Source organism: Dreissena polymorpha, chromosome 2 (genome assembly GCF_020536995.1).
Source record: "Dreissena polymorpha isolate Duluth1 chromosome 2, UMN_Dpol_1.0, whole genome shotgun sequence".
NCBI classification, from domain to species: domain Eukaryota; kingdom Metazoa; phylum Mollusca; class Bivalvia; order Myida; family Dreissenidae; genus Dreissena; species Dreissena polymorpha.
Window position 1 is genome coordinate 131872670 of NC_068356.1, and position 144179 is coordinate 132016848.

Consider the following 144179-nt stretch of genomic DNA (forward strand, 5'->3'; position numbering starts at 1 on the left):
TTTCTAACGCATTATTTTGCGTCGTTAGGAATGGCTACTCAGATCTTGTTAAAGAGATTATCTGACCTATTCATTCTAGTGGAAACATCGTTTTCACATAATTTTTATAAATAAGAAAAATGTGAAGAGAAAGATAGGTTTCAACTGTTTCCCTAAAAATAAATACAAAACCGCTAGGCGTGCACTCAATCATCTAAAACGATCCTATATCATGTTTAAACTAAATTTATTATCTATCGAATCTAAAAAAAAGCACAACTAGTCGTCTGTCTTTTCTTCTCTTTGACCTAGTGTTAGTTTATATTTCAAGCTTCTCGTCAATCGAAGAGTAAAATGATATTCAAAACAAACAAAAAAAGTAAATATTATGTTATACGCATGCAATATTAAGGAAGCACATTCCTACAACTTGATCTAACACGGGCTTGTGCATTTTTAAGCCGTAATTTAACTACATTTACATCTAGAAATCAACACACTCAAGAATAATACTAAATGTTTAAATCATAATATTAAAATATTTGATATATCCAGTTAAATGTACAAAAAATCCTTATCATGGTTATAATTCGATGTGATAATCGATTTTTAATATTGACCAAATTATTCACATTTTTCACCGAGTTTCAACAAAACTTAAGTAAAAGCAAATGCAAAGAAAAACTGCTTTTCTGAAATGTGTAGTAAACGACACCTTTAATTGTTAAAATGACGAATACATATTTGCACTAAACCTTAACGTATTTTCGGGCATTAACACTTTTAATAAAAGCGATAAGATCTTCACTATATAATGCTTATTATACGGAAAAAAAACGTTATAAAAGCGTTAATGACTTGCTGCTGCTCGGAATTGTGATATAATCACACACATTCGATTCAACAAATCTAATTTCTGTCAGGCCTACGGCTCTCACAATCTATGAACATCTTCTAGTGATTTTCGAATTTAGGTAACATCCACTTATCATCAACCTCTTGATGTACATGTGTTATGTTACAGAACCATTTTGATTTTTCGGACTGGATGAAATGCTATTCATATTATTTGCTAGCTTATTTTGTGTCAAAAAATGTAAATTCATTTTAAGAAATAAGTGAAATTACAAAAATGGTAATCCAATTCTTTTATTTAATGCAAATATAGTACATTAATTATACATTGCGGCTTATTTCATACAAACATACAATTTTGATAAAAAAATACTTATATACATGTATAAATAAAAACACTTATTATATTTTTTGGAACATATTAAAAACATATAAAAACTATATTTAAAAAACTTTACCAAAATATGGTAATTGCCTGCCTGCTTTTCACTATTTTTTCTATTGTAAGATAACGCACGAAATTTGAAACCGCAGTGCTTAATGTGTATTGAAAGAATCGGCATCGCTATCACCAATTCACGACTTAACAAGCTAGCAATTTTGTTCCGTGTTGGGGTATGTAAAATCAATACTTATTTAAGTTAAATCGGGTCTATCGATAGCCTTAACATGTTCAGAAACTTGCAAGTTTACCTTACACGTACCGGTAATAGCGTTTTCGTTCAGTATTAAACTCGACTACATCTAGTGTTGACCCAAACGTTTAAGAAATATAACAATGGATTTTCACTGAACTGTTATTTATTTTTGAGATAGCGTCTCTATTCGAACATCAAAATATTACTGTAAGTACACGACTTTGTTAAATTAAATTAGATATTGTTTAAATTGATCATTCTTATTTAATGTAGAAATAACACGTTGTGTTTTAAGTTTAATGATACTATACACATTGCAGAACTGTGCACCAGCTGTTATTCATGCGTCGACTGTTAATAAGATGTTGTTACTATGTAACAGCGTGTACCGACCGTCACGTTTTGTACATCGTTTACATTTCGATTGTAATAATTGCAAAAACACATATATAATCAAACGCTATGCAATTTTAAATATACGTATATTTAAATCAATGTCTATTGAAATTAAAATATTTTAAATATCTACTATGCATGCTGACGTTTTTTAAGAAACATAATCACAGACATCGCTGAGCATGATTTCACTACAAAGGATGCAATATAATTCCGAAGAAGAATCCTTAATGGTGAGTGCGGAATTAAAGTAATTAAGTGTTGGAATAAATGAAGAGTAATGGACAAATAACTTACCATTTCGCAACTTTGTTCGAAGTGAGTAAATATAAAATAATTATCTACTGTGGGCATATGCACCGCGTGTGCTGACGTTTACAACCGACCTTCAAAACTCTTTTGAATTGGTTATGTTGATTTACAAAATGACTTGAAATATTCACTTGACATTCTCCAATAAATTATAGGTCTGTACACATAAGTGAATGTATACATTTTATTCCACATTTTGTTCGGCAGGTCCACGAGTCACAGGGTTGCGATGGAGATGATGACGACGATGGTGCATCTGAAAAACACATACAGCGAAACAAAGTGAAATCCTTCAGTATTAAGACTCTAGCAGGGTCAATTTTATTTACTGGCGTAACAAGTTTCGTTCTTGGCATTGCATTCGATCGTTTTGTTTTGAGCCATCAAAAAAGTTTGAACATACTCCATGCGTAGTTGAAAATACGATACAGTGTATAACAGAAAAATATAATAACACACTTACGGGATCTGAAATATTATTAAATCACACAGAAAGCGAGAGTTATTTATGTAAGGTCTGTAATAGAAATTCATCAAAAGAAAATGCTCATTTTGAACCAAACGTACATCTTTCGCCATTTTCGCAGTTAACAGAGATGGAAGTAAACTCAGTTGTTAAATTCCTACAATCAAGAAAATATATATCGACGACACAACAGTTCAATGAATCAAGGATAACTCACTTATATCTCCATCCACCGAATAAAACAACACGTTTTGGAGTACTTGGACAGAAGTGGGTCATTGCCTGCCCGGTTTGCGCATGTGCATGTCATTCGACCCGTAATGCAACCGCCGGATGTAATAGAGTACAAAGTTGGGCCACTGAATGCTCTCACAAATATGGTTGCTGAACAGCTTATAAAGGATGGCGTTATAAACATTAATCGTAGGCCAAACGATGAAATGGAAAACTATGAGCTATTTAAATTTATAAATATCACGCTTCATGTGCCTGGATTGGACAGTTTGCTTCGCGAAAGCTTCGACAGTGCCTCGTTTGGTAACAATATATCTGTTATGTTTTACCAGCTACCTACTGTTAACGCGAATGAAAGGATTTCACATATGAATTTGTATCTGCAAATTGATGATGAAGGAGAAGGGGATGCTTCTTTAAGACTTTTGCCTATATCGTGCTTTGTTCACCACGCGGGAACAAACGTTGCAAATTGGAAAGCTTCTGATTGGTATTATGCTTCACAAGGCCCATTTTATTCCAGCGAGGATCTTAACGATGCTTATGGACTGGGGACGTTAAGAATGGTACGTTACCCAAAAGGCTATATCAAGCAGCACACGAATGAATTTAATGTAAGAAAAGACGACACTATGCCGGAAAGGGATTTTTCAAATATTCCACCACCAAGGACGTATACAGAGCACGGTAAACGGTATAAAATAAACGGGTACAAAATTACTTATTTAGGATGGCAATTTGAATTTTCTTTGCATCCCGTAAGAGGTCCTGTAATCTATGACATCCGTTTCAAGGAACACAGAATAGCATATGAAATTTCACTTCAGGATATAACTCTCTTGTACCATCCTGGTTCTAATGGATACGGACCGTTGACCCTTACTGACACGGCATTTTTACTCGGGACAGGTTCCAGAGAACCGAGGCCAGGGCTGGATTGTCCCAAGTGGGGCAACATTCTGGATGTGAACGGTACCTTTCAGTGGTATCATGTCGGACCATGGGCAGGAGTGTGTGTTTTTGAAGCCGACGGGCAGAGAGCGCTATGGAGACATAGGGCAAGGGGAATGGTTGATTACTTTCTCGTTGTTAGGACTATCCTTACCTTGGGGAATTATGACTATGTAGTCGAATGGGAATTCCACGTTGACGGTCGTATAGAAACTATGTTAACAGCTTCGGGGTATTTGTTTGGAAGTTGGGATGATGGCCTTTACAATTCGTCAATGTTTGGATTTAGAATAGGTGATTTTCTGTTGGGTCCCATACACGATCATACATATTCTTTTAAGGTAGATATTGATGTCCTAGGCATACAAAATAGTTTCCAAACTCTAACGTGGGAAGCGGGAGATATTAATGCTGCTTTTCAAAGCGATGACAGGCGAACATTTTCGGGAAATAATAACATGTTTTATTTTAACCAAACTCGATTTATACGCGATACCATTTACCAAAATGAAACATCTGTAGTGTGGAACCCACACCAGCCAAAATACTATATGGTTGTTAATGAACGAGAAAGAAACAAATGGGGTTCGTTAAGAGGGTATAGGATTGTGCCATACTCGACAGAGCAAGAAATATTGAAGGATCACCCTTTGTTAACTCGTGGAATCATTTGAAGTACCAAATTGCGATAAGTAAACGCAAAGAATCAGAACCCTATTTGACGAATACATTTTATTCAACGCTTGGTCCATTCAACATTGCAGATGAAGCAGGGAAGATGACACTTGATGATGAAAGCATTGTCAATGAAGACGTGGTGCTTTGGATAAGCGAAAAGTTCCTACACATTCCATGCGCCGAAGATGTCCCTATGACGATTTCGGTGAAAAGAGGATTTACCTTGAAACCTTTTAACTATTTCGACAGCACCCCGGTGTTTGACCTTCCTGCATTTTACTCTGACAGTGTTGATCCATATGATTATCAACAATGCCCTGAAGAGAAATGACGCGTTTCACAAAATATCATTTCATGGAAACATATTCATTTTTTGTTATGTATTCAATCTTATCACACATAATTGCATAATTAATCAAACATGATTGCATACAATTATAACACATTATTGCATTGTCTACATATACCTTGTAACCACTATTCAGACCCAATTTTCCTGAAACTTTATCAGAACATTTGTCCGTATTATATCTCCGCTGAGTTCGAAGCTTGGTCTTTTGTGCTAAAACTATCACTATGTCACTATGTCAAAGTAAGGAAAAGCGTATGAACAGAAGACATAACACTTTTACTTATAGTGAAATATTGTGGATACTCTCGTACAGTATCTGCCAAACCAACATGAAACCTGCTGCTAACATTTGTTTTTATGCTATTGGTTGAGTTCAAAGCAGTTGTTGTACATTGACTGTTATGGCTGTCAAGGGTAAAGGCAATTTTCATTGTACATATATACTGAATATAAAGAAATAAAACTCCCGCTGCTGGAGAAGTATTGCATTTTCATTAAACAAAATTTGTTGGTCCTTTATTTAAGGCAAGTGACCAATTGCCAAAACAGTACGAAACAGCACAATACGAAACAACATATACACACATAGAAGAATAAAGCTGGGGTCACAGCCTTGGAACGGTCAATGCAAAACATTGGTGTTTTACACCGTTTTTAGAGCGCTCAACCTCACTCTTGGCCCAGCAATATTCATGATATATATGTGTAAAAACAATTTAACCACATAGCATTGTAACTCAAATTAAACAATAATAATAAAATAAAAATAATAAAAATAAAACGCATTCATTTTAATTACCATTTAATTACTCAATGGTAGGAAGGAGACCAGAGCAACAGTGTTACACGTGTATGAGGAACGATGAAATGAAATTACGAACAAGTGCCAACTATATCCATTCTTTTTAGAAAAAGATTTAAGAATATAGCATCTTATAGTTAATATTTCAGATCATCATCGTGCAAATACAGGAAGAAGCAGCAATAATGGGTGTAACAGATCCATATTGCATAGCTTGGTTGTTTATGTGACTGCAAACAAATAAATCAAACAAGAAACGCCCGTAAGAGAGAAAATATTTATAGTTTAACGACATGAACCCGATGACCTATGCATGTAAACACGTGAACTTTCTAAAAATATAGCTATTAACCAATCATTAAGAAACTTGTCCGGAACATTTATTTTGACAGAAAACAAAAATGGTTTCCGTCCGTTGAGAAGCATGGCAGTGTTGCCAAGGGGAAGTGCAGTGTTATAGAAATGGCTTAAATTAACATTTGTGAACTCTAGTATAATTTATTTTTCGTTTCCAGTCATCATGAAACTTGCTTAAACACACTTGCACTAATGATTTCTCGGTTGTTTGAAAAGGATGACTGTTAGTAGGGGGGGGGGGGGGGGGGGGGGCAGCTAATCCATTGCTATAGTGAAAACTTCCTCGTCATAACAGTTAATTCTCTTTGCGTCTCCGATGAGCAACTGATGGCATATGACACACTTGTTATTATTTTCAGTATACTAAATGATAAATTACAATTTCATCATAAATTAAAATCCAACAATTGTACCTTACAGATGAAGGTTAAAAATTCCCAGTACATTTTTAGGTGTTGATGCGCAAGATTGAGCACATGTACAAAACCTCGAGCGTTCTGCGCCCAAGCCAACTTTTTACCGTTCTGCGCCCAAGCCAACTTTTTACCGTTAATGCAGAGTAGCAACGACTAAAATATCTTGTTTCAAAGCAAGATTACTATACACCAGACTGAGTGCAATCGTGCACAACAAAATATCTAGTCCTAAATAGTTGTGAAAAGTCTAAAGACTTAAGTTAGACTAAGTTACCCGATTTTACATAACACTTAGTACATTTTAATGGTGCAGAACTAAACACACTTTTAAATTAACCATGATACTATTAATTCCTGTCTAATTGTGACGGCAAATAGATATTGTAAACAACAATTTTCCTAACCTCATGTACTAGAAAAATTAATGGTCACCAGCTAAAATGATGATCGCCAAAAATGTAAAAGATCAAATTATATCTGTATTGTGTATGATTCGGTTAAGTTATTCGGTTGATTGTGATATCTTATATTCACTGAGAAGTGCAAGCTCTATTACTAACCACAATGTTGTTGTGGTTGTGCGCGTAATGCATAGGCGGAGGTTGGCTAAACTTTGCGGTGACGTACCTTTATTAAACTTTGCATATATGAAGCCTTAACGGAGACAGCGCGTTTTGGAACAGTTGGTTTGATGTATCGATTGCTAAAAATATATTAATAGCTTCTTTTAAATAACTTCAGTGAGTATGGATATATTTTAATGACATTCGAGTGTATTTAGCTCACATGCTGATCGAGTATTGGTTTGCATATTGAAGCTAGTCGGGTCAAGGTCACTATTAATAGAAAATGAAAAATGATTTTAATTTTAAAAATGAATGTGGTAAACATGCGGCCATAGCGGGAAGTCGCATTTTGGAAAAATCACGTCAAGGTCGCATTTACTAAAATATTTATAAAAAATCTGTACACTAAACGACTTGACTTTTGAGCTATTGTGCTAAAATTGTCTTCACAGTCATTACATAAGGTGACTGGTATTACGCTATCAAAGCGGAACAACAGTCGAGCGCACTGTCTTAAGACCGCTCTTGTTATTTATTAATTATTGATGTTAAAGTTAGTGAACATTTTAGAGACAATTCATAAATCAAGGTTAATACGTCTTTGTCAGAACATTTGACCCAATGATATCTTGCAAATATACTGCAAATCCCACATTAGTTAACTGAAATGTATTGAACGTTGGTGTAGTCTTATGCTGTTTGAAGAAACACACTCTGTCCGGAATGGTGATTTGAAACTGCAACACCAAATAGAAGCAATAATAACGTATTATATCCAATGTGTAGACTGTTTTTAAACTGTACACAGAACACAACATTTTCTTCTGACGCTAGTATGGATTTACCATTACCCAACAACCCTGATTAATCCATTCGAAAAAAATGCAATATCAAGAAGAACTAGATCATCGATAATGCGCTACTTCCTGGGTGTTTAGAGATTGACACCCATCCTGGCAATCATTAGAGAAACCGTTTGCCTACATAGCAGACCTAAGCATTTGATGACACAATCGTCCGTATGGGCGATTACATGATTACAAAGCAAGTCTGTAATCTTGACTTCATCAACCACAACTTTTTAAATACCTGGCCTGATGAAATAAAATAAATAAAGAAAAACGTTAAATATTAATGGTTACGTTGGATTTAAAATTGGCGGGACTGCGTTAATGGTCAAATTGCCTCCATCAACACAGTCTTCGAAAAAAGGAAAGAGCATGTGCAAGATGTTGCAACATGATTCAAAACTGCGTTCAAATATAATAAATATACATTGAATAACGCTTTTGTCCTCCACATTTCATTTTGGAAATAAATAAATAAAAGAAACTACATCAGATTGCTATTATTTTACCCTGTTTTACAGAAATAAAAACTCAGATTTGTTTGTGCAGTTGTGCTCAGATTTCGGATGCATTCTACATTTGGTCAGCCATCATTTGAATTGTTATTACGGTACCGTCTAACAATGTATTAATGATAACCTATCTTAATGGTTTCTTGAATATTTTACAAACTATTTTACGAAATATTCGTTGATTTTAAGTGTTTATGGGACTTAAAGAAAACTTCAGTGTTGACATTAGCGTAAAAGCCAACAGTAAAGGTTATTTGAACAAAATAAATAATAAGTGACATTTTATTGCATGCATTTATACATAAAACAGCTATTTTGTTTATGATAAAATTACATGTACTTAAAATTAGAAATAACATAATTTAACCTCTTTTACTATGACATAAAACCGTGATCAGCAATGAAAAAAAGTGTTTCCAATTACTTTGTATCCCTTATTCTCATAGTATCGGCCCTCCTCATAGTATCGTGACTTTAACAACGAAAAACCCTCAAAAAGTGCTAGAAAGTTAATGTTTTTCTGAGAAGTTTTAATTTATTTGGTGGTAATCCATGACTATTACGACGACGCCCATTCTTATGATTCCCGGTGTTCATTGAAAAGTTGGTCATGTTTATTTATGGCTGAAACTTTGATTTTTAAATTACATAACACACAATTATGTTACTTTGTTTATGGACTAATAGATACTTTATCCAATGTTTAATATGCCGCTTATTTTTGAATAAAATGTGAAAATTCTTTAAGAACACATAAGCAGACGTTTCGTTTTTCCATTTAGATACTATTTTTAAAACAAGCTAAAGCACATAGTGGCAAACCTTAGCAACCAATCAGAAGGGTCGATATTATGAGGACCATTGTCCATGATACATATTACTTCAGGGAGCAAAGTCTAGCCAGTACATTGTCAAAACAATGCCGATTTAAATGCAGTTCTCGTTGTTATGTCCAAGAAAAGACATTTAATTGTAGTGTGACATATTACACATGCGTGTTTTTGTATTTGTTAACACAATTCGTATGTATTATTTAAGAGGGCCGATACTACGGATAGACAAACTATCATCTTATATTTGTGTAGCTTTATTTTAGTGATGAAAGAGAGCTTACACTAAATAACTTCATGACAATAAATTGAAAAAAATCGTCTATAGTCCATTTGTAGGTATAAAGTTTAAGTCAGTAACTTGTAGATGTTTGAAATTATATCACTTCAACCTTTATCTGTCATGCACACTGACGTATAATGTAACTATGGAATGCTTAAAATTTGTACCAAGATTCGACATTGCATACTTAATATTTTTTAAACATACACAATTGTGTATATACTCTGACCATAACATCACATTTTGCAATAAAAAAGTTAACTTACTAACAATGGGTAGGTCATTGTGTTTTTTGTTAACTAAATTCATCGTAAAGAAATATAGGGAAACAATAAAACCAACAATAAGTATTATACAACATAAATAATGACATGTTTAGTATTACAACGGTAGATGGTATACACTGGTAGATTGATCTCAATAGATTGTTCATAGACTATTTACACTTTAATTGCCTATACAAATAGTTGTTTTACATTCTCTACTTCCTAACTACTATAATACAATTACTAATCATAATACACGCAATATACAATTCTACTTTATACTCGGACTTAAGTATCACGCGGTAAGCTTAAACATCCAAACAAATATATCATGCTGAATCAAACCAGCAGAAGACATTGTGAAATATAAGTACAATTATAACCAAATACAGTCATAATTGTGACAATATGATAGCTTATAATCATTTGCTACACTAAACAATTTTTTTAATAATGATATAATTTTTTTTAATTCTTATCAATCTTCAAGTGCATGTTAACATTGTATTATATGATCACAATATTTACTTAGAATGACAACGGTGTATTTACTAAATGTATGAGCTTGTTTCAGTGACGTTGTCAAAACATAAAACAACATAATGTTGGTTTAACTATTGATAAATGTATATGCATGAACTAAGTAAGAATGATTGATGAAATAACTAGAATATTTTATTTTGTTTACATTTCGATTCTAGTATATTGTTAGATTCATAAGTGTAAAACAAAAAATATTTTTTTAAATAAAGTTGTCATTTTATGTAAATGTAATTTTATAATACAACATTATATGTGGATTCTATAATTTTGTTTCGACAATGTCGTGTTTATAAAATTGCTGTTTTTCTCAAGAGCGTGTTTAAGCCCTTGCATCATCCTGAACACTTGTCCATGAATTTTCAAGAACTACTTTCACAACATAAAGTTCTCTCGTTTTAAGTTTAGAGTGAAGAATAACACAACACTCGTTCCATCTTGTACACGCATAATAAGGATGTTGCGGGTCGTGTTAGAATATTATAGTAATTTCAGTTGCAAGGTGCATGTATTTGGCCAATCATTTTGAACGTTAAAACGATTTTCGCATTACGACGTGTCTTTGTTAATGGGCCAATCCGCTTTGATTATGCTCTTGTGTTTAATTTTCAACCAGCAGGGCGTATTGGCCGATGCCGCCAGTAGATATTCTTTACGTTATTTCAAGTAATAATTTCAAGTGAATCGGTAGATTAGTGTTTTTTTCACGATTTGTATTAATAATCCTTAAACTTTTAAAATGTTTGCATTTACTACTTCTTTTTTTTACATTTTTTACACACCATTATGTGGTCATTTCCATCCATTCCCACAATATATGAGGATGTATTGTAACTGTAGTAGACAGACATTGGTTTGATTACTTCATCCTTTTCTGAGATCACCTCTGCCAGTCTCTGTCTCCCATCTCTGTCCACCTCGATAATTGTGTTGGACAAGTCTCCACAAACCAGAACTTCCCCCGAGTCCATCAAATGGAAACCAGGTAAGACGGGAGGGTAGCTCCATTTTAGAGACGGGTCACTCAGCGTGGAGATCACTCTGCCATTACTGGACAGTGTGAAAAGTTGTTTTGTTTCCTCGTTGGCCACATATATTCTTTGCCCATCCGGACTGACTGCACATGAGGTGACTGTGTAATTGATATATATGAAGATTATGTGTTGCATATAACAACTAAACAATGATAAAAAAGATGGCCGAATATAAAATTGAGATTTAATTTTGCATCGAATACATAAGTACATAAAACAGTTCGTGAGTTGAACGTTATAAAAATGCATATAGTTAAAACTTTAAATAACAAACACAAAATAAACTTCAATGCATCACATATTAGGCATGCAGTTTGTTTACAAAAATTGTGTTTCCATATTGTTTTAAAATTTGATTAGTTTTAAAGACAATATTAATATATACAACAGGGACAAGGTTGTTTTGAACCCAGGTGCATGATTCAACAATTATTGTTAAGGACTACAACATGATGTCACATATCAAGTGTCAAAGCTGTGTACTTTTCTTTGTGATTTATAATTCAATAGAAACATTTTCACCCCAAACAAGGCAGGACCATTTTTTACCTTAAAGAGGCCGTCCAACAGATTTTGGCATGTATTAAAGCTTGTCATTAACTGCTTTAAATGCTTTATATTGATAAATTTAAACATTTGGACTACAAATCTGCAGTAAAAAATCAAGAATACTATTTACAAAAAGAAGAAAAAAACGTTAACCTCCACAGGGCTCAAACCACTGACCCCTAGAGTCATGGTAGTTTGGAGTAAAATGTCTCCCCACTTTACCACTCAACCATCCACGCTCACGTCAAATGAGGAGGTATTTTTTAGCTATATAAGCAATCCTCGTAGTTTCCCAAAATATCGATTCGCGTCGAACGACGCTTTAATCTGTTGGACAGTCCCTTTAAGGGCCTGATGAAAACTTGCGATAGAGGACCACTATATGATAATTACAATATACCTATTTCACTAATTGGCCTTGTTGTTTCAGAGAAGATTTTTGTTATAACTATTCTTTCACTTTATAAGCCTAGCTAAGGTTGGTCAGTTTTCACCCCATGGATATGATTTGAACAAACCTATATAGGACCACTAAACAATGTGTCACATCAAGTATAAAACCTGTAATCTTTGCTATTTCACATATTTAAAACAAGAATTTACTGTAACATAATTATAAACCATGTAACATTTGGGACGTGGCCAGTTTAAGCCGCACACAGACAGTGCAAATTTCGACCTAATGGGCACGATTTGAATGATTGTTTAAGAGATGATGTTACAATCCATTTGAATATTAAACCCCTTAATTCAGATATGTTTAATATTTTATTGTTTAAAGGGGCAGATTGACGAAAAAAAGAAAAGTTCCAAAATACCGTGTGTTTTTTTACAATTATTAGTTTAAATTGATTTAAATATCACGACTGGTATATTACAGTACTTGAAAAAAGTTGTTAAGTTTTCATATTTTCAGTACATTCGGTAATAAATATTCGCGATGTGAAATCGAAAGTGCATCGCGAAAATAGGTGACATAACGATATACACACTATAAACAACGCAAGTAGATTAATCATTTTATATATAACATATATATATAATTCACAACGCATGCGCAATTTGCATTCCTGGGTTTACCACTTGACGATGATGATCAATCTACAGGCGTAATTTATAGTTAACTGGCAGTTTCCTCGTAGACATACTCAGTACAATTTTATTACCGAATATACTTAAATATATAAACTTAGTAACTTTTTGTTATTCTTGTTTTTTACTGGAGCTTTTTAGATCCAATGTTAACATTGATCAATATAATGCATTTAAAGACAAACTTCCTTACATACCAAAATCTGAAAAAAGGCCCCATTAATGGGATCATATATTTGGTGCACACGTTTTTGTAAAAGGTCAGCGTATATTTTACATGAAGAAAACATGTTATTGTGATCACGAGCGATTTATTGAATGCCAACAATGTCGGCATGAGCCAGACCCTATACAATTTCTTGATTTATCTTGAATTGGCTTTAAAGGGGCCTTTTCACAGATTTTGGCATTTTTTAACTTATTCATTAAATGCTTTATATCGATAAATGTAAACATTGGATCGTAAAGGCTCCAGTAAAAAATCAAGAATAAAATTAAAAAAAGGAAAAGAACATTGCCCGGACCAGGTTTCGAACCAGTGACCCCTGGAGTCCTGCCAGAGTCCTAAAGTAAAAACGCTTTATTCTACTGAGCTATTCCGCCGTGTACACATACTGAACGTATTTTATACCTTATATAAGCAATCTTCGTAGTTTCACAAAATTTAACGACAAAAACAGAACTCTCCAAATTATTCAATCGTTTCGCGTTGCAACGCTTTATAATTATTAGGTTTTAAATCGTCAAAAGATGCATATAATGGCTATATTAGACCATGGTAAATGTTCAGTATTACTGTTTCCTTACAAATATCATAACTAAAACGAAAATTTGCGAATCTGAAACAACTTTTTTCAATTTTGTCAATTTACCAAAGCGTGAAAAGATCCCTTTAAAAAGGTCGTATGTAAGTACGCTTTGCATGTAACAATGTAGCTCTTTCGACCCCTGTCCTAAAAATAATTTCTGGTAACTTGGTTTTAACAGGTTTACCAAGGTTATTCGATTCGTTTTGTTGACGTCGATCGGGCTTTGAACATCAATTTTTATTTGCATAGAACCAACAAGATGAAACTTAAGATATTTCCATTTCGCATTGATGGCACTTTCATTAAATTCATATAATTATTTAAACTTTGCCATGCTACTTCCTGTCAATACTCAGTTTTATATATTTGGAACAGTTCTGAAACACATATTTATAACACATATTAACAGTAATGTAAGCTAGATTAAGGTAAGTTCAAATATTAATAACTTAATAATAAGCAACATGGCCCTTTGGGTTGGTTATCGAAAATGAAACTGCTTCTTTAAACTATATGTTATTAGAAAAAGTTTGATTGGAAGTTAGACGCAAAAGCAATGCATTTGTGTACATCACAACTGCCTTGTCATAAATTCACTGACAGTTGTCTCTGGAATTATGTTATTGATTTCAATGATGAATAAACCTTGTCATAAAATGTATGCCAAATTATATTGATAATAAATACCTGTCCATCTTCTTAATGTGTTTTCGTACATCTTGCTCACAAGTCTTCCATCAACAGTGTATAGGTACAGTGCATCACGTGATGTTATGTAGAGGTTTCCATGGTGATGAGCAATACCAGTACATGAATGTTCGATGTTTAACGTCCTTTTATGTCTCAAACAACCATTGGTCACTCGCATTAAGAGGACACCTGAGTTTCCCACAGCGACTGCTACCTGATTAGAGTCGATGCTGCACATCGACAAAGGTGTATCAGGTAAGTCATATCGGGCCACAACTTTGTAGTCCTGATCCAGAAGCTTCACATTCTTGTTCCACCAGTCTGTGATGAGGAGATCTCCAGCACCTGTCTCACAAATGCCTGAAATCCTGCACGTGTTTGTTTCACTTTTTACACGCACTCTATACTTAGTTTTGAGAAGTCGCACTTGACCAGGTTGTCCTGCGGACGTGTTCATGTTGCTAAGTGCGTTTATATGCCGGCTTGTTACTGTGTTACATGACTGAGGTTTCCTCTTTTTGGTGACTTCGTCTGGTGTTACTTTACTAGCAGTTTGTGACTCTCTTACTTCCCCGATTATATCTCCCAAGTCTGAGAGAGTGGACAAAGTTTTTTGGATGCTTCTATCAGGATAAAAGGTCAGAATCATTTCTCTTTGTGCTTCCATTTCTTTTAAAGTTGATTCGATCCTGAGAGACTGATCAAGACAGCTTATGTACTTTCTAAAATGAATCGTACCACTCTTGTTTTGTATGCTCACCCAATCGTCTTGTACACGTGACATTTGTTTTATTGACTCATAGCATTTGAAAATATCTGTTTGAATAGATGCCCTCAAGGTAGTGAGTAAGGCGTCCAACTCTTTGACGGTATTTCTCTCCAGTTGGTCCAACTCATCGTTAATTTTCTTGCGTAATTCATTGATTTCTTCTCTGATTTTGTCGCAGGACTTTTCATGAAACTGAATACTTTTCTCCAATGAATTTTTCTTCAGAATCAATAGCCGATAGTATGAATCGAAAAGTGCTGACATCTTTTTGTACTCTCCTGTCTGCTGCAGATCTTTCAATTTATCAGCTATGATAACGACGTGGCTGCATTTCCTGAAACAAAGAATTTACTTAAACTCATGTGTGTGATATTTATTGAGAATCTTAGATGCATAATAATAATAATAATAATAATAATAATAATAATAATAATAATAATAAAAATAATAATAACAAGACTATTGCCAAGCAATAAATGTCCCCTACCGGCCCCACCATTGTCAGAAATTCCACCATTGTCAGAATTAAAAAAAAAAAATTTGACGTGGTATGAAAGTGAAATGACGTGCATAATGCCCATATTGCCATCTATCAATGTTTCAAGTTTCATGAAAAAATATAAAGAACTTTTAAAGTCATCGCAGGGTCCAGAAAACCACCATTTTCAGCAGTATTTCTAGTCTATTTGTTGCCATAGCAACCATAATTTTTTGACGTAGTAACAAAATGAAATGACGTGCATAATGTCCATATTGCCATCTATCCATGTTTCAAGTTTCATCAAAAAATATTAAGAACTTTTGAAGTTATATTAGGATCCAGAAAAGTGTGATTGACTGACAGACATACTGACAGACATACTGACAGACATACTGACAGAAAGACCCATAAGTCCCCTCCGGTAAAACCGGTAGGAGACAAATAAGAAGAAGAATGATACTACTAATAATAATGATGTTGCTGTTCGCTTTCTTCTAAATGGTGTGTACTTTAAAATATGAGCTTATACAGAAGTATGTTATTAAATAGATACACGTATTTACTAGTATATGGGTAAAGTCTAATTATTTTTTTTAAGTATCGAAAGTAGCGTTTTAAACTGACGCCGGTTGATAACATCTATAGGCAAAAGTTTAAAATATTACAAATTCACCCCCCCCCCCCCCCCCCCCCTCGGTCGATTTTGATCAAATAAAAAATCTTGATAACTCTTTTCTGGTTGCTTAAGAATGATGTAGCAATATATATCGAAATACTTCAAACGACAGAAAATGTTTAATGGTTTCAAACAATTGTATATGCTTAGCTATTGTTTTGTACATTTATGGTGACTGTGGTATTTGAATGATAAGGAATATAATGACTTTTCCATGTTTTTGAACTATTCATCTTTATAATGGAATTGTACACGCAGGAGAAAAGTATTTGGCCTCTTTAGATTACCTTATAAAACTATTTAATTTATTGAGTATTTTTTTTTGATAATTAAGATAAGTCTTATATTATTTAAAGTGTTCCAAATATCAATTGATGATTACGTACATCGTAAAGATGTTCCTTCAACAGTTTAGTTTTTGTTCTGAAATTGTTCTACTGTGTATATGATATGATAAAAAACAAAACTTGAAATAAGGCCGTAGCTGGCATTAACTTCCCTTTAACGATAAACAGTGATAACATTATTTCCATCCCATTTCCCTTCCCAGACATCACTTAACTGATAAAGTCTGTATACGGGTCATACTACGGTGGCATAATGGGGACATAGGACATGTTTTATTTAACGGTCTCTATCACGCGATAGCTATGACGTGCGCACGCGATAGCTATCACGTGCGCACACGGTAGCTATGAGGTGCGCACGCGATAGCTATGACGTGCACACGCGATAGCAATGACGTGCGCATGCGATAGCTATGACTTTCGCACGCGATAGCTATGACGTGCGCACGCGATAGATAACACGTGCGCACGTCATAGCTGACCAATCAGAAAAGGTATCAGATAAGTGATTATTAAGATATAATTCGCTATAAAAACACGCCATGTGTATCGCTTTGACGTGCATACGCGATAGCTATGACGTGCGAACGAGGTAGCTATGAGGTGCGCACGCGATAGCTAACACGTGCGCACGTCATAGCTGAACAATCAGAAAAAGGTATCAGATAAGTGATTATTAAGATATAATTCGCTATAAAAACACGACATGTGCTCAGTCCGCTAGTTACAAAATGGACATTTCAACAAGTTTCATTGGTCAATTTTTGCTTTCGCACGCGCTACCTGTTCTGATCTGATACCTTTTCTTATTGGTCAGCTATGACGTGCGCACGTCATAGCTATCGCGTGCGCACGTAATAGCTATCGCGTGCGCACGTGATAGCTATCGGGTGCGCACGTCATAGATACCGCGTGCGCACGTCATAGCTATCGCGTGCGCACGTCATGGCTATCGCATGTACACGTCATAGCTATCGCGCGCGCACGTCATAGCTATCGCGATCGCACGTGATTGAGACCGTTAAATAAACATTTCTTATGTCCCATTTGTACCACCGTACCATACGCTATCTAAAAAGAGTACAATTTACATTTTTGTAATGGAAGTAGCAATGCAGTTATTTAAAAGACATACAGACGATATATTGATTTGCACCTGATATGGAAATACTTTTTTTAAAGTATCCGCGTACTCAACTGGTTTCGGATATCCATATACGTGTTGCTATATCCCTTATATAAACCATGTATGTGGTGCGATATTATAGTATTACAGACTAAATGTGCCCGATACAAATAAACATGAAACTTAAAAATTGTATTAATATACATCATCAGAAAAATACATGCGTTTAGTGACAGCATTACATGTTATATAATCGGAATAGTGTTGCTTAACAATTTTCATCTTATTTAAACTGGTGCTTTAAGGAAAAACATTTTCCATCAATATACAAAACGTCGTACAATCATGATATCTGTGCGGTCATTCTACACGTGGTCTTTTCGTCATGACATTTGACAATTTGATAAGTATGTTTCTACAATTTAAGGATTCTTTGCTCTCTGAAGTACATTATGGATTGATACTCTGATTTGCACAGTCATGTGCCAGAAACTAAGATAATTATGTGAAAGGTATACTGATACATGTAAGCTGTAAAGATTTGGTTAACCGGGAAAAAGGAGCACAATATTTTAATTTACTGCCGTGATTGACCATGAATAATGGCAAAAATGGCTAAAATTACTAAAAACAATAGTTAAAAAAACAACTTCACCAAAACAAAACTTGATAAAAGGTTCACGTTTACTTACTGATGATTGTAAACATGGCAGACATGACACAGCAGCTCTTTGTGGTCCTCACAGAACCCTGTTAATTCTTGTTTGTGCTCCTGACATCGTTCGCTTGCATCCACATTAGTAACAGACCACTTGCTAATAGCTTCTTTCCCCATAATTGCATGCTTCATGTATAGTACATTGTGATGCTCCACACATTTCCCACAATAAGCCTTAGAACATTCCGTACAGTAAAATAGCGCCTCTGTGTTTCTGTCATTTCCTTGACAAGTAATGCAAGGAAACTCAAAGAACACATCTGATCCTTTACGTATTGAACTCGAAAAATAAGTGGCCATTTTTCGCACTTAATATTAGTTTATCCGCTCGTTTAACTATGTATCATGTATTGATCAAATCAATATCGTTTTACCGATGGTAAAACGGCTTCAAATTGTGTGTATGACACTTATCTAAGATCTTGAATGTTTAAACTAGTAATTCTGTTATCTTTTTTATAGAACAAATGCCAACATGCAAAAGCACCAATCGTGATACATCGACTATCTTCGGAATCCTTCGTAAGATAGGCCTCGTGTATTTTGATCGCCATCTTGGCTTGTATTACTAATTTATTCACCACAAAGTGATCCGTCTATTGTTAAAAGGCTGTACACGACGCGCGTTGAACAAGCGCTAAACCTTTTACCGAAACTTTGATATAAAGAGCACTGTCAACGTTCATATGCGTTGCATTTTGACAAATTATCCAAATAATTTATTTAATCATGTTTTGTCTTCTTTTGAAGATGAATTTACGGTGTTTACAAAACCAACCAAACCGAAAGTGAAACTGGATGCATTACGTGTTTGCAATGTCAGCACTAAATATTTGTTCCGTTTGAGGAAGCGAATCAATCATGCGACAATGGAATATTTATGCAATACATTGCCGATTGTAGTACTGGCTTAACATTACGGTGACGTAGAGGTGACATTCACTCCTCTTTTTTTAAATTGCACTCCTCTTTTTTTCTATCACGTGGCCTCGACTTAGTTACTCGAGGCCAAGACTTATTAACTCGTGGCCACGAGTTAGCTATGTAGTGGACTAGAGATAGAAAAAAGAGGAGTGTAAAACTAAATAAAAAGAGGCGTGCAATTAAAAAAAGCGGTGCAGTAAATAAAGGTAGGGTACATTAATCAAAAGAGGAGAGAATTTAAGCTATCTCGAGATCTTGACTTAGCTAACTCGTGGCTACGAGTTAGTCAGCCAATCACATTGTTCCATATGGTCTTCCATGGTGATCTTGCTCATGGTGATACTGCGCATGCGTCGTGCAGACTAATAAACTTTTCAATTCTCGTCAAAATTTCTTAAAAAACACTAATCTTAGACTTCAAGGGTTTATTTTTTTTATAGGTTTTATAGGTAGTTTTCATGAGATGAGAGATTGTTTCACTGATTTATTAGCGTCTTGCCTCCGTTTCTGGTAGTTATAACACTTTTGTGTGCATTACAGATTTTCTTCCAAGTGACCGTGACCCCTGGTAGCCGCCATTACAGACTTTTTTTATAAATTATGCATACACACCGGGGATGAACAACTTTTGTCACGTGACCGCAAAAGTCAACGCCGGTTGCAGAAACAGATTGTAATCTTGTACATTAAGGTAAGTTTTGTTGTTTTTTCATATAATCAAAATTTCAGTTTTTAACAAGTGATAGCCTATGACACAGTATACTAAATAAACTTTTATTTGAAATGATTCCATTGCCTTTACTGTTTCCACTTTCCGAGAACACTTCGACACAAAATTCTGAAATGCATTGCAAACGCTGTTTGTTTATGTGGTGTTGATGATTTTCTTTCAACAATATTGGTTTAACGACTGAATTAGTATGATTTTACACTTCATTTTAATATATTTAATAAGATTCATGACAAAAATAGCGGTGCAAATTGAAAAATATCTTATTTTTTTGTTTTGTTTTGTTTTGCAAACGCAGGTTGGTATTTCTTGAGCAATAGGAAATGGCAAACGCAGGTTGCGAGAATATTCAAAGGATAATGAAACGCACACTGTACACATTTTTGAAAGTCTTCTAAAATATGATATGGTTACAAATACGAAAATATTAACTATTCAACACAATATATGACTACGGAACTTCAATTGAGGACATTTAAACAGAGCGGAAATATGCTTATCAACACATTAAGTACTGTTACAAGTATATTGAACCACAACGTGCGTTGCCTCCTTTAAGCGGACCTCGAATGACGCTAAACGCGCCAAAACTCACGAAAATCCCGTGCATTAGTAAACACGCATGTTTATTGAACTGTGACGAAAAGAATAGCAGATAGTGTGTCACATCCAATCACTTGCGTTTCATATCTCTTTTGGTGTAGTCTTTAAAACTTTATAAAAACATTTTAGAAATATATTTTAACAAAAAGTAATTCTTTCATTACAGAAACATGACGCTCGTGTGTGAAATCTGTGGAAAGACATTTAAATCGAAGTGGGGGTTAAAGCTTCATGATAAGCGCCACAGAGGGACTGGACGATTCGCCTGTTGTGGAAAAACATTTTACACAAAACAGGCGTTCAACAGACACAGGTTTGTTTTTTTTTTGTTTTTAGTACAATGCTAGGTTCTGTCGGTTTAAAAATCAAGATACAATTCAACATAGGTCATTGCATTCTGAGCGAAAGTATGTTTTTATAACCTAGTTGCAAAGCACTATTTAAAATGTTTTGAATGGTGTTTTCGAAAAAAGCCGGCTTTAAAACACTTAACACATTATTACTAGTGTGGTGCATATTGGTGTGCTCATTATAGTATTTAGTTTTTAACGACCATAATTGTCCAGATAAATTTCAATGCAAATTGTCACTGAACAATTGGAATTTACACCGTATAAATCCAGAATGTACGCGTTCCGATACTTCACGTATGTAATTGGACCCTTAAACATATTATTTAATGCGTATTTTGGATTTTGAAATGCGTAAATACGCGTTAACGCGCCTTATCTGGAGCGCTTCTGACGACCATCATTTTGTTAAGTTCCACATTGTTATGGATAATATTCTGTGTGTATTTTTCTGTATTGAATAATAATTCAACAGTTCCATTTGTTTTTGTTATATAGATGCAGCATTCATGGTGTTGAAAAGCCGTTCCCCTGTGAACAATGCGGCAAAAAGTTTTCAACCAAAGATGACCTGAATCGTCACGTCCGGAGGGAGGTTGCTGCAAAGCAATTTACCTGCTCAATTTGCAATGCAACGCTCCGGGAGAAAATTGACCTTCAGGCCCACCTTGCCACCCACAATGGAGAGAAAAACTTTGCTTGTGATATGTGTGAAAAGAGGTACAGGCACCGCAGTAGTCTATCAAAGCACAGATCTGCAAAGCACCGGGCCTAGTCATCTGTTGCATGACGATGATAAGACCAAGAATTATTTTTAATTCTTACCAATGTGCCGTGGTTATTTTCTTAATTATTGAAAATACAGACTGTCATACAATAATATATAGTATTACGCGTGTTTTTGCGTCTTAAACATTGTGTTTCATATCGTTTATCTTGTGTTGTTTTGTTTGATATTCCTGTTTTTAATAAGATTATTGTTGTAATATTTATCATTCTAATTTAAAATGATTATGATAATGGTTGATCTCATACAAATTATTGTGTTCATTATTGCTCATCTGTGATTACTGTTGATCTCAGCCCATGAATTGTGATTTATATTGATTATCTGTGATTATTGTTGATCTTATCAAAATAATTGTAATTTATGTTGATTATCTGTGAATTTTTTATCTTAACCTATTAATAGTGATTTATATTATCTGTGATTATTGTTGATCTTATCAAAATCATTGTGATTTATGTTGATTATCTGTGATTATTGTTGATCTCAACCGATTAATTGTGATTTATATAACCAGTGATTATTGTTGATCTTTTCAAAATCATTGTAATTTATGTTGATTATCTGTGATTATTGTTGATCTTTTCGAAATCATTGTAATTTATGTTGATTATCTGTGAATTTTTTATCTTAACCTATTAATAGTGATTTATATTATCTGTGATTATTGTTGATCTTATCAAAATCATTGTGATTTATGTTGATTATCTGTGATTATTGTTGATCTCAACCGATTAATTGTGATTTATATAACCAGTGATTATTGTTGATCTTTTCAAAATCATTGTAATTTATGTTGATTATCTGTGATTATTGTTGATCTTTTCAAAATCATTGTAATCTATGTTGATTATCTGTGATTATTGTTGATCTTTTCAAAATCATTGTAATTAATGTTGATTATCTGTGATTATTGTTGATCTTTTCAAAATCATTGTAATTTATGTTGATTATCTGTGATTATTGTTGATATTTTCAAAATCATTGTAATCTATGTTGATTATCTGTGATTATTGTTGATCTTTTCAAAATCATTGTAATTAATGTTGATTATCTGTGATTATTGTTGATCTTTTCAAAATCATTGTAATTAATGTTGATTATCTGTGATTATTGTTGATCTTTTCAAAATCATTGTAATTTATGTTGATTATCTGTGATTATTGTTGATCTCACCATATCCGCTGGAATATACATTTGAGCCGCGCTCTGTGAAAAGGGGGTTTAATGCATGTGCGTAAAGTGCAGTCCACATAGGCTAATCAGGGACGGCACTTTCCGCTTTTATGATATGTTTTGTTAAAAGAAAGTCTCTTCTGAGCAAAAATCGAGTTTATCGGAAAGGTTTGTCCCTAATTAGCCTGTACGGAATGCACAGGCTAATATGTGACGACACCTTACGCACATGCATTAAACCCCCTTTTCACAGAGCGAGACTCATTTGTAATCTGCGATTTTTGTTTATCTATTTCGAATCAATATGATTAAAATATATTTTTGGTGAGTTAGCTTTTTGTCTCATTGGAATCATTGTGCGAATTGTCAACAATTACATGTAAATCTGTAATTCCTTCTCAAGTTGCACATAGGCCAGTTTAATGTTTTGCGTATAAGCTATTATTGCGATACGGGATATTCTTTGCAGCAATAAAACAATTAATCTGCATATGTTTGGTTCGTTTTGTTGTTAAAGACACTGATCTTGTTTGCGTTCAACCGCTGGGTTTTTCAATGTTTTTCACAGTATAGTTAGACTTATCTCGGTGAAGTGTACTTTGTCATGGATGTAGTATGCCTTCAGCTTTATTTTAAGTATTATCTCCAACAATCATATTGTAAGATTGTCAGGATTCTCACGTTACACATAAAGACATTATATTGTATGACCAATATGAAGACACTAGTGATTTGCAAGGCGCCCATGTAAAGGTCAATAGTTATTATTATATTTAAAGTTTCGGATCAAAAGATAATGGTATACACCTAAAATGAAAACTATGTCTTGCAGAATAAGAGGAATCGATTGTTTTATTTGCTTCATGATACCTCTCTCCTTATAGGTCCACATTATTTATCATTATGCAACTAAAAGAAAGATACCTTTTTTTTAATTAACAAGATACAAGATACATGGCATTTTTTAGAAACTGTAATTTTAAAACTTGAAACAAATAACAGCAAACAAAATAAAGTTAGATCCAATATGTCTGTTGTTGTTTCAAATCCCCCAAAAAGGTTGAATATACCGGTAGGCCTCGTTAAATGAAGCATCCCACAGCGTCAATATAGGCAGCATATTATACGGCCCCAATATTGGTAGCTCCTCAATGCATAAACATAGAAAGAGCAACACAAAATCAAATTCAGTAGCATTACACGGAATCAATATAGGTAACGTTGGTTAACGAATATCAAAAATGACAGCTGTCTTTTAAAGAACTACAAACTGTCGTATGATATTATGATTTCCTTTTACGGGTCAATGTCAATTCCCATTTTTGATGTTAGAAGCATTTTGCTGTCATTTCGTCTTGCCCTCTCCCATCGGACACCCAACGTTCCCTTCTGGAGAGCGTTTCTGCTTGTTGACACGGTGTCAAATTTTCGTTTAGGTTCCTTCCGTTTTGGAATGTCAAATTCGTGGTCCCTGAAACATGATATTTGTTATCGAAAACTATTTATTTTACAACATTTACCATCTTATTTACTGAGAGCGAGTTTTTCAGCTTGACATCATCCGAAGCAAAGACAATAAAATGTAATCACATTTTATGTCGAATCATGAATTATTAACAGTACTGAGTATCATTTTCAGGCAATTATGACCCCTGTACTCGTCGACGGTTCGAACCCGTGTCCTAGACTCTTAGTGAATACATGAAATTGATCTTCTTCAACTTGGCAATTAACCTTTTTGACGACAGATGCAAATTAATCCTGTTGAATATTACGTATTGATAAGTTTATATAACGAATTTCACATTTTAGGAAACATCTGCATTAGACACATATAATCCTCTTCATTACAATGCATTTTCTGAGCACGTGCCTCAGTGTACAAAGCATACCTTTAAAATAAAATAAATGTTGACTGTCTCCTGGCAATTAAATAATGATTCATTTTAAAAAGACTTTTGTTGTAGACATCTCTAAACCTAAAACATTTTTAAATAATTTTAAATCACAGGATCTTGGCTTACTTTAATCTTATTTTTCGAATGATGTCATTCTGCTGTTGCGTATTGCATCCGTCACTGTTGGTCGGCTGTGCAGTGCTGCTCTCAGTTGATCCAGTCAAGCCATACACATGGGAGCGACTAGTACGGTAAAAAAACTTCCTGAAATCATAAAATTTGATTTAGATTATTTAGCTTCGTGTGTCGTGTCTCGCGTTCAAAGGACCACGCACGAAACACGAAGCGACGCACGATATTTTGCGCGACAGTCGCGGCGACACGCGATATTTGTACTGTTCAAGTTTCGCTATAATCATATCGCCTGTCGACTGTCGCGTTTTCAAAAAATCAGGGGAGACAAAAAGGGGCTATTTTTACTGCATTCATAATCCGAATGTCAATTTCAAATGCTTCGATTGGTTTTATTGCTCGTTTGTGTTTTCTAATTGCATAACAGTGCTTTCGAAACATTGATTTGGCGTGTTATTATTCTGATTTTATTTTTGGTTTTACAAATGGGCAACATTATTTGTGTTTTCAATTTATTCATTAAGAGAAATAAGATAACATTGGTTGTTATATTTATCCTCATCTGATGATGCGGATGGAATTAAATTATGTTCATATATTGTAATAAGTAGGTATGTCTCTTTTTATCATGGTTAGGTTAAAACAAACAAGCAAGTAAGTTTATCTGGACGAAGCGGGTACAGATTTTTTATTCGAATGAGTGGTGTTGCTCTCAGTAATTTTAATCAGGCTGACAATATATGAATGTGCTAATTAATATTAAGAATGGGTTTTAATATTCTCAAACTTTTTAGACTCGGAAAATTGGGCGTCGCTCTGCGAAAAATGGGTTTAATGCATGTGTGTAAAGTGTTGTCTCAGATTAGCCTGTGTAGTCCGCACAGGCTTATCAGGGACGACTCGTGCCGCTTGTATGATTCTTTTCGTTTCAGAAGTCTCTTCTTAGAAGAACGCCCAGTTTAGACGGAAAGTGGCGTACCTGATTAGCCTGTGCGGACTGCAAATGCTAATATGGGACAACACTTAACGCACATGCTTTCAACCCCCTTTTCACAGAGCGAGGCTCAGTTCAATTTTGCTATTATATTAAATTTATACTGGTACGTTGCTAACGGAGACGCCGTGCTACAACCTGTAACTCGAGCCCATTGTCGTAAAGTGTCTCAACATTCAGGTGTTCAATACGTTTTCCCAAACACCGTATATTTTGTTTTTATTAACTTTCAACATTTTAGTAAAATGCTCGTGTGCCGAAAATATAGTATTATGAATTGCGGAACAGTAGCAACACTGTAGAGATGATTCTCACAGTTCTTCTATAAATTGTTCCCTCAATCTTCACAGCTGAGCAAAACATATGCATACAATTGTGTTCATTCAAATTGCATTCTTTAACTACCAAATCTTAATATTAAGATAATATTTAATATTAAATATATTTGGACAACTAACAAAACAGCATGAGAAAAATAACATTCCGACAAATTATTTTTCAATTCTTTTGAGATCTTCATTTTACAATACTCCGCTCCGAATCGCGATTTATTTTATGATGATAATGGCGATGAAGATGGAGATGATGATGATGAAGATGTTGATGATGATTTGATTTGAACAGTACATATCGAGTATCGCTTCGTGTGTCGTGTGTCGCGGTCTGAAATTAGACCGCGTTACACGAAATTCGGATAATATGGGCGATATTTGAATAATAAAATATCGCGCGTCGCCGCGACTGTCGCGCAAAATATCGTGTATCGCTTCGTGTGTCGTGTGTCGCCCTTGATGAAAGAAGGGCAAGAATATAGATGTCACTATCCGGATTCCCTAATCTTAACCAACCTGCGTTTGCCATAATCCAGCTTCAGCAAACTGCGTTTGCTCAACCAACCCGCGTTTGTAAATTTTTGAAATAGCAAGAACTGCCCAAATTAAATATAACAACAACAACTTATATCGCAAATACAATAAATCATCAAAAATTAAGCATCGTGTGCTCTCATTTTTCTAGAAATATGATTTATTCGTGAATGGAAAGTAAAAAAATATAAAATCAAACTGCGTTTGCATCGAAAATCTAAAGTTTGTGTCGAAGTGTTCTTAAAAACTGCAAAGCTTCGAAACAAGTGCAATGCGTCTTAATATGCGAAAAGGTATGAAGCATGTCATAAGCTTTGTATTGTCCAGAAATTTTAACATATTCTCTATAAAAAGATGAAAATTACCTGACGGAGCGGGATTCCTGATGTAATTCAACAACCTGCGTTGACTTTTGTGGTCACGTGACAAAAGTTGTTCATCCCCGGTGATACAGGTATTTTGATTCATTTAACAGCATTGCTGTTCTTATCCTTGTTTATTTTCACTTCAAACAGCAGCCTCCCCAACCACCCAAGGCCCACTGTTCGTCCAAATAGTATCCCGCCTGGAAATATTTATGGTTGTTTATTGAAATTTAACAAGTGGCATATTCCACAGAAATGTAGGTAATGTACTTATGTATTTTGCTTCTCTCATTATCTAATGACATAGAAACAAATCCCGGACCCGAATATCCATGTGGTTCATGTGTTACTGAAGGTTTTGAGAATGATTTAGCCATAGAGTGTGACACATGTTCTTACTGGTTCCATATAAGTTGTCAGAATGTTGATCCCAATACATACAATGACCTAATAGCATTAGATGTGTCTTTTTCGTGGGTATGTTGAATATGTGATTGCCATATTTTTTCGAGTTTCTCATTTCACTCGTTGTTGTCTCTTTCTTCCCATAACAGCTTTGAACCACTAAATGATGTTGCACAGTCCAGATGGACTAAAACGCAGACGGCCACCAAGCCTAGGCAGGCAGGCAGGCAGGCGGCAGACATGCAGGCAGGCAGGAAGGCAGGCAGGCAGGTAGATAGATAGATAGATTTCGAGTTGGATACCTTGTTATATATATATTTGATAGTGTTTTTTTTTCAGAAAAGTTTATTTTTCGTTATAATATGATAATTTATCATTCAAAATGATGTTTTCACTAATTAATATCATAGACACACGCTAACCACCTGTGGTCGGAGACAGATGCCCCCCACACCCCCACCCCCCACCCCCCCAAAAAAAAAATAACAGGGTCTTGACACATGATTTTTTTACCTTTGACCTAGTGACCCCAATTTCAATAGAGGTCATCTACTGTCAAAAACCAATGCACATGTGAATTATCAAGTCAGTCGGTCATTTCGTTGACGAGTTATTGATCGGAAACGATTTTCACACTTATTGTGACAGTTACCTTGACCTTTGACCTAGTCAACCCAATTTCAATAGGAGTCATCTACTGTCCAAGGCCAATGCACATGATAAGTAACAAGGAAATCGGTGAATCAGTTGACGAGTTATTGATCGGAAACTATTTCACACTTAGTGTGTAAGTGGCTTCAAGCTTTTACCTAGTGACCCCAATTTCAACAGGGTTATCTTCTGTCCAACGCCAATGCACATGGGAAGTATCAAGCCGATCGGTCCTTCACAAGTTATTGATCGGAACCAATTTTTTTTTCTTAGTGTGACAGTGACCTTGAACTCTGACCTAGTGACCCCAGTTTAAATAGAGTTCGTCTACTGGAAATGGTCAATGCACATGGGAAGTGTCAAGTCAATTGGTCAATCCGTTCACAAGTTATTGATCGGAAACGAACTGGTCTATCGACAGACAGACCGACCGGCCGCCATCCATCAAAACAATATACTCCTTCTTCTTTGAATGTAGGGGGGGGGGGCATACAAATATTAATATTTTCCTGTCCTTGTGTAGAATGAGTTAGAATCTATTAATGTCCACATGATGTGTGAAAAAAAGGTTTCTTTCGACACATTTAAATCGATCACACTTTCAGATCCGCGTCATGCGAAAATGTGTCTTAAGGCGTTTTGCCCAGCGTAGCACAAGCCCAGCTTACGCAAATGCGCAGTCTGTTCAAGAGGTACGTTGTCCGCTATAACATTACGCAACAAGAGCTACGTTGTCCGCTATAACATTACGCAAGCCTTCGTGGTCTCGTTGGGTATCTCTTGGACAGACTGCGAGATGCGCAGATTGTGCTATTGCTACCCTGGCCACATATGGTATAATACCCATATTCACATGACGCATTGTAAATGGAACATGTAAGCATATTACTTTTCTTTTATATAAAATTGGAGTTAGACTGTGTTATTTATAGCACACTAACATATTTAGGTAGCCTATTCAGGCTTTCAGAAATGATTTATAGACGGACTGACCGAGTACTGCACACATTTGTTGTTTGATCATTAAAGGATTTCCCAGCTATAATGACACTATACTATTTCGGTAGTGTTTGTTTTCTCATCGTGAAAGCAATACTGTGTTACCAACGTTCATCGATATTTCATTATGGCTTCCCTTGACGAATTAGTGAGAGAGCACTGACCCTGAAATTCTGCGAGATGAATTATAGCGCGTAATTGTGACTGGGCCAAAATGTGTGTCTATGTGTCGTATTAACATGCAGAGAGTAGTCCGGAATTCCTTATACAGACCAGTGTTACATCCTACACGCTGTACACCAAGGCAGTGATGTGGCCAAAATTCAATGGCATTTCTCTCAAATCAGCCAATGAAATATTTGAATGTAGTCATTCGGGTCAGCTGCCGTTATGTAAAGGTCATTTAAGGTGAACAGCTGGGCTATACAGCTACGACGAAAAAGTGTTCCAATTTCGACTGCACATAATATAGGTTGATATAACAATTAAATAAATTTTTGCAGCGTATTGTGTCGCTTTTAACAGCATTGTGTTTTGGTTTTCTTTCATGCACCGTATCTGCGAATTTATTTAAATAATATTACTAGAGTATTTTATATGTTTTTATACGTCCGGCTGTTGTCGGGACGTATTATTGATACACACTTGGCGGATGGGTGAGCGGATGAATCTCTCTAAGTTTCTATTGAATCTTCATACAACTTTCTAGAAATATGTGTTGACATAAAAGAAGCAAACAGTTGTATATACAGCAAAGTTTCACCAGGCGCTTCAAATGCACTGCCCTGTATTAACAAAAAGTACTCAATTCGCCGTTTAAGTTTTATTAATATATTTACTTTTCGTCTTTATCTACAACAAACATTCCAGATATGTGCCCATAAAATGGAAGCTAAATTCAATAACCAGCCAAAACAACATTTCTATATTTCTGTATACATTTAAATAATTCTATATAAATCGAAAAGGAGCATGATACACTGGATACTTATTATGCCGTATTTCCTTCTCGTTGGTAAATATATTTATCTTATTTAATTTACATGAATGTAAGAATGAACTATTGATTAGAGAACAACATTATTTTATCGAAATTTGAAACATTAAATAAAAAAATCACAATTACAGCAGAATTCTTGCAGCAGAATCAAGAAAAAATACAGAAGATTCAGCTTTAAAATTAGAACATTGGAATGTTAGGAAAATATAATACTGCCCCATTGTTTTTCGGGTGTGTTATTAAATTTCAATTCTTCTTTGTTTTATAAAACCGAAAGAATCGTAAAAATGACACTCGTACAAAAGAATTCATATAATTACGGAAGTTAATGTAAAGGTAGTGAACCACAAATAAAGAATGAGCATTTTATCCCACACATCACAACTTTTATCATATTACCAGATGAAAATCGATAGTAAAACAACGATCGTATAAACTTAAGCTTTATAATATCGCCAGAGCTCCAGATAAGATGCGTATCTGCGTATTTACGCATTGAAAAAGTGAAACAAAACTTGACAAATCGGCCCAGTACGTAACATTACGCAATACAAATCTTGGTACGTACTTTTGATCGATTAAAGTGCGTAACCGGTTAAACAAATACTCCAGTTGAGGTTTTAGTGTAAGTTTGAATTAACCTTTGAATCAAAAGTGAGTCAATCAAAAGAACCTTGTAATCAAAATGGCGGCCCATTGTGTTCTAGGTTCGAAAAAGGAACGTTTCAAGCGAACAGCGGCTCCTCCAGGAAGTAATTGTATATAACAATATGCCAATAGAGATACATCTTATGATGCTTCTAGAATTGTAAAATAGTTGTAAGCGATCTCATTGTTGAAGAAGTTTATAGTTAACGTACATTGACCACAGACAGTGTGACTTTATTTTTATTTTCACAAGCAGTGCCATAACTTAGTTTAATTGCGCACTGGCGTTCGTGGTGTACTACATGAGTACTATATGCAAAAAAGACCCAATCAATACAGAGATACAACACATGTACGTTGAATATTAAAAAAAAGTCTGTTCATATCATCATTGAAAATTTATTCTGTTTGTATTTATAAATTAACAAATAATAATACTTTTGGATTAAACACGCCATGATCTATGTCAGTTTTCTATGGAAATTGAAAATATACCTCAATATTCCTAAATCTCCTTTTTGGTTTTGGCTGACACAAAGGTTTTAAGCCTAGCATGATAAACTTCAAGATCTTTATCCAAAACTCACATAATATTCTCTATATTTAAGATAAGGCAAGGTATGAGCTAAGATAAATGGTGTATGACATGGATCGAAAAGTGCCGAACTCGATCCCCCATTTGATGTTAACCTGATTTTTTTACGAAGTTAAACAGGACATCAATTCATTTTGTTAAAATGCAGTTCATAGTTATAGGTCTTGTTGAGTGGTCTCACACAATTATACGAAGCACGGGTGCGAAGTTTCAATCTAATACTCGTTGGTCTAATACATTTGTAGTCTAAATACGAGATAAGGAGCCGTTGTTCCAAAACCAAAATCGAATTATTATGCAAATACCACAAACTACTCGACGAATAGTCCAGCTAAAAATTATTTGCCAAACAAACGTATCAGATCAAATATATCGAAATGAAATGAACTCGGACAACAATCACCAACACATACATCAACATTGACCGTTACACGAATTGATATGGGTACATGTGCGCATATCTAAAATGTTCAGTGTTCCAAGTAACACAAAGACGTTTTTATAGTAAATTTGACAACGTAAACAATGAAATGGTGCCTTCCAGCAAACACAAATTTGGAATTCAGTTATTGAAGCATCTACTTTTTCTTGTCAATATTAACTCAGTCTCAACTTCAGTCTATTGTCAATATTCACTCATTCTCAACTTCAGTATATTGTCAATATTTACTCATTTCCAACTACGATACATTGTAAATGGCCTAATATTACGAACATACTAAATTCAATATTCTGACTCAATTTTGAGTGTTTTTTTTTCAATTTTTAAAGTGAGTTTGATCATCATGCTCAATACGGTGTCAAGTTTGAGTAAGAATCAACGCTGAGTTTGAGGTGGAGTAAGTGCATATTTGCATATGTTTAAGCTAAGGGTTGAGCTTGTTCGTGCACAAACATGCTCAACACTCAGCTGAATGGAAGTCACATATCATCTCTTGAATAGTGCACACACATTAAGAACGTTTATGATACTGGGCAATCTTTTACTCAATCTTAAGTACGATATCTTGTCAATGTTAACTCATTCTCAACTTCGATTTCTTTTCAATGTTCACTCATTCGCAAGTACGATTTTTGTCAATGCTTATTTATTCTCAACTAAGACTTCTTGCCAATTTTACTCATATTCTTGTTGTTTTGTAAATGTTAACTTATTCTAAACTATATTTTCTTGTCAATATCAATATCAATGTCAATGTTTATTTATTCTCAACTAAGATTTATTTTCGTTTTTCAGTGTGATGTAATATTCGCAGGTCCCTTGTTTTGCATCGGGTACAAAAAGCAATCGGTTTCTGAAGTCATATGTTGCCTCTAAAATATCTCGTTCACCGCCGTTTTTCACAGGTTTTGCGTCAGAAGAATTACGGTCTGCATCTACAGGTTCGTCCGCACTTTTTTCAAGCTCGTGCTCGGATTCTATTGCACCGTCTCTGTTGAGAATAAATAGTTTATCGCTGCACGCAACAGCGAACCTATCGTCCACAGTATCATACCAGGCACCGATGAATTGCTGGCTGAATTCATCCGGCAGCTTCACGCTGTGATATAATCTGATTTCTCGGTCATGCACATCGTAACATCGCAATACGCAAGAACCAGACTTCTGTATTATACAAAACATGGCTACTCTCTCCATCGACACATGCAAGATCGCAAGAGGCTCATCCTGAACATACTCAGAGCATTTCAATTTGCGATCTGCATCAGTCAATAACAGTTTTTTCTCGGTATTGTTGAAGTATATAATACCGTTAGTAAAATCTGCCGTCCATGAAAACGGCACTTGCTTTTCTTGACCAAACGGCGTGAAAACGACGACAGTTTTACTATCCGAAGGTACAGGCGATGTAGTTGTTGCATTTTCGGAACAAACCGGATCATCACTAAAAAAAATGGACGATTCAACTTCTCTTTCAGTCTTCTTAAATATCTGCTTGAACTTTGCAAATGAAGCGATCATCTTTGGTTTTAAAGTACCGTCAAACATCTTTGGTTTAGGACTACCGTCCACGACGGGGTTTTTTGCCACTCGATTATTCTTTCCAATGAAAGGTATAAGCGACCTTTTTCTGCCTTTTAAATCGGGAGGCAAAGTTGAAGACTCGGTTCCAAATTGTGATTCATAATAAATATCCGAATCCGATGCCGACTCTTCGTCTGCCTCTTGATTTTGTGGCACGACTTCGCCTCTCGAGTTATGTGTTTTTGTCTGTGTTCGCTTGGGTTTTGTATGCGGTAAAACATCTTCGTAACACTCAACTTCCAAAAATATCACCGTTCCAAATGGTTTGTGGTTCACGTTGTGTCTCAATGTCTCATTTACATTAAACGAAGCATCCAACGATTTCCCGGATCTTGTGGTATCTGTCTTTTTCAACAAATCTGTCAAAGCTTGGACAACGGATTCAAATTTCTCCAGTCCAACATTCATTGACAAATGATCCTTCAGTTTTGTCTCTAGCTCACGACCTTCTTTCAAAAAGGCGGTAAAGGTACTTTCCATCTTTACTGCTTCCGAGTCCACCGTCTGTATTGCAAGTTTAGCACTTTGCTCAAGTCTGATAATAATATCTTTAAGTTCTAGGTTAATGTCATCTTTTACAGCTTGTCTTCTCTCTCTTATTTCTTGCAAGTACTTTTCTGTCTCTGTAAAACTGCGTGTGGCTTTTTGAAGCGCGCCCATTATGTTAATTAAACCTTTATCTTTCTCATACAATGTGCCTTCCAGTGACTTCACTTTACACATCTCTCCGTGACTTTCCTTGCATTTTAGGCACAGCAACATGTTATGCGTGAAACAAGCTGCAATACACCCGTCTTTATGTTCATCGGACAACCCGCAGTCAAAATTACCAGTCTCAGTCGCCATGGCTTATACACAACAGTCGTCGCCAATTAATATCTACGTGGAGATATGAAGAAATGGCACCTCTTTCAATCGCTAATATTACCTGAAGAAGTCGTCTTAAGCAAAACAAGCTTCTTTACTGGTGCAACCTGTACAGTAATGATAATGAATTAATATAGTTTAAAACATATTCCTTTCCAATAAACCGATTTTTCGTTTACGAACGCTTTTATGTATTTAAAGAAATTCTTAATTTATTTAGAAATTATGGATGACAATATGCATAAAATATAAGCATGAACTTCACAACTTACATGGTCGGGATTTAATACATTTTCCAGGACAGTAAAAACCTGTTTACTACAACCACATCTTGTGTTAATGAATGCAATCTTCAACATAAACCTTTTCTTAATTCTTACCTATTTAATATTCATTCGTGAAGAGATGTGACATCAAACTGATGTAATCAAGTCCTATTGATTACAAACATAACTAAAATGTACACCACTCTGTCAACGTACATTCCTATAAAACAATGTGAAAAAACAGTTGCTATAAAAACAAAGGTTTTTTTTTACCACAAATCAGTTCATAGTTATGTTTGGTAACTAACTCCTATAAGGAAAAAAAATCAGTATTAAATGTAGTTTACGTAGAAAATTTGCTGAATAGTAATACCTGTGCGTTTATTTTCCGGGTCAGTGTAGGAACAAGGTATAACAAGGAAACTATCTGATGATAACATTTTCTAAAGGCACCTCCACAGTAAGCACTAGCAAATTTATCGCTTCTAAAAAGGTTGCACGTAAAATAAACTAACTCAACTGAATTCAGGTCATAAAGACAACCAGGTCAACGTTTCTTACTATTTGTAAACAATTTCACACATTTTGGAAGAGTTTAATTGGCCTCAAAGATACATTGTTCCTTAATATTTCCTTCATATACCAGACTAAATGAATTTAGAAGTGCCTTTATTGTAACTTATATTTATTCGGAAAATTTATTCGGAAAAATAAAAAAATCTATATTTATTAAAAAGTGGTTAATTAAAGCTGAAATAATTGATTGAAAATGAGATGAGAACACGAGTGTTTAAACGCCTATACGTAATGACGCCGATTTTAATGTACCGTAACTTATGTATCGCGCAGATTTTTTACCTCTAAATTTCAAATTATAAAGTTTGTTAGCGTTATACATTGATACAAGGCTATCCTCCATGGCTGCTAAATTGCAAAGAATTCATTTCCTAATCGTAAATTTTCATTGTAGCCGCCATTTTTTTATTCTAACAAACTACACCCTATAATCTTACAGTCTGGTACCGGTATGTATGGCGGAACAGAATTGATCTAATCGTTCTTTGAAATGATGTTAATACATGTAGCTTGTTTTATGTTGGCCATTATCCTAACTTTAAACCATTGTTTCAACATTGTTATCTCTAACACGAATCAAACAAACAAAAAGGTTAGTGGCATCTAACAAAAATCCAACACAATAGAAATTTAGAAGGCAAGTCGTGATGTTATAAGACAGGAAATTTAAGTCCAATGCTCAAACATACAAAACAAGATGTGTTTGTGAAACACAATGTCCCCCTATATATGACCTTGACCTTGTGAAGGATGACCTTGACCTTGTGAAGGATGACCTTGACCTTTCACCACTCAAAATGTGCAGCTCCATAATATACACATGCATGCCAAATATCAAGTTGCTATCTTCAATATTGCAAAAGTATTCATAAAATAAGCGATTTGGGCCACATATATTTGACCTCTGACCTTGAAGGATGACCTTGACCTTTCACCACTCAAAATGTGCAGCTCCATGAGATACACATGCATGCCAAATATCAAGTTGCTATCTTCAATATCGCAAAAGTATTCATAAAATAAGCGATTTTGGCCACATATATTTGACCTCTGACCTTGACCTTTCAACACTCAAAATGTGCAGCTCCATAAGATACACATGCATGCCAAATATCAAGTTGCTATCTTCAATATTGCAAAAGTATTCATAAAATGAGCGATTTTGGCCACATATATTTGACCTCTGACCTTGAAGGATGACCTTGACCTTTCAACACTCAAAATGTGCAGCTTCATAAAATACACATGCATGCCAAATATGAAGTTGCTATCTTCAATATAGCAAAAGTTATTGCAAAATGTAAAAGTTGGCGCAAACAGACCAACAGACAGGGCAAAAACAATATGTCCCCCACTACTATAGTGGGGGACATAAAAATGGAATTTCTAGTTTAGGTGAGGATGACAATGACTTGTGGTTTTGCCGATTTCACATGTGTAAAATCTTACACAACAAATTCGAATTTCTAGTTGAGATGTGGATGAAAAATGTCTATCGATTTTGCAGATTTTTTTTATCCAAGATTAGTTTCCCATATGGGTGTACGTAAATTTGCATGATCGAAACTTCAGCTTTGTCACCAACGTGACTTATACCCCTGAACTTCTTCGCCAGCTAAATTCAAGGGCAAAAAATGTGTGATCCACTGATGATATAAAAAGTGTCTCGCACGATTTTAAGTCATATGTAGGACATAATTCGAACTTCAAGCTGACGGGTTGATGAAAAAAGTCTGCTCTGCTCACTTGTATGAGGACAAACCAACTGACCAACAATGATCGATCTACCGTCAGCGTTAAGCCAATTAACTTCCTCCCTGCGGTGATAAAATAACAAAATAAATACATATCATTTACAAGACATTTATTTTTAGTTACTCTTCACTCTTTCAGGCATGTTAAACAAGGAATATGTTTAAGATACAACAAAAACATGGATCGGAAATGTTTTTAGAATCCCGTTAGAACAATAGTTTGGTTAATTATATGAAGCATAACACTGTCAAGATTTCGTTTGGTACATTTTTATTATAAAACTTGTATTTCACAAAAAATGATTATGATAATATATAACAAACAGTTTACATCAGTTCTACAGAAGCAGGTACACTCCAATAATAGATACACTTAAGCAGATACGTCCAAAAAGTAAAAGAAATACAAGAAGTAAATATTCTGCGATGAGGAAAATTCAAATGACAAGAATGTATATTTCTAACATCCGATGGATGATCGATTTAAGACATCATATGTCAATGTACACGTAAAATGTGCAGCTGAAAAAACAAGTTGGAAAAACAAGACCAACACATTTTCTACTTTTAAATTTTGTCATATTATTAACCCATGTCACATGATAAGGCCCAAGTGATATTCAAGTAATCACTTTACTAAATAGCTCAATTGTTTGTGATTCATATGTTAAAACAATGCATTTGGTTGATGAAGTTCTCTCTGGTATAACTTAAATACAAACATATTTCAAAAGACATTTGCAGACCATGTCTTAACTATCTTGATTATTTTTATAACAACTGCATATTTCATTATCTATTTATGTCACACATAAAAAGTAGAATAGTTATTACGCCTACTGTACAAGAAATTCTCGTTATAACTTAAACATTTTTATTAGATTCTAGTTTCTAGTTTTCTAACACTAGTACACTATATATGTTTCTTTGAACGCAATGTTGAAAGTAAAAAATACAAATTTCTTACCATAAAGGTCTCAAAGTTAGTCAAAAAACAAATATGTTATACAATGTTCATGGTTAACTAGTAAAACCCAGATGTACGTGTAACATGTGACACTGCGTGTTAAGAAACATTAACCAACGTGAAATGTAACATAATTTCAGACTTACACAAAGAATCATAAATAGGACATAGGAATAATTTTTAAAACAATTGCCTATGATCTCAAAACAAACGTTTACAACTAAAACAATACTCAATATACAACATACAATTGGCACTTAAAATAATAAAATACTAATAAATGTACATAAATTATAAAACTCACAAACAACATTTATAATGTAAACGCTTTTTCTACATCTACATGATAAACTTTGCTTCTCTCCAAAATGACAAAGCATAATTCAGCAATGAGCCATGAAGAGGGTTGACACAAAGAACACACAAACTAAGAACTAGACGAATTAGAGTCCATTTTGAATTGCCTCAAGCAAAAATTTAAAAGCATCAATCGTCCAAAAATTGTTAAATGCATGTTCTAATGGATGGGAGTTGTAACAAATGTTTAAGACACAATTCAACTAAATATATTTCATTTGTAACATGATGAACTTTTTAAATATTTGACACTTTAAAACTATCATGGCAAACTACAAGGTTACAGATGGAATTGGAACTAATATCTACAAGAATTGCTTCCTTAAATTATATCTTATATCATTACCTTTACCATACTGCCTGCATCTACTTACAGTACAACATGGACTACTTTTATATTTATTAAATAAACATTTAACTGATTGTGCATATGAAACAACACCAGTGTTTAAGGCAATCATTAAATAAATACTTAAAAAGAAAAAATATCTTTATAAGATAATACCACAAAGGCCTTTCATGTGTCTTGTTTAGACTTGCAACATAAACCAGTTTACAGCACGAACGAAAAATGTCACACAATCCCAATTATTCAAAGACTATAATCTTGCATAGTCAACATAATAATACATTTAAGTCTGTTAAGGCCATAGGCTGCACGTGGCCATAATAATTTTTTTTTACTTTTATTGTTGCAATATAAACCCTTTTTTTACTTTTATTTTTGCAATATAAACCCTTTTTTTTAACTTTTATTTTAGCAATATAAACTCATGTTAGTGTTTACTTTAAGCTTGAATTAAAAGTAGGAAAATAAATATGTCCCTCAGAATGACGATTCTATAAAACATAAACTGTAAGACCTTAAATTACACAAAACATACTTTTTTATGTATAAAATATTGAATATTAAATTGAACCACAAAAACTCATGATTATTTAACAAAAACATGGTTGATAAAAAATTCCACATACAAAAAATGTGGACATGACTCTTAGCAAAAATCTCACAAAACAAAATCCTGTTCCGAAACATATTAAAGCGGTAGAATAGTGTCAAAACAAAGACTGGCCAACATTACAAAAAGGGTGTACGGACCACAACTGTTTCACAGTGATGCTCCGAATGCTAACTGAGAAAGAATGAACTCGTGCTTATATTGCTAGGCTGAGGATGCTGTAGAATGATATGCCAGAAAAGTATTTTACACTATATACAATGTCATTAAGAATGATTAACATTCTCACTCAATTAATTAAATGGTCTTTACTTTCAATTCTTATTCAACTTTAAGATATGGACTAAATTATTGCAGCTCATTTATTACTGATTAATAAACATGATTAATATCAATTAGCAACTTGTCAATCAATCATACATGATTACATTTAACATATTTCTTTTAACATACAGAAATGAGGAGAAACATTATTTTTGAAAAAGGCACATTGCAAATATAAAATTCAATTCTTGCTTTAAAAGTATCAGGTAATATTTGCTAAGTGTGCTGTTTAACCACCAGAAAGACTAATTAAATAAGTATAAATACAAAAAGTGATTACATAAATTACATTGATTACCAATATTTCAACATTCAATCATCTTACAATCAACACACCATAATGTAAAGTTACAATAAGATGTTAAATAAAGAATGAACTTTTGTATTGTTGTATTACAACCATGTTTTATGTTCACAAGTTAACCCCTAAACAACTAAAACTGAGTCCATAATTATAGAAAAGTTCATAATATACACAGTTACATTATTAAAGTGATTAAAGACAATATTAGTTTTAATAACCAAATGCTAAGCTTTCACAATCAAGGGTGTGATTTGAGAACCACCTCAGGGAAGGAGAATGTCATACCCCCCCCCCCCCCTTCCCTTTACAGAGTTCAACTAACCCCCTTCCCTTTACAGAGTTCAACTAACCCCCTTCCCTTTACAGAGTTCAACTAACCCCCTTCCCTTTACAGAGTTCAACTAACCCCCTTCCCTTTACAGAGTTCAACTACCCCCCTTCCCTTTACAGAGTTCAACTAACCCCCTTCCCTTTACAGAGTTCAACTAATCCCCTTCCCTTTACAGAGTTAAACTAACCCCCTTCCCTTTACAGAGTTCAACTAACCCCCTTCCCTTTACAGAGTTCAACTAACCCCCTTCCCTTTACAGAGTTCAACTAACCCCCTTCCCTTTACAGAGTTAAACTAACCCCCTTCCCTTTACAGAGTTAAACTAACCCCCTTCCCTTTACAGAGTTCAACTAACCCCCTTCCCTTTACAGAGTTCAACTAACCCCCTTCCCTTTACAGAGTTCAACTAACCCCCCTTCCCTTTACAGAGTTCAACTTAACTCTTTATTTGTATATAGATCCAGCAAAGTGTATAGCTTTTCACAAAATTAGTTTGAGATTGAAAGGGAGGAAATCTGCTTAAAGGAGGACAAATCACACCCCGGACAATAAAGAAGCAATTTTGTTCAGACAGATTGTTCATACCAAATCCTGTTGGCATGTGCAAACAGTCTAAAAGGTTACCAGTAATACTCATTAGACCAAAATAATGAAATCAAGTCATAAAATACCTTGTCAAGGTATATATAAACATAAAAGGTGCACACTATTACGTGGAAAACAAGTCTAAACATCTTGTCAATTCTGTGTTTGATGTCTTACAATACCTTGACAAAATACAGTGTAATAAATCATACACTGTTATAAATTATTTAACAAGTTGAACTTTCTAACTTCTCACTATGGATGGTATTGTAAAATCACTATTATACACTTTAGCACCAAAGTAATGTTAAACAAAGTCTGTATCGTTTAATATTTTGATTGGCTACACACATACTAGGCTTTGTACAGTTTGATGTTTAAGCAGGAGTAACACTAAAAAGAGATTACTTGGCAAGTGTTGAATGCAGGAAAGCTAATCAATAGGGGCGGTGAAAGCCTGCACAACAAGCCTTTGCGAATTGTTCACATTTTAGAGGTGATCACGTAATTTTCTCTGTTATCTACACTGAACTGATATTTTAGTTATATTATTATTTCCTTCAATTTTCATCTTTCTTTTAACAAAAATAAAATACTGCATTAAAAAAACAACACTATAAGCAACAAATGACTTATACAAAATGACCTCATACAGTTTGTATGTTTACCGTCTTCTAAAAAGTGTAACTACAGCTAAGATTAAAAAAATGGGTGTAATTTTGCCATTGAAGGAATGGCAATTGGATTATATCCTAATTACGTGCTTTAATGAAAATGCAAATATTGCAACTAAACTGGTGTTCAGAACAATTAATAATATCACACAAAACTGACCCCTGTATAGCCAACTGTTGAATATTTAATAATCAAAACATCAACAAGCCTATTAAAAAATATATGAACTGTATAGATACATCATGCTTGATTAAGAAATATTTAATTGAATAATTATAAAATGCACACTACAAAAAATGAACACAATAGATTTAGAAAGCAATATTTTGCTGTACAACATACATGTTTATTGTTTAAAAAGAAAATAATATTTATATTAAACAGGTTGGTGTAAATTGTCTCCTATTTTACTACTGTTTTCAGTTAACTGTTATTTAAAATTCACATTACATCAATAGTTTCTAGAATATGGGTTTTGATTAATAAATCACCACCTTTTACAATACATTATTACAACAATATCTTTATGTCTCTATAATTCAATGAAAAGTTGTTCATATTTTATTTTATACCATAAAGCTAATTAAGCCAATGCCATTAAATAGAAAAACAAAGGAGAGAACATAAAATGGAAAAAGGAATAACACATTGTTTATGTGTGACTAACAAGTAAACAATAGAGATTCAAAACCGCTTTTTTGAGAAAACACATGCATGTTCAAATCTGTGTTTGTAAAAATGAATTGTGATGATTTTTTTCTAAGTCCTTCAATACGCCTGTTGTCCAGCTAACTTTCATTATTGTCTAGATGTCAATAAGCAACAGAAGTAGAGCTGATGGTGTTCATAGAAGATTGATGAACTATTTTCCGGCATATGTTGGATTTTTGAAAGTTGAGGTTGCCTGTTGGTAAATGGGATTCTCCCCCTGAAATACAAATAAGCAGAATAATAAAGCATATTTCTTAGTTATATTTCAATAGCAGAACAACAAAGACCATTTCTCAGTTATAATCCAATAGCAGAGCAATAAAGACCATTTCTTAGTAATAACTTCAGTATTAGCCCTCTATACAAATAGCAGAGCAATAAAGACCATTTCTTAGTAATAACTTCAGTATTAGCCCTCTATACAAATAGCAGAGCAATAAAGACCATTTCTTAGTAATAACTTCAGTATTAGCCCTCTATACAAATAGCAGAAAAATAAAGACCATTTCTTAGTAATAACTTCAGTATTAGCCCTCTATACAAATAGCAGAGCAATAAAGACCATTTCTTAGTAATAACTTCAGTATTAGCCCTCTTTACAAATAGCAGAAAAATAAAGACCATTTCTTAGTAATAACTTCAGTATTAGCCCTCTGTACAAACAGCAGAGCAATAAAGACCATTTCTTAGTAATAATTTCAGTATTAGCCCTCTTTACAAATAGCAGAGCAATAAAGACCATTTCTTAGTAATAACTTCAGTATTAGCCCTCTGTACAAATAGCAGAGCAATAAAGACCATTTCTTAGTAATAACTTCAGTATTAGCCCTCTATACAAATAGCAGAGCAATAAAGACCATTTCTTAGTAATAACTTCAGCATTAGCCCTCTGTACAAATAGCAGAGCAATAAAGACCATTTCTTAGTAATAACTTCAGTATTAGCCCTCTATACAAATAGCAGAGCAATAAAGACCATTTCTTAGTAATAACTTCAGTATTAGCCCTCTTTACAAATAGCAGAAAAATAAAGACCATTTCTTAGTAATAACTTCAGTATTAGCCCTCTGTACAAACAGCAGAGCAATAAAGACCATTTCTTAGTAATAACTTCAGTATTAGCCCTCTTTACAAATAGCAGAGCAATAAAGACCATTTCTTAGTAATAACTTCAGTATTAGCCCTCTGTACAAATAGCAGAGCAATAAAGACCATTTCTTAGTAATAACTTCAGTATTAGCCCTCTATACAAATAGCAGAGCAATAAAGACCATTTCTTAGTAATAACTTCAGCATTAGCCCTCTGTACAAATAGCAGAGCAATAAAGACCATTTCTTAGTAATAACTTCAGTATTAGCCCTCTATACAAATAGCAGAGCAATAAAGACCATTTCTTAGTAATAACTTCAGTATTAGCCCTCTTTACAAATAGCAGAGCAATAAAGACCATTTCTCAGTAATAACTTCAGTATTGGCCCTCTGTACAAATAGCAGAGCAATAAAGACCATTTCTTATTAATAACTTCAGTATTAGCCCTCTATACAAATAGCAGAGCAATAAAGATCATTTCTTAGTAATAACTTCAGTATTAGCCCTCTGTACAAATAACAGAAAAATCAAGACCACTTCTTAGTAAATATTTCAGTATAAGCCCTATATAAAAATAGCAGAAAAATAAAGACAATTTTTTAAGAATAATTTTAGTAAATACCCTCTAAAAAAACAATGAGGTGAAATGCATACTCAAATTTTAGACATTCATATTAAAAACTCTCGATTCATTGTTCAAGACATCTTTCTTTCTTTAGGTATGTTTAGTATTGTATAAAAAAGTGAAAACTGTAATAGATGAAAAATAAAAAATATGGTTAACATGTAAATAATATAGAAAACATCATCAATGGTGCTAGCATGTCATTTAGAATAAATAAAGTCTCATATTTTTTTTTAGATGACTAGGCATCAAGAATAAGTTTTTTTATTTTAACTCCTTCGCTTTTTTATATCTGATACATCCACTTAATACAGAAGAAGACATTATTTTGCAGTATACGTTTGTCAATAAAACTGAAGAAAGCATTTGATAAGAGTCATCAGAAATAGATAACACCTCATTCATTATAGAATGACTGGAGAAGAAAATTTCGCAATCAACTTGGAAAGCTGTCAACTAGATAATAATGTAGTCCATGCAGATATAAAAAAATTCCTTCGAGGCCATTATAAAATAAGAAAAATGCCTATGCCTTGGTGGTCAAATAAAAAAAATGAATGGAATCCAACAATTTTTCATTATGCACATAAAGTAAATAGAAAGTGTTTGTTACCAAAAGGAATATGTGTACAAAGCAATAATAGACCGCGATAAAGTTAAATCAAGAAGAGGGTGAAGGGCTTAATGCAACTGAATTTGTAAAAGAATGCTCAAAAGAGTCAAGATACCAGAAAAGTTTGAAAACAGTCTTCAGACCATGTTCATTCAAATTCAAGCGCATACCAGTAGACAACGAACTTTTGAGGGTAGTTTCTAGATTCAAACAGAATTTGAAACAAGTAAATCTGTATATAGAGAGTCCTGCAGGCATGAGGCATGTCAGTTAACCTACTAAACATCTATTCTAGAATTTCTGGTTGCTGGGAGCATCAGTTTTGGTGGTGTTGTCAAAAGCAGGATTGACAAACGAGGATGTTGCAGGGTTGTAAAGTGGGTTTCCTTCCTAAATACACATTTCAACACACAAATACATTTCATGTTGTGAACTCAGCGACAATTGAAAACGCGTTTGAATCCTTTCGAAGTAATTCAACAAAATTCTCATGATGAGCATTTCAGGAAGCATGTTGAACAATTACCTTTTTATTGGTATTTTATGCATGAAACACAAACTAATACAAAGTATCTGAATAACATGATTGCGCAATTCCGATTCCAAATTTCTCAATACATTTTAACAAGACTATTGCCAAGCAATATATTTCCCCTACCGGCTCCACCATTGTCAGAAATATATCTTTAAAAAAAATATTTGTTGCCATAGCAACCATGCTTTTTGATGTAGGAACAAAATGAAATGAACGTGCATAATGTCCTTATTGCCATCTATCCATGTTTCAAGTTTCATGAAAAAATATTTAAGAACTTTTAAAGTTATCGCATGATCCACAAAAGTGTGACAGACTCACAGACTGATGGACACACGGACACACAGAGCGCAAACCATAAGTCCCCTCTGGTGAAACAATTTAAACATCTGCAACTTAAAATTACTATTTACAGACTATAATCAACTAATTTGGTGACACCATGATTAACAGAAAAAATTGAAATCCCATGATAACCATTTTTTTCAAAAATTAATCTGCTTTCTTAATTTCTGAACACAAAAAAAGTATTTATTTTTTTAGTAACAAATTACCTAAAATTGACTCTTCCCAAATATGAACAAAATCGATAATTAAAAGTTAACGAAAACAAAAACAGATAAACAAAAATCCTCCAATACAAAACACATCCTTACAGTGTCCCACTTGGCGTTCTGTGTCTCCTTTTCGAACTTGGCGAACTCACGCTGGTCATGGATGGTCGTGTAGATCTTCCAGATCACAAGAAGAACAAGGCCAAAGAACACTATACCTCCGATGGTGCCCAGAACTATCGCCAGAATGTTGACTGACTCGGGGCACACTGGAAAGAAAACTCTGAATTTAGATGGAGATGCAGAAGTGGTGCTGAATTTGGCTAGGCATAATTCGGTTATTTTTTATTATTCTATATTTTACTCTTTAGATGATGCATCAAAGGACGATGCTCATGCATTGAACATCATTAAAACGTTCTAAAATGACATGGTATTTCCAGTCCATTCCTTGGTAAATACCATTACTTGGGTGTTTTTTGTGAGGTTTAATCTCAAGTGGGAACAGAACCTGTGACTTCCAATTAGCTTACATATATAACTATATCAACTATGACAGTGCAACCTCATTTTTGTCTTCAGGAATATATTTAAAGGGCACAGGATATTCCTCTGAGACCAATCACCCAAGATCTTTTAAGGCTGATTGTATAGCTGTTATTTTGTCATATTGCCAATTACAATAGGTATCTTCTTTCCGCAAAAAAAGTCCCCACATAACATATCATTAGTTTGCGTTCACATGTTTTGAAAGAGATTTAATAACTTAGAAATAAACACTTTTGAAGTTGTAACCTTCATTTAAATGATATATTTACGCTGAGGAGGTTTTGTATTATGTCCCTTTTATGTATAATTGTTAAAAAACAATCTTATTTTCCTAATTTACATTAATTTGACAAAAAAATTCTAAATTTCAACGGTGAAGGTCGTATTCCCTTAAAGATGAGAAAAAGCCGTGCTCACTTAATCTTCTGTACCTAAACCTCCAATTGTTCAATATATATTAATTTCAGCTCAATTCAATAAAAAAAGCCATATGCTTACTTACAGGATCTTGAATTCATTTATTGGTTAAAACATTAATAGGATAGGGCGTCTTTGGTGGGGATAGAAAACGTGACTTTTCAGTCACTAGATGAACACTATAATTCATCCAATTGGTCCAAAATAGAACCAAGTGCCTTCTAATTTCTATGTCATATGGAACCTTTTTGCACCCAGAAGGCTATTAATAACTATGACTGGGCAATAGGAAAAATATACATTTAAGGGAACAGTTGATTTCTCTGATGCCACTTACTTTTCGTCTTCTGGACCTTCACCAAGTCACTCAATGAACACTATATCAACTATGACTAGGCGATAGGTAAAAGATACGTTTGAAGGGCACAGTTTATTTGTCTGACACCACTCACCTTTTGTCTTCTGGACCTGCACCTCCACATTGTTGTTCTCCACGTACTTGTAGGTAAAGAAGTACCTGCAGTCGTCCTCATCATCACTGAACTGGCACAGGTTTAGGTCGTCCCTCTCTGAAAATAGCAACATATTTGAATTGTATAGTAACATATTTGACTGCATATAAACACATTTGACTGTATAGCAACACATTTGACTGCATATAAACATATTTGACTGTATAGCAACACATTTGACTGCATAGCAACATATTTGACTTCATAGCAACATATTTGACTGCATAGCAACACATTTGACTGTATAACAACAAATTTACCTGCATAGAAACACATGTAACTGCATAGCAACTCATTCAACTGCATAGCAACTCATTCAACTGTATAGCAATACATTTAATTGTCTGTATAGCAACACATTTGAATGTAGGGTACAGGCCATCCCTCTTTGAAATAGCAACAAATCTGAATGCATACCAACAGATTTTAATACAAGGTTCAGGTCATCCCTCTCTGAAATAGCAACACATTTAACTGCAGGGTAAAAATAATTTCTCTCTGACTTAGCAATGTGTTTAAGTGCAGAGTTTGTTTGTTAAGTGTTTTTTCCATTTTTGTCTTTTTTAATCAAATCATGTCATTCAATAAACCAACTCACACTTTTCTTGGGCTAGCTGGTTTAAAAGTAATAGTTCACCTGCCCTATTTGGATCAGAGGTAGGGGACAAAAAGGCTGTAGAAAGAAATCATGAACAATCAAAACAAATCTTATGTGGCCTATCCTGGGATCAAACCTGCGATCCTCAGGTTTGTAGTCAAACTGTTGCCAAGTTGTTGTTAAGTGGCAAAACAGTATTCTCATATACTGAAGTTAGTGGCTAACAACTTTATTTGACTATTTGGTTGACAGAAACACAACGGAAAACCAGAGGCTGTGTGAGTGATGACATATTTGAGAATACAGTCAACAAGTATTGAATATATATATATATATATATATATATATATATATATATATATATATATATGCTGTAAAAATCCTGTATCATCCTTTGAGAATGGTTTTGGGAAAACTGGGCTAAATGCATGAACATTTAGGCATCGTTCAGATAAGCCTGTGCAGTCCACACTAACTTATTATGGACGACCATTTCACTTTTATGATTTTTTTTGTTTTAAGATGTCTTTTTGAAAGGAAAATCAAGTTTAGGTGGAAAATGATGTCCCAGATAAGTCTGTGCAAACAGCACAGGCTAATCTGGGAGCAGACAGCACAGGCTAATCTGGGACAACACTTTACTGTGCAGACTGCACAGGCTAATCTGGCACAACACTTTACGCACATGCATTAAGCCCCATTTTCCCACAATGAGGCTCCTGTGATAATGTACTGCACGTACGTTTCACTTCCTCCTCGTTTATCTCGTCCACCAGTGTGACATGCTGACAATATTTCTTGCAATCTTCAGCCGTGTACTTCCCCGTCTGGAACCCCATACACAGGGCGCAGTTCTTGTTCTCCTCGCATTTACCGGGACAGGTCTGAAAGAGATGAGAATTTTGTAAATAACAATAGATGTAAATTTGAAAATGTGAAAGTCAGCTGAATCTGTTAATGTGATTTCTCCTCCTTTCAGCTGCTTGCATCTTTTACAATACCAATATGTTTTTACAGTTAATAATTCCTTCCTTTGCTTGATTTATTCAAAACTGTAAAGATTTGGCTAAGCCAGAAGCAAAGAAGGAAATTTTCCTACCCATGGGGCATGTTTAGCATCTTGTAGTTAAATTTGATTGTGAATGTGTTTAAACATCCATGGATTGTTATTCAGCATCACTTTGACAAAAATATGCACAAGAAACATTGACACTCAATAAACAAACACAACTTCTTTAATGTTTAACCGTATTTTCTCAGACCAGAAGCTATACTAATATTTTGTATAGTCTGGTCTTAGTTACCTTTCCCATGACTATTACCCCACTAGTCTGTATGCAAACCGTAACAAAAATCCCCGATGGCGGGGGATAACAACAACTTACAGGGCACTCCTCACAAGTTGGGCCTTTGTAGTCGCTGGTAGCATTACACTTACAGACACCACACTCGCAGGCACCCACTCCGTTACATTCCTGAAATGCAGAAGAATTTTGTACAGCTTCTGATTGGACGCCATCTTTGATGAGCAGGTCACAGGAAGTACGGTCAATTAATCCTTTACTACTTAGATACGTATTTTGAGGCATTTGTAGTTCCATGGAAAGTTAAATTTAATTAAAGACCTTTCTTACTAGATTCAAGTTTGAATGTCTTCATTTCCAACCCTTAGATACTGATGTGCAGCAAACAGCATAAAACCTGAACAGACTGCGAGTTACTCGCAGGCTGTTCTGGCTTTATGCTGGTTGCAAAAGCCATTTTCACTTCGTTTCTTATGTGGGAAAGGGTTAATGAATGCCACGTTGAAACAAGAAAATAGTTGGAACTTTCCTACAAACACTATTGGAGACACTCTTAAAGGTGTTTCTATCCATATCCAAACTAAATGATTTATGCAAGCATATATCAAATCACTAAAGCAAACAATGTGAATTGCATTATTTCTATCAATTACTTTTCCAAAACTTATCATAAAGAAACCCTAAAAAAACATATTCTAGTTATCATAATATGAAACCAGTTTCACACTTGTTTCAAATTCTTCATGTTAAGTTATGAAATGAAAAACAGAAAAAATCCTCAAACTTATTAGTCATGAGTTTTCGCTTAAACTTTAACCCTTTGCATGTTTGGAAACTTGTTGTCTGCTAAAATGTCGTCTGCTGAATTTCTAATATTAGCATTTTCTTCGATTTCTTTCAAAGAATACTATCAGAATAGCAAACAGTTTGGATCCTGATGAGACGCCACAATGTGTGGCGTCTCATCTGGATCCAAACTGTTTGCAAAGGCCTTCAAAATTCGGTTCCAGCACTGAAAGAGTAAATATTTATATTTCACACATTTTAACTGCTAACTCAGGCAATATCTTTACATACTCACCAGCCCCTTGGAGGTGAAGCAGGTCTCCTTGGATTTGGGACAGCTGCAGGAGTCCCCTTCGTATCCCTCGTCACACTTGCACGTACCACAGTCACAGCGGCCATGACCTGAAACACATTTAGAGAATAATATTATAGTTGTAAGTACTAGTTTCTAATCTTATCTAAACCTCTGTGGTCCTTAACCCAATATCAGGAACCTTCTCACATATTTTGCTCAGGCAGCAGAGCCTTGAGACATCTGTCAGCTTCTGAACAATCACCAATTTCAGCTATAAAAAGAGATGTGTTTGTCAGAAACACAATGCCCCCTTCTGCGCCGCTTTGAAGCCATATATTTGACCTTTGACCTTGAACAATGACCTTGACCTTTCACTACTAAAAATGTGCAGCTCCATGAGATAAATATGCATGCCAAATATCGAGTTGCTATCTTCAATATTGCAAAAATTATGAACAATGGTCAAGTTTTCGGACCGACGGACGGACAGTTGAAAAACTATATGCCACCCTTCGGGGGCATAAAAATATGGACATATTAACTCCTCAAACTCAGAGTTGAGTCAGACTCAAAACTCAAAAGGGCTTTTATGAACATCAAATTAAGCATGATGATCAAACTCAAGTCAAAAATTGGAAAGAACTTAAAATTAGTCAGAATATTGACTTCAGTATGTTCATGATTATAAGCCCTACCTCCACACAGCTGGTTGTCATGGTAACTGCAGGAGTAGTCGTCGCAGTTGCAGAACTCTCCGCTGTACTTCTGGGCCGAGTGTGCCCGCCTGGGCAGACACTCGCACCGCCCACACACACACTCCCCTCGCCCTGAACACACCACCTGGCTCGTAGAGTTGGGGCTGTAGACAAAATGGGGGGCGCGTATGAACACACGGTTAACATACAGTGTAGTGGAAAAGTACTTATTTTGTCTCAATTTGTGTTCATAATGTTTGCATACACTCTAGTTGTACAGATTCTTGCTCATTCTGTGCATACATAATGTTTGCATATACTTTTGTTGTTCTCATTTTGGCTAGTTTTAAGGCATACATCATGTTTGCATACACTTGAGTTGTACTTAATCTTGGCTAATTTTGAGTTACCATACTGATTGCATTAACATAAGTTGTACTTATTTGGCTAATTTTTGACTTACCATACTGATTTCATACAATCTTGTGGTACTTATTTTGGCTCATTTTGCGTCAGCATACTGATTGCATAAACTTAAGTGGTTTTTATTTTGGCTCATTTTGTGTCAGCGTACTAATTGAATAAAGTTAAGTGGTTCTTATGTTTGGCTCATTTTACGTTAGCATACAGATTGCATAAAGTTATGTGGTTCTTATTTTGGCTCATTTTACTTGAGCATACTGATTGCATAAACTTGATTGGTTCTTATTTTGGCTCATTTTACTTTAGCATACTGATTGCATAAACTTGAGTGGTTCTTATTTTGGCTCATTTTACATTAGCATACTGATTGCATAAACTTAAGTGGTTCTTATTTTGGCTCATTTTACGTTAGCATAGTGATTGCATAGTGATTGCATAAACTTCAGCTGTACTTATTTTGGCTCATTTTACGTTAGCATACTGATTGCATAAACTTAAGTTGTACTTATTTTGGCTCATTTTGTGTTAACATACTTCAGTTGCAAAGTGCTTGTTTTAGCTCATTTTTGTAGAAAGCGAGCTAATGAAAGCCCTTTAATGTAACTTTCAGAGCTAATACTTTTCAGGCCATTTTCTATGGTATATCTCATAATGTTCTGTCTATTTCCTCTCGTTTAAACCACAAATTTGAAGGAATAAACATTTTTACATACTGGTCAAACCAAACAGATCTTCTATCCGAAAAAAAAGCATACAGATTTGGTTGGCATCAATCTCAGAATTTGAACAACAAAAATCTAGGCTAAATGCATGTGTTCAAAGTGTTTGGTTGGCATCAATCTCAGAATTTGAACAACAAAAATCTAGGCTAAATGCATGTTTACAAAGTGTTTGGTTGGCATCAATATCAGAATTTGAACAACAAAAAACCAGGCTAAATGCATGTGTACAAAGTGTTTGGTTGGCATCAATCTCAGAATTTGAACAACAAAAATCTAGGCTAAATGCATGTGTACAAAGTGTTTGGTTGGCATCAATCTCAGAATTTGAACAACAAAAATCTAGGCTAAATGCATGTGTACAAAGTGTTTGGTTGGCATCAATCTCAGAATTTGAACAACAAAAATCTAGGCTAAATGCATGTGTACAAAGTTTTGTCCAAGATTAGACTGTGCAGTTTCCACAGGCTTATGATGAACAACACTTTCTGCTTTAATTAAAATTTTCGTTTAATTGATGTCTCTTCTGTCTCAACTTTTTCAGAATTTCCTGCAGCCAACTCACTTTCTACATAGTGCTATGGACTCGTCGCTGGTGCTCTGTGACCCATCACATTCACACTTCTTGCCGTATCGTCCCTGGTCGCACGTGCACTGTCCACACTCGAATGTACCGTTGCCGTTACACAAAGGACTCTTAGATTGCTGCAGAGTAACAAAAGTTTTGTGTTGTAGTTTCTTTGGATGAATTATCCACGGTTTCCAAAATCATCTTATTGATATAACTACCTACCTCGTGTTTTCTAAGGAAGTTCAATATCTAGTTGATACCTTTAAACTGCTTCAAGTGTAATATCTCCATTCTGGTCTGAATTTGTATTTGCTATAAGTGTCACTAATTAATAAAATGTACTCTTAATAGTACTACACTTCTGTTACGTTAATCCCGAGGTTGGTAGAAAAATAATGAATAATTTTATGACTAATCCCATATAAGTTATATGGCCGGAAATCAAAATTACACTCTTAACAACTGAGCTAGCAACCAGAAAAATGCATGTAAATGCTCAAACAAATATTATGCACATTTATTATTTGTTCAATAATAAATCGAAACAAATCTGATAGTTGCTTAGTATACCATTGCAAAACTTTTATGTCTATCATGATTTTACTGCAGTTTACACTTTCTTCACAACTGATGAAAACTGGATGAAACATGTTGGAAAAGAGAGTCGAGCAAGCATTGTTTGACTTGCAAACAGATGTATACAAATACTGACATAGAAACCACCATGTCTGATTTCTTGCTGTCACATTAACAATAAAGAATGTCTAGGACAAATAAATTGTCTTACAGACATATGTTGATTTTGCAGAGGTGAGATGTAAGAACCATGTAATGGGAGGAAAATGCCTGACCCCCTTAAACGGTTTATTGAAACTCTTAATTTGTATACAGATCCATCAAAGTTTATAACTATTTGTAAAATAAGTTTGACATTGTAAGAGAAGAAATCAGCTGATAGCAAAAGAAATCAAACCCCTGAGCCTGATGCACCCAACACCCCTCACAAGAACAAAAAATTGCCATCTTCTTTTAAAGTGGGGTAAAGCAAGTCATATGACAAGAAAGTTTTAAACGTACCTCTTTATCCGGTTTCTCGCAGTCACATTCGCAGATGAGGTCAAGGCTGATCTCGAGTTTTTCGGACAGACCGACGGGATAGATGGAGAACGTTCGGCTGCGTTTGCTGACCTCGGCCGGGCAGTCGGACACTGACACGTAGATGTCGAACGTTACGCTGTCACCGATAGAGAGCCCCTCACAGGACTTTGTCTCTATCTTTTCACCACTGTCATACAAGAATGTTTTAAATAAAGGCACTTGTGGTCATCAAATAGGGCATCAATGGCTAACGATCGAAGAAATATGAATACACCAGTCTTTTTAAAGCACTTTTTAAAATATATAATCTATAGCAACGGATTCCTTTTTCATGGACATGTTATTGTACAGCACGTGTATTTTATATAATTTCATTAAATTCAATGAGGAATCCAATTTTTCAATGCAAAAAAGGTCCTTTAAAAGGGCAGTTTTGGCTGCCATAACTTACCCAGTGATGCAATAGTGAGAATTTGAAACACCAAATGATATAAGCGCTCCCTTCCAAAAGACTCATTTGTTACATGTATACTGCATCTCCCAATTCGGGGACTCCACAGAAATGTGGGAGAACAGCAAAAACAAGAGCATTGGTTGAACTGCCTTGATCAAACTCTTCCCACAGCTCCCACTAAGGGGAATATATTATTAGATGATAATGCCCATTATCCACATTCAACGGTGCAACATAAGTCACTTGCAAGATCATACCCAGTTTTACAGCTGCTCATAAACTTCACTGTGATGTTCTCTGCAAACTGCGTATTCATCTCCACCTTTGATGTGATTCTCTGGGAAGATAAGACAAAAAAACATAAATTCCCCAGTTCAATGATTTAATTTCTCATCATATAGTTTAAACCACTACAGAAATCAACAAGCAAATTTGTTGAATTGATATCCCCCGCCTATATGCTTCTGGACACAAAAGTATTATATTTGACACTCAAAAAAGCATTTTTTCAAGATACAAAGGGCCATAACTCTGTTATTCACAGATGGTGTACAATGCCATTTGGCGTGCATCATCCTCTTATCCATATATATACTCATACCAAGTTTCAATGAAATCCGCCAAAGCACTTCATTCAATCATTTGAATTATACATCTGCATTTCCAAGATATGGCTCCGGACGAAAAAGGGACGGACGGACAGCCAGACAATGCCAAAACAATATCCCTCCGCCTCTGGCCTCTGGCAGGGGATATATACTCATACCAAGTTTCAATTAAATCCGCCAAAGCACTTTCAAGATATGGCTTCGGACACAAAAGTGCCTATAGTAAAAAGCATTTTTTCAAGATACAAAGGGCCATAACTCTTGTTTTAACAGATGGTGTACAATGCCATTTGGCATGAATCATCCTCTTATGCATATATATATATAAACTCTGAGAAGTTTCAATGAAATACGCCAAAGCACTTCCAAGATATGGCTCCGGACACAACAGTGACGGACGGACGGACAGCGCCAAAACAATATCCACTCCGCCTCTGGCGGAGGATATATACTCATACCAAGTTTCAATGAAATCCGCCAAAGCACTTCCAAGATATGGCTCCGGACACAAAAGTGCCAATAGTAAAAAGCAATTGTTCAAGATACAAAGGGCCATAACTCTGTTTTTAACAGATAGTATACAATGCCATTTGGCGTGCATCATCCTCTTATGCATATATATACTCATACCAAGTTTCAATGAAATCCGCAAAAGCTCTTCCAAGATATGGCTCCCGACACAAAAGTGCCTATAGTAAAAAGCATTTTTTCAAGATACAAAGGGCCATAACTCTGTTTTTAACAGATGGTGTACAATGCCATTTAGTGTGCATCATCCTCTTATGCATATATATACTCATACCAAGTTTCAATGAAATCCGCCAAAGCACTTCCAAGATATGGCTCCGGACACAAAAGTGCCTAAAGTAAAAAGCATTTTTTCAAGATACAAAGGGCCATATCTCTGTTTTTAACAGATGGTGCACAATGCCATTTGGCCTGCATCATCCTCTTATGCATATATATACTTATACGAAGTTTCAATGAAATCCGCCAAAGCACTTCCAAGATATGGCTCCGGACACAAAAGTGCCGGCCGGACGGACAACGCCAAAACAATATCCCTCCGCCTCTGGCGGGGAATAACAAGAACAAAGAGATCAGCAAGAATAATATGAAGACTCAGGATTTTTGTAGTAAGGACCCTATTTACCCCTTAAATTAGCCCCTAAATCACACCGAGCTGGTAACCGGGGGGTATTTATTTATTTTGGAGCCGTTAACATGGGTCCTATTTTGGCCCCAAGAAAAGACCAATTTATTAAACGCTTACCTTGTAGTTACTCTTTATTGCCTGAACATAGTTCTGAGTCATTTATTTATAACTTAACTACTGGTATTATAGAGCAGATAACATGGGTTCTCATTTCAGCCCTAAGATAGGCCCCATCCATAGATCCCAACTGACCTGGTAGTTATTCTTGATGACCTGTACGATGTTGGAGGAATCGGCGGCCAGTTTAGTGGCCTCGGAGCCCTCAATATACTTGCTGAGTTTCTCATACACGTTCAGCTGGTCTTCTGTCACTGCGAAGATAACGTTGATGCTGTTTTCGCGGATCTTCGTAGAGATCTGGCTAACGGACGGATAGTCCTGCAAAAGGGATAGGGGATTAATACGTGATTTGGCTAACTGATGGTTAGAACTGACAAAGGGATAGAGGGTAAACAAATGTGTTTTCTAGAGAGTTATTTGCAACTGCTGTTTTTCCCCAACATTTTAGGTATTTGCGATGGTGCCCTTCAGAATGGGAAAAATCATTTTGTTTTACAAAAATAGGGAGGTTCTTTTTTTTGTGCAAACAAATACTTCATAATTGAGAATTAATGTGTTTTCAATATTACATTTACTAAGATAAAACTTCAAGTGTTGATTAGAAAAATGATATTAATGTTGCAATTTTATCTTTTTTTTTTTAAGAAACCATTAATCCGTACTTAAGGAAAATGTACACAAATCAAGTACCAACTGTGACTTTGAGCGTTGAATGACTTATCTAAAACACTTTGAACTTATTAAAACAAAGCTTGATTGTCACAACCCAGTCAAAATCATTTAACTACACTTTCCAGTCCTATCAAGATTGGATAGAGTGCCTTGTGCTTGTGTTATTTATTTACTGATCACGTGAACTACTCCCCCAGATGGGTTAAAACTCTGTACCTATCAATTCATATGGTGATATCGTTATCCATTACTCTGCTTGAAATTGTATTCATTTTGTTTTATCCCATGCCAAGCGTCCACATTAACGCAAACTTCAAACTGACGCCGTACGTAATTTACAGTAAAATTTGGTAAATATTTCAGAAAATTTCCATAAAGGCAGACCAACTAGACAATCTGACTCCTATAGAGCTTCCACTACCCACAGGTACTGGGATAATATGAGACGCACTCTGGGACCCTATGGCTTAACCCTTTCAGTGCGGGAACCAAATTTTGAAGGCCTTTGCAAACTGTTTGCTATTCTGATAGTATTCTTTGAAAAAAATCGAAGAAAATGCTAATTTTAGAAATTCAGCAGACGACATTTTAGCAGACGACAAATTTCCCAGCATTCAAAGGGTTAAAGTGTTGTTGCAGATTAGCATGTGCAGTTCACACAGGCTAATCAGGAATGAAACTTACTGCCTAAAATGGATTTTTGTCTAAAAGAGACTTCCTTAAAAAACAAACAAAAAAAACCCATAAAAGTGGACATTGCCATCCCTGATTAGCCCATATGGACTGCACAGTTTTATGTGAGAGGACACGTAAAGCACTTGCATTAAAGGCGGGGGAATTTAATCCCCCATTCCCCAGAACTAGACTCGTACAATACCGCTACTATGATCTTACCTGGTTTTCTGCCTCTGTGTACTTCCCTGTCCCGTCTAAGTGGCAAGAGCCATCGTTGGGTTTCACTATGCCTCCAAGCTGCAATTGCGCACATACAAAATACAGCAACTTGTCTTATCAACAGAAATTTTCAAAAACTTGCAAAATATTTTCCGAAAATGTAAACAGTATGTTGTGGCTTTGATATAATAAAAGTATGAACAGTCATATATGATCACAACTAAATTTTTTTTTTTTTAAATATCAACAATATTCATGTTTTGCTGTGTCAATAATATATGTTGTTAAACATTTAATCAACAGAAAAAGCACATCAAAACTACAAGTGCATAAAATTAATGGTGCATGTTTTTCTTTGAATGCACATTATTTTAAGTGATCAACAGAAATGTTCAGAAACTTAGGACAGTAATTAACGAAAATGTATAAGGTAGTTGTGTCTTGAATATATGAACTTTTAAATATAATAACAAGAAAAGTACAACCATTCTTCCCAATACTGACCATTCAAAGATTGTTCCTCAAATATGATTAAATATGATCAACAGAAAAGTTCAGTAACGTAAATAACAAATACTTAACATGAACTAAGTAGATTGTGCATGAAATATATGAAATTAAAATATGATCAACACGAACAGTTAAACTTTTGCAAAAATTACCAATAATGTATATTGCGCCTTTAATATATGTTCTTTTAAATAAAATGAACGTTAACAAGGATAAAGAAGACTAAGAATTCATGTCTAGTGACTTACATAATTACTACCGGTATTATAAATGATATTTTATATATGATACATGTAAAGAGAAGGTCAGCAACTGTGACAAATTGTACAGTTGCTACAAATGCATTTGAGAATGACAATAACTCTTCCAGTGCTGGAACTGGATTTTAAAGACCTTTGCAAACAGTTTGAATCCAGATGAGACGCCACAGAACGTGGCGTCTCATCAGGATCCAAACTGTTTGCTATTCTGATAGTATTCTTTGAAAAAAAATCAAAGAAAATGCTAATTTTAGAAATTCAGCAGAAGACATTTTTGCAGACAACAGATTTCCCAGCATGCAAAGGGATAATCATGGATATACAGGAAAATCAGACACTTCAAAAATACAGATAATAATTTACAGAAATTGGGACAAGTATCTGGTAAGTCTGGAGGGGTAAAAGTTGTTAGTTCAGTTATTACATCTTGATTAACAACATCTTTTAGAATGCAGTCCCATGCAACATTGTATTGCATCTTGCATCAAGAAAATTGTTAACATGCACATATGGTTGACAGACATATTTCATACCAAACTTAAATCACTTTTTTTCAATACTTTAAATTTATCATTTCCTCTAAGGGCTTTTCCAATTTATTTCCAACTACTTAAAGAAGCATTGTGTTTGTTTTTAATTAAGCAAACTACTTAAAACGTGATTATTTTTCATTAAATTTACAATGACAGTTCCCAATTATTATTTGTTTCACGTTCATACATACAAGGTAAAATAACTGAGATTGAACAATTAATAAATAACTTTTTTAATCAGTTTTATTAACAGCAATTATTCTGCAATGAAAAAATACCTTGCCATCTCCTGCAAAATGAAATCCGGCGTCGGTGGAAAAAAGAAGCATCTTACGTGACTGGTCTCGCCAACCGATCTGAGTCTGTAACCATAGCAACCAAGTGCTTTAAATAGAACATGCTCATGCACTCCATAAGATATATCTGTGGAAGTTGCTACGTCGTTAGACTGGCAACGGGCCAGAATGGTGTTAACAAAGTAGACTGGTACCTGCAATACAAATTCTGTTAGTACGGATGATACTACTGCGGAGAGTTTAAGTTCTGAAACTAAGGGTTTTCTGAGCCCATTTTCATCAACCCATTCTTAGACTAACTTAAGAATAAAAAATAGTATTAGACTGTAAAAATACCTAAGATTCGCACATATTTTTACAAGCTTAACATAGTTCTTATATTTTTATGATTTTGTTCTTAAAAAAGAATTTGATAATTATTGGTGTTAACTGTCATGCTAGGCTTGACATTCAAGTATTTATTTCACATTATAGTTGTAAGAATGTTTTGTATTTTTAGACTATATTCTAAGAATCGGTTGGTGAATGCGGTTCCTGATACAAACAAAATCAGCTTTTCTTGATTGTGACCATGTATGTGCATCGCAAAAGAGAATATCAGGTGCATATTGGATACACATGATGTTTCATAATTTCTGTTCAATTAAACAGTGATGAAGAATTCTTGTTACAATTTCATTAAAAACAAGATGTGTTTGTGAAACACAATGTCCCCCTATATGACGTTTGACCTTGTGAAGGATGACCTTGACCTCGACCTTTCACCACTCAAAATGTGTAGCTCCATGAGATACACATGCATGCCAAATATCAAGTTGCTATCTTCAATATTGCAAAAAGCATTCATAAAATAAGCGATTTGGGCCACATATATTTGACCTCTGACCTCGACCTTTCACCACTCAAAATGTGCAGCTCCATGAGATACACATGCATGCCAAATATCAAGTTGCTATCTTCAATATTGCAAAAGTAATTATAAAATAAGCGATTTGGGCCACATATATTTGACCTCTGACCTTGAAGGATGACCTTGACCTTTCACCACTCAAAATGTGCAGCTCCATGAGATACACATGCATGCCAAATATCAAGTTGCTATCTTCAATATTGCAAAAGTATTCATAAAATGAGCCATTTTGGCCACATATATTTGACCTTTGACCTTGAACGATGAGCTTGACCTTTCAACACTCAAAATGTGCAGCTTCATGAGATACACATGCATGCCAAATATGAAGTTGCTATCTTCAATATAGCAAAAGTTATTGCAAAATGTTTAAGTTGGCGCAAACAGACCAACAGACAGACCAACAGACAGGGCAAAAACAATATGTCCCCCACTACTATAGTGGGGGACATAAAAATATCAAAATATATTATTTTATATTTAAAAAAAACCATACATGTCACATCAAACACAGCAGAAGGTTATACACACATTTGACACATATTTGTCAGTTCAGATCAGAAAGATTTAATATGCATTCCAGATTAATTTGCATTGCTGTTATAATAATATAATATAATAACAGTGTTATTATAGCCCACAATCTTCTAGACACTCATGATCCTTAAGTTTTGTTTGAAAAAGTGTTCAACATTTTACTAAAACTGTAACTATATTTTAAGTTAAAATTGCTTACTTCAATTCCAATTCCAATAAATATCTATTCTTCAAAATGAATTTTGAAATGTATTATTGGATATTGGTGAGTGTCAATTTAATGATTCCAAGCTATAATAATTCTGGGCACTGATGCATTGAGTACTGATGCATTCTGGGACTGAGTGCCGATGCATTCTGGGACCTAATGCATTTTGGGAACTGATGCATTCTGGTTAATAATGCATTCTGGTTATCATATATTGTGGGTACAAATCCATAAAGAGACAGCATTCAGGGCATGTTTCATTCCTAACAAACCTTTCCATCTCCAGCAAAATGAAAACCAGCATCAGTCGAGAATAGCAAAAGTTTGCGGGACACTTCTCTCCAACCAATTTGAGACTGTGTTGTTAAATGTACAAAATGCAACATACATGATAAAATTTAAAGTAATAAATCTTTTGCAATACATGTGAACACACTGCTACCTGACAATAACATTTATTTTATTTACGTGACAAATAAACAAGTGGCAAATCCTTGTAAACGTTATTTTACACATAGAACATACTACATAAGCGTTGAATACATACAAGTTTATTTAGTGAGAGTTAGAAAACCTTTACCACAAGCCTTGGCGAGTGGTTCAGATTTTAATGCCAAGCAAATACACTCATCTGTATTCAACAATTACATGGTATTGTATTTATCCCATTTTTTTTTGTCCTTAAGTTGAAAAGTGAATAAAAGAAAAAAGCTGAAGACTGCACCAAAAACCAAATTATTCCATCTAAAAAATAAACAAAAAGACATAACAATACTGTGCATGTTAATTGAATAAAGAACACTTTATCAGATGGGGTGTTATCTAAATAATGTGTAAAATGGGATGGAATTAGAATAGAAATGTTTCAAATGATTGCTTTGATGTTTTATATATTACTGTTCTGTAAACCCAAAACAACTGCATTTCACATCAGAAATTAACATTTCACTTAAAAAATTGAACACTTTAAAGTTTTTCTACTTAAGATAGACTTCTTCTAAGAGCTTATTAAATACGAGCCCCAGGTGTACCTTGCACTGCACTGCCTGCATGATGGCATCGAAGCCTCCTTCTGGCGCGTCCAGATTTCCAGACACACGGGCCTTTTTCACGTATTCCTAGAACAAAGAATGATTTTATAAAATACCAGGCCTTAATTAGCACTCAAAGAAGCTACAATATTGAAATATGAATAATAATGCCTCAAAAATTGAAATGGATATAGTGTCAGCCTTGGAATCGCAGATTCTTGTTGGCTTCCCACCTGGAAAGAACGCTTAGGATCTTTCGCAAGACACCAAGTGCTGCTTCTTCCAGGGAACAGACAGGTGCCTCTCAAGATACAATGAAGATAAACTAAGTCATTTAACAAATGTTGTTGTTGACTCGATAGTGTTTCAAATTAGTCTTAGGGTTTCTATGCAATTGAGCTAAAATAAACAGGTTCAAACTAAATATTGTTATTTTTTAATGGTAATGAGGGAAAGTTTTGCTAAGAAAAATTAAAATCATTGAAATAATCAATAAATTGAAATGTTTTGTCATGCCTGTCCACAAATTGGAAAATACCAAGTTCAAGCATTGCCAGTTCAGGGACAGCCCAAATTCCTTTATAATGCTAGACAAAAAGTATATGTTTCGAAAACCACTTTTAGAAAACTGAAACTAAGCAGTGCAGTTGAAAAGTACCAGTTCACAACTTCAGAACCTAAGAAAAACATTATTATCCTAATAACAAAACTTTTATAAGCTGATACAAAATAACAATTGTTTACAGTTTTACTTTTGAAATTCCTTGAAATCAAGGCACATTTTGCCATTTTCCGGTGATTAAGCTTTGAACAGAGCACTAATTTATGCCGTGTGTTGTGAGTTATTTGTCAACAAAGTCAAGAACTGCTACTGTATTGAAAACAGTTGTTTTAATGATATTAAATTTCTCTACCTCAAACAGACTTGTGTTCCTGTCCAGTTTCAGCTGATTCTTGTAGCTGTACGGTGGTTCACAGCCGTCACAGGGCATCTGCAACCTGAGCACAAACACACCAACTATTAAATGAGCATCCTCCTGGGAGAACTGAGCTTAATGTACATGCGTAAAGTGTAGTCCAAGATTTGCCTGTGTAGTCCACATAGGCTTATCAGGGGCGATACTTTTTGCCTAAACTTGATTTTCTCTTACAGCGCCCTCACACTACTTAGGGGGAAGGGGTCCGCAGCCCTCAGGAGGGGGAATTTTCGCGGCGTTTCCCTTTTTGGGGGATTTTTTTTACTTACTCTCTCATTATTACATTTGTACATGTTTGCACTAAGTTCATTGCATTTTTCATAATTTAGTATGTTTCAAAAGATTAGATTGAAATAGAATTGAGATATAATAATCATGAGATGAGACACATCTTTCTATTAAAAAAAAAAAAAAAAAAAAAATTTTTTTTTTAGGAAGAATCCCCCCCCCCCAAAAGGGGAAAAAAGTATACTTTTCAGGTGGGGGACTGCTGCCGAAATTCGGCGGCGGATTTGATAGATTGAGGGCCCTGAAGTCTTAGAAGAGGTTATCTTTAAATAGAAAGTTCCATAAACGCACAAAAGATCCAATAGATGTATTACATGTATTAATAGTTAAAAGTCTCACAGTTACAAGTCTAACAGGCTATGTGTTTGTCAAAAACACTATGTCCCCTTCTGCGCCGCTTTGAAGCTATATATTTGACTTTTGACCTTGAAGGATGAACTTGACCTTTCACCACTCAAAATGTGCAGCTCGATGAGATACACATGTATGCCAGATATGAAGTTGCTATCTTCAATATCGCAAAAGTTATGGCAAAATGTTTAAGTTGGGGCAAACCAACCAACCAACCAACCAACAAACCAACAGACAGGGCAAAAACAATATGTACCCCACTATAGTGATGGGGGACATAAAAATCAATTGTGTTCTAATTTGTAAGAATACTGTATTCAAATGATAGTTGATTTTAAGAATTATATCAGGAATAATAATGTTACTTCTACTTATAGTGAATCGTTTTATCAGATCTTACCACTATATTGTTTTCATCTACCCACACATTACCACAAACACAAATATTTATCTGAAGCGCCGACTACTTGTATGATCCCCAACTACAGGTATAATATTGTAGTAGAAAATTTATTTACTTGGATGGAACTGTTGATACGTATGGCATCACGACTTTGTCCACAAAAGAGCCGAAACCCAGACGGAAATTCTTTGTGATGTTCACCATTTCAGCAGCTGAAGGAAACAACAATAACATCAAGGTTAATTCGATAAAAAATATTTCATTCAAAAGTGTTACAACAATTATGGAATAAATCTATTGTATTTCAGAATAACAATTGTATTCATTTTTGTATGTGAACTTTAGTGTGACATCTCTACCTTTAACACAGTGCAGCCATTATTCTGCTTCAGGCTTATGCTACACAATTGATTAAGTTTACACATATTTTTTATGGTACAAATTATTTCCATTGTGTTCATACGAAAATATTTAATTCTCTGAAAATAACAGCGATTGTATTTGTTTGAGAGGATTTCATCTGAAAAACCATTTTAATTTGATATCAAACATTGTCGATTTCACAGTGAAGCAATATTTCTTTCCAACCAAATATCAAAGTTATTTTGTTCCACAGATGCTTAATTGTTTTGTTTTCATTGAATATTTCTTTATAAGTTTTTATTTTTTAAATTCCATTTAGAGACTTTATTTTCTGCGTAATAAAAACCTTAAGAATATTTTTGGATTCTCGTGACACGTTTTAATGGCTGTACATGGATTTTTTGTTTATTTTCAATGCAAAACATACAAATGTTTAACACTGAGGCTTTTTGGTGTCATAAAAAGCATATCAGGATAACAAACTAACATTTTGACAGCAGTATCCCAACATTGCTTATTCAATACAACTTGTTCAGAGAACATAGAAGAAAAAAAATCTCAGGCCAACCACAAAAGTTAGGTATATGACCTTATAGGAGCTAATTTATATTAATCTTATATTCTGACCACATTTGTGTCAAAACTTCTTGTTAAAAGCCAATAAACACTCAAAATCAACGAATATCTCATACAATATTTGGAAAAAAAAAGGAAACACATAAAAAATCAATTCTCTTTAAGCAATAGCCACAATTTCAACACCAGATGTGGTCTGTTAACATTGATTTAACGCGATACAAAATGCTAGTTTTTATTTTTTTGTGTCACAATATACCGGTATTCCATGTGAATTTCCGGCTATGTTATCCGAGCATTTATGAGTGAACATAAGATTGGCTTCGGGCAGCTTCCGAAGCACTACATAGTTCTCATGAAATTTATGTTACTTTAAGAGAACAATGTTTTTTATCTTAAGTTCCACATTTAATTTCTTCGATGTTTACAACACATTAATTTACTTCTTTATTGTTCACAAAAATACCAAAATTACTTTGTTCATGTTGCCAACAACATATCAATTTTATTGTGATGTTGTTTACAAAATAACAATATATTTCCTTGTGATCAACAAACCAATTTCATTTCTTTTTTAACAACATACCAATTTTATACTTTATCTTTAACAAACATACCAATTTTATTTCTATTTTCGTTTACAACTTGCCTTTTTTTCTAAGTCGTTAACATGCCAATTTATTTCCTTATAGTTAACTCTTTCAGTGCTGGAACCAAATTTTGAAGGCCTTTGCAAACAGTTTGGATCCAGATGAGACGCCACAAAGCGTGGTGTCTCATCAGGATCCAAACTATTTGCTATTCTGATAGTATTCTTTGTAAAATATCAAAGTAAATGCTAATTTTAGAAATTCAGCAGACGACATTTTAGCAGACGACAAATTTCCCAGCATGCAAAGGGTTAACACCATACCAATTTTATTTCCCAGTGCAGCCAGATTCTCCTTGTCATCCTTCATGGAATTTGAGAGGTCCATCAGGTAGTAGAGATCCACGGGGTAGTTCTCAGCCAGGCGGAACGTCATCGTGATCTTCTCGGGATTATCTGTGGATTAACAAGAGATGTGTTTGTCAGAAAAACAATGCCCCCTTTTGCGCCGCTTTGAACTAAAATTTCAATAGATTATTTGGCAGGTTTAGAAATTATCTCCCTTTTAAAGCTTATTACTTCCCTTGGATTGTATTTTTTGACATTTGACCTTGAAGGATGACCTTGACCTTTCACCACTCAAAATGTGCAGCTCCATGAGATACACATGCACACCAAATATCAAGTTGCTATCTTCAAGATTGCAAACGTTATGGCCAATGTTAAAGTTTTCGGACCGATTGACGGACAAACAGACAGTTCAAATGCCATATGCCACCCTACCGGGGATATACAAAAAAGTTCAGTTAAAAATGGTGCCACATAACATAACAAGAGGCTCTAAATGGTCTTTAATCGCTCACCAGTGATTCAGGAAAATGTTGAGAGAAAAATGGTGCCCAATAATATATAAAGAGTAAAATGTTGGTCCTTATCGGTTAACCAGACGGAATATCATCACGATCTTCTCAGGAGAATCTGTGTTTCATGAAAATAAACAAGAAGCCCATGATGGTCCTTAACCGCTTACCTGAGTTCTCAGACACCAATTGCTGAAGAACTGACATGATAAAAGGTAACAAGAGATGTGTTTGTCAGAAACACAATGCCCCCTTTTGCGCCGCTTTTTTTTTTTTACCTTTGACCTTGAAGGATAACCTTGACCTTTCACTACTCAAACAGTGCAGCTCCATGAGATACACATGCATGCCAAATATCAAGTTGCTATGTTCAATATTTCAAAACTTATCACAAAACTTTAACCAAGGTTAAAGTTTTGGGACAGAATGACAGACAGACAGGCTCAAACCAATATACCCCCGATCATTAGATGTGGGGGCATAAAAACTTATGGTTACTTACTTAAGTAAGAGAACAATAGGATAAACTTAAATGAATAAGAAATGTGTCCTCAAAGCCTGGATGCCAACACATTCCACTTTTGTTTTCTCACAACTCTAATTGCGTCAATCGCAAGCAAAAATACAAGAGTGTAACTTGCAACACATTGTCTTATTATCGATAGCATTTGTGCCAATATAATTTAAAAACAATAATTTAATTCTATATGTCAAAGGTAAAGCTAAGACAGGAATTTTCAAGCTGTTTTATGGCCAATTTAGACTTTTGATCAGGTACTGTGACCTTGACCTTTGAGGTAGAGAAGGTTATTATTACAATTGAAATGCCGTCTTGTCTTAAAATAGCAAGCTGAATGACAAAGTTACAGTACAAACATTGAAGTTGTTTTTAGCCAAATTTTATCTTTGTGACCTTGACTTTTGAGTTAAAGTGAACAGTTTCACACATTACATGTAGTCATAAAGTCAACTGCATTTGAGCCAAGTAATGTCAAAATAGACGAAACAGTCAGTGCTGAGACAGAAATTTCAAGTTAGGACTCATATTTAAGTAATCTAGTAATTCAAAATGGAAGAAATCAGGTGAAAGGGCAGGAAATCAAAACAGTGATAAACACGTGACAGCTGATATGACAACCTTACTTGGCCTGATCTACTGATACAAAAGTGAAAGCTGACAAAGGCGACTTACTGGGTCTGATCTTGATGTTCACTGACTGGGGTTGGATTTGAATGGCGTCCCCCTCCGCTAATCCATCTTGGACCGGTCGGTCCTGAGAAAGAAGCACATGATACATAAATTAACAAGAAATGTGTTTGTCAGAAACACTATGTCCCCTTGTGCGCCGCTTTTTTTTTTGACCTTTGACCTTGAAGGATGACCTTGAACTTGACCTTTCACCACTCAAAATGTGCGGCTCCATGAGATACACATGCATGCCAAATATCAAGTTGCTATCTTCAATATTGCAAAAGTATTCATAAAATTAGCGATTTTGGCCACATATATTTGACCTCTGACCTTAAAGGATGACCTTGACCTTTCACCACTCAAAATGTGCAGCTCCATGAGATACATATGCATGCCAAATATCAAGTTGCTATCTTCAATATTGCAAAAGTTATTGCAAATGTTAAAGTTGGCGCAAACCAACAGACCAACCAACAGAAAGGGCAAAAACAATATGTCCCCCACTATAGTGGGTGGGGGACATAAAAATGAGCTGTGTTCTGGGAAAATGGGGCTTAATACATGTGTATAAAGCGTCGTCACAAATTAGCCTGTACAGTTCACTATGGCTTATCAGGGTTGACACTTTCCCCTTTTACTGTGTTTTATGTTCAAAGGAAGTCTCTTCTTAGCAAAAAATGCAGTTTAAGTGGAAAGTGTCGTCCCCGATTAGTATGGACTGTGCATCAAGCCCAATTTTACCAGAACGGGGCTAAAATATATGTATTCAATTTAAACAGTTACATCCATTAATAATTTCAGATACTCTATTAAATGAGAGTATAAATACAATGTCAAGAGCACAGTGGAATAGAAACTTATCAAAAAGTGGGCCACAAAAAAAAATATCCAAATTTATACTGGACAAATAATGCACCTATCAACGGATTGCCCAGTTGAAAGTGGGAATAAATTATGAGAAAACTTGAAGCAATAATATGAATTCCGCATTATTCAAGTCCTGTTGAATACGCGCATAGATAAATTTGAATTTTTATGAACCTCTTAGTGCTTAACCATTAAATGACCTTTCATGGAAATCACAAACTGCTCTGTTAGTTCGCTCAAGAAATATGCACATGGCAAATAAACTTTTGTAAGAAATATTTTAACCTCCAAACATTGCAATCCACGAGTTCTAAATTTGTAATACCTTTTTGTGCAATATAGTCAGAAGGATTTGATCGCATAAAGAAACTGGAAGTCAATAAATTGATGTTATTTCTGAACATGATCAAAAGGAATATACCGTCACAAATGAGAGCTTATTCTGTGGATTTGATATGTTTGCAGGCGAGCACCCCTCTTCTTTGAAGTTTGTGAGCAGGTCACATCTGTCCTTGTACGTCTTATCATAGTTTGTATCTGCACACCAGCCACACCTGGGGGAGATTGCGATGCACTGGCCGCACGACTTGGCCTCCACACATGGATTAGTTACTTGTTCGTTGACTGAAAAATAAGATTCTGACACAGTGAAAAACTACCTAGTAGTTTACGTATAGATTCGGTACTTGTTCATTGACTGAAAAACAAGATTCTCTCACTGTGAAAAACTTGCTAGTAGTTTACGTATTGATTCGTTACTTGTTCATTGACTGAAAAACAAGATTCTGACACTGAAAAACTCACTGGTAGTTTACGTATGGATTCAGTACTTGTTCATTGACTGAAAAACAAGATTCTGACACTGAAAAACTCACTGGTAGTTTACGTATGGATTCAGTACTTGTTCATTGACCCAAAAAACAAGACACTATGAACAACATTATATTAAATAAGTTAAGGAAACACATGGATTTATTACTAGTTCATTGCCTGAAAAACAAGATCTTGATACTGTTAGTAACTTCCTAGTACATTGTAGCTTAACCCTTTACCACTTATATAACTATTTTTACGCATTTGTAGTCCCTTAGAAAGTTACATTTTATCAAAGACCTTTCTAACTAGATTCAATTTTAAAGGCTTTATTTCCAACCCTTAGACATACATGCCATAATTTTTCAGACCAATTCCGGGACATTGAGTTAAATTGTCCGGGACTTTTGCCGATTTTCCGGGACATGTATAAAATGAAGCGATATTTATCGACATATGCATTTTTGGTTAGTTTTTTGTTTTGAATCGTTAATTGCATAAGTTCGAAAGCATATCCGAAATACACTTAATCTAATAACGTCAAATTAAACATTACTACTTCCGTTACTAGATACAAGCCATGTGTTTTCAGTGTAAGCGTTCTAAACATAGATGGTGACGTCACTGCGTTATTGATATTAAGACCGGTGTGTAACGCGTAGTTGTTGATACGCCATTATTCATTTATAACATTTATAAATAAAAAGTTTTGACATGGCGAACTCAATTCAAATTCACTTATTATTTTTAACGTTATGTTTACTAGGGGTTTAGAACAAGACAATAATAAACCTAGTGAGGATGACGTTTTTATATGCTTACTTTTTTTACTCAACTTCTTTGTCGGTTAAATGTGCGAACATAAACTGCTTTTAATTTTTTACTCAGCGATGTTGGACTTCAGATGTGTGAACAACTATCCTTTGCCCTTACGCAGCGGGAAATAATAATGTAGTAGATTAAAGTCAATTAACAACCACATTAAGAAATGCCGCCTTTTCGGTTTGACCGCGAACGTGAGACAATCGATATGATAACAGGACCCCTGTTAATTGATCGATTTTGACACGTAGCGTAGTCTGCCTATTCAGTTAGGCATTGTCATGGAGACGCTGCAGATATACACAGATTCGAGGTGCAGTTAAGCCTAAGATAAGGTACATGTATATATGGATTTTGTATATTCCGGGACATTTGACAGATTTCCGGGACAGCGGGACAAGTTCTTCATTTCCGGGACTGTCCCGGACAATCCGGGACGTATGGCATGTATGCCTTAGATGCTGACAAGCAGCAAACAGCATAAAACCTGAACAGACTGCGAGTTGCTCGCAGGCTGTTGTGGTTTTATGCTGTTTGCACATAGCCATTTTCACTTTGCTCCTGTGTGGAAAAGGGTTAAGAGATGTCATTTGAAGTAAATTGTTCTCCACGCATGGATCTGTTACTTGTTCATTGACTCAAAAACAAGGTTCCAACACTTTAAACAACTTCCCAGAAGCTTAGGAGAAGTCACTAACAGCAAATGTTGACAACAAACAAGAGCAATTCACCACAATGTACTTTTCTGCTCAAGAGAGATCTAAATGTATGTTGTTCTATTCTTCCTCATTAAACAGGCACCTTCCTACTTCTAAAAATTCCAATAAACTGAAAGACCTCTTTTTTTCATCTTTACAAAACTTGTTGGATAGACTTTTAACAAAACACATGATTTGTCGATGTTAGAACTGGATTATTCTGTTGGCAAAAAATAAAAAATACGAAAACTTAAAACAGTGAATTCACCCTTGAAAAATGAAAATTGCAGTTAAACTACACAATTTAATGGCAAAATCATAGAAACTGGAAGTTGAAACTTCAGTTGGGACAAAACCAAACTGATATTAGAGACAATCAACACATATATTTTACTTGAGTCGTGTTCAAACAAAGCAGTCCACATCATAATATCAGGGGACATCAGTTACAATTATATATGTTTTACTTTTTTCATATTATATGTAGTTTGCAATTTAAGTATAAAATACAACTTAATTTAGTGAGAAGTGTCCAAAAGAACTACATTTGAAAAAGGAATAGGCTTAAACAACATGGTACACTGGGTGTGAACAGGTTTATTAAGTGAGACCTAAAATGACACCTTATACACAGACACCTTAGACACCTAATTAATCATTCACTGCACAGTGGGGGAAGAGAAATGTGACTCAACCCAACACTATGAAATGGGCAATATTATGCTAAGCAATTCTTTTATAACTAAGTAACCTAGTTTAAGCATATTGCCCTATATGTGACCAAACCAAAACAATTAAAATTAGCAACAAAACAACACAGCTTTAGTAAATATACATGTAGAAAACCTAAGCATGAGAGGAAAAATAACCCTTCAAAGATAAGTGTTTGAAAACAACTGTCAAAGGAGAAAAGTATTCATAGTTATTTAACACACTTGAGGTTGTTTTTTTTCTTCACCAATTTTTTAATGGGGAGAGGCCTTTTGGATTGGGAAATATCATGTGGGTTTGACTAAAATTGGGAAATTGGTGTTGTTGATTTTATTACAAATACTTATAAATCAAGAACAAAAGTATCTAAAATAATATATGTACATGTACTTAGCTTGAACTTGGATAGGGACATGAATTTATCATTAAAGTGTTGTTTTTTATGGGAGGGGGTGTTAATTGGGAATTTTAGTCAGTCATTTGGGAAAATATATTGGGAATGAATCAGCATAAGGGCACCGAAATTGAACTAAAAACACTGATTGAGTAAGCCCAAATTCTTTGATTGGCATACAGCTAATTTACTAGCAGACAATCAAACACATTAAACCAGCATCTCAGTTACAAAAGATAGTGATATATACACTCCCCTAGGCTGCCAGGTGCGTTCATGTTTGACTGCCACATGCCCACACAACTGACACTTACAGTCAGACAATAGATGAGCCATGCAGTTTAGGTACTGAGCCTTAGAGAATCTGAACTATCAGGCACCCACAAATGATTCAGATTTACAGTGAATCATTCATGGTGGTTATTCTTTGGCACTTCCTCTTTGCAGATTATTAACCCTTTGCATGCTGGGAAATTTGTCATCTGCTAAAATGTCGTCTGCTGACTTTCTAAAATAAGCCATTTCTTTGATTTTTTTCAAAGAATACTTTTAGAATAGCAAACAGTTTGGATCCTGATGAGACGCCACACGTGGCGTCTCATCAGATCCAAACTGTTTGCAAAGGCCTTCAAAATTCGGTTCCAGCGCTTAAAGGGTTAAGCATAAGATCAAATAACTAATTTTTAATAATGATGGAGACAGTACTGTTTATTAAAAAATTATAATGATTATTATTATTTATACATACATAAATATATACTTCTGTATGGCATTAGGATGTTCAATAAAACTATAAAGTCAAAGACCATTTATTTGTTTCTATGGAATTCAAAGTTTGTAGAATAAAACACAACTTGCTCCAAATTATGATGAATGTTTAGTTTTTCAACAAAACATCATTGTATGAATAAACGTTATGTAATATGGTAATGTTATAAACAGGCAAAACAATCATACATCAACATGCATTATGATAAATTATAGTCATGTCTTGAAGTTAGTAATTTTAAATCCATCAGGTAAAACAGATAATATTCACATGTATAGCCTTAAGTTAAACATTTAATATAAAGAACATGCATACTTCACCCTTAAACACTAGAACACACATACCAAATAATACAGTAAGAACAGTGGGCAAACAAATATGATAAGTGAAAGAGATCTCAAGAAAATGGGCGTATAGCAATTTGAAAGCATTGCATAGTTGTCTTGCAAGAGGAGAATATCATGGGTTTCAGATGTGCATTTTATCTCATACTGTATAAATGTAAATGGTTAATTACAAGAAATTAATCAGGCAAATGAAATGCAATCTCCAGCCAATTACATGCTTATGAAGTCATTTATTTGCACAGAAATGGAACAAGCCTATTCCAATTATTAAGAATTATTATAAATATTATTATATTATAGTTATATATATGACATGAACCATTTTTGCCAAGCATTTTATGAGCATCATTTCTGTATCATTAAATATTAACAATACTCTTTTTTTCTTAATTGTAGTTAATAAGTTAACTATAAATGTGCCACAGATATTGATGTCACACAACACATGTTTCGACACAAAAAAATTTACTAAATATTCTACAATAGAGAAAAAGACGAAGGCACATAATTCTACCACAATTGGTTGCAATTTCTACTTCTTTGTTAAAATCATTTACACATTAAAATTATTCAACTTTTAAGGTTTGAAAAAGATTCATCCAGTAGTTATAAAGAGGAATTAAAAACACAAAAGTGTATATTTTATACATGTAGTGGACTAAAGGCAAAGGGCAATCATAAAGCCAAAACTCTTCTCAGCCAATGTTCCATCATTTACAATCATCTACAGATAATAAAGGATATTCAACTGTGAAAGTTTTATAAAGATCAACTCAGTATTTAACTAAAGATGTGTTTGTCAGAAACACAATGCTCCTTTTTGCGCTGCTTTAAAGCATTATATTTGACCTTTGACCTTGAAGGATGACCTTGACCTTTCACCACTCAAAATGTGCAGCTCAACGAGATACACATGCATGCCAAATATGAAGATGCTATCTTCAATATTGCGAAAGTTATGACCAATGTTAAAGTTTAGTGACAGACACACAGACAGATAGGCCAAAAACAATATACCCCCGATCTTTCGATTCCGGGGGCTTGAAAAGGAGTCGAAAACATTGATTTACTTGACCATATTCTACATGTAGTGGAACAACAGATATAGGACCGTTATTCGACAAACAAGAGGGCCATGATGGCCCTGAATCGCTCACCTGACTAACCAAATACAATCCCAACCCAGTTTTCATCAAGATAAACACTCTGACCCAATTTTATAAAGATTGGATGAAAACTGTGACCTCTATTGTCTACACAAGGTTTTTCTAATATTTGACCTATTGACCTAGTTTTTGACCCCAGGTGACCCAAATACAATCCAAACACAGATTTCATCAAGATAAACATTCTGATCAAATTTTATAAAGATTGGATGAAAACTGTGACCTCTATTGTCTACACAAGGTTGTTCTATTATTTGACCTAGTGACCTAGTTTTTTTTTCCCAGATGACCAAAATACAATCCCAACCCGGATTTCATCAATACAAACATTCTGACCAAATTTTATAAAGATTGGATGAAAACTGTGACCTCTATTGTCTACACAAGGTTTTTCTATTATTTGACCTAGTGACCTAGTTTTTGACCCAAGATGACCCAAATACAATCCCAACCCAGATTTCATCAAGATAAACATTCTGATCAAATTTCATAAAGATTGGATGAAAACTGCGACCTCTATTGTCTATACAAGGTTTTTCTATTATTTGACCTAGTGACCTAGTTTTTGACCCCAGATGACCCAAATACAATCCCAACCCTGATTTCATCAAGATAAACATTCTGACCAAATTTTATAAAGATTGGATGAAAACTGTGACCTACTGTCTACACAAATTGTTGACGGTTTTTCTATTATTTGACCTAGTGACCTAGTATTTGACCTCAGGTGACCCAAATACAATCCCAACCCAGATTTTATCAAGATAAACATTCTTACCAAATTTCACAAAGATTGGATGAAAACTGCGACCTCTATTGTCTACACAAGGTTTTTCTATTATTTGACCTAGTTTTTGAACTAGTGACCTAGTTTTTGACCCCAGATGACCCAAATACATTCCCAAGCCAGATTTCATCAAGATAAACATTCTGACCGAATTTCATAAAGATTGGATGAAAACTGCGACCTCTATTGTCTACACAAGGTTTTTCTATTATTTGACCAAGTTTTTGACCTAGTGACCTAGTTTTTGACCCCAGATGACCCAAATACAATCCCAACATTGGATGAAAAATGTGACATCTATTGTCTACACAAACAAATTGTTGATGATTTTTCAATTATTTGACCTAGTGACCTAGTTTTTAACCCCAGATAACCCAAATACAATCCCAACCCAGATTTCATCAAGATAAACATTCTGACCAAAATTCATAAAGATTGGATGAAAACTGCGACCTCTATTGTCTACACAAGGTTTTTCTATTATTTGACCTAGTTTTTGACCTAGTGACCTAGTTTTTGATCCCAGATGACCCAAATACAATCCCAACCCAGATTTCATCAAGATAAACATTCTGACCAAATTTCATAAAGATTGGATGAAAACTGTGACCTCTACTGTCTACACAAACAAATTGTTGACGGACACACGCACGCACGCACATACGGACGCCAGACATCAAACTGTCACATAAGCTCACCATGTCACTTTGTGACAGGTGAGCTAAAAATGCCAGAATGCCAGCCAGAATTATTTTCAATACAATCAGTGATTATGTATTTCATTTCAATCCTTTGTTCCGCTAAAGCGCTGGTAAAAATAATGCTACATGTTTAACATTCCATCATCGGCAGGGCTAAGACAATGGGAAATGATAAATAAAAACTTGGTTGTGAAGATAACATTGAGATATTTCACAATACTTTAAAGTTTCAGATCATATTTTAAAGCTAAAAACGTAACAGTTTTTGCTCATACAGTAACACGCTTTCTGGATCTCGGAAAATATTTACTCAAACTTTGCAAATCAATGAATCCCGTTTAAATGCATTCCTTCACAGTTACAAATTCATCATACACAAAATTTACTGCCCACTACAGAAAATCACCAAAACCGATACTTCACCATGGTTCTGTAAAACATGTTATCTTTTAATTACAATTTTTTTTATCATTATCTATAAAAAGTTTGAACTTTGACAAATTTAAGAGTTGGTAAGGACGATTGTTTGCTAATTCAAATGTAAAGATTTTTAAGGACTCCGCAAGAACTCTTAATTTTAATATGTCCAAAGTCTAACCTACATACCAGTGTTTTTTTTTCATTCAAAATCGGGTCCGGTTATCGAACCCATTCCTAATGGAAAAAAAGTATATATTTTTCCCAAATGGGAGCTTAAAATTCCCAATGGAAGGTTTCAAAAAAAAATAATTATTTTTTATCTCAATATTTTGTTCATCTCCCATCCATATAAGTTCAACCTTAGTAAATAGAATACTGGACACACTTGTATCCTCATTTTTGAAGCATTTTGTAGCAAAACAACACTATTTTTCCCAATTTAAGTCAAATCGCAGCGAATTTTCCAAATCCAAAGGGACCCGGTCCCATTCCCAAAACGTTGAAAACCCCCCACTGCATACATCATTACCATTCATCATTAATTAATTTCTACAAAATCATGCAATAACCCCAAGAAAGGTATTTAAGTCCTTTTCTGTGACTACAATATACAGTACAGGCACTGTGTACTTAAATAAACGCCACTCGCTGCGGTGTTCATCTCACTGTGTTTGCTTACCAATATGAGACCTGCGATTGGTGTTCAGATCAAATGTCGCGGGCCCGTTTGCCATAAGGCGAACACCGCGAATCACTGCGGACCCATAATATATACCGCAGTGTTTATCGTGTTTGCTAAAAATAAAATAATTGAACATTCCCGAGTCTCTGGATTCCCCGATACATACGTGTCAACTGTCTCAATCGCATACATGCAACTTCTCCCATCTTTATCCATTACTCGATAATCCCATATATGCCCGATTTCCATTTTTAAAATCAAATTATGGGTGGGTATATAGACGAATAGAGTGGTCAAGTTTAGAATGTCATAAACACAAATGTTTGCAATTTTTGAAAGTATCAAAGGAATTTCGGCATATGATTCTATTTAGAGATTTGATGAAATAAGCGCCCAATCAGGACAGTTGTATTCCAACATACATAAATCACCTGACACGGTTTGGACGCATCGTGTACAGCTATTTTCGATTTCTACATGAAATAAATTAATTTCTTTGTCCTGATAAAAAGCGCGCGAAAATTGGCGTGGGTGTATTATTTGTCAATAAAAATTTCGTAGTGGGTACAACATTGAGATCATTTAATTTTCATTAAAAGCTTTGTTGTGAATTTCAATTTAAGTACCAGGGTACCTTGCAAATTATTTGGCATTGGCATTTTCTCATAATAAAATATAATTTAAACACGCTGTATCGTTACCGGTACGCTGTTTCAGTTCCTTCTTTATTGAAACAATTATTGTATTGTATACTGACTGCACACAAGTGTCGTAAGTTAACATACTGATGCAGTACGTAAATTCGGACAGTACTTAAAGTTGGACACAAGTAAATAAATGATTTAATACTCACTTGATTTCTTTGAAACTATATTTGTTGTTAAAAAGGGAAATTGCATTGATTAACACAATAAGAGTTAATAGCATTGATCATGAAAGCGCTTTATTTACCTTTCCGACTTTACGTACTGTCCGAATTTAAGTACGCATAATGTGCACATACATGTAATATCTACATGTAGTATATGATTTTCTTTTGTACATTTACATTTAGAACGCATAAATGACCCTCGCAGACAGGTGTTTACGGTGGCTGCGCAGCATCGCGGTGATCACTGGTGTTCCCGTTAACGATAGCATGCAATCGCGGCGATTCGGGTGTTCGATGAACACCGCGGTCAGTACCGTGTCCCGCGAAATGTCACCCATCGGGAAAAGTGAACACCGCGGAAAGGCGTTTTTGTTTAAGTACATGGTGCCTGTACTGTATACAACAGACAAATTTGATAATCATGCTCAATGACCTCACCTTGTGCAGCTATGCTGGAGACCATAAAGCCTACCACCGCCCAAACCAGCACCTCCTTCATGGCTATATCTGCAAACATATGCAGCAAAACTTGAAGTCAGGCACAAAGATATATAGAGGAAGAGGATTGGCAGAAAATGTCCCTGACTTGTTTGGATACTAATGATTGTTGAAGCTGAGCTTGAAGTCATTTGAAAGATCTATGAAATAGTTCTGCCAGCAGCGCTTCCATTAGTGGACAACGCCCGAAAACGGCAGTCGTACGTACATTACTCAAATGGTGGAAGTCCCTTGAAAGTCTGATAATCCGCATGTACGCAATTTTCTAATACACTACACGTACAAATGTCAACAGTAAATCAGGTTATTCAGTCTTCAGACCTTTAACTCTGCCTAAGAGCTACTGTTATCAATGAATTTCTCAGCGAGTGGCCAATATTGATTTTTCCAGCTGTCAATCAAATTCTTCTTGGTAAGCGCATCAGCCAATCAGCGTTCAGGCTGGCGAATACACGCCGACCCCACGTGAAGCTGTATACAATAATATTGGCTACCTCTGCGCTACGGAGTTTTAATTCAGCAGTCAAATACTTAAGTCCACGCATTCCCCGTGGAAGAATGACGTGATGTTGTACATGAAGTCTAATTTTCGCATGATTTTCATCTGTACATGAAAAACATCAGAAATGTTTATTTGTTGGTAGAACTTTTAAAACTTTTTGTGAATAATAAAATCTGTAAATGATTTTGGATAACACGTTTAATTATATGCATTTGAAAATACTAAAATTGAATTATGTATTTTGATATATCAATAAGCTCATTTCCAACAGCAAGGCTGTTGGGCTAGCTACATTACACTCCACGCGTTTTCCCAAAAAATGCGCTCCCTCCGCAGGGTTTTTCTGCAAGCGAGTGTTCACGCAGCGTTGAGAGAGCGAGGTGAACTCGATAAAACGCTCGGCTTTACGCCGCGTTCGCTAATTCCCGCGGTGTGTATTACTTTAGCCTAGTCTGTAAATGCAGACAATTTCCGTTCTTATCAGTGACCGCCGCGCAACGCTGCGTTAGCAGTGTGCTACTGGGCATGCCAAAAAATAAAAACATTGTTATAATAAATTGTTTAAATACTGTAGTACATGTATAAAAAAGATAATTGTATAAAATTTATACGTATAAAAATTATGTTTTTTAATTCACAGGTACGTCTACAATATGAATGAATATAAGACAAATTAATATTAAAATCATAACACATATAAGACAAGAATAAATGTTCCGTAAAATTTCCAAATGAGAATAATAATTAGTAAACCGAAACACACTACGATTTTTAATGTTAACACGACGTTTACAAAATACAAATGCTTCCAATATACAGTCATCATGTTTATTTCCCGACAAAAGCGCGCCAAAATTATGCTGCAATGTACAAGGTATACTCCTGCAAAGCGTGTGTGTATTGATTTTTTATATACAAACTTTATAGCGCAGAGAAAATTGAATTTTGTTGATTTCGGTTAAAAGTTTCTTTGGTATTTTTTAACAAAATTATATCGCGAATAAGTTGATATTTCCTCCAAAATACTTTCAAATCATACACGCCGAATCTTTATCGTTACGGTATTTTAGTAGATTAATTATTTTAACAGTAATTGTAAACTGATTAAAGAAGACATCTGGGCGGAACTGGATTTTAAGTGTTTGACGTTATGAAAACACGCAAAGCTTGTCTACTGACCTATTGTGTAGACTGCTGTCTGCGTTGTTTTGACAAAAGGGATTAACATGTGTGAATGTCACTCTGCCGATTTGGTCCATAATTACTGGTAAACATTGTTTTGAATGTCGACACAACAAGAATACAACTGTGAATATTAAATGCAACTATCAACTCAATAGTTACCACCTTCTTTTAGCAATCAATGGAATAACCTAACATCAAAGAGAAAATAAATACATTAGCGAGCAGAGAATTGACTTTGTTCCGACAATTAAAACCATTCCTTATGCATTCGTTGAACGCGTTGACTTGAGAAAGTTATGCCTTTAGACAGGAAGCGGCTTTTCTTTGATTACGTCAAACTGTCAATTCACACAGATTTGCGAGATTTTTAGGGTCCTTGGTCATTTGTTTACATGTTCAGTATAGAAAATCACCTGTTAACATGAAAACTTTGGATTAAATTATCAAAATAAAAACAATGTTGCAAACTGTGTTGATATTAATTGGTAAGTATTAGTTAAAAGACGACGTTTTGTTTGTCGTAAATCAACAAGTTTTCTATACAACAACAACTAGAAATGGCGCGGCAGAGGCCGACGCGTATCCCCACGCCGAATGTTTGACCTAGGTGTGCCCCAGGGTTGGTAATGGGGCCATGCATAGCTGAGATTGACCGTATTGTCATAAGAGAAGTTCATAATCAATTAGAAGTGAATTGGTGTAGAAATGAAGAAGTTATAGTAAAAGGCAATTTTGGGTGGGTGTGACATATGTGGGCAGGGCGCCCCAGGGTTGGTAATTGTGCCATGCATAGTTGAGATTGACGGTATTGTCATAAGAGAGGTTCAGTATCAATTTGAAGTGAATCGGTGTAGAAATGAAGAAATTATAGTAAAAGGCAATTTTGGGTGGGTGTGGTCTATGTGGGCGGGGCGCCCCAGGGTTGGTAATGGGGCCATGCATAGTTGAGATTGACTGTATTGTCATAAGAGAAGTTCAATATCAATTTGAAGTGAATCGGTGTAGAAATGAAGAAATTATAGTAAAGGCAATTTTGGGTGGGTGTGGTCTATGTGGGCGGGGCCCCAGGGTTGGTTATGGGGCCATGCATAGTTGAGATTGACCCTAATGTCATAAGAGAAGTTCAGTATCAATTTGAAGTGAATCCGTGTAGAAATGAAAAAATTATAGTAAATGGAATTTTTTGGTGGGTGTGGCCTATGTGGGCGGGCGCCCCAGGGTTGGGATTGGGGCCATGCATAGTTGAGATTGACCCTAATGTCATGACAAAAGTTCAGTATCAATTTGAAGTGAATCCGTGTAGAAATGAAAAAATTATAGTAAATGGAAATTTTTGGTGGGTGTGGCCTATGTGGGCGGGGCGCCCCAGGGTTGGGAATGGGGCCATGCATGGTTGAGATTGACCGTATTGTCATAGGTGAGGTCCAGTATCAATTTGAAGTGAATCGGTGTAGAAATAAAGAAGTAAATGTAAAATAACCTAAAAAAATGAGTGATAATTTCTGACGCGGCCCCACCCCAACCCCTATAACTTTTGACCCAGGGGTCAGATCAAAATTCCAAATAGTGCAGGGTCGCACATATGCTCATAGCTACCATGTGTGTAAATTTCAAGGTTCTAGTGCTTTTAGTGTAGGAGGAGATAGTGGCCAGGACGGACGGACAGACGGACGGACGGCGGAGATCACCACAATATCCCCACCTTTTTTTCAAAAAGCGTGGGGATAACTACTTCTACAACCACGTCGGGATCGATCTATCTTGGTTAGGTTTTTTTAATTGTAAATATTATACTACATGTACATGTATGTACTTGTAATAAATGTAATTTTATTTGAAAATCAGGAAGTCAAACAAAATTAAATTGATAGTTATCTCTTAAAACGCTGAGTTTCCCCGCGTTGCCAACGTCGAGGGCCGCCGCGTCGGCTTATCAGTTTTGCCGATCGTTAACCGGCGCGTCCAAAATCATGCAAACACCGAGTCTGGCGGGATTTTCTTAATCTCCCTCCAGGTCAATCACCGCGGAGTATGGAGGGAAATTTGGGAAAACGCGTGGAGTGTACTGTATTTAGCGACATGGTTTAAGTGTCTGACTACCACTCTGGAGGTCATGGGTTTAATCCCAGGCTTGAGCTCAGTATTTTCACATAAATGGCGACGAGGCAAAAAAGAACTGTGAATGCCGGAATGGGTCTGAGCTGTTTAATTAATGGTTTCCGGGAGGGCCATGCGGATGCAAGACATGCTGTAGCGGGCGTGTCTGGGCCTTGAAACATTTAAAGGGGGAGGAGTGTAGTGAAATAAGGTCACTTTTAACAGCCTTGCTGTTGGGCTAGCTTTTTAGCGATGTGGTTATAGTGTCTGACTACCACTCTGGAGGTCGTGGGTTCAATCCCCTACTTTAGGCTAGCTCAGTATTTTCACATTATGTCTCACTTGCGTTGAAAATGTTTTCATTCAGTGAAAAAGTCAATTTAACTCTTAAGCTGTTAAGAACTAGTTGCTCAATATACATGAAAAAAGGCTATGTATCGGTACTTATTGAAATTAAAAAACTAATGTAAACATTCTGCATGAATTTTCTGATCATAAGTTTGCAAAAAAACAACATTAACAAATAATCAGAGTAATCTATTTAAACAAACATAAAAAGCTTTCTAGAAGCCTAAATCTTATTTCTGCACTCATTTGACATCAATTACTGTTTTTAAACATAGGTTCATGCTCACAAAATACTTCTGGTTACCTGCAAATACACGGGTCTCACTAAAACGCTTACGGAATTTGCATACAATATAGATAACGTTGAAAACTGCATACGATATGAACAAAGAAGGAAATTGCAAGCAGACGGTAATCGCTGTCCGTTATTATGGTGTTTATTATGGTTTAGTTATTTTAATTTTATTTTTTGATGTTAAAAATACACGATGGATACTTAAATATTGATGTTTACCTTTTTTATTTTGATATTTTATGGTGTAGATTAACCTAAGTTAATATAACAATCAAAACAGTAGGGTATGGAATGGCAGATCAACATTAATTTTCGGATAAACTTTCTGGATTTTGCCAAGGTATATTTGTTCATAGATTTTCAGTTTGTTTGCTTCAAGAAGTAGTATGTGGATAAAACATTTCCTGTAAAAAGAATATATTTCATCAATCATAACGTGTTTATGAGACGTATTGGCTCTCATAATGACGATTTTAGCGGATATTTCTGTCTGTTACACAGTTGTCAAAATCTAAAACGCTTCACAATTTATCTGTCAAATCATTTCTTATTATACGATTTTAAAATGACATCAACTGTAGTAACACATCTTTGATACATTTTAGTGCTTATATGCTTCTCAAAGTTTTCAACTTTCACTTTATTGATTTTTAAGATGATTGATCAATTGATAGCTGAAAGACTGTCAAATGAATATGGAATTGGGTTGTAGTAGATACAGTCAAGTTACCATTACCGGATCATTACCCATAGAGGATCACTTTCATGTTCAAGAATGCGCTTCCCGATAAATAGTTGTCAGTTTTGGATGATATTTTGAACACAGCATTTTCAATCACATATAGAAAACAATTATAACAAAAACAAATGAATATAATTTACAACTGGCAATGTAATTTGGGCATTGTAAACAACACAGGTCATGTTTCAACAGTTCAAATAGCGTGGTAGAAGCCCCCTGAGTGGTTTCGATCACGTGATCCGTTATAGCTACAACTGATCTGTTAATGCATGAATTCTGCAGCGAAAAAAAGGTATCACAAATACATTTTGCCTGCGTTTAAAAATAAGACTATATGCTGAATCAGTGAGCAAAGGTAATATTTAATCAAACTGATGTAAAAGAAGTCTCAAAACATTTATTGCTTTTCACCAGAACAACTTTATTACGCTACTGATCCGGTAATGGTAACTTGACTGTACATGAATTATAAAATTTGTGTTAAAAATCTGTGTGCAATCCTGTAATGGACTGTAAGCAATCACAATTCTATTTGTAACACCAGAATTAACCCTTTACATGCTGGGAAATTTGTCGTCTGCTAAAATGTCGTCTGCTGAATTTCTACAATAAGCATTTCTTCGATTTTTTTTTCAAAAAATACTATCAGAATAGCAAACAGTTTGGATCCAGATGAGACACCACGTTCTGTGGCGTCTCATCTGGATCCAAACTGTTTGCAAAGGCCTTCAAAATTCGGTACCCGCACTGAAAGGATTAATGAATGCGTTATCAATGTCAGTTAAGTGTTCATGATCAAGTTGAAATTAAAACAGTGATGCGCAAAGATAATGATTCGTTAAAACAAATATAGAAATAAAAAATGTAAAACAACACAAATTTGGAAGTCACTTAAGAGACTATAGTTTCCAGTTTTAGACAATTTAAAGGTTGTCTGCTCATATGTTTTGGAATATTGGTAAGATTGTTACCAGATTCAATACTTGTGCGGGCATTTTTTTATTTGTAATATATTATGTTTAAATATAATTAAAACCACACAGATATATTTTGCAATAATTTTGTTAAGGCCTGTATCTTGTTGTTTCAGTGAAGAACTCCAATGATATACATGTAGGGGCATGTGTCCAAAGCTGATCCACATCATAACATACTGATTGGGAATAATGACATAGTACCAAAAGATGTGCTTATACTGTAATTAGCAGGTATGGTATGACTCACACCATGTATTGTTTACCTCATTTGTGTTTAGTATTTATTCTATTTTTTCCATTAGTAAAAACAACATATGATTTATTGATTATCTTATCCATGGTATGCGGATGTTTAGATAAAAACTAACAGAATTTATTAAACAAAAATGCCTTAGCTCTTTTCACTATGCATATCTGGAGGGAACAGAAATAAATTATGTACAAAACAAAAATCTTATTTTCATGTTGATAACAGTGTATTATTTGATTAATAATGTGTTGTGTTATTTTTACAAATATTAAGTTCAATAAGAAAAACAACAATGCAGGGAAAAATAACATGTGGTTACCACTGTATTGATGTATTATTGATGTGTTTGTGGAACGTTGCAGTCATAAATTATCAGTCATTGTTATATATTTTCATTGCAGATCTTCACAAATGAACCTGGCAGATCCTGGTGCAACCTTACCTTACCATGTTTACATCTAACCGTCAGTTTGAGCTGTGTGTGGGTGGTAACACGGACTATATACATGTATTGCCCAGTAATTGTCTTGTGATGGACCTTTTTAACATATCAAGTATTTAATTGAAGACTTAAGAGGTCAGTTTTCATCAAAGAATTTAAAAATACAGTTTTATTTGTAAGGGTGAATATGTGGTTATAATGGCATAAATGTATATCTTGTGTCTGTTTTTTAATCAGCCTTTCATCCATAATTATGAATTTTAAGCATGATAAAGTATTTTAAGGGAATATAATGTAGACATGTTATGTTGTTTCTGCACAAGCATTTGAATACAAGAAATTCTATGCTCACTCAGCACTGTTTACACATTGTCAATGAATTTGCTTGTTTTAGTTTCCAAATCTGTCTGTCTCTAGCTCCCTGTGAATAATGTACTTTTTTACATTGCATCCATTGATTTTAAATGGGGTGTATTATGCACATGCCATTGGTAGGTCCGTTGAGAGCTTATGAGGATTATACACATAATGTGGATATGCTGGGGTCTGTCATTTATTGACGCTGTATTTTTCAATGAACGGAGGATTGATACTTTATTAATTAACTCTTTTTGCTGATATATATATAAAGGCAAATAAAAGCATTTGTAAAGTATATCAACTGACAGGAATATGTTATACATCTTCATTCTGATTTAAATCACACAGCTTTACATTACTTTAATATTTTCATAAAATATTTGATGATATGTAAATCACGTAAGACTGCTTAAAGAATCGATATTTCCATTGCGTCTGATCTTCAAATTGTATTTTTGAAAACTGATTAACACGATAAGTTAATAAAGTATGTCCGTCTCTCTTATATTAAATACATTGTAAACAAGTGGCTTTATAACAACAACAACCACAACATCATAAGTGGTATTACATAAATGGAGAATGAAATATCTTTACCAAATATACAATTATAATTTCATTTCTATATTTCTTTATTTGCTCATTTTCAAATGAATAATATAATGAGAATTTTATTCCGTGTATTTAAAAAATCGAATTTGGCGTGTAAACGCTTATGCAAAAATCTACCAATTTTATTTTTATAGTTTGCTGACTCCTTTATCAAATAATAAATACAATCAACTGAACCAGAGGTATATTTATAGAACAGAACAGAATATATTTTAATTTGTTTCACAGGCCACATAAAACAGTACATAAATTGTAACAGCATTTAGTTCACAAAATTTTATTTCTCAAAACAGAAGTTCAAAGTAACAACAATTACAGAATTATTTAGGGAAGGCGATCAGTGAGTTTACTTTTTGATTTTTGTAGCATTATCAATCAGTATTTTTTTCCATTACGGAATATATCTAAAAACAGACATTTACTATTGTATGCTAGAAGCTTTATTGTAAGCTTCATTCCTGAAATAAATGTTGTTGAATTTGATAGATCTCATGCTTATTTATCTGTCTTCTTTAAAAACGCTGTGTCTATTTTTGATACATATCGGGCATTAAAATAGTATTAAAATAATACAAGACACTAGATACATATCGTTTAAGGTTGTATCAAAATAAGGTACATGAAAATTACTTTTGCCACAATTATTGGTAATTACTTTTACTATTACACACTACAACTTTATATACATATATCAAATGGTAACATTTACGTTTATAATAAGTTTAATACACATAAAGTATTACATTTGCAAATTAGACAGATAAAACATTATTTCTAGTGAACCCTAAAAAACATCAATTATCACTAATTTTACGAGGAGTATAAGAGGTTAACAAGTTACTGGTTCCCTAACGAACCCCAAAGTTTATTTTGGTATTCCATGTTAAGTTTTCATCATTTTTGCTTATTACACTTAATTAACCAGCTGTATATTTTGCGATCATATTATCTAAATTTAATAATTGTAATTTGCCAACAAGTGACGAAAGAGATTATACAGAGATTTGAAAGTTGAATTCATGTCATTTGTATATTAATAAATAATTCTTATTCAATTGAATAGTAAAAACAAGTTAACGACCTATCTCTCCTACTTTTTGTCTATGTAAGTGGAAATTAATAACATTGTTTGGCCTAAATACCCATCAGAATTTCTACGAATTGTCGGAATAGTTCTATAATATAGATGTTTGTTTAATTTTATAAAACTTTTTCTATCATAAAGAGTTGTACACATTAGCGTTTAGCAATTTTATGAACTGAATTCGATAAAACGTATAATCGTACTATTTAATCGCTTAAAAGATTCTCTACGGTTACCTTCCCAAACGTTCGATGGGCGAGTACCCTATTTATAGTATGGGGACCTACGTACTTTCAATCATTCTACAATTTTGAAACGGATATTGCAATAGTTTTTAATCACTACACAAGTGCATGTGCATGTATGTATTATACATAGGAAATGCCATAGCGTGTAAAATAAACTGTATTTGTAGACTTATGACTTAGGCACCACGCCTCATGTTCAGTGTTATCGTACTATATGCCCTTCCTAGCTGTATAATCATCACTATCATTATCACCGTGATTGATATAATCATCATTATTAGTATTATCATTAGCACTATCATAATCCCACCTTTATGTTACTGACCCTATACTGGAGATTTTTCAACAACTCTTTCACAATATACGATGATTTATCGTATAGACTACTGTTTGTTTGATATTTGTGACATTCTCTTATAAGTAAGCTCACAAGTTATTACAAATTGTTATTGTTTTGTAAACTGTGAACACTAATAAGATACTGTTCTATCAAGTTATTATTTAATTATCTCATTTTTACATAAAAGTTTACACCAAATGCTTAACGTTTTAAAGTAGATACATGAAGATATTTTTTTACCATTTCGAGTATGCCCTTATTCCATTAGTTACCATGTTTTTTTCTTGCCGATATACTTTGAAAACTTTGAATTATATTTATTATTCCATATGAGCAACAGGAAAATGCACATTCAAAACATTTGAAATAAATATTAGCAAATACATAATGAGCCCCGCTCTGTGAAAATGAGTTTAAATGCATGTGCGTACAGATTCGTCCCAGATTAGTCTGTGGAGTCCGCACAGTCTAATCAGGGACGACACTTTCCGCTTTTATGACATTTTTCGTTTAACGAAAGTCTCTTCTAAGCAAAAATCGAGTTTATGTGGAAAGTGTCGTCCCTAATTAGCCTGTGCGGACAGCACAAGCTATTCTAGGACGACACTTTACGCACATGTACATTAAACCCCTTTTCACAGATCGAGTCTCTAGTATTTTATTAACCGGTGTATCATCATTCCAACGTTCTAATATTGTTTCATTAAATAAATATAAATTGACTGTCGTTTTAAACGTGCGGGGTAAGAACTATACTGCTAAAAATTTTATATTATATTATACATATATCTTATAACATAAAGCAAATTATGCTCTAACTGGAATTTAAATTCTCGTAGCTGTTCTGTTGTTTTATAGTCCTAGGTGCTCGGATTCTTACTCCATATTTTTTTTATTAAACAAATAAATCATATTGTACGGTCATTACACACTTCCGAACAGACGGCACTTCTCTTTTTGTGTTAAAATTTTATTTTTAGTGGCTGTAAATCTAACCAATTATTTTGTTGACAGATAAATGTTATTGTGTGTGTATAAATAATGAGAAGATGTATAAGCAATGTACATCTAACTTATTCCCGTCGGCGAGTAATATACAAAATTAATTTATGTTCTGATTTAAATAATAAATACAATGATTTACAGTTATTTATACATTTAAACTCTGTTCTTAGATACAAATCGAGTTGTTAAATAACGACAGCATTTGTAAAACATTCTAGATTATCGTCACATCAAACTGATAATTGTTGCGGAAATTGATGGATATTAATTAGCATAGGGTCTCTTAACTCGAATACTACTACTACTAATTATTATATCTTGAATGTTTGTAGTAGGCCGATTGGCTTATATTTAAGTTAATATAGTTCAACAATATATCGGGAAAAACACTCAATAGCAAAACGTGCTCGGTTCTTAATACCATTTACAATCTCATAACATATTCGTTAATGTATATTTAATAAAACTGGACCGGTGAACTCTTTGTAATGTACACATTCCAGCGACTTTTTTTTGTTAAATATTATAGCGCAGTAATTTACGTTGCTTAAACTCGGGTCATTTATGTATTTCGAGGTTTCAATTCACAAATAAAATCAAATTTAGTCATCATAGGTGTGCGATAAAGTTTCTATATTTTATTTTATTTTAAACGGAATCGTATATAGTATACATATGCGAAATTGCAAAGAAAAAATAACGAAAAATTACACCCGTAACATATTACCGACGGACTTCAACCGGTTTTAAATATTTTCTTTTTGATTAAACTATCGGTACTATGGATAATAATGCTACTATATTTAATAAAATATCACATTTACAAGTGTTGCGCATCTTAGTGACGTGTAAATAATGATTTAAATCCATTTTATTAAAGCCCGTCTGCATTTTCCTTCTTTGTCCATATCGTATGCAATTTCCTTCTTTGTTCATATCGTATGCAGTTTTCAACGTTATCTATATTGTATGCATAATCCGTAAGCGTTTTAGTGACGGCCCAAATACACTGTCAAAATTGTCAATTTAAAGCCTCCGCCACTAACACAAAATATAACTTAAAATCCCAGTAGCGGAAAACGAATTATATGGTTTACGCACAATCAATATATAAAGTTTATTAAAACAATGATCTTGACCGTACAAAAGCTACCTTTGTTTATGCAAAATGACTCACTTTACACCAATCCTCACAAATATGGCGAACCGAGTGAGTAGGTCAACCGGAAATGATAATATTATCACAACGAACCGTTAAGGGTTACATGCCACCGAATATAAAATTTGGTATTTACAAGAACCAGAGCGCCGACGGCGTTGAAAGTCCATTGGCAAGATATACCGTAGGGAAGTTTCTGCTAAAGTAAATGTTAAAGGGGCCTTTTCACAGATTTTGTCATGTATTAAGGTTTGTCATTAAATGTTTATATGGATAAATGTAAACATTGGACCTAAAAAGCTCCAGTAAAAAATAAACCCTCAACAGGGCTCGAACCACTGCCCCCACGAGTCCTGGAGTAAAAAGTCTACCACTTAGACAACTCGGCCATCCGTACTCATACAGTGAGGGATGTATTTTATTCTGTATAATAGCAATCCTTGTAGTTTAAAAAAAATAACGACAACAACAAAAACTCTAATAAAATAATAAACACATTATTCAATCGTTTCGCGTTGCAACGCTTTATAATTTTCAGGCTTTTAAATCGTCAAAAGATGCATATAATGGTTATTTTAGAGCATGGCAAATGTTCAGTATTACTGTTTCATTACAAATATCATAACTAAAACGAAAAATGAGCGAATCTGAAACAACTTTTTTTAATTTTGTCAATTTACCATAACGCGAGATACCCCATCAACAGAATTCGTTACATACTCAAAATCTTACATGCATGCTGTATTTTGAAGCACACATTCTAAAGTTTTTAATCCTTATTCCTAAAATATTTTAAAATAATAGGCAACATAATTTACAGATTAATATCAAAATACTGTAATTTGACCCCCTCTCTTGCCGCCCAAAGTCGTATGTTTACCGTCGCAAGGTTTAACGATATTACAGCCCTGAAAAAGACTCGACAGTCTTTTGCAAGAAACAAGACAATAATTTATCCGTTAAAACTATTAAAGTAACGTACCCCATGAATAAATACATTGTAAAAGTATGTTATCTCAAAATCAAATACGACGAAATTCACTTTGTAAAAACACATTACTGAGTATGCAAAAAAATAGCAAAAAAATTAGGAAGATATTTATTAGAATGATGGCATATATGCAACAAGTGGAACTACGATAATTTAATCAATATCTCGTTCTAATCCACGTTAAAAAAAAATTGTTAAACGATTTTGGATTTTTTTTTCAAATGTCATTAGATATGATGGCTCGAAAATATTCAATGTTTTTAATAGACTTCACGAATATTTATAGTTGAGCAAAAAAAACAACACTGATATCGCCGGTAATTAACCAGTATATTCAGGATTCGTTAGCGGATGCGGTACCACTGCGCCGCGCAAACTTGCATGACCTGTTTCGAAACATATTACCTGTTGTAAACGTTACTTAGCTTTTTCCACTTAAACAATTGTTTTACGAACGAACTTTGTTTTATCGTCTAAGAAGTTGCTTTTTTTCATTAAAAATGGTCGTAGGAAATTTCACTAAAAATGATCTTAGACAAATTCTCAGAAGAAAATATTCGAAAAAAGTTTCCAAGTGATAAATTGAAAAAATTAGAAATCCTACGTTAAATATCTTATCTATATCTTCTGCCATAATCCTACTACATCCGGGCATTTTTACCCTATGCTTAACACGCAACCGACTGCAAGACGTCGTCCTGATTTGCGGTAATATAAAAACCGTAATTTACGTGTATGAATGAAGATCAATAAATAAACAAACAGTGGCATAATCGCGTTTCCGTCATTTTACTCTCACGATCTATACATAATAAATTTGTAGATATTTGATTTGACGAGTTCAGAGCATAGCTCAAAGATCTATAAATATGTTTATAGCATCAAACGTTTTCAACGGAAGGTAACACTGGACTTGTAATTGTAAATAGGGCTTCGCGTTCGTATATTTATATGTTTACATATAGTTCGAAATACAATCTTCTTATTATTAGTAAATATACAAACAGGTGTCAACCTGAGATACCGCACAGATTGCAAACTGTTCAACCTTCGGAGGGTCCAGACAAAATCCAATTTAAAGACAGACATCATCAGAAATCTGCTGTTTGCTGATGACTTTGTCCAAACGCTGTCTCAGAAGCCGATATGTTACGCTGTGTTGACATTTTTCCAGCGCCTGCACAACTTTTTGATCCGCGCAAAAAGAATGAATTCCGGACACTCTCACACAATGTCACCATTAATAATGAATTGAACATCCACATAGCCAGCTCCACCTTCAACAGACTATACCTGAATATTTGAAACAGAAGAGACAACACTAGCCGGACCAAGCTCAAAGTATACAGCGCGGTGCTTCCTACGCTGCTCTATGTATCTGAAACATGGACAGTGTATCAAGGCCATGTCAAGAAACGGAACAATTTTCACTAAACAAGTCGAAGGAAGACACTCAGCATCAATCGGTGAATAAAACTCCAGACACAGAGATATTGGCTTAGGCAGGTTTTCCCAAGCATCTTCATCAACTTGACGCAGTCGCAACTTCACTGGGCAGAGCACATAGCCCGTATGTCTGACGAGAGACTGTCCGAAATACTTTTCTATGGCAAGCTGCAGCATGTCCAGCGGTTCCACCACGGTAAGCAAAAGGAATGCTTCAAAGAAACTATTAAAGCCTCACTGATAGCTTTTGCAATCAACTCGGACACATGGGAACAATCCGCAATGGATCGCACCACATTGATTCCTTCCATCTACAAAATAACAAAGGTGCATGGGGCTAACAGAACAACTGCCACAAAGAAGAAGAGGCAAGCCCGAGATACCCGTGCTGCCGACTGGTTTGTGGAGGTTTCTTTTCACTGCAGTTTCGTGCCACTGATATTCATGTGGAAAAGGGTGGGACGAAACCTTCACTCCCTCCCTACACGAATGTTAGTGGCACGAAATCCACATCACCCCTGCCAACCCTCATGAACGCGTCCCGCTCATCTCATGTCCCCTTTGTACAAAGACAGTCCATGTCAGAATCGGCCTAAGCAGCCATCTGCGCTCACACAGACAAAGCCAGTCCAAGCAATCCTTGGGTTTGGATGACTAGAGTTGTCCTCGTCGAGTCGCCGGACGAACAACACATGTAAGTAAGGTAAACAATAATTTATGTAAAGTGAAGTAAAGTAAAGATCGGTTACTAACTTACTATAGTATAATAATTATAGTAACGTATTTATTCCAATAGTACAGTATTACCTCTTATTTTATTTTACAATGTTTATTTAACATGTTTATCTTGGAAATACTATAAGGCCAATTGATACAAACGTCTGCAAACTATTCCATCAGGTCGTCTCTTTAAAACAAAAATGTTACCACTCTAAGAGGCAATATTTATTACTCAAACTTGATGAACCTTGGTCAGAATGTTTATCTTTAAAATATCTAAGCACAGTTTCAATCGGGGACACATGCGTTTAAACACAAGGTCACAAGGTATAATCTGAAAAACACAACTTTTTACTGCTTTAGGGCCACCTTTATGACTCGTAATAAAACTTTTTTAGAATGCTGTCAAAATGAACGAAACGTTTTAATATGGGTCAAGTGTGGTAAAAAACTAGAGTACCTGGTCAAGTCGTAAGTAATAGGTGTCCTTGAACACATATGGGTGTTTAATTTGACTTTTCAAAATGAAACCTTGTCATTGTGTGCGCAAACACAGTTAAAAAATAACGTTAAAGTGATATAAATCACTCAATTTTAATGAAACGTGCGTATTATACTAAAGGTATAGACAGAGTTTAAAAAAACATTCATAACATGAAATGAACATTTTGTTTGAGAAATTCACCAATTAATGCCCAGTTAAAATATGATGTCTTATTCATTCACTTAATACAGTCAGGAACCTGTTGTTTGTATAGGTCCCTGATACAGTGTATAGAAAATATTTGGATGCGAATTTAATTTTAATGAATCGATGCTCAATTTAGTGGTAGATCTCGACATTGACTCGATTTTTAAACTTATAAACTAGAAAGAGGAAGTTATAAAAACATGTTTCAACAAAATCAAAGATAAAGGAATGCCTCTGTTTGGTATTGAGAAATATTACTTGTCTCGTTCTTTTATATCGGAACTTGATTAGGTATGTACATTAACTTAATAATGTAGATTTTCACCTGTGTATTTTCATCAATTTCATGCAATTAGTAAATATGTCTTTTGCATAAAAACGTGTGTTTTCTTAAGTAAATGTTTTGTTAAAAATTGATTACTTTAAAAAATGTGTATCGATGATTCATGAAATGTACTATCTTATGCTTATGTAAAGTAAATTTTTGAAAAAGGCTTTGAAGCATTTCACTTGCATTTCTAAAATATGTTACCCTAATTCATATGCTCAATTATTTGACAGAGCCTCGCCTTTCCATTTATTTTATTAAAATTATAATACATCGCCAGTCAACATTCATATTAGAGTTATAAAAAATCAAACATCTAATCATGTACTGACTTCAATACTAAAATACACCGTGTGCATACTTTTAAGAATCCATAAACAATTATTTGATCTTTATGTTTAGAAACGTTTAACCTATTGTTTAAAAGCTAATAAACACCGATTCGATGTACTGAAACATAGGAATTCAGCATCCAATGTATAGCCAGAGTTGTTTGATAGATGTATTCAGATTGACAACGAGTTATTAATTGGGCACTGTTGAATGATGATGGGAACATTACTTTGAGAGTAACATGATCTGAAAAATATTTTAACAATTGTATTTACATGTATAATTTACTGTACTTTTTGTGCATATCATGCTACAGTTAATTTTAATAATCTGTACTGCTATTGACTTGTGTGTTTTTTTAAATCTTTTCAGACTCAAGTCTATCAAGTGTGAACGATTTGAAAGCATTCGATAATTCATAAAACAAGGACTCCATTAACTTGTAATACATGATTAAATATCTCAACATTAAATGTGTGCCAGTTTATGTTGACACATCGGAGAAATATATTGATTAAATAACGTAGTTATCTGAAAACTTCTTAAAGAAATGTAGGACGCAGCCACAGATTTAATCTTTAAATAAGAACAAGTGTGTCTTAATAGAACAGAGAGGAATATAAACATACATGTTTAAATGATTGAATGTAATAATTAAATGACTTAAACCAGTAAGTGCATCAAAAATGGCAACATCAAAATCCAGAAAACCAATATGTGATTTTCATTACAATGAAGAGGCCACGGTGATGTGTCTGAAACATCATCAACTCATGTGCCTTGATTGCGTTTTGGAACAAAAACATAAACTTGATGACTGCATCATAAAAGGCACCGAACAACTGCTTCCCAGTGAAAAATACAAGTACGAACTTATACTCATTATACGTGGATTGGCTGAGAAAAAGCTGGCATTAGCAGACCATATCAAACAAGTCGGTAAGAAGCAAGAAGAGTTGAAACATACAGTTGAACAACAGATCAGGAACAAGTTACAAAATTGGAAGTAAAAAAGGAGGAAAGTCTGAAGGATATTGAAGAGCAAGCAAAGATTTTACATGACCGTGATCTGTTCGAGGTAAAACAAATTGAAGAAATAGAACTTCAAATCACAGCCAACATAGATAAGTTGGATGATATAAGCAATGAAACGCATGATGACGAGTTACAAGAGCTTCGCCATAAGGAAGAGAAAATCATACTTGGAATTTGTCAATCTGCAGTTCGAGGAAGTTTTACTCCATTTGTTATAATTTATACCAATACTAAGGGTTTGGGAGATATTGAGATTTTTGACACGGATTCAACAGTTTCTTCCTCTGATGACTATTTATGTCCAAATTCACATATAGATCGAACCGTATCCGCAATTGTGGCACAAAAAGTGCCATCTAGCGCTGTTCCTTATATTGAACACAAAACTGGAATTGACAAGGAAAGCATAACGGAGCGTCCTCCAGTTATTGGCCCAAAGCCTAAGTCTAGAAAACTTTCCAAGGCTTTGGATGGAAGTAACAGTGAACATGCCCACAGTGGACATGCCCAAGTTATACCAACTGATGCTACACAAGAAATGACACAATCCCTAGCACTTCTTACTTGTGAAAAGTCTGATGCAACGAATATGAACATTAAAGAAAAAACTAAACTTGGAACAATATCAAAAGATTTACAGGACATTGCACAACCTGACTTTGAGAAACATAAAGACAAAACGGTTAAACTTGAAAGTAAAAAGGTGTCGATTCTAAAGGCAGTCTGCTTTACAGAAGTCATTACCACTGACTTACACAATATTATTCTACTGGACCAAAACGGTAAGATCCTTCTTAAGGCTAATTTCAATGGTCAGGTAACAAGTTACAAACATTTTTCCGGATCTATAAGAATAGTTGGTATGCAGGGCGGCTGTTTTGCAGTTTTCAACGGAAAGGAAATCAAAATATATGACGCTTTATCATGTGATTTCACGCCTAGCAAGAAAAAGATCGCAGGATTAAAAAATGAGATCGAGCACCTAACAGGCTTCGATTATTGCTGCCGGACTGAACAGTTTGCGGTCAGTGGTCTAGATAAAAATGATAAAATGAAGTTGATAGTTGTCAAAGACTCCGATAAAAAAAGATGCTAAAGACTCTGGTCAAAAAGTTGCAAAACTACTATTCAACCAAACACAGCCATACGACTTTAACATGATCCGAACAACTTACAGCTTTGACGTCAATAAGTTTTTTGCCATGAACATTGAAAATAAATCCTTGAAATGTGTAGATTGTGAAAGACAAACACGTGAATGGGCTATTATTTGCACTGACAGCGATTTGTGTGCAAGACAGATGATACTTTGTGGAAACTTGCTTCTTGTCACCAGCCCATCATGCATATTCATTTTCTCGCAGAATGACGGAGAAACTAAAAAGAAAGTTCCCACTGAGACATTGCTCAAGGATATTCATGGCATTTGTTTGATAGAGGGAGAACAGTTTGCCATCGTCACCTCCACCTCAAAAGACCGAGATGCTTCCCAGACCCTGGGATTTGTCTCCATTTAGGTCTTATTGATAAAAACGTTTTTGGAGCATCCAGTTTTATTAAATTAATTCAAATGTTTCTTATGATTAACTCATCGCACATAACGTATAAGGTTGACAGTGTTTCAGACTTAAGTTTGCAACTAGTATCAAGTACTGTGCAAGTTACTGAAGACATTTCGGATCTTTCAAGCAACAATAACAAACTCTGCTGCTAATGTCGGTCTGAAGCTCGGCATTATTAGGGTAAAAATAAACAATATGTCAGTTGAACAAACCTTTTCATTAAAGATTAAAGGTGTTGCCAGAGTGTATCTGTTAGTGATACGCCATTTGCCTCCACATCTCAGAAACATTTCAAAAGAAAATCTATCCAGAAGAAAATATAAAGGAGATCGCAATATCAATTGCATAATCGGAAAAATCAGCTTTCTATGGTTAACATTTTTAGTAAGATTCTTTTTGATGCTCGAATTTGTATTACCTTGAAATGTTATTCTTTTTCTAGGTCCGTAATGTTAATGGTTGTCACGACATGTATATGTAATGATGGTTTATTCTTCTTAATCAGAATTTGCTTAATTATAGTTAGATGTGATAAGTATAGACTGTTTGCGCTTTTGTTGAATTTCTTTTTTTTCATGTTTGATATTTGTTATGCACTTAAGTTCCTCTCTAACTATACTGTTATGACCTCGATAAACTTTGCAAAACAAGCACGAACAAAACCGAATGAAAGTATATGAAACCATTCAAGCGTGTAATTTATTTTAATTTAGTTCACGAGTCAAAGGTCAATGTTGTAAAGCTATTTTATATTGTGTGCACTGATTATGTGACTTTAAAACGCCCTTATGAACATTTTAAACAAAATAGATTTTTCTTTTTAAAATGTTTTCTATTTTCACAGAATATGCGCGTTTGCAATTTTTGTTAAATGTCTGTGCGTAATCATACATTTGTAAAAAAGAATGTACATAATTATAAAACGTTTTCAATTATAATTGTTTAATATTGGTGTTTGTTGTAATAATTTATGACAAGTTTCGCTACAAACAATGGTCTTGAGCGTGAGTACGCAAACTTTCTAAACCAGCACGTGCAATAACCTGAATGTCAAACTTAATTAACACTGTTGTTGAGTGATTCCGACCAGATTAAAGTTGCAAGAAAAATCGTTACTGGTGCAGAATACTGACAATGCACAGAATTCATTATTGGACTGGGATAAAAAAAAATGGTCCTATTCCTTTTATTTTAACATATTACTTAGATCTATTTCATACAAATTTCTCGTATAATTTTGTTCGAAATGAAACTTGTATTTTAGTGATTTAGACGCGAAGAAAGACAGAACTTCAGCTGTACTGTATTTACGTTTTGAGCTCATAGATTTCCTGCTTCGCATGTTTGTTTTAAGCACGTGATAATTCATGGCGTTATGCCATTTCATTTGAATGATGTTGAGATTCCCGCATATTGAGGATATATATTGTCGTGAATATTAACAATAACCGCTCCAACTTTATAAACAGTTTTTGTATTTCCATCAAACTTAAAATAATATTTAAAACGAGCTTTGATTTGCGATAATTTAAGAAGCTGCACGTAACACAAACTTCTTGCTCGTCACTTACTCAATCGATAATAAATGATTTATTGTACATTGTTAACGTATTGCGACTTATGTCGGAAGTTGCAAAATTGTACAAATATACGGCATGTGCCTTTTCATTCTATTATATTGTACAGAATTTCTGAAATGAGTGTATTTTGAAATTAATGCTTGTACGGTAAACATTAATACAATTGAAAGAAAAAAAAACGAATTCTGTGTTAGTTTTACATTATGGACACCACTTCCTCAGTCGTCTAAATATGAATTTAAGTTTAAAATTTATTTATTTTAGCTCGATTGCATAGAAAGCCTAATGTTTATTTGAAACGCTCTCGAGTCTGCACATACTGTATAAATGGACTCAAAACTCATTCATATCTTATAAACATTCTTCATTGGGCAAAGTCAACAAAAGCTTTTCGCACAGACTGATTACTCGACCTCATTACTGTGATGTTGGACTCACGTTATCAAGATTCCACCTTGGCCTAGATAATCTCACAAACACCATTATATTATGACCAAGTTTCATAAAGATTGAGTTATAAACTCAACTACAAAAGTGATTACAAGGTTGTCCTAAGATTGGACTTGTTGACCCAGTTTCTTAATGACGGACTAGCTCAGTTGGTAAAGATCTAGACGACAAATCTGAGTATCGCAAGTTCAACACCCGGCCCGGCCACATATTGTGTTTGGTGATTGGTCATGACATCCTTTCTTCAGCCATTCTCCCCTACCTCTGATTTAAGTAGGATACTTTCTACCCATACATATCGTCAAGATAAACATTAAGAGTGAGACATAAATACAGCCTATGGAATGGTTACAAGGCTTTTATAAGATATGACCGGCTGACCTAGTATTTTATGAATGTGATCCATACTCAAACTCAGCAAATATTTTGTTAAGATAGATATTTTCAAAGCTTCAACAAGTTTGAGTCATATATGATTCCTTTAAAGTGGTTGCAATGTTTTTCTAAGATTTTACCTATTTACTTACTTTTTGGTGCACTTGACACAGATCTGAAATCGACCAATACAATTTTAATAAGTATTCTGACAAGAATAAGTTGCAAATGTGGCATCTAAGAAGTTGTTGAATGCCACCTGTGAATATAAATATAATGTGAAGGGTGATCACATGACTCAGCATGCCCCCTAGCGTATTGAATTCCACCTTGGATAGAAACATCATATATTGCGAGGGAATAAGTATAGTAATGTCTATCCTTCTACAAACAACGTCTCAACAAATCATGTCATAAGTTTGAATACTTATACTGATATATAGCCTTATTATGCGCAGCGTCCTGGACAAGCATTCGCGTTGACGCGACACGGACATGAACGTGGTGTGTTACTGGACTTTGTTAAGTGTAAGTGTGACATTTACTGTTTTGGCAAGTATTGCCGAAACTGTTTAAAAGAATGTATCTTATATGATCTGTTAATTATGGGTAAAAGATGGGCATGTGACAAAATAAATCTTGTGATAAAAAGGTGTCTAAAAATACCGTGACGATCGACAAGTTTTCCCAAGAGAGCTTTGTTAATACGGACCCTAGACCTTAAGTTACTCCTCCCCCACACACATACACACGTGTCTACCCTATTTTAAGCATTTGACATACGGACTCTGAGCGCCATATTAACCCCCATATATTAACATGTACGTGTCTCCCCTTATTCAGGCATTCAACATATGGGCCCTGAGCACCATATTACACCCCATATTTTAGCACTTACGTGTCTACCCTTCTTAAAAATTGGACAAACCGACCTCGGGCCCCATAGTACCACCCACATCTATAAGTCTACCCTTCATCAACCATTGTACATATTGGTCATGGGTCCCATATTACATGTAGCCACCCCCAATTACAAGTGTAACCTTCTTCAAGCATGGACATATTGGACATATTGGTAATGGGTCCCATATTACCCGTACAAGAACACTTACAAGTATACCCTTCTTCAAGAATTGCATATACTGGCCACGAGTAGCACATTACCCCGCACTCTTACATTTAAACCCTTTTTCAAGAACTGGACATTATGGCCCTGGGCTCAATATCACTCTCATACACGCACTTACACACTAGTCCTTCTTCAAGCATTTCACATAAGGGCCCTGGGAGCAATATAACAAACACACTTGAATGTAAAGACTTCCTCAAACATTGGGTTGATCCTGGGATGAAATGCTCCCCTTCGCAAAACTTGCAAGTCTGTTATTCATCCAGTATTGTAAATATGGGCCCTGGGGATTAATCTATCCACCCAAACTTACAAGTCTACCCTTCTTCAAACATACGACATGCGGGTCCTGAGTCACATATTACCACCCCCCCTCCCCCCACACACACACTTCTATGTCTAACCTTATTCCATGCCTCCATTCCCATTTTTGTAAACATGTTCGTCATCACACAAATAGACTGTATAAATAAAAAATCTATATCACCAGAACCACGAAATCAAATTGACCTGGAATAAATCAGTATATCCCTTTTTCATGTTTGTAGACAGGACGCACACACAATTTACAATTTTATAAAATGAATGGTATCCTTGACCTTGGACTTGAGTTGTTGTAGACAGACACATTGTTTCAACATGTATGCTAGACTACTCAAATCATTCTGTAAAGGAACTCAGCAAATCATTATATAGCGCGTCTTGTAGGGAACTCTGGTCTTACTTATTTGGATTATGATGAGATCCATAGATACCTCGTTATAGAACAGTGTACTTTCATAATCATTAACTCCGCCGATCAGCCATAGGGCCGTCAGAGCTTTAATTATGGGATAAGGTGTGGGCTTTTGGGAGTGTACTAATTCAAAGCGTCATCTATACACCCGTTATTTCTAAACCGGAAGGAAAATACAATGTCATTTGTATTAAGTCAGCCGTTGAAAGTAGTGCTGAATATACTGCATGCAATCGATATATCATCCAATAATGTTTATCTACTTAAGCGTCCCTGTTTGTGCGTATTTAACCCAAACTCATTTAGTGTTTGATCAAGTTTATATTTGAGCTATAAAGTGTTAAATCTTACGGATAGACATGGAATTAGGAATACAGAAAACTGCTAAATAGATTTTTGAGAGCTAGTTATTATTTCTGTAATTCATCTTGGGCATTTAATTGTTAATTTAGACAACCGACGTTTTAAAGACAATCAAACCAGGTATGGCATGTGATCTCGGTTAACAAATGATCAATCCGATCGTTTGAATAATATCAGAAAGTGCATTTGAGAAAGCCTAGCTTCAAGCCAAGTTTAAATGTCGAAGCAGTGTTTTTATGGACTAGAACATTTAAATAGTTTACTCTAATTTTCGAAGAGATTGTTGAGGAATTTAATTAGCAATTTTGTTTGAACAATTACACTACATTTGTAATGCAGATGCATCAAAAGAATTGTCAACAGTTTAACAAAATCATTTGAATGTAGATCTACATGTATATTTTCACTGACTGCCGTGCTAAGATGAACAATCATGAACAAGGATTAGTTTTTGGCATAGGATTTAAATGTTGTCATATACATATTTTTGTCTTAGGTTAATCACGATTGCAATTTACCGCTGTGTGTTTCACACACAAGTCCATGCTATGCACAGAATGAATTGTTGCCGGCTCAAATGGGACCGACTGCGATAAGACATCATTAAAAAGTAAGTTAACTCCTGGCGAAAAACAATTCGTTGAGACTTTAAAAGCACTACATATGTCAAACAGTGTTTTGACAGAGACGGACAAACAGGTCCAAGAAATACAATATAAAAGACAAACATTGAAAGGTGAAATTGATGCAGAATTGAAACAATTATTGGCTCATCTAAATCAATGTGCGAACAGTTCCTATAAAAAGCTTGATTCGGAGGCTGATACAATGATCTATGTTCATGTTGCATTCACTGAAAAGGTCAAAAAATTGAAATCAAAGCTAGAAGATCAATTAACAAATCAGGATGGAAATGTGGAATCATCGACCGTTCTGACAGATATAACAGGAGAATTTGAGGAGCATAGAACTAGATACGATTAAACTGTGATATGTAAATTTATCATGGATAAAAAATTGAAAGAGACAGTTAAAAGTGTGAAAAAAATCGGAAAAGTTTATTTTGTAGAGGCAGATCATTATGATGAAATAGACTTTCAAAAGGAACGGCAAAATCACAGTCCAACAAGATACTCTGCCAGAGACGAATATAAGCGTATACCAGATTCCATGTCAGCTACAATCAAGCCTAGCCCCAAAGACAAAACCAAACCTGGAAATAAAAGTAAACAAACAAATGAATTGACTATTGAGGGCAATGGACAAGATAGCGATGTTACAAGAGAGTCTCGATCACTGTTTAAAAGACTTTTCACAAGGAAAGACAAACAAGACCAGCGAATTATAGAAGGGAAACCTCCCTCACGGACAATTTCGTCATCAGCAGAAAAAAATACTTCTGAAACTGGTATGTACAAAGATGTCACCTTGATTTCTCCAAAATTTCATGAAAATAAAATAGTTGTTATTGCCACAGCGGATGGACAGCAACACAAGATGTCATTTTCATGGACAACTGACATTAAGAATGGAATCTTATTTTATGATAATGTGGGTAAGTTGCTTTTGCAAAGTGATACAAACGGAAACAATACATGTTCCCTGAAAATAAAACAACCTTCAGCAATCATCAGGGTTTCCTTAGAACAGGTGACAACACTGTGTGTAAATGACAAATCGTGTAAAAATGGTACGTTGTAGGTGGGACAGAAATTAAATGTAAAAATAAAAAGGAAATAAAATCAAATATCCAACATCAGTTCTACCTGGTATGACATTTAAGAAGAAAAATACGCCGTTGCATGTAATGGTACTCTTTATGAACTAAATGCAGCGGGTAAGGTAAAATGTCATCATGAGTTCAGAAAACTCGAAGGAAATAATGACGAAAATTGGGACGGCATTCGTGCAGCATACGAGTTCAATAAACGTCTGCTTTTTGTATTGGACATTGGACAAAAGCAGTTGGAATGTCATAACATCCACACAAAGAAAGTGCTCTGGTCAAAAACGGAAACTGATGAAATAGAATTTCGTCCGACGAATGTGTGCTTATTCAAAGAAACACTATACATTGTGATTGGAGCTAAGCTTATTCCAATATCATCTACAGATGGAATGCCTTGTGGGGAACCTATTTACACATCAGAGTTTATTGAGGACATTCTGGCATGTCATTTTGTGGAAAACCAAAATGTTGTGATCCTTTCTTGGCTTTCTTAAATTAGAACGTTCAGAACCTAAGGTAGCATCAACTGGTAATGAAAACTCATGTAACTTATTCAACGTACATGTATAAGTTCAAACGCACGGCCCTATCGGATTTAAAAATCAATACTTGTAAACGATTGTGAATTCTTATTAAAATATTGAAATTGAAATATTTAATAAGTCTTGTTCCGTGACCATTGCAAACAAGTGTCTTGCAAATTAAAGCAGCTGTTCTTCCCTAAATGCCTGAACATGGCCCATTTTGCCCGATCTTCTACTTCAGGGAGCCGCATTTCGCTCATTTTTTAAGAAATTTCGTCAGGATTTTTACGCCCCCGGACGGGTGGCATATAGCAGTTTAACTGTCCGTCAGTCTGTCCGTCCGTCCGTCCGAAAACTTTGGACATAAGTTTTGCAATATTTAAGATAGCAACTTGATATTTGGTATGCATGTGTATCTCATGAAGCTGCACATTTTGAGTGGGGAAAGGTCAAGGTCAAAAGTCAAAAAATACAATCCAAGGGAAGTAATAGGCTTTAAAAGGGAGATAATTTCTAAGCCTGTCATATGATATATTGAAATTATGTTTCAAAGCGGCGAAATAGGGGGCATTGTGTTTCTGACAAACACATCTCTTGTTTCTACATGAAGGCCAATACCTTTGGTAAAAATCTTAATACACAGTTGTTTCAAATTGGACTTTGAATTTTTTTCTTCAATTTACTTACCCTATGTTAGTTCATGCTAAAATAACGAGCACTGCCCCAATGGTATTACACTGCTCACAAGATATCGGGTTTCCTAGGATGAATAAGTTGTTTATATCGTTAACAAAGTAAAAAACAGTCAATATGACAAACGAGATGTTAATGTTCCATATTGTATATTTCACATTCCTGTATAATAATATTTCTAAAGGTCCTTCATATGGAATTAATTCTTAAAATTAGTTTGATACGCTACAGCTTGTCGTTGAGTTAATGATTTTACTAAAAGTAATATTGTACTGACTAAAACATTTTTAAAGCCATGCTTATTTTATCACACCAGAACACGCTATGCACAGAATGTCTAATTCAGAAAACCCACTACTGACATTACCAAACGAAATCGTTTACAAAACGGTTAACAAATAATGAACAATTTCCCATTGACTCTTTGAAAGTAACCAAAAAAGCTGACTGCAGCCTGTCTTGGATAAACCGTCATGTAATCGTTATTCGAAGACAGAAGCAATTAGTTAAGGGCAGGATTAATTAAAGTCTGGATGCACATATAAATATATTAAATGAATCTGCTCGAAACTCGATCGAGATAGAAGACGCACAAGCAGAAATGATATAAACTACATACAATACCTTTATCAAAGAGGCCGAGGCACTAAAGTCGAAACTCGACGCTAAGCTAGATTTACCGAAACAATGTCAAGATACTGAGTCAGACTTTCAGAATATTGTTTAACTTCTGCATGTCAAATTGCGTTGTTTTAATGCGATAACGTTGGAATGCGAATTTACCATCACGGAAATCAAGGCATGTATAGATAAGTAATATTTGCAGACATGGAATATTATGAAGCAATTATCAACGTTATTGCAGTCACAGACGAAAGCAGAAATCTATCACGTTTGATTTCTGCGGATCCAAAACTGTCCAGGTGTTTGCATGTTTTTGATGCATATTTGCAAGTAAAAACCAGACAATTGGGCGTAATGATTATGGAAGTGTCTTTCAGGTGTGTTGCGGGTGTCAAGAACGGAATTAAATTAAAAAACAGCCTCTGGCACTGGCCAGGGTTTGTCAGAACGGTTGCCAAAGTGTATGACGAAGAAAGCTCGTGCCGAATGAGGTTTTATGAGATAAGTGATACGGAAATTAATTTAAGGTACGGCGAAACATTGGCAAAGAAATTCAGAATCAGTTGTTACGTGCCTGGTATGGTATGATAATTTACATGATATATACGCCGTGGCATGTAATTATACTTTTTATTAACTAAATGCAACGGGAAAGGTACAATCCTGGCATAATGTCAAAAAAAAACACGAAGGAAACAATGGCGGCATTCGAGGAGGCATGCGTGCATTAAATGACTTGAATGAAAAGGTATTCCCTCCAACAAACGTGTGTTTAACGAAAGACAAACTGTATATTATTAGCGAGGATCAGCTTATTCCGGCATCATGTGAAGTTAGACCACCATATTGGGACCCAATTATGTATACAATCACGAACCATTGGATTTCTTAAATTTTATGGTTATCAGCAATTAAAAGCGGTGAAGGAAAAAGTGGATGTCGATTTGACGGCGATTGACGTAACACACTGTTGATATGTTACCTGCAAATGTATTGTAATGAGTTTTGAAAAAAATCTGGCTACCTATTTAGTTTCACTATTCACTTTAACGTTAATGTTTAAATCACATCAGATTTAGAGACGAATGTGTAAGGCACTTACACGCATACGCATTCGAAAGTATAATGAGCTCAATGTTCAACAATTACGTCTCATTTTTATTTAACTATATGTGTTTATCAAAATATGATCACTTTTTACTGCGCTATTTGAAGCTATGGTAGGAAAATGCAAAACTGTCGCAATAGTGTTGTGATATGGATTTGTTTAAATAGACGAGCACTTAGACATTAGGTGTAATTATCGATTTGTTAAGAATAACCTTTTTAAAAACTTTCAAACCCTCTTTCTGTATAGTGTAATCGTAGTATCACTTACGTACGTGTATTATTAAGAAATCCATATGAAAAACACTTATTTAAGTATGTTTTGCTGATGTTCATAATATTTTGGTTTTGTACGTTTAACTGTATTGATCGTACAAAGAATATTATGATGTGTTTATATTTTTACACTATGTGTATCGTTAGGTTTTATATTCCTATTGCTATGTAATTTACTGACATCATAATTGTTCTAATTACCGAATAAGTCCTGTATTTCGTTTCGATTTGGCTTCCTGATCGGTAATTTAATGTTGATCGTTTCTGTTTATGTTCATTTACAAAGAAACATCGTACAGAGAAAATATGATTTGTTTATACTATGTGTACTGTTATGTTTTATATCTCTGCTGCTATGCAATTTGCAGACATCATCTTTGTTCTAATAACCGAATAAGTTATATTATCTCGTTTCGATATGGCTTACTGATCGCTAACTATATGTTGATCGCTTCTGTTTAAGTTCATTTTAGAAATTATTCGATTATTATTATTATGTAAGGATTTTTTAATATTATTATTTCTCACTCATAATGAGCATTTCTGCTTTTTTCATGATTAGTTTTTTCATGTACGTTTATGTATGTTTTGTTTACTTGTGAGTGTGTGCTTGTGTGTGTGGGAGTTCGTGTACGACATGTTGCTTTGTTTTCTTTGTGTTTTTTTTCTTGTGAAAATATGTTGTCCCCATGTGCATCATATTTTGTCTTCCTGTTTAAACACCCTTCAATTTTGTGATTTGAAAACAGCAGAACAGTTAGATAATGTAGGAATAAACATTTTTGTTTGTAAAATACCATTTGTAAAATGAAACTTTACACAATAAAAGCGTGACACAAAAACCATTTAAGTAAAGAAAAGATAGAGCTACATTTGCATTACGTGTCACTACATACATGTACGTGTATTGAACTAAGCCACATTACCTACTCGCTTTTGCATGTACTAAGTGTCATTTCGATTTTGTATTTAAATCCTTTATCGCACCATTTACCACATCATTCCGTTATAATTTGTTTAACAATAAAACGGAGTGTCAATACCTGCCCGAAATATTGATTAATTTAATACATCAGACATGCTCAAATTATTTTAAAACACGTAAAACGTCAGGTTCACTGTTTGACGTTCGATAAATATTAGCTGTACTTGTGAGGGGGTGCTTCGATAAGGTTTGAATATTTCACTGAGAGGTAAAACACATCGTTCATATTTTTAAGATAGCTTGTTATCTTTTAATGCAGTTATAAAAGTTGCCCTATTCCTTGAAAAAATAGGTTGTCGATTTAAAAATAATATTATCTCGAGCAATAGGGTAGCTATACCTATGATCGGTTCACAGTACAATCGATAATTTACACTGAAAATAAATGTCTACTGAACGAGGAAGTGAGTTTGATAATTCATACATAGACTATTAAGAACACGCATTTTTTCGCGAGTGCATTAAAGAAACCAACCGATTTACCGATGCAGAATTCCTTGTCTACCATCTTAATATTGTTGCAGGGGTTTCACTTGCCCCGCAAAAGTTGTCACCACTTTTTCGGGCCGTAAAAGCGCTTATATATCGGTTGATACGACCTTATTATACCCCTATTATCATTGGCAATGAGGATATATATAGGAGTCACTTTGTCGGTCTGTCAGTCGGTCGGTCTGTCTGTCCCGAATATTTCATCCGATCTTCACCAAACTTGGTCAGAAGTTGTATCTAGATGATGTCTAGGTCAAGTTTGAATATCTTGATCTTGATGCAGAATTCCTTGTCTACCATCTTACTATTGTTGCAGGGGTTTCACTTGCCCCGCAAAAGTTGTCACCACTTTTTCGGGCCGTAAAAGCGCTTATATATCGGTTGATACGATCTTATTATACCCCTATTATCATTGGCAATGAGGATATATATAGGAGTCACTTTGTCGGTCTGTCGGTCGGTCGGTCTGTCTGTCCCGAATATTTCATCCGATCTTCACCAAACTTGGTCAGAAGTTGTATCTAGATGATGTCTAGGTCAAGTTTGAATATGGGTCATGCCGGGTCAAAAATAAGGTCACGGGGTCACTTAGTGCGTTTTAAACCGAAAGTTTGTCCAAACAATAACTATGTCAGTTATCGTTATATTTTAATATGACTTGGTACGTGTGTTCACCATCATGGGACGGTGTGTCATGCGAAAGAAGAACGTCGATATCTCCAAGGTCAAGGTTACACTTGGAGTTCAAAGGTCAAATTGCCCATAAGTGAGCTTGTCCAGGCCATTTCAGCATCGAAATACTGTCAAATTATATCGAGAAAAATGAAAATATTAAAGGAATAAAAGTAAACGACCTTGACATAAATCAAACCTTTTTTGCAGATGACACAACAGATGGAAAAATTAACTCATTCAGTGCTTTAATAAACGCAATAAATACTTTAGTGAAATATCTGGCTTAAAACTAAATACCAAAAAATCAACAGTAATGCGTGTTGGTTCACTAAAACATTCACTAAATGAATTTAAGGAGTACAAAAACTTTACCTGGACCTCTGATGGAGCTAAAATGCTTGGTTTCTATTTCACAAATGACGAAAATCTCGATATGGCAAGAAACATTCAACCAAAATTACAAGAATTTACAAAATGCTTAAAACAATGGGAACATAGAAAATTAACATTAATGGGAAAAGTTACTGTTGTCAAAACATTTGCGCTGCCCAAAATAATGTACTATCTGACCATGCTTCCCACCCCCAAAAATGATTGTTATTTTTCCATTCGTCTTGCAATTACAAAAACAAAAACAGAAACAGCATTACCACAATTGGTCAATATCATATGACGTCATTTCGCGTGTACATTCTCCCTACTCAAAGGGCCAATGTCATATTGAGAGGTAAAATATTTAATTTGGGCATATATGTGTGAGCGTATGAGCTTGTCTAGACTGTAGCTTTGCCAATTTATAGTGCGATTGTAATATGACATACCAAACATTTTTACAATCTTAAGACAACGTGTAGGTGCAAAAACTGTCTGCCTACCGCAAAAGTCAAGGTCTAACTTAGAGGTCAATGGTCAAATTTGGGCATTCTGACTTGTCCGGGCAGTGACTTTGTCATTCGTCATGCGATTAAAAAAGCAAATCATTATGTGGGCATATACGTATAGGCATCCGAGCTTGTCCTGACTGTAACTTCGTCATTCATCTAGCGTTCGTAATATATAAGTAACATACCACACATGATTACCATAAAAAGACGCCGTGTAATACTTGTCTCCCTACCTAAATGGTCAAGGTCTAACTTAGAGGTCAAAAGTCATATTTGAGATTAAATCGGCTTGTTCGATTTGTTATTGCGTCATGCACAATTGAATTAAAACATAAATTACCAAAACTTAACATCAAGATGAGACGGCATGTTGTGTTTAACTCTCGACTCCGAACCTCAAATGCCCACGAGGTTTGGTCAAACTTAATGTTAAATTTTGAAATAAAAACAAGATTCCCCGACCAATACATTTGTATCCATAATGTAATTTTAAAATAACGTACCAAAATGATCATTATTTAAGAAATAGAAAACCTCACTGAGGGTCCTATGGCGGAATAGTGACCAGCCAGGCAGCCCCAAATAGTATATGGACCGAAGCCGAAGGCTGAGGTCCATAAACTATTTGGGGCTGCCTGGCTGGTCACTATTCTGCCATTGGGCCTGAAGTGAGGTTTTCTAATTCTTATATTATAACGAACACTTTTGTGCAGATAAATGTCAATAGAAATAAAAATAAATAACACAATAATTATATTTATCAGTTACTATTAATAATATGTACCTATTATTGTGTAATGCGCGATTTGTCTCCCTGCGAAAGTTGGACACGGAAAAATTCGCTTCTTTATACAAAATTCCTTTTTATTGTAAAGCATTTTACATATTGAGATACATTTTATATAGAGATAACTGCTTATATCACAGACAACATGTTGCAAAACATTGATCCCAAATACAGCATTTAATATTCGTATTTTTAAGATGTGATTATTAATTAAAAAAACACACACTCGTGACCTGCCAAACAAATCGTTACTATTAATAATATGTACGGTGTTAATGTTATGCGCGAGTTGTCTCCCTGCAAAAGTTGGACACGGAAAAATTCGCTTCTTTATACAAAATTAATTTTATTGTAAAGAATTTCACATATTGACATACATTTTATATAAAAATATCTGCTTATATTACAGACAACATGTTGCAAAACATTGATCCCAAATATAGCATTTAATTTTTGTATTTTTAAAATGTGATTATTAATAAAAAACACACACTTGTGACCTGCCGAACGACTCGTGCGTTTACCCTAAGTATATAAAGCAAAAATGTCTAAAATTGTGAAACTTGCACAAATGTTACAAATAACCATTCTAGCGGTCATAGTTAAATGCTCGCTCATCTTTACAGGGCACTATTCAAAATAGCGCCCGCTGACTGTGCGCGCGCATCTTTACAGGACACTATTCAAAATAACGGACCTGTGAAGTTTATATACGCCAAGGAGAAACAAAGTTATGTGAGGTATAATATTTATCCCACTTTTACAGCGAAATCGGTTGATTAAAGCCCCGTTGATTAAATTTCATCTATAATCAACGGCAAGGCTATAATCAATGGCACGAAATGACGTCATCAACTGTCGAACCGGGACTACTTTTTCCCACGCACCTCGTCACCTGTATTTGCCAAGTGCATCAATAATAAAAACAATCTCAAATGTTTGTCAATCTTAATGACCTTAAAACAAAGGAAAGTAGCAAAAAACGAGTTTTTTTGTCATTTATTGTCATTAAAACCTAGTATTAGGTAAATTTAACACTATGCAAATAGGTTCTGTTGTTGTTGCTCCCCTTTGAAGAAGTCAGTTCGAGTTGCTCCCCTTTGACCGCAGAAAACAATCGTCTGGACCAAGAAATCCTGTGTTCATTTACAAGCTGTACTCGGATATGCGTCCATTTGATTTTTCTTCAAAGCATCTTTTCTACCTGGCAATACGCACAAATGACACTGCATCCCGGTGATTTTTGCGTCAACAATTGGGTGTCAACAAGTTAGGTCAGATGCTGAAGGCCATGGGCCATGGCAAAAGACGCCGGCTTTCTCAGGCACAAGAGAATAACGAACCACTCAGTTCGCAAATTACTGGTCCAAAAACTTCGAAATGCAAACATTCCACCCACTGAAACCATGGCCATAACAGGGCACAAAAATGTCCAGTCCATAACCAATTATTCCAACATATCTGTTAAACAGCAGCAAAAGTGATCATTCTTGCTCAATCCAGTAAATGTAACAATCCAACAGATTCCTCTTGTTCACCTTCATGCACCGAAACTATGGCCGAAATGCAGCTTAGACAACCACTGTCTACCGTCGAACAAGTTGATCTTGATGTTCGCCCCACCCAGTCACTTCACCAGCAAATGTCTTTCTCTAGTTCGAACAATTTTGCCTCACAATTCTTTGGTGCCACTTTCAACATTCAAAATGTTAATGTATATAATTAGCTTAAATCCAAGTAATCTTTGTTATTTCGTCACGAATAACCACATATTATAACAAAGAAGCAAATATTGTGCACCTCGTGATCGACTCGATAGTTTGATATCGAAAGTGAATTGTGTGTGGTGTTAGGCTACGTTGTAAACAAATGTAGTTCCTTGTATATAACAACTTAATGTCATATTGATATCATAAAACTTAAAGATTTGCAATTCAATATGATTAAAATTGTAATTAATAACGCTCGACACTTTGTTACAGAACGATATTCTGATTAAAAAAAATGATTATTTGATCAGCGGTTATTTTTGGAACGCGGAGTAATACACTGACCTTGGTTACACTACAGTCATTATCAAAGTACGACAAACACTGATGAAAACTTATTTTGTTTAAATAAAAAAAGTTTACTGAATAAAAAGTGGGATAAATAGAATAATAGGTGAGTGTTGATTATAGATCAGGTTTATCATGCTCGGCACGAAAACGAAAAAGCACTCGCCAAGGCTCGTGCTTTTTGTTTTCTAAGCCTCGCATGATAAACCTGATCTATAATCAACACTAACCTATTATTCTCTATTTAGCACACAGTGTGAAGCTTGTAATACAAGTCTCCCTACTTCAAAGGTTGAGTTCTCTCTGAGAGGTCAAAGTTCAAATTTTGGTAAAAAAATTTCTCCACAGTGTTATTTGCTTTTTCATTACGTAATTTTAAACATAAATTACCCCAAATGTCAATAAGTATTTCGTTCCTTGGTGTTGTTTTTCGGCGTAAGCTGTATTAAGCCAGCTTTTCACCTTAGCCTGACCTTTGTTAGCGTCCAATAGAATTCAAATAAAACTTCCCGCGGCCAAGTACAGATGAATACACTCCATTGACTGCATTGGCTGATTTGAGAATACGACCAGCACATTGGAAACATGTCCGCGTCTTTGTAACACTGTTTTACTGCGTGTTAAGCATGAAACAATTTTATATCTAATGAAAAGGCTTAATAGATAGAACAGTTATACACTCAATCTCGACATCAATACAGTTTGTGCGTCCACCTTTTATTTTCAGAAGATTTTCAGCGCGAGAACGTTTGCACTTAAAGGCTATTTTCTCATATTTAGTACTAACTTCCATATTCCTGTCAACATGTTAACATGTTAATGTATAGAGAGCAGTGGAAGCGAAGACTGACTTTAATGTATTGCATTTCAACTCGCGAGGTATATCGGGTCAATTTGCGGCCACTGTGTGTGAATGTCAGAGTTTACATACAGGTCATCGCTGCGTCTCAACCCTATGTGCTGATCAGAGTTCGCGGCCAGGAAAATAATCATTACATAATAAAGACGCTATAGCGTGAACTAGGTGAACTGGAATTTTCTTTAGACCAGACAGATGTTTAATGAAGATATCCAGCGATATCATATGGTATGTCAATAATAGATTCTTAATGTGTTTTACAACAATACCATGATAAATATTGTTTTTAATTAATTTAACAAGAATTATGCCATCATATTGACTAATGAATTAAGCATGAGCGCAATGATTCTCGATACTGTTAATAATCGAATCATATAGCAACGCCAGACAAACCACTAAAACAGGTTTGTTCGAAGAACGCGCGTATAAATATTTAAAATATAAGGATACTTCGCGTGTGGCCGGTTGACTCATATGTTTTAATTCACTTCCATTCTTCTTTTGGTTTTCTGTTTTGTATCTATACGTTCATGACCAGCAATATGTAATAATGTAAAATAAGCCGCGAAAACTCCGCGTATCATCCCGTACTGCGTTTGCTGCAGCTAAGAACTGCACAGAAAAATACATTCGCTATCTTTGATCTCATTCATTGAAGTCTTTACCTTTCATTAACTGCAACCACAATCAACGCCGTATATCTTTTTTAAAGATATTTCTTGTTTTCATTAACCTCCCTTATCGTATATTGCTAATTGACGGTAACAGGAATTACTTTACTGATATTTTTTTTTCATTATTGCTTGATTTGTAGGGTAGTGTTTTGGATGAAAGATCTCGGTCATGAGTTAAATATAATATTTATGTTTGCAGGGGGACATCTGTATACGGGAGCTTATTGGGTTTAAGTGAGGTTAGTTGGAACTTACTGCCAAGATGGCGTCGCTTTTGTGTATTTCGTGAAAGAGTAGCGGATATTTTCACCCGGTAAGCCACTTTGTATTTATATTTAGTTTAAAAGAATACACCCTTTCGGCTCTACGGTGTTTGTGCTTCTCTCGGTTTTAAGATCATAAACGTCGGAATGAAAAAGTTATTGAAGGAAAACCTCTACAAATCTGTTGACTACTTACGTAACGTTCAAGAAATTGGAAGTACACATATCATTTTCTCTTACAATACACAGTATTGACTCATGTGTACAGTAAAATATTACTAAAATCGCGATTATTTTATCTTCTCGACTGCGTTTCATCTCTGATAACTAATGTGCTGCCAACAAATTGGTTAAACCACCCTTTTTGGAACTAATTTACTTCGAAGAACATTTTGGGACTTGACTTCCAAATGACAATCAGCTCTTTCCTATGTATGAAGGTTTCACACGAAATAATTGTCGTGAATGAACTCCGCATTGGTGCGAATGTTTATAAGAACATTTTCTCTTAAGAGATCAAGAGTTATCAATTTTTATTAATTGTTATATTATTAATTGTTATAATTATACGTTTTCCCACATACTTAACGCTAACATTTGGTGTGCGTAATATAAGGCATTTGACGGTAGTATTTACACAGTAATTCTTGTCTGTTTATTTTAACACATATAAACATACTTATATTTGAATATGCCTCAAAACAGAATACTATGCTTACTAAACGGAATAATATGCTTAGTATTTCCAGGTTATAGACAGTTATAGACGTTCAGCATGCAAATATTAAATAAAAAAGAAGGCGTTACGAAGTTTGTATCCCGCTAGAAAGCGCAAGTTATATGAAAACCCACCGATAAAAAAAAGATTACGTTGAAGAACCACGCCCGGTAGACACACAAAGCAATTACATATACGTGCAATATAAATTTAATGAAAAAACAGAAAAGGGTTAAGCCGGTTCGATACTTTTATAAGGTTGTTGTGACCAAATAATACCATTATTGCAATTCGGAATGCATGAAGCAATTTGGAATACCTGACGCAAACTTAAAAGATGCATAGCAGAGGATGTTTTTTATTGCAAACTTACATATTAACTGTTTGTTCAAAACAATCACAATTTACGCGTTAATTAATACTGCTGCATGTATGTGACTTTGAGTTGACACATTTTGGACGATCTTCTTTTAAACAAGTTCTGAGTTGGTGAATATATTACAATCGCAAAAAGTGAACTTGTAGTGGATAGACAGATTAATGCAAATGCGATACACGATATGATTTCAGTAGAGGTGATCAATATAAACTGTTTTTTCCCTATTTTATACTTATATGCATTCATATTATTTGACGCACGTTCGTTGCTTGAGAAAATGGCTAGAGGCTTATCTTGTCAATAAATATATACATAGTCGAACTATCTTTTTTTAAGAAGACGTTTTGTCGGAAGATTTTTATTGATTTAGTATGTGTATGCATTATAATAAACAACGGGTAACTAAAATTGCGTCACAACGGATAGTCGATCATTGAATAATTGCCATCGAGCGCCTGTGCTCATGTGGTCCATGAATGGGGCATAGTATCTCATTACTTTGCTAATTTTAAATTCCTAACAACATTTTGCAAAGATGCACTTATTATCGCCCTCTTACCTGCATCATCTGGAAAGACAGTCAATTAACGGTCTAACCAAAGTTCATATAATAAAGTCGACACGTCATAAAATACATTAAATTATTTAAAATATTACTCAAAAGGGCTGATAAACATTATTTTTTCTCGTACATCAGCCACACCACAACCCATCATCTTGAAAATAGGTAAATTGATTCGTTTGGTCGGCAGGTTTTTCGTACAGTATTATTATTATTCTACAGTAAGTAACGTTATTAATAAATTAATTATATTAGATCACATAACATGTTACAAAACTGTAGTATTTAAGTACACATATAAACTTTATAAAATATGGAAATAAATTTGGTGTTAATCTCTTAAACATAGGAAATGTATGTTTGTCATTTGGAAGTCAGGTCCCAAAAAGTTCTTACAAGGAAATGTTTTCCTAAAAAGGGGGCTTAAACCAATTTGTTGGCAGTAAAGTAGCTATAAAAGATGAAACAGCGTCTTAAAAATGAAATAATCGTGATTTTAATTATATTTTACTGTACACGTGCGTCAATACTGTGCATTATAATTTCTCGAACGTCACGTAAGTAGTCAACATATTTTTGGAGGTTTTTCTTCAAAATCGTTTTAATCCAGACGTCAGCGACCATAAAACAAAACAAAACGATGGAGGCACAAACACCATAGAGTTTAAAGGGCATATTAATTTAAAAGAAATATAAATACAAACGGGATTACCGGGTGAAAATATTCGCTACCCCATCACGAAAACACAAACACGACGAAATCTTGGAAGATAGATTCAACTAGCTTCACTTAGACCCGGTAAGCTCCCGCATACGCACGCCCCCATCGTCTGTATTTCCCGTTCTATGCATTATTATGTTGTTGGTGAACCAGCATCATGTGTAGTTACAAATATATATGAATTCCTCTCATCATAAAAAGGCACAACAAGCCAGTGTTATGCTTCCGGCTTAAAGATGTTGGATTGAAAAATTGAAAGGACAATTGAAGGCATTGCAACAGATGACTAAATTTAAACTTCGAGTGATGTATGTTCAACGTATCAGCATTTATAAACACACAAATACTTTATTGCCTGCCTCCTCTTTTATAAATCTTAAATATTTAAGCTTTAAAAGATTTAAAAGGCAAGAAATAGACACGACAGCAGCTTGTTATCCATGTGAATCGATATATATTGTAAGTTATACACACAAAATGTTATAATATTTTTTACAAAAGTATGGCATAAATATAAGGATTATTTCCCGTTGTTTCACTTCTTATCATGCAATAAACTAGCATGGTTGGCAGACGTTACAAAGAGGTCGTCTTTCCAATTGGTGTTACTCGAATATATGAATACAATTAGACAAAATATAGTTAGGTCGTTTGCAAAATTAATACTGAACATTACGGCCTTAAATTAAGTGTCACGAACACTCAAAATTAACTTCAATGCTTTAATATTGTGCATTTCTGTAACATTATATCAGGATACATTACACACAGACATAACTATTTTGCAGAAGCTTTGCTTCGGATATGTGTTTATGTATTTATTTATATCAAAAACAATATTTTCTGAAAAGGGAAGGGGTATGCATTTATAACCGTATGTAAGCCATGCTTAAGCATAATTATGAAAATGGGATTATATTCGCAACTTATCCGGAAGTTTTTATTAATGTATGTTAAGTAGAAACGCTTAGAAACAATCGACGTTCCATTAACGTCAGCCTTTTGTTGTTCTAAAAACAACTGACCACTACTTTTCTGTATCTACATTTTCTCGTCGCATTTAGACATAGTTTGTATGGAGAGTAAGTTGGTTCCTTCTTCTTAGTTCCTTATTCCTTATTCGAATAATGAATAAGGAACTGTTCCTTATTCCTTATTCAAGCTTAACATATTTGATATAGGGTTTTAAATAAAAATAATGCACACAATTCTTAAGTAAATCAAAACGAACGAACTCGAATACATTTTCTTTATGTATTACGTTACATATTCTTGTTTTTTCCTAGCGCTTGCATAGGATTTCTTGTTTAAACCGAACCGATATTTTCTAATTCGAATACTAACTTCACATCTTCAAAACCTAATTCATATAACATTATTTTATATTATATGATTTAAAATTGCAATCTTGTACATTTCAACATGTTTGTTTTTATTTATAATCCAGTTCCTTTTTCGCGGCTGAATAAGGAAAAAGGAACCAGTTCCTTATTCCTTATTCAAGCCGAATAAGGAACTGGCATTTTTAACTTAAACATCCATGAAATTGATCCGAAGGTTAACCGCATATAAATGAACACATTAGATATATATTGGTTTCATATTTAAAATACTAATTACAATACACTTCTACTTAGTTTCAATTATTCCTTATTCAAATCGAATAAGGAACTGGCATGTTCTTTCTATAAATTATTAATCAAAATTAACTAACGAGACAAATAAATCAACGAAAATTATTGTACATGTAGGACGGATATAAAAATATTTATTGCATTGTATTTGTACTTTGGTATATTTAATTATAACATAGTTCCTTATTCGGTTTTAATAAGGAAAAAGGAACTGGTTCCTTATTCCTTATTCAAATCGAATAAGGAACTGACATTTTCTTACTTAACAAATAAATTAATATGAATAAAAAGAAGCATAACTCAAGGAAGATCACTGTAAATGTAGGTTGGGAATAAAAAATATGGATTTATTAAGTATATTTCTTCTATGTATTTTTTTAATAATAATCTAGTGCCTTTTTTTCGCGGCTGAATACGGAAAACGTAACCAGTTGAAATATCTAAAAATATGACTTATAACCACCGAAAACAGCGACATTTTGTCTGTTCCCACGAATTTTAATCGTGCGTCAATGTGAAAGGTCGCCGGATGTAACGTAGGCATCCTAGAGCCAGAAAACGCGCTTTCGGAGATAGAAAATCTATTGAAATAAAACCATTACATTACAGCTATTTAAGTTTTGGTTTTTAGTTTGAAAAAAAAAACAAACAACAAAAATAACAACGGCAGCAACAATGAAATACAGAGGGATTTCAATGAAACTTTCCAATCTAAGAGAGGCACCTTGGCCGCTGCTTCCGTTTCTGTCTCGCTTTATTGTGACAACAGTGATGTCGCAATGATGACAACATTGGCATTCGTCGTGTACCGAGGTTGAAAGTCGCCGAATATACCGTTGGTCTGCATGAGCGAGAAAACGCGTATTCGCACTAAAAATACATCAGACGAAAACACACTATTACAGCTAGGATGCGCTTTTTCATATTGAAGCATTTTGATGAAACTTTTCAGTCTTCTAGAGGCACTTGGACCGCTGCTTTCGGTGCAGTATTTCTTTTAAAGATACGTGTTGAAAGCATTGTGCATTTTTAATCATATCCCTTCGTAACAGTTTTCGTATGAAAACGGAACAAGATATCTAAAACATGTTTAGTTTTCAGATATCATATAGTCTTAACCAAAGTTCAGGTGGTTCCTTATTCCTTATTCAAATCGGATAAGGCACTTGGTTATTATTCAATGAAACTTAGTAGAGATGTACTGAAATGGATGTTTTTGATACCCAACCTTTAATTACAATGACTTTCATTGATCTATTGGTCTCTTTGGTTCATTTTAATATCTTGTTTAGTATGTAAATGTCAGTTCCTTATTCGATTTTAATAAAGAATAAGGAATCAGTTCCTGATTCCTTTTTCAATCCGAATGAGGAACTAGGTTATCATTAAATGAAACTTAGTAGAGATGTACTGCAATTTATGTTTTGGTACCCAACCTAAATTTGCAATGATTTTCATTGATTTATTGGTCTCTTTGGTTCATTTTAATAGTTTGTTTAGTATGAAAATGCCAGTTCCTTATTCGATTTGAATAAGGAATAAAGAACCAGTTCCTTATTACTTATTCACACTGAATAAGGAACTGTGATATTATTTAATAAAACTAGATAGAAATATATTGTTATACAAATTTTTACTTCGAACCTATATATACCATGATTTTCATTGACATTTAGTAATCTTTGGTCAAGTTTAATTTTTGTTTGAGTAAGGCAATACCATGTCCTTATTATCGTCTTCGTAATACTTGTTTTCAGCGTTTATCGTCGAATAGAATATAAAAAGAAATGTGACAGAATACGTCCATATAACATAATCAAGCTTAAATAACCCACACTACATATTGATATTGAAAGTGAGTGTCCGAAATACAGGTTTCCAAATAAGGAACTAATTTTACGCCAATATCTTATGCAGAGGCCATAATTTTGGATATTTAAATTCGGATCATTCTAGAATAGCGCAGCTATATATTCGTTATTACTCAATATTTTTAATGTAAGATTTTTTATATCTCTGATACAGTTCTTGAAGTAGATCTATTTTGTGATCATACCTTCTTGAGAAGACTATCCGATAGCTGAATACTAGTCATGTTTAGGCTATCCCATACTGTTCTTTTACGTAAACAGTTACAAGGGGTTATGATTAAGGATGCAAAGCGATTTCAATTCGTCAAGATGAAAGTAAGACTGCACCGGAAGCAGTGGTCTATGTGCCTCAAGTGGATCATAAAGTTTAATAGAGATGCATCAATATTTTATTTCATAATTCAAACGCATGCGCGCATAGATGTACAAGTGTGTTTTCTTCATAGATTTGTTAAAGTGCGAAAACGCGCATTCCGCTCATGCAGACCAACGGTATATCCGGCGACCTTTAACCTCGGCACATTGACTGTGGGGACTACAAAATGGCGATGTCTTCTATGGTTAACAGTCCCTCGTCGATCTTATCGTAACAGTTCCGCTCTGTATTCGCACTGAATGCCAATATTGCAGACAGCGTCCACTTCAGTGCGACGTAACTGACGTCACCATAAGACGAGACTTCATCGGGAGCAGCGATTCCGGGGCTTCTAGAAACCTGGAAAGTTTTATAGAGGTGCCTCCGTATTTTGTTTTACAATTAAAAAACAAACGCGTATGCCAGCCTTACTCGAATGCTGATATTTAAATATATTTTCTATCTCCGAATCTTCATCTTGGATGCCAACGGTACATCCGGCGATCTTCAACATTGCCACCAGATTAAAGGTCGTGATAAACGACAAAATTGCGCTGATCTTGGTGGTAACCAGTCCTATTTGTGTAACGTGTCTTGACCGAGCGTCGGTCTTTATAGTATGGCTCAGACAATAACTCAAAACTCAATACAATAGTATATAATTTTCCTCAAGCTACATTGCTTTATGATTGGCTATTTATACAATAATTGGTTTGAAACAGTGAATCAAGTATAATCATATGCTATAATCATATGACTTCGGACACTCACTATGTACGCCTATGACCTCGGGTCTATGTATGGAGACCTATGTCTCGGGACTATGTTTGGAGACCTATGTCCTTGAAACTATGTATGGAGACCTATGTTTCGGGACTATGTATGGAGACCTATGCCTTAGAGACTATGTATGGAGACCTATGTCATCGAGACTATGTATGGAGACCTATGTCTCGGAACTATGTATGGAGACCTATGCCTCGGAACTATGTATGGAGACCTATGTCTTGGGACTATGTATGGAGACCTATGTCTCGGAACTATGTATGGAGACCTATGTCTCGGAACTAGTCGTAATGACTCCGAGTCTGTGTGACGACTCGATACCTTAGGTATGGAGCCTTGTAGTGTTTGTATAAAGGTATGTGACTTTTATATCAACTATTAGCGACCCGGGCTGCTGAGGGGTAGGAATCCAACTTCAAGGCTCTCAGAACGTTTGAAGAGGATAGCCAGTCTCTATGTGCCCAAATTCCCTAATGTATGTTAATAATATAATTTACTAAGTAATTACTTATTTTCGCGATGTTAACTCGACGAAATCTGGAGCAAAACTGAATGGTCTCTTCGGTTCATTTTATTTGATACGTATGTGTGTGCAAGAAAATGGCAGTTCCTTATTCGATTTGAATAAGAATAAGGAACCACTTCCTCATTCCATTTTCAATCCGAATAAGGAACTAGGTTATCATTAAATGAAACTTAGTAGAGAAGAACTGCAATAAATGTTTTTTTTATACCCAACCTACATTAACCATGGTTTTCATTGATTTATTGGTCTCTTTGGTTCATTTTAATATTCTGTTTGGTATGGAAATGCCAGTTTCTTTTCGATTTGAATAAGGAATAAGGAACTTGTTCCTTATTTTTTTTTCAATCCGAATAAGGAACTAGATTATCATTAAATGAAACTAAGAAGAGATATACTTCAAAATATGATTTTGATACCAACCTAAATTTGCAATGATATTCATTCATTTATTGGTCTCTTTGGTTCATTTTAATAGTTTGTTTAGTATGAAAATGCCAGTTCCTTATTCGATTTGAATAAGGAATAAGGAACCAGTTCCTTATTGCTTTTTCACACTGAATAAGGAACTGTGTTATTATTTAAGAGAACTAGATAAAATATATTTAAATTAATATTTTTAACTTCGAACCTGTATATACCATGATTTTCATTGATATTTAGTATCCTTTGGTTAATTTTAATATTTGTTTGAGTTAGGCAATACCATTTCCTTAGTATCGTCTTTATAATACTTGTTTTCAGCGTGTATCGTCAAATAGACTACAAAAAGAAATGTGACATAATACGCACATATAATACAATCAAGCTGAAATAACACACACAACATCTAAGATATAACATATCCGAAAGTGATTGTCCGAAATACAGGCTTCCGAATAAGGAACTATCTTAACACCAATGCCTTATTCAGATGCCATAATTTCGGATACTTAAATTCGGATCATTCTCGCATTGCACAGCTTTATATTCGTTATTATTGGCTATGTTTAATGTAAGATTTTTTAGTTGCATCTCTGGTACAGTTCTTCAAGTCTTATCTGACCCTGAACTTTAGTCAAGACTTTATGATAGATGAAAACTAAACATGTTTGAGATATCTCTTTCCGTTCTCATACGAAAACAGTTACGAAGGGATATGATTAAGAATGCAAAATGATTTCAACACGTCACCATAAACGAAAAGACTGCACCGGAAGCAACTGTCCAAGTGACTGTAGAAGACTGAAAAGGTTTATCGAAATATTTTATTTTATTTTTTAATTGAAACGAAAAAGCGCGCATCCTAGCTGTAGAATTGTGTTTAATGTTTTCTTCTTAGATTTTTTTAGTGCGAATACGCATTTCTCGCTCAGACCAACGGTATATTCGGCGACTTTCAACCTCGGCGCACGATTATTGACCGTGGGATCTAAAAACCGGCAATGGTTTTGATGGTAAACAGTCCTTCGACGTTCTTAACGTATGCGCAATTATATTGGACAGCGGTGCCATCAGTGAGACGTCACTGATCTCACAATAAAGGCAAGAATGAACCGGAATGAGCGGCCTAGTTGCTTCTATTAGACAGGAAAGTTTCATCGAAATGCCTCTGCATTTCGTTGATTTTTTTTAATTAAAAAACAAAACTTACATAAATGTAATAGGGTGGTTTAATTTGACTAGATATTCTATCTCCGAAAGCGCGTTTTCTCGCTCTAGAATGCCTACGTTACATCCGGCGAACTTTAAAATTGGCGCACGATTAAAAGTCGAACCGACAAAATGGCGCTGTTGCTCGGTGGGTATCTATGGAAGGGAAAGGCCGCCAATAGTATTTATCATCAGAAATGTTGCACGTGTTGAGTATTCAGCTGATATGTTCCATGTTGCAATTATAGATTATACAGACATGTCAAATAATACCCGTTCAAATAAACAATGTTTGATATTTAATGTTTCAATTTTTAACAATGTTAATTTTTAAGGTGAAGACATCTCAAATTTTCATCTTGTGCATTGTCCAATTAAAACTGTTCAATGAATAAAAAATTTAATGTTCAAAATGTAAAATTTACATTTAATTTTATTTTTAAATCGCATACACAACGTACAAAACTTTGTCACAACTCTAACGCTTCTTTACAAAGGTGAATGCTAAAGTATACAAATTTTGCAACAGTTACTTTAACGAACTGCCGATTTCCACCGTGAGCATGTAAACAAGTCAAGATTAGTCATCGCGTATCTTTACATCTTGCAATGTTACAAGTTGACATATACATAGTTGGAAAGTCTGCATGAAATCTACACGCGGTGGGAGCGACATAATAATTTTTCGTCTTAGCCAGGAATCAATGCCTCGCTTACGGGCCGGGAACCATTGTAAATGTAATAATGTTTCTTCTGGTGCACAGGTGTTTGGCGCGTGGCCAAGTCACTTTAACACTATCAATATGTCGTAAAACAACATTTTTCATCATTTTGACAAAAAAATAAATAATTTTTTTAATATAATAAATATATATATATATATATATATATATATATATATATATATATATATATATATATATATATATATATATATATATATATATATATACAAGGTAGGTATCTCTTGACACAGGATACCTACGTCAACATTTTTAAGACATTAAGTGCCTAAATGGCGGTCGATTTTCATAAACTATGGACCATTTTGTTGGGAAAGGTTGCCTCGTGACGAAAAATGTACTACTACTACTTCTACTACTTCTACTACTACTACTACTACTACTACTACTTCTGCTACTACTACTACTTCTGCTACTATTACTACTTGTTTTAATACTACTACTATTACTTCTACTACTACTACTGCTACTACTACTACTACTACTACTACTACTACTACTACTACTACTACTACTAGTAGTCTACTACTACTAGTCTACTACTACTACTACTACTACTATTACTACTACTACTACTTCTACTACTACTACTACTACTACTACTACTACTACTACTACTACTACTACTACTACTACTACTACTACTACTACTACTACTACTACTTCTACTACTTCTACTACTACTTCTACTACTACTACTACTACTACTACTACTACTACTACTACTACTACTACTACTACTACTACTACTACTACTACTACTACTACTACTACTACTACTACTACTACTACTACTACTACTACTACTACAACTTCTACTACTACTACTACTACTACTCCTACTTCTACTACTACTACTACTACTACTACTACTACTACTACTACTACTACTACTACTACTACTACTACTACTACTACTACTACTACTACTACTACTACTACTACTACTATTACTACCACCACTACTACTGAGTATGGACTTTGGTGCATTAAAAGGTTTTATTACAGTTGTTTTATTACTTATTGAGTATTGGCACTACTGAAACATTGTTTTCATACGATTGGTCGGATTCTAGACTGTCTGTTTTCTACATACTTCTTGGATTTACAGTGACACACTAACCAAAAAGATTTCACAAATTTATTAAAGTTCTTGGACCAACGTTCCAGTAAATGCAATCCAAGCGCCCTCAAATATTTCCGATAATGTGTAATGTGAATTCATATGCACCCACACGTGCTCATCCCTGATTAGCTTCAAAGAGGTGAATGCCGTTGTACATGAAGTGCCATCATAACTGTATTGAAGGGTAGATGTTAGAGTTTCATAGGCGTCCATGTTTCCGTTGCCCCTTTGGATGTAAAAGTAAATAGCATTACCAGGTTTTGAGCAGATTTGTACAGTAAAGTAGTATATCCCGTCAAAAGGAACTGTGAAGTGTCCAGTGCTGGCATTGTACGCATTTCCTCCGTTAAAGATCACAATTGGAAACGCATTAACAAGATTTTCCAAAACGTTGATTCCCTTAGCGGTGAAGAATACTGTATGACCTGTAATATAATATCTTTAGTACATTTCCATGTTTAATGTATCTAGTATTAAAGAGATAAATGTATAAAAATATAACCACACTCTCTGCTTGTTTGACAGATAACATATCAAATGTAGTTAATTATGCCTATTTTAGGTCATTGAGATAAATGTGCAATATTTAGTTCCATTTTAAATAAAATTGAAATAAAAGAAATAAATAGCTAAACATAACAGACTTAAATATAATGCTACCTGATAAACTACAAGAAGCTAATACACGTTGCTGGTGTGGCAGCTGTTCATCTGCACAAGTAATCAATAATGGACTTAGGGACAAAGCATTTCATATGGAACGTAATGATAGATGGAATCCAGGCGTCATGTTTTATGTTGCATTATGTTATCGAGTAAAAGAGTATATTTTGTTTTTATCCAACAACATTTGTACCAACCATATATTAAAAAATAGTTTTATTAGTTGCAACACATTCATTTTCGGATGCAAATCTTTTTTCCATCCGTATTTTCTTTAACAATAAAAAGGGAATCGAGCAAAGACGTCAACATCTATATTTGTATTTTTTTTTCGTAAAAACAATTGTGTAGTTCTTATATGGAATACAAATTTATCGGACAATACCGATTTATTGATAAAATCAATAAATTCATCGATTTATTGAATAAGTTTGATTTTTGCAAACTAAAGGCGACAGTTTGGGAAATGACGCCAGGTTCTTTTGCCCATGTACGCGTTTTAAAACTAAGGATATCCTTATGCGACTTACGTTATTACGGAATGATAGGCACTCTCTAAAGGTTTGTGTAGATATGTTTCTGTCAGAGTGGAATGTCGCGCGTCTGATTCTTACTGGCAAAACCAACGTTAAATGTGGCAAAGCAGTCCCTTAAATGTGGTTACTTTCAAACTGAATAAAACACAGGTAAGTAGTTGTGTTTGTTTAAGCCTTTTAGCTAGGAATCTTAGCATTAATAATATGACCGGTAAGTTTGGGGTATATTTTTTGTTTTACAGTTAAAAAAATTCGATTCTATAAAAATGGTGTTTGAACACATGATTATAGTTAATACACTGACAAGATTCGAATAGGAGAATATCTATATCCGGGTGATAAAATTACCACTGGACCACTCCCCGTTCTACCAACATGCATACATATCGCTTTATAAAGACATTTATACAAAAACAAACGCGTATCAATAGGCAAAATGAACACATGCAAATGCATTAATGAACACATAGTAATAATGAGTACTGCCTCGCTATTTAAAGTTTCAAACAGTGAAACTTGAAATGACGCCGACGAAGTAGCTCTTTGTTCGAATTATAGCAGTATTTAAGCGTTCGAATGAATGTTTACCTCTGATTCGTAGAAGGCGTAAATATATGTGGAGTCACGTTTAAATTCTTTTTTTCGAAAGAGAGAAATTTACCCAATTATTTATGCTTAATAACAATTCTTCTTAAACTGGAGTTACCCAGTATGTCTCATCCATGATTGATTAATGTTCGTGATGTGAGCGATTAAGCGACCTATCAGAAAGATGCTTTATGCTCGTTGTACTGTTGGGGAACTCAAGTTACGGTACTTAAATACACTCCTGCATCGAGTCGTACTGATAAAGGAATGCAAAGCAATTTGCTGCGATATATAGAGTCAAGAGGTTTTGTTTTGATTTCAACAGTTGGCAACCTCCGTTTCACACCACGCGATAATGGTCGATTTAAATAGGATTTTTATATTGAATGATGTAAATATTTGTTTGTGTATTATCTTTTACATTTTTTACGGTAAGCCTATATAAAAATTGAAATATGTATTTACAAAAACACGGATTTGCATAAAATAAGAAAATATTACAGACTGGAAATTCTCTCATATCTGACTGGATCTAGCTTTTGAAATCAGTTGCTACCGTTGACGCATCGGCAATTAACCACTGTCAGACTGAGTTTGATTGAGAATTAGCCTCTCGACCCATAATGAGATCCGTAGTTAGGAAACTCCCAAGTGTGAACAACAACCGTACTTAAATTTTCAATGTTCATCTATTGTTAGCGATGCCTATAGTATTTTATTCGTTTAGTCTATAAAAAAGATAAATTTCATTAACTACAAGATGTAGATATTTTGAGAATGATTGGTGTTATGGAAGCGAAAATAATAACCACGCAAATTTATGTCAAATATTTTAAATCTTGAATTAATTGTGTTACTTTGGTCAAGATTTGTTAGCGGTTCATGTTTTTAAATTCTTGATATGACCGAAACTTTATGCACATTGTGACATATAGATATTCATTTTCCTTTTATTTAAAAACATATTCAAGAATTTTAACCAAGTTATGGTTGCACGAATATAAAGATTGATGATTATTTCCTTTTTCAAACAAAAAAAGAGTTGTGTTTATTTCAAGAGACCATAGAGAACGTACGCACTTATATAACCCCTGATTCTTTCATTCAGACAAGTGCAATGTAAACGTCTTGTATAACACTGTTCACAGCTGGATAGCCCCCTTCCACTCACACAAACACAAACACACGCGCACGCACACACGCACGCACGCACACGCACACACGCACACACGCACACACACACAACCTTTCCCATCTTTCCAGAGCGGTTACTAATGCAACTCTCACGAAATATATTTGAATATAGCAATTTGAATTTAAAACCCTTTAAAAGTTATTTTTTCGTTTAAACCTAACTTTCAATAGTGTGAGTGTATTTCTATCAATTATCATTTTCATGTGTAAATTGCAAAAATACCATTTACAGTAGATGGAATTTGTAAAATGAAGGGTAATAATTCATTTTGCGATGTTTTCACATTGTTTGCTTGTAAGTGGCAATGAGGTATTCCAGAAAAGTGTACACCGATTTGTTTCAATTTTTCGTTTGTTCAAGATCTGTTAATAAACGGTGTACCGGAATATTGCAAAAACGAGTCCTTCAAAATATAACCAAGCAGGCAAATGCATGCAAACGCGTTTTATATTCCTCTAAGCTACATGATTGATAACGAATGTTAATACAAAACTTAAGATCATTTCGGAAACACATACGTACTTTTCCTAACTATATTCATGTACAACATTTGAATAAGTATCGTACGACCTCTGATCTAGCTTTACAGCCAGTCCTTTATACGGAGCGTGGCAATTTAACTTACGGCGCAATTTTTGTTGAGAGCAATATATTTAGCTCTCGTATAAACTTAATTATACTTATTTGCATACATATTTTCTTACATGGTGTGTTGACACATACAGCAGAATCTTTGAAGTCGCCCTCACAAGTCTTGCCATAGGCGAGAGGAATAGGGTTGGTACAATTCCTGCTACGCAACTTGAGACCCACCCCACATGTGGCAGAACAGCTCTCCCACGAACCCCAATACGACCAGCCGCCGTCTAAATTTAACATGATACAGTTTAAGATTTATATGGATAAATGAAGTTTTGTTTTACAAATTTCACAATAATTTTGTATCAATTTGCATCATAATAAACAGAAATCGGATACTTACTTCTGTTGCTGCATGGTTCTGTAAGACAAACTGTATTCTCGAAGGGATCTCCGACACAAAAGTCCCCGTTTCTGTCTGGTTTCGGATTAGTACAGGTTCTTGACCTCTTTTTAAGTCCCACGTCACAGGTAACTGAGCAACCTGACCACGTGGACCAATCTGACCAACTGCCGTGTACTGAAAAAATGTTCGCACAAATGCCTCGCAAATCAATATATGTATGTTCGTTGTTTTGTCGCTTTAGGTTAATTGATCACAACTAAATATTGTTTACAAGAATCAGGTTTTCTTACCTGGATTATTGCAAGTGTTTCTTTGGCACACTGTATACTCGCTAGCATCGCCATAACAGTTATCACCAAATCGTTCTGGTTTAGGATTAGTGCAGGTTCTTGTCTTCTTTCTAAGTCCCACATCGCAGGTAACCGAGCAACCTGACCACGTGGACCAATCTGACCAGTTGCCGTGCACTGACAGATAGACATTAGTATTAAGCCTATTTAAAGTGTTAATGCTATGTTAATAGCGGAAACATCAGTAATTGAACAGCCCATTCGATTCACAAATCGCTGATTGATCTTACCTTGTACATTGAAATGGACATGCTTTAAGTATATGCTCACTTTGACCAAATACGCTTTACCTGGACACAGTTGATTGGAACACACTTTCGTGTCAAAAGCCGGTCCAGCACAGTCGAGTCCTCCGTTGCTTGGTGGCGGATTCGCACAGGTGCGAGTGCGTGTCTGTGTGCCATTTGCACACGTCACACTGCAATTTGACCATGAGCTCCAAACCGCCCAGTTGCCATCAACTAAATCCAAGTGTATATATATTTATATTGTATCTGTTAAGTTTAAACATATCGTATATCAAATTACACAGTACAATAGGCAAAGAAAAGGATTGAAACTGATGAAATAATAAATATAGTGTTCCTCTCCTCGGGGTTACATTTACACAAAACTGGCAGTGTGCTAAGAACAATACATGTTAGTGTATTCCAGACATAGGGAATATTGGTGATAAATATGCAAAGGATTTGGGTAAACAATAACGAATGATTATTGATGCGATGACTTGCACATCAAGCAACAACAACTGCTCATAACTGGATTTTTAAGAAAATCGCCGAGATTGTTTAAAAAAAAAATTAACATGTAGAAAAAAAAATTACCTCGCGATATGGGTTGTCAGAAACAGAAAATCGAGCTCACCATCACTAGTTATTATGGAGAAACTGTTCATTAATGTAGTATGTATTGCGTTTTAATAAAGACACACGAACAATGTTATTAGATTCCGCAAGAGCATGATGGAGCTTCGCTGATTTTTTGTTTTCATAAATGTGTTCATAAAACGCACTAGAATTGGTCCGATTATAAAGTATTTGAAAATAACGTTTTCCTATATAAAAATACGACGGTGTTTTAATCACGCTTTTTCTTGTTTTTATTTCAAGGGACTTGTTTACTGATTTTCGAATCTTTGACACAAGTAATTAAAATTATTTACAAACAAAACATAATCTGACATTTTAATTATTTTATACGACTGTAGTAACAAAGAAAAAGATAAAATAAAATATGTGCCATTCCTGGGTTTCGAACTTGGGATCGCAAAAATCTAAAGCCAACGCCCCTACCATTCCACCACACAAGCTTGGTTTTACGGGAAAGTTTAAAAGCTATCCTCGTCATTACGGAATACCGTTAGTGCCATCGTGGCTACACTTTAAAATCCAGAAGGCGACAATACGATAGTGCGATAGTACGATGGCGACAATACGATAGTACGATGGCGACAATGCGATAGTACGATGGCGACAATGCGACAACGCAATAGTACGATGGCGACAATGCGATAGTATGATGGCGACAAAGCAACAACGCGATAGCACGATTGCGACATGCGATAGTCACGTCGCCATCGTACTATCGGATTGTCGCCATCGTATTGTCGCACTGTCGTCATCGTATTATCGCACTATCGCATTGTCGCCATCGTACAATCGCACTGTTGCCATCGTATTGTCGCACTGTCGTCATCGTATTATCGCTTTGTCGCAATCGTATTGTCGCACTGTCGTCATCGTATTATCGCACTATCGCATTGTCGCCATCGTACTATCACACTGTCGCCATCGTATCGTCGCACTGGCGTCATCGTATTATCGCACAATCGCATTGTCGCCATCGTACTATCGCACTGTCACCATCGTATTGTCGCACTGTCGTCATCGTACTTTCGCACTGTCGTCATCGTACTATCGCGTTGTCGCAATGTCGCCATCGTACTTTCGCATTGTCGCCATCGTACTACCGCATTATCGCCATCGTACTATCGCATTGTCGCCATCGTACTATTGCACTATCGCATTGTCGGCCTCTGGATTTTATGTGTAACCACGATGGCCCTAACGGTATTCCGTACGTTATAAATGTAAATGCTAAATTATCGATGAATTTGCGTAAACACACTTCATTATTATTCCAATTTCGATTAATGATAGCCAAATAACGAACCTGTGTTATTCTAAGTAAGGAGTGTTAATTTGATCTTTAAATAAAACTATTATTCATACATTATCTCGAAATCGTTGAAAAATGGAATGGTCAAATTCCCTTTAAATGTTAAAGTGAATAAATACAAACACCATCATACAGAACTGTTAATCAGAAGGATTGTTGAAATGTTTTAAAATAAAATTGGATGCACTGAAAAATAAAACACAAAACCGTTTGTTTCAGATAGTTGAAAAGAATAATACTCACCGAGTTGACACAGCCCACAGAACTTTGGACAAGTGATTTTGGCGTGATGAACATCTGCGCAGACGTTAAAAATGGTGTTCAACCGAGCACAATCGAGTGTTTGGTCATCAGTGCACTCTGATGCTGCAATGTAACACATGTTTGCGAATCTCAAAACGGATATACGACAATTATTTAATTTAATTCGTCATCTTATTTAATTATGACATTAAACCTGGTTATGTAAAAAACTGTCGTTTTCAAACATTTTTTTGTAACAAAGGTCTCTATAATTGTCGGTTTCAAACAACTTAACTTGTTGTCAAACGGTTTGTAACCAGACTATACACTTACGTTTTCTATAAGCACACAGATGATCGTTGCAGAGGTCGGTACCGCAGCATTCATGGCAATGGTATTGTTGTCGGGTCTGAATTGAGCGACCGATGATTCCGGTCGCGGCAACAGAGGAGGAAGTGCACAGCTGTAATGTGTTGTAACTTGTAATGAAATCAACTAGTGCTGTGTAAGCGCTAATTAATGGTACTAGATATATATAGACAAAAGAATTTAACTCTTATTACAGAAAGGATTTATCTTATAATACAAATATTTAGGTTGTACCTGATTGTCCTGACAGCCCATGTTGTAGTGTAAGTTCGAATCAGCTTCAATTGCAAGTAAAAAGCAGGACTGTAAGCAAAATCGAATATTTATATATATAAATATATTATTTATTTATTTACATATATTTATTGCTTTGGTAATAATATATATTAACACTACTAGGACATAACTAATTTTTACCGCGACGCAGTCGCTCTTGTCTTTACGAATGTGATCATTTGAATATTCAATACAGGGCAACCTAATCATATGATTGTAACTGGATACGTTGTATATCATTATTAAATAAAACCATTACATGTACACAAACCTGACCACTGGAACACTGTGTAGCATTTCTGCAATGATTGGGGTCAGAAATGTTGGGACAATCTAAACACCGAAGACATTCTGAAATAAATGACTTTCCTTAGTCAATGTTACCATTTTTTTCGGCATTTTAAGTCACTAATTTATGCTTAATTATAACGATGAATGCATCTGTGACGCGTAATGTTTTTATTTCTTATTACCTGATACCCCGACCAAATAGAGAGCTGCCACTGAAATGCAGACACCTGCAACAACAGTACACGAACACTGTATTATGTTTAAATAATAGTATTAAAAAGATTCATAAATTATGACAGCTCAAACTTGCAGACAGTTTGTAAAGCACAACAGTAACATAATGCAGTTATAAAGCTCATTTCAAAATAGCTGATATGTATATAAACAATTGAACGTACCGATTTTCATTTATCTGCCTTGCTTTTCGAACTATTTTGCGGGACACGCAGAATGTTGAGTTTCGTTCGTGTTTAGTCTTATATATGTCTTCCTTAAATGGAACTGCGATAACCTAAATAAGAACAACCGATAATTGACGAAGAGATAAAAACGATCCGACAAATTAAAGGTTGGAATGCACAATTTTTAATCATAAGTTTACCAACGATTAATTTTATCAAAACATATTGTATTTTAACAATAGTATTGTTTGTAAAATATCATTTGTAAAATGAAAGTATAGAGCTACATTTGCATCACATATATCTACATATATGTATCTACATACATGTGCGTGTATTGAACTAAGCCACAAGACCTACTCTCCTCTGCATGTAAAAAGTGTCATGTCGATTTCGTATTTAAATCTTTAAACGCACCATTTAACCCCATATTTTATATGTGTAAGGTAGCTTGCTATCTTTTAACGCAAAGTTGCCATATTCCTTGAAAAAAATAGGTTGTCGATTTTTTTTTTAAATATTATCTCGAGCAATAGGGTAGCTATACCTATGATCGGTTCACAGAACAATCGATAATTTACACTGAAAATAAATGTCTAATGAACGAGGAAGAGAATTTGATAATGCATACATAGACTACTAAGAACACGCATTATTTTCGCGGGTAACTAAGAAACCAACCCAATTTGTTCGTCAGTGTGTAAGTACACATATACATTTTTCAGAACTTAAAAAAGAGTTTTAATCGATCAACTTTGAAATTATATGGATGGTAATGTCTCTTTGAAAAGTACGACAACAACTGTTACTTTGCCTTTCAAAATCCTGGACATATCACCTGTTTTAACTGTCATAATCGTTTATTGATTGAGAATAACTCGCAAGACTTCATGACAAAATAGCTCGAAACGTTTTAAGTGGAAAAAGCATCATTAACGAAAAGAACAGTGCTAAATAACTCAAAATAACTGACACTATACATAAAATAATTTGAATTGTAGTGATTTGTTTGTGTTGTCATCGTGTTTGAAATACACATAACTTCTACACCAAAAGTGTTATTTACTTATCGAACGTGTCCCTTGTTATTTTAGTTTCCCTGTCTAACTCGAGAACAAATTGACATATGTCAATTTATACATAGATGACTTCTATCATGAACTAGATAAGGATTTCATAATGGGCAGATGGGGTGATGGTGAAAGTCGTCATTACTAATGTAGAGTCGGTGAAATGAATGGTGAATGTTTAAATGTAGTTTTGAACACATGCTGAGAGCTCAATCATATTGTTCTTTCAGTAATGTAGTCTGTCATCCAGTTTATAAATACTTTATTCAATTGTCTTTTTGTTTATAAACATTCATCCTCACGTTATGACAATCAATGACGTGGCTTGTTTGAAATTTATACATTTTTTTAACCTGCTTCACCTTGCATTTTGTGTAATATAAACCATTACGAATATTTTTTTATCTTAAAATTTAAAATATAGCTTTTAAAAAGTTTTCATACTCTACTTTTTGTTTTACTGACTAACCGCATTACGTAATTTCGGAAGGGGATATAGTAATAGTCATCGTCCGTCTGTCCGTCCGTCTGTCCGTCGGTCTGTCCAGACGTCCGTCTGTCCTTCCGTCCGAAACTTTGTCCAAAGCATGACTACAAACCTAATAAATGGATTTACTTTAAACTTAGATTATAAACAGATGGCAGCTATGATTAGTTCAGAGGCCAAGAACCATAACTCTTTCTACCTTAATTTTTGAATGATCTACCTTTATATAATGTCAAAGTAAATTTTTGTCCGGAGCATAACTCTAAATCTACTAAAGGAATTTACTTTAAACTTGAAATATAAACAGATGGCAAGTTAGCAGAAGTGCAGTTACTACGAACCATAACTCTATCTACCTTAGTTTTTGAATTATCTTCCTGTATTTAATTTCAATGCAAATTTTTACTCTAAACTTAGATAATAAACAGATGGCAACTATGAGAATTGCAGAGACCAAGAACCATAACTATATCAGAGTTAATTTGGAATTATCTTCCTTTATATAATTTCAATGCAAATTTTTTCCGGAGCATAACTCTTAATCTACTGAAGGGATTTACTTGAAACTTGAAATATAAACAGATGGAAAGTAGGAGAAGTGCAGTGACTAAGAACCATAACTATATCTACCTTAGTTTTTTAATTATCTCCTTTTATTTAATTTCAAAATAAATTTTTGTCCGGAGCATACCTCTCTTTCTTTCATTTCCATATATTTTATTATCTGCAGAATACCTCCAACACTATATAACTAATCGATCCTTGAAATATAAATATATTACACAGGTGCCGTGTTTTACAATAGTGTTCTATAGTGTTCTTCTCTCTAAAACAATTGTTCTCATACATTTCGGCGAGGATGGCCATGTTAACATGGCTTTTGTCTTTGCCAAGTTTTTTTAACTCCCTGTTAAATGCGTCCTTATTTCAATTTAATACCCAGACTTTTCAAAATCATTAAAATACTTGTATAGAGGAATATGACATAGAATCCCTTGCGTAAAGTTTGATTTGGTAACATAATCATATTCAATTAAAATGAATTTCGGAGTTGTTAACATAAAAATAGGTTCTTTTACTTGTATCAGATAAGTAAGCAAAAGTCCATGCCTTATTCAGATATACTACAAATTCTTATTCGGATAACATTTCAAATAATAATCTTAACAATAAAGTAATGCATTAATACAAATGTGATCAATTAATAAAGGCAAGCATGACAACAAATTAATTATTAGCTCCACTGGCCAGAGGCCAGCGGGGCTTATGTCATGGTCCTGTGTCCGTCGTGCGTGCGTGCGTTAACTTTTTCTTTAAACATCTTCCTCTCCTAGAGTACTGGTCCAATTCTGATGAAATTTCTCAGGAATGTTCATTGGGTGAACCTCTTTCAAATTTGTTCAAATTATGCCCCTGGGGTCAAATTTGACCCCGCCCCGGGGGTCACAAAATTGAAAAATTGCTGATATAAGGCCTATTTTGTGAAAACTTTCAAAATCTTCTCGTCCATAACCATTGGGCCTAGGGTTATCAAATTGGGTATGTAGAGACATCTAATAGTCCTCTACCAAATTTCTTCAAATTATGCCCCTGGGGTCAAATTTGACCCTGCCCCGGGGGTCACAAAATTGAACAAATGCTTATCTAAAGCCTATTTTGTGCCATATTTATACAAAAAAAATTGAATGACATCATTTTATAATTTATAAAAAGATTGCAAAAAATATTTGTTCAAGATAAACTTAACAACAAATTGTTACATTGAAATTAAGTGATTTTAATATTCAGTAGCAAAAAAGTAAGAAGAATCCAACTTAAAAAAGATGTATCTATTAAAAGTATATTCTACCTATGCCGTGAACAATCCCCTTGTTTATAACTGACTGCCGCTAAGTCTATTACTAGCAACCTATCAGAGAATAGGTCAGATACCTTATTTCAATATATGGCAATCCTAGTATTTTTCAAAAACAAACATGACAGGTAACCAATGTCGGATGGAAAAAGTAAAGGAAAGTTAGGTCAAGCTAATTGTTTGCCATGATATCTCTTTAAACCTCACGCCATATGCAAGTAGTGTTGCCATGATTGCAACATCTTGATGAATTATAATTCAATTTTTTGTCTCATAAACAATTACTTTGTTTAACAAACAACCTCTACAAAGTTATCATTCCTACTGCCTTTCGGCACCTCATGAACCTGAAAACTCGTAACTTTATGTTACCTCAGGCAAGTATCTTCTTTTTACAATAAACAATTTCTTCACCACGTTAACAATCCTGCTACACTCACTAATGCCTCAAGAATGAAGTAAAGTTCAGGTTATCTACGTCATTAGGTATTTTGCATATGTCATGAACTATATAAGTAACAGAAACTTTGAAACCTACAAACACTTTTTGGAATTTTGGAAAAAGATTCATGATTGAATGAAGGAACTTTCATTAATCTTGTAGAACATGCGTAGATTTGATCTTCAGCATCTAAAAATATGTGAAATAGAAAGAACGACAATATCTTTTGGAGAGATAAATGTACCTACGTTATAAGCAAAGGACTTGTGCGACAATTCCCGGACTTTTTAGTCTATTTAGTTAACACTGTAGTAACTTTTTCCATATATAAAAAATGCTCACCCTTCCAACTTTAAGCGCCCAGTGGGACGAGGGATAGAAAGAGAAAGTCACATGCTTGAGTACATTTCAACCCATGCGCATTGCCCGCTTTTTTCGCATAAAAAAAAACAGTGGAGCGATACAGGGCCACCATGGCCCTCTTGTCTATATAGTCTTTAACGGTATCATCAAATGTATACAGCAATTTACACACTCCAGTTTTGCATCTGCATGTGCATCACAATTTAAATCTTTTTCTTAAAAACTAGTTTAAAAAAACTAGTCTTCAACATCTCAATGCAATGAATTTTAAGTGTTTTAATATTACTTACTAAACAGGTCTTAACACAAGACACTGTAAGGAAAGATTGTTATTATATACAAAATTTAAATGATTGGAAGGAAGTTCTCTTTAGGGTTGACAATACAAGGTTTTTGTTAGAATTCCAGCTATTTGGTTCCCTTTCGGTGTCATTTGACACTTGACGCATATTTCCTTCAACATCGGATCGTTATTTTATTTAAGTTCTCTTCTTTGTAACATTATCTAGTGACAGTCACACTTTGTTCAAGTGAGCACCACAGACATGTCGAAAGACCGTCACAATTTACAGAAAAGACTGGCCTACTAGGAGAAACAATTAACAGGCCAGTTTTAAATTTCACAGGCCTCAATAGTTTTACCCAAGAGGGCATAGAGGCATGGCCAAGCGAATTCAAAAAGGGCATGTTAACGAATGGTGGATTCAAGAAAGGGCAAAAAGCGTGCAAAGTCCGATTTGGTGAAAAAATTTAAGTGTTTTCGTTTTATTTTACAGAAAATATGTATATACAAAACATACATACATGAGTGTTATTGATATATTAAACTAAAATTAATTAAAAATATAATATATTTAGTATGTTTACCTGTCAAGATTTTCCATTTCACTAACAAGCCATTACATTTAACATTATAAAGTGAAAAACATAAAACAGCAGAATATACACATGATTGTTATTAAACACAGATCCACTAACATAGAAATCAAATCGTGTCTGTCTTTTTCTATTTTCGAACGACTTTCCTGTTTTCTTATCTTGTAAAATGATCTCCAATTTACTAACACTCGTTCAGTTACATTCGAATGATACATTTTGAATAAAATTGTGATATTAGTATCTAAAACGTATTCTTTATGGTTGAATGGCACGCGCTTTTCATTAATCCATCCTTATTATATGATGTCCATCGTTAATTCGATTGTTATTTGTTCTTTTCCATGAGCATCGTAATTTCTTGAATTTGTCCGCCATCTTGTAAGCACGTTTGCTACATGAGTACATTGTGCAACGAAATGAAGAATCATGTATGCACGACTACTTCGGGAACCAATAGTTAAGTCTGGTGACGTTCGGCGAAAACTCGAAACACTCCGTTAATGTTTGGAATCATTCTCGTAAGTTATCGATGCTGCAGTGTACTACTGACTGTTATTACTTATCTTATTACTTCCGGTGAACCGGTAACCAAGAAGTAATGTTGCTGTGAAAACTGCAATTAGGTTACACACTTTTAAAATTTTGAAATTACCGGAAAGTTAGTCCGTCGATCTTGCATTTCATGTTTTTTTTGTCTGTCTTGCATAATACTGTATTCAAGTGAAACTATACAAGTGACACTCGCTATGTATTCAAGTGAAAGTCACAATATAGTCTTCCATCGGCTGTACTTTAAACAAACAAAGTCTTTCACACATTATCGAGTCACTGTTACCAGTCCAACCCGGCGCTTGAGTTCTGTAATAAAACACACATGCGCATGGACACCGTAAAATTGAAGAGTATCAAACATCATGTTGTTAAGACTGAGACACTGACATGAAAATCAATACAGTGTCACTGTGGACAAGTAAAATAGTGGTCATGAGAAAAAAAGAGGACGACTTTTGACCTGTTTACCAAATGCTGTTTTAGTTTTTTTTAGTTTCAGCCTATTTATTTTAGCTCGATTGCATCGGAAGCCTAAGGCTTATATAAACACTCTCGAGTCCGTTTCCTAGGCCTAGAACCAGTATTTGGTGTCTTTGTGAGATATCTAAAGAACGCTTCCACGGTGGGGATCGAACCCGTGACCTCCCGGTCGTTGGCGGACACCATATCCATTACACCACGGTGACCTCTGCTCAATGCTGTTTTAATGTGTGAATGTATGTTCTATTTGTTGTTTTGAAAAGACGTTCTATTTGTTGTCGTTTGTTTTAAATTATTTCTTTTGAATCAAATGAGATTAACTTGGCCATTTTGAAAATCTCTCATCAGTGGTCCAGCTGGGCCTAAATATTACAATTCAGCAAGTACAAAAGTTTCTTGTTGGTTGAGTATACATTACAAGTGAGGTAATTCAATCGTATCAAAATAAACGGAACTAGTCGCAATAAATTCTACGTCTCATTATGACCGTACTTATGCGCAAAATGATTTTTAATTGCTTGACAGGGCATGCCTCTTCAGGGTTGTGAATTTATACCCATTTCTGTTCCAATACAGTTTTACAAATAGTTCTTTACTTCAACAAATCTATTTAAACAAGGAAGAGGTTTGGTCAACCCTGTAAGACAGTAAGGATGGGCCTACTATCACGATCAAATCTAAGTCAACATTATGACTCAACTTTTGACTTTGTTTTTTCTTAATTTGTTTAGCCCGAAAATTGAGAATAAAACTTAAAATTGAGTAAGAATATTGACTTAAGGATGTTCGGGATACTGGGCAAATACCTGCAGCCCTAAGTCTCGTTTGCTGCTGAAGTTCAACAGCCTCAAACCTTTTCTCGTCTTCAAAGTCGGTACACGAGACGCATATCGACGTTGACCCCTTACTTTGACCTTTCAATTTCAGGTCACTTAGTACGCGACCCCCCCCCCCCCCCCCGCAGCAAGTATCAGCTCGCTCAGTGACTCAATAATAGAACATGACTTTAGATGATTTTTTTGCAGTGGCGTTTTGCATACGGTGTCCGCCTAACGACCAAATGGTCGTGGGTTCAATCCCAGTGTGGGGGCGCTGGTTCGAGCTCTTTGAAAGACACCAAGATCTGATTATAGCCACGCTACAGACTCATTAGCGTTTTAATAAGTCATAGGCTATCGAAGAAGTCGAGCTTAAAAAGTTTGTTTTTAATATTAGGTTGTTTTTTCTTAAGGCTGCATGTGTCTTATACGTTTGTTGTGGTGCGTTTTCCTTATTGTTAGAGACTGAATAATGTTCTTAAGGTAAGAAAACTGTGAGACACAATGTTTAACAAAATCAAATGACATAGGAAAAATCCAAATGAACGGATACAAGTTCTCTGAACACTTTCACAATATTGCACATATGTATTGCCATTATCAATACGTACAGATATAGTAGTATAGAACATTTTTAAAATAAAATATCGGTGTTAAACATATGCATATATGTATAGTATTATTGACATCAAGGGAGTCTTTACTTGACATTGTAACCCACACAGCACAGAAAACAACTAATAAATAAAAACTTATGAGCTTTCTGTTGTATCAAGAGAACAGTATCAACAGAAACAAATAAAATACAAGACATGTGCTTTTGAAACATAATGTTCCCTACTGCGCTTTGGAGTAGCACATCAGCTATTTAAGAGAAATTTGCCCATGGCCCATAACTTCGCCAAAATCAATGGACCGGAACGAAACTCACACTTCTTTTGTAAGTAATGTAGGTAGACTCACATACCAAAAATCAGCTAAATAGCTGAAAGCGTTTCGTAAAAAACCTCCGGTAAACGGTTATTATAAAGAAAATGTTTAAGTCCAATCCCATACCTTCCCAAAAATTCGATGGACAGAAACAAAACTCACACTTAAACTGAAGGTCATGTAGGTAGATTCACATGCCAAAAATCAGCTCAATATCTAAAAGCATTTCGTGTAAGATGGAAAGCGTCATAACGGTACTTATGGATGACAAATAAAACAATTTCCATAAGGAGCAACATTTTCCCGCACTTATGTGTCTACTCTTCTTAAAGTATTGGAAATACGGAACACTAGCCCCATGTCAGCCCCCCCCCCCACATATTTAAACACTTACGTGTCTACCCTTCTTCAAGCATTGTCAATACGAATCTTCATCCCCAAATTACATCCAACATTTTAACCATTTACGTGCCCACACTACGTGTCCAATTTGAAATACACACCCTGGGCCACATATTTCGTCCACACTTACAAGTCTACCCTGCTTTAAGCATTGTACATATTGGCGCTGTGTACCATAACCCCCTCCTCAACACAAACAAACACAAACACGCACGCACGCACACAAATACACACACTAACCTTCTTCAAGGCTTCAAGGATTGAACATACTGTCCCTGGGTCCCATATTTTCTCCACACTCACATGTCTCATATTACCCCCTATTTAAACACGTGTCTACCGTTCTTAAAAAACGGAATACTGACTTTAGGCCCAATATTTAACCCACTCTCACATGTTTACCCTTCTTCAAGCATTAGACATACTGGCCTTGGAACCCATATTTCACAAGTCTTCCCTTCTTCAAGCATTAGTCATACTGACCTTGGGCCCCGTATTTTACCCACACTCAAGACGTATGGGCCCTGAGCCCCAAATTACGCATTTAAACATGTTTTAGGCAATGCACACACAAAATATGCTGATGTTATAATGTTTTAATACAGGACCCACAATATTCTGCATTTTTATCATGTTTTTAAAAAAGACTCACACAGAACAAAATGTTTTGAGACAAGACCTACACACACTATGCCGTTTTAATCATGTTGTAAGACAAAGCCCACACAAAATCTGCCGTGTTTATCATGTTTTTAGACAAAGCACACACAAAATATGCCGTTTTGATTATGTTGAAAGACAAAGCCCACACAAAATATGCCGTGTTTATCATGTTTTTAGACAAAGCCCACACAAAATCTGCCGTTTTTATCAAGATTTTAGAGAGGGCCAACACCGAGCCTGCCGATGTTATCATGGTTTGCAGAAAGGACCAGGTATCTCAAGAATATAATGGTCAGTTATGATATCAACCTGATAAAGGGACTTGTTGAAAATTTGGCAAACGGTTAGTTTAAAAAGTAAAAAAGTCATAGATTCGAAAGAGCATTTCTGCAATATATATTCTACTAGAAAAATAACAATGATTACTAAATATTGAAAAAAAAATCATGTTTGTTATTTTATTGATAATCATCACTCAGAGTCGTAACAATTTTAAACTGTCTCTAACGCTTTTAAATCCATAATTTAGTATAACATGTAACACTGTCATTTGTTTTTAATTTAGATGCAAACAAATTAAACTGCAGTCTGTAGTGGTAGCGAATGAGCATTGGCTTCTTAAGGTCCTGGGTTTCATCTCCAAGGCTGACATGTTTTTTATTTATCAATTCAGCGTGTGGAGATAAATAATCTTACAAGACCTGAGTCCATATCTAAAATATATAAATCATCAAATATGGTCATAATACAGCTTATCTTTCATTCGGTCGTTTATAAATATACTGCTTACAATGTTGAGCTGACATGTTGAAATGATGCGTAATGTCATTATGTGTCCCTAGCTCAACGGTCATTGACGCTTTAATGTTTTAATAATTACAAAGTGAAATGTATCCTTGACAATGGACTTGGGATGTTGCGGACAGACACATTGTTTCAACATGTTTGTTAAACTATACAAATCATTTCATGAAGGAACTCAGCAAATCAATATATAGTGTGTCTCAAGAGTGAATTCTGGTCTTAGTTATTTTTACACTGATGAGATCAATAGACTCTTCGTTATAGAAATGTGCACTAACATAATAATTATCTGTGCCAATCAGCCACAGTGCCATCAGAGATTTGATTATGATGAGATCGGGTGTGGACGTGGGGGAGTGTAATTCAAATCTTCATCCATGCACTCATCATTTCTAAAATGGAAAGCATGTTCAATATACTGCATTCCACCGATATATTTCCCATTTTTGTTTTATCTGCAAGAGCGTTCCTGTTTGTGGTGATTTCACTCAAACTCATAGAATCTATCTTCGTGTTGCATCGTGTTTATATTTGACAGATAAGTGTTAAATCTTACGGATATGCTTGGGATGGAGAATACGGCATAAGCAAACAGGCATACTTGTTAATCCAATACTTTTAAACTGTCCAATTACACACACTAAGTATTGAAAGCCATACCTGGATACTTGTTGAATATGCATGATTGATATAGGTTGTCGATGCCATTGAGCTAAAAGAAAAAGGTTTAAACTAATTTTAAGAAAAGCCCTGTTATCACTCTAGAGGCCACATCTAATACTCAATATTCATGAAATTTTGTCAGAATTCAAATCTGGATCATTTGCCTCCAAACACTAGGTTTCTATGTTATATGTAAGAACATCCTTCTTGCCACTCTAGACATGTATGACTTGATCTTGATAAAACTTGATAACATGTTTGCTTTACATTTTTTTGGCTGAGCTCGAATCTGGGTCACTTGAGTCCAAACTCTAGGTCACTATGTCCTATTCACTGGGTCAAATCTTAAAAAAAAACAAGCGATGTGTTTGTGAAACACTATGTCCCCATATATTTGACCTTTGACCTTGAAGGATGACCTTGACCTTTCACCACTCAAAATGTGCAGCTCCATGAGATACACATGCATTCCAAATATTAATATAAAGAAGTGAAACTCCAGCTGCTGGAGCAG

At 34.8% G+C, this 144179-nt stretch overlaps 2 protein-coding genes and 4 long non-coding RNA genes across 10 annotated transcripts; 3 read left to right on the top strand and 3 right to left on the bottom strand.

The window, feature by feature from the left end:
• The first annotated feature begins 1482 nt into the window (after positions 1-1482).
• LOC127869029 (uncharacterized) lies at positions 1483-2881 on the top strand. Its single transcript, XR_008044376.1, has 3 exons — positions 1483-1679; positions 2025-2101; positions 2388-2881. It is a non-coding gene; the product is annotated as an uncharacterized LOC127869029 (long non-coding RNA).
• A 5749-nt stretch (positions 2882-8630) lies between these two features.
• On the bottom strand, positions 8631-19368 carry LOC127869030 (uncharacterized). Its single transcript, XM_052411284.1, has 3 exons — positions 18547-19368; positions 14453-15558; positions 8631-11413 (listed from the first exon to the last, which is right to left on the bottom strand). The coding sequence occupies exons 1-3, from the start codon at positions 18870-18872 to the stop codon at positions 11034-11036; spliced, it is 1812 nt and encodes a 603-aa protein (XP_052267244.1). The 5' UTR covers positions 18873-19368; the 3' UTR covers positions 8631-11033.
• Positions 19369-20089: 721 nt separating this feature from the next.
• LOC127869035 (uncharacterized) lies at positions 20090-23632 on the top strand. The gene is made up of 3 exons (XR_008044380.1): positions 20090-20187; positions 20996-21142; positions 21678-23632. It is a non-coding gene; the product is annotated as an uncharacterized LOC127869035 (long non-coding RNA).
• Positions 23633-24058: 426 nt separating this feature from the next.
• On the bottom strand, positions 24059-27489 carry LOC127869034 (uncharacterized). The gene is made up of 3 exons (XR_008044379.1): positions 27398-27489; positions 25167-25304; positions 24059-24613 (listed from the first exon to the last, which is right to left on the bottom strand). It is a non-coding gene; the product is annotated as an uncharacterized LOC127869034 (long non-coding RNA).
• Positions 27490-37438: 9949 nt separating this feature from the next.
• On the bottom strand, positions 37439-89839 carry LOC127869031 (integrin beta-PS-like). Of its 5 annotated transcripts, none has more exons than XM_052411285.1 (22): positions 89780-89839; positions 78056-78124; positions 68858-69060; positions 67570-67651; positions 65842-65973; positions 64105-64201; positions 62885-62969; positions 61971-62057; positions 59267-59350; positions 57686-57763; positions 56252-56437; positions 54493-54572; positions 53761-53968; positions 52678-52817; positions 50971-51134; positions 50276-50382; positions 49276-49365; positions 48633-48774; positions 47233-47349; positions 45917-46083; positions 45005-45115; positions 37439-42614 (listed from the first exon to the last, which is right to left on the bottom strand). In XM_052411285.1, the coding sequence occupies exons 2-21, from the start codon at positions 78114-78116 to the stop codon at positions 45017-45019; spliced, it is 2409 nt and encodes an 802-aa protein (XP_052267245.1). In that variant the 5' UTR covers positions 78117-78124; positions 89780-89839; the 3' UTR covers positions 37439-42614; positions 45005-45016. The 5 variants fall into 5 exon arrangements, with proteins under 5 accessions (XP_052267245.1, XP_052267246.1, XP_052267247.1 ...); XM_052411286.1 differs by lacking the exon at positions 59267-59350 and adding an exon at positions 61212-61295; XM_052411287.1 differs by having other exon boundaries at positions 89756-89833.
• LOC127869033 (uncharacterized) lies at positions 82831-85308 on the top strand. Its single transcript, XR_008044378.1, has 3 exons — positions 82831-82882; positions 84375-84492; positions 84913-85308. It is a non-coding gene; the product is annotated as an uncharacterized LOC127869033 (long non-coding RNA).
• Positions 89840-144179: the final 54340 nt, after the last annotated feature.

What these genes read in the sequence shown, in the direction of transcription:
- LOC127869030 (XM_052411284.1), bottom strand. Translation starts at nt 18,872, where the DNA reads ATGGCCACTTATTTTTCGAGTTCAATACGTAAAGGATCAGATGTGTTC. An exon ending in TGCCATGTTTACAATCATCA is followed by an intron (nt 15,559 to 18,546) that starts GTAAGTAAACGT and finishes TCTTTGTTTCAG; the next exon opens with GAAATGCAGCCACGTCGTTA. An exon ending in CACATTAAGAAGATGGACAG is followed by an intron (nt 11,414 to 14,452) that starts GTATTTATTATC and finishes TCAATTACACAG; the next exon opens with TCACCTCATGTGCAGTCAGT.
- LOC127869031 (XM_052411285.1), bottom strand. Translation starts at nt 78,116, where the DNA reads ATGAAGGAGGTGCTGGTTTGGGCGGTGGTAGGCTTTATGGTCTCCAGC. An exon ending in ATTTTGCAGGAGATGGCAAG is followed by an intron (nt 57,764 to 59,266) that starts GTATTTTTTCAT and finishes GCGCAATTGCAG; the next exon opens with CTTGGAGGCATAGTGAAACC. An exon ending in TGACAACCAGCTGTGTGGAG is followed by an intron (nt 50,383 to 50,970) that starts GTAGGGCTTATA and finishes AATGTGTTTCAG; the next exon opens with GTCATGGCCGCTGTGACTGT.